Source organism: Glycine soja, chromosome 15 (assembly GCF_004193775.1).
Source record: "Glycine soja cultivar W05 chromosome 15, ASM419377v2, whole genome shotgun sequence".
Classification (NCBI taxonomy): domain Eukaryota; kingdom Viridiplantae; phylum Streptophyta; class Magnoliopsida; order Fabales; family Fabaceae; genus Glycine; species Glycine soja.
The window spans coordinates 2,210,765-2,351,926 of record NC_041016.1 but is presented as its reverse complement, the minus strand read 5'-3'; the positions used below and the strand labels follow the sequence as shown (position 1 = coordinate 2,351,926).

At 32.4% G+C, this 141,162-nt stretch overlaps 15 protein-coding genes, 2 long non-coding RNA genes and 1 pseudogene across 46 annotated transcripts in view; 8 read left to right on the top strand and 10 right to left on the bottom strand.

Annotated features, from left to right (window-relative positions):
* The window catches only part of LOC114388720 (flowering time control protein FPA-like), a 13,665-nt gene extending 7,152 nt beyond the window's left edge, over window positions 1–6,513 (bottom strand). For 3 of the 9 annotated variants that reach the window (XR_003661531.1, XR_003661532.1, XR_003661535.1), the window contains exons 1-6: window positions 6,103–6,512; window positions 5,750–5,995; window positions 5,197–5,238; window positions 4,051–4,982; window positions 1,947–3,297; window positions 827–1,121 (exon numbers count right to left, since the gene is read on the bottom strand). Coding sequence is in view for 1 of the 9 variants with exons in the window: in XM_028349367.1 (XP_028205168.1) it covers window positions 1,959–3,297; window positions 4,051–4,982; window positions 5,197–5,238; window positions 5,750–5,995; window positions 6,103–6,372 (2,829 nt within the window). In the remaining 8 variants the exon portion in view is untranslated. Of the gene's footprint in view, window positions 1–769; window positions 1,122–1,946; window positions 3,298–4,050; window positions 4,983–5,196; window positions 5,239–5,749; window positions 5,996–6,102 lie in introns of all 9 variants that reach the window. The other 6 variants (XR_003661536.1, XM_028349367.1, XR_003661534.1 and 3 more) reach the window with 5 other exon arrangements.
* A 3,937-nt stretch (window positions 6,514–10,450) lies between these two features.
* On the bottom strand, window positions 10,451–14,074 carry LOC114386408 (probable hydroxyacylglutathione hydrolase 2, chloroplastic). 2 transcript variants are annotated; one of them, XM_028346412.1, is made up of 8 exons: window positions 13,765–14,074; window positions 13,300–13,482; window positions 12,954–13,157; window positions 12,217–12,340; window positions 11,996–12,096; window positions 11,452–11,526; window positions 11,259–11,357; window positions 10,451–11,054 (listed from the first exon to the last, which is right to left on the bottom strand). In XM_028346412.1, exons 1-8 carry the CDS (start codon window positions 13,777–13,779, stop codon window positions 10,908–10,910), a joined length of 948 nt encoding a protein of 315 aa, XP_028202213.1. In that variant the 5' UTR covers window positions 13,780–14,074; the 3' UTR covers window positions 10,451–10,907. The 2 variants fall into 2 exon arrangements, with proteins under 2 accessions (XP_028202213.1, XP_028202212.1); XM_028346411.1 differs by having other exon boundaries at window positions 10,516–11,054; window positions 13,895–14,074.
* A 9,102-nt stretch (window positions 14,075–23,176) lies between these two features.
* LOC114388558 lies at window positions 23,177–28,135 on the bottom strand. Its single transcript, XM_028349101.1, has 4 exons — window positions 26,355–28,135; window positions 25,806–26,117; window positions 25,414–25,505; window positions 23,177–24,343 (listed from the first exon to the last, which is right to left on the bottom strand). Exons 1-4 carry the CDS (start codon window positions 27,339–27,341, stop codon window positions 23,476–23,478), a joined length of 2,259 nt encoding a protein of 752 aa, XP_028204902.1. The 5' UTR covers window positions 27,342–28,135; the 3' UTR covers window positions 23,177–23,475.
* Window positions 28,136–39,774: 11,639 nt separating this feature from the next.
* LOC114388047 (uncharacterized protein At2g29880-like) lies at window positions 39,775–41,074 on the top strand. Its single transcript, XM_028348380.1, has 2 exons — window positions 39,775–40,330; window positions 40,424–41,074. Exons 1-2 carry the CDS (start codon window positions 39,974–39,976, stop codon window positions 41,072–41,074), a joined length of 1,008 nt encoding a protein of 335 aa, XP_028204181.1. The 5' UTR covers window positions 39,775–39,973.
* LOC114387689 lies at window positions 41,037–42,474 on the top strand (annotated as a pseudogene).
* Window positions 42,475–45,872: 3,398 nt separating this feature from the next.
* On the bottom strand, window positions 45,873–47,312 carry LOC114387042 (60S ribosomal protein L38). 2 transcript variants are annotated; one of them, XM_028347142.1, is made up of 3 exons: window positions 47,176–47,312; window positions 46,446–46,629; window positions 45,873–46,122 (listed from the first exon to the last, which is right to left on the bottom strand). In XM_028347142.1, the coding sequence occupies exons 1-3, from the start codon at window positions 47,176–47,178 to the stop codon at window positions 46,100–46,102; spliced, it is 210 nt and encodes a 69-aa protein (XP_028202943.1). In that variant the 5' UTR covers window positions 47,179–47,312; the 3' UTR covers window positions 45,873–46,099. The 2 variants fall into 2 exon arrangements, with proteins under 2 accessions (XP_028202943.1, XP_028202942.1); XM_028347141.1 differs by lacking the exon at window positions 47,176–47,312 and having other exon boundaries at window positions 46,446–46,635.
* A 6,239-nt stretch (window positions 47,313–53,551) lies between these two features.
* LOC114386855 (protein SHORT-ROOT-like) lies at window positions 53,552–55,527 on the bottom strand. Its single transcript, XM_028346907.1, has one exon. The coding sequence runs from the start codon at window positions 55,383–55,385 to the stop codon at window positions 54,072–54,074; it is 1,314 nt and encodes a 437-aa protein (XP_028202708.1). The 5' UTR covers window positions 55,386–55,527; the 3' UTR covers window positions 53,552–54,071.
* Window positions 55,528–61,208: 5,681 nt separating this feature from the next.
* Window positions 61,209–66,574, bottom strand: LOC114385744. Of its 5 annotated transcripts, none has more exons than XM_028345798.1 (11): window positions 66,326–66,574; window positions 65,749–65,945; window positions 65,594–65,654; window positions 65,313–65,361; window positions 64,554–64,608; window positions 64,391–64,478; window positions 64,013–64,131; window positions 63,466–63,591; window positions 63,215–63,302; window positions 61,790–62,003; window positions 61,209–61,557 (listed from the first exon to the last, which is right to left on the bottom strand). In XM_028345798.1, the coding sequence occupies exons 1-11, from the start codon at window positions 66,528–66,530 to the stop codon at window positions 61,542–61,544; spliced, it is 1,218 nt and encodes a 405-aa protein (XP_028201599.1). In that variant the 5' UTR covers window positions 66,531–66,574; the 3' UTR covers window positions 61,209–61,541. The 5 variants fall into 5 exon arrangements, with proteins under 5 accessions (XP_028201599.1, XP_028201602.1, XP_028201603.1 ...); XM_028345801.1 differs by having other exon boundaries at window positions 61,790–61,910; XM_028345802.1 differs by having other exon boundaries at window positions 61,849–61,910.
* Window positions 66,575–67,036: 462 nt separating this feature from the next.
* LOC114387467 lies at window positions 67,037–72,063 on the bottom strand. Its single transcript, XM_028347661.1, has 11 exons — window positions 71,670–72,063; window positions 71,275–71,390; window positions 70,382–70,494; window positions 70,087–70,292; window positions 69,294–69,575; window positions 69,148–69,206; window positions 68,971–69,007; window positions 68,776–68,847; window positions 68,508–68,658; window positions 67,856–67,999; window positions 67,037–67,757 (listed from the first exon to the last, which is right to left on the bottom strand). The coding sequence occupies exons 2-11, from the start codon at window positions 71,381–71,383 to the stop codon at window positions 67,359–67,361; spliced, it is 1,572 nt and encodes a 523-aa protein (XP_028203462.1). The 5' UTR covers window positions 71,384–71,390; window positions 71,670–72,063; the 3' UTR covers window positions 67,037–67,358.
* Window positions 72,064–76,164: 4,101 nt separating this feature from the next.
* On the bottom strand, window positions 76,165–82,346 carry LOC114388724. 2 transcript variants are annotated; one of them, XM_028349370.1, is made up of 7 exons: window positions 81,798–81,955; window positions 80,647–80,746; window positions 79,750–79,815; window positions 78,326–78,440; window positions 78,056–78,138; window positions 77,009–77,070; window positions 76,165–76,745 (listed from the first exon to the last, which is right to left on the bottom strand). In XM_028349370.1, the coding sequence occupies exons 1-7, from the start codon at window positions 81,953–81,955 to the stop codon at window positions 76,634–76,636; spliced, it is 696 nt and encodes a 231-aa protein (XP_028205171.1). In that variant the 3' UTR covers window positions 76,165–76,633. The 2 variants fall into 2 exon arrangements, with proteins under 2 accessions (XP_028205171.1, XP_028205172.1); XM_028349371.1 differs by lacking the exons at window positions 76,165–76,745; window positions 77,009–77,070 and adding an exon at window positions 77,077–77,758 and having other exon boundaries at window positions 81,798–82,346.
* Window positions 82,347–84,257: 1,911 nt separating this feature from the next.
* Window positions 84,258–84,974, top strand: LOC114386765. Its single transcript, XR_003661180.1, has 3 exons — window positions 84,258–84,328; window positions 84,427–84,483; window positions 84,578–84,974. It is a non-coding gene; the product is annotated as an uncharacterized LOC114386765 (long non-coding RNA).
* Window positions 84,975–87,398: 2,424 nt separating this feature from the next.
* Window positions 87,399–88,968, top strand: LOC114387980 (probable peroxidase 26). The gene is made up of 4 exons (XM_028348290.1): window positions 87,399–87,662; window positions 87,741–87,923; window positions 88,005–88,164; window positions 88,412–88,968. Exons 1-4 carry the CDS (start codon window positions 87,423–87,425, stop codon window positions 88,843–88,845), a joined length of 1,017 nt encoding a protein of 338 aa, XP_028204091.1. The 5' UTR covers window positions 87,399–87,422; the 3' UTR covers window positions 88,846–88,968.
* LOC114387978 (small G protein signaling modulator 1-like) lies at window positions 88,938–97,883 on the bottom strand. Of its 8 annotated transcripts, none has more exons than XM_028348287.1 (13): window positions 97,617–97,883; window positions 97,230–97,441; window positions 96,662–96,760; window positions 94,882–94,985; window positions 93,736–94,520; window positions 93,487–93,609; window positions 93,279–93,367; window positions 92,998–93,198; window positions 91,780–92,217; window positions 91,066–91,149; window positions 90,461–90,475; window positions 90,257–90,330; window positions 88,938–89,331 (listed from the first exon to the last, which is right to left on the bottom strand). In XM_028348287.1, exons 2-13 carry the CDS (start codon window positions 97,362–97,364, stop codon window positions 89,280–89,282), a joined length of 2,199 nt encoding a protein of 732 aa, XP_028204088.1. In that variant the 5' UTR covers window positions 97,365–97,441; window positions 97,617–97,883; the 3' UTR covers window positions 88,938–89,279. The 8 variants fall into 8 exon arrangements, 4 of the variants coding, with proteins under 4 accessions (XP_028204088.1, XP_028204090.1, XP_028204087.1 ...); XM_028348289.1 differs by having other exon boundaries at window positions 88,938–89,335; window positions 97,230–97,393; XM_028348286.1 differs by having other exon boundaries at window positions 97,230–97,393.
* Window positions 97,884–106,767: 8,884 nt separating this feature from the next.
* On the top strand, window positions 106,768–115,032 carry LOC114387399 (protein NLP8-like). Of its 5 annotated transcripts, none has more exons than XM_028347585.1 (7): window positions 106,768–106,962; window positions 107,104–107,169; window positions 108,114–109,209; window positions 111,153–111,197; window positions 111,380–112,129; window positions 112,840–112,963; window positions 113,520–115,032. In XM_028347585.1, exons 3-7 carry the CDS (start codon window positions 108,250–108,252, stop codon window positions 114,560–114,562), a joined length of 2,922 nt encoding a protein of 973 aa, XP_028203386.1. In that variant the 5' UTR covers window positions 106,768–106,962; window positions 107,104–107,169; window positions 108,114–108,249; the 3' UTR covers window positions 114,563–115,032. The 5 variants fall into 5 exon arrangements, with proteins under 5 accessions (XP_028203386.1, XP_028203383.1, XP_028203387.1 ...); XM_028347582.1 differs by having other exon boundaries at window positions 107,104–107,424; XM_028347586.1 differs by lacking the exon at window positions 107,104–107,169.
* Window positions 115,033–117,558: 2,526 nt separating this feature from the next.
* LOC114388355 (peroxisomal membrane protein 13-like) lies at window positions 117,559–120,687 on the top strand. The gene is made up of 5 exons (XM_028348785.1): window positions 117,559–117,734; window positions 118,332–118,565; window positions 118,650–118,963; window positions 119,552–119,644; window positions 120,113–120,687. Exons 1-5 carry the CDS (start codon window positions 117,710–117,712, stop codon window positions 120,338–120,340), a joined length of 894 nt encoding a protein of 297 aa, XP_028204586.1. The 5' UTR covers window positions 117,559–117,709; the 3' UTR covers window positions 120,341–120,687.
* A 1,924-nt stretch (window positions 120,688–122,611) lies between these two features.
* On the top strand, window positions 122,612–128,712 carry LOC114388481 (GTPase-activating protein GYP1-like). 2 transcript variants are annotated; one of them, XM_028348989.1, is made up of 10 exons: window positions 122,612–122,943; window positions 123,345–123,489; window positions 123,604–123,787; window positions 125,232–125,302; window positions 125,678–125,815; window positions 125,906–125,997; window positions 127,023–127,294; window positions 127,593–127,678; window positions 127,865–127,966; window positions 128,231–128,712. In XM_028348989.1, the coding sequence occupies exons 1-10, from the start codon at window positions 122,642–122,644 to the stop codon at window positions 128,390–128,392; spliced, it is 1,554 nt and encodes a 517-aa protein (XP_028204790.1). In that variant the 5' UTR covers window positions 122,612–122,641; the 3' UTR covers window positions 128,393–128,712. The 2 variants fall into 2 exon arrangements, with proteins under 2 accessions (XP_028204790.1, XP_028204789.1); XM_028348988.1 differs by having other exon boundaries at window positions 123,345–123,495.
* Window positions 128,713–129,160: 448 nt separating this feature from the next.
* LOC114388482 lies at window positions 129,161–129,959 on the bottom strand. The gene is made up of 2 exons (XR_003661499.1): window positions 129,506–129,959; window positions 129,161–129,419 (listed from the first exon to the last, which is right to left on the bottom strand). It is a non-coding gene; the product is annotated as an uncharacterized LOC114388482 (long non-coding RNA).
* Window positions 129,960–131,842: 1,883 nt separating this feature from the next.
* On the top strand, window positions 131,843–139,948 carry LOC114387828 (polyadenylate-binding protein-interacting protein 3-like). 3 transcript variants are annotated; one of them, XM_028348033.1, is made up of 15 exons: window positions 131,843–132,168; window positions 133,333–133,497; window positions 133,583–133,744; window positions 134,035–134,171; window positions 134,384–134,574; window positions 135,091–135,268; window positions 135,387–135,635; window positions 137,444–137,571; window positions 137,712–137,778; window positions 137,892–137,925; window positions 138,136–138,449; window positions 138,558–138,698; window positions 139,085–139,180; window positions 139,263–139,319; window positions 139,614–139,927. In XM_028348033.1, exons 2-15 carry the CDS (start codon window positions 133,362–133,364, stop codon window positions 139,641–139,643), a joined length of 1,920 nt encoding a protein of 639 aa, XP_028203834.1. In that variant the 5' UTR covers window positions 131,843–132,168; window positions 133,333–133,361; the 3' UTR covers window positions 139,644–139,927. The 3 variants fall into 3 exon arrangements, with proteins under 3 accessions (XP_028203834.1, XP_028203833.1, XP_028203832.1); XM_028348032.1 differs by having other exon boundaries at window positions 131,880–132,168; window positions 133,338–133,497; window positions 133,574–133,744; XM_028348031.1 differs by having other exon boundaries at window positions 131,881–132,168; window positions 133,574–133,744; window positions 139,614–139,948.
* Window positions 139,949–141,162: the final 1,214 nt, after the last annotated feature.

Here is a 141,162-nt window from a genome sequence, read left to right as displayed (position 1 = left end):
ATGGACCAAAGAAAGAATAAACACTTATATACTACAGACCACAGGTTAGAATAACACATTAAAAGTCATTTATAAGCCTATTTACTACATTAATTCTGCAGGAATGTCAGTGGGAAAGATAGCTCCTAATAGGACTGAATTGGGAATCATAATTTGAATGGAGAAATCCAAGTTATTTAAAATGCATTTACGCATGTGATTCCATGTGAAGAGAAACACTGCTATCCTACTTTAAATAGCCATGAAAAAAAAACAGTTGGTGAACTTCTCAAAAGACCACAAAAGAGGACCACAAATCTGTTCTGTCAACTAGATTCCAGCACTGGCTGACCAAAAAAAAAACTAGACAATAGCACAAAAAATCGTGTGCATAAAAGTGCAGTACAGAAAATGTGATGGAAAAAGAAGTGGTTTGTATTTGTATTCGTGGAGATATGGCAATATGGGTTAGAAAAAAAAATATATTACTTTTTAAACAAAGAACAAGTTTTTCAGAATTTGTGGTAAAAAAAAGTGAAGATGAAAAACTACCTTCCAAGTACCCATTATTGATATATAACCAATATTAGTTGGATATTTCAGAAAATTACGATAATCAACAAGGAAACTTGATAAAAAAATGTTAAAAAAGCAAATCATTAAAATCTTAATTTTTTTGTCAAAAAACATATAGCATTCATTCAGAGTCAAACAGTCATATAAGAAATGGTAAGAAAATTACGAGTAATAAAGGGGAACTCTAAGAAAAAAGGTAAATATAGAAAATGACCTATATGGCCAAAAGTCAAGCCTTCCAAATATCCTAGTAAAAAAACCAATAGCTTACATCTTCAATAACTGAGACTCTTGGCATAGTAGAAGTAGTAGCACCATCAGCAGAAGAAGAAACTGAGAAATATTCAGGTCCAACTAATCCGCGATCAAAAGTAAAATGAAACGGCAACATAATATTTAGTTACCACAAAAATATCTTTTTTCAGTTAAAACTTAAAAGAGAGAATAAAATAAATGTCTACATAAATGGCCCTTCAGGTTGCTAAAGAGATTAAAAAAATCCCTGCACACAAAATTAGGAAGAAAACAGCATGCAGAACCACCAAGTCTTTCCATAGAATGCTTCCCTGAAAGAACACATCAACTTGCAAACGTGAGCTAACTTGTTGCTTATAGATTTTTCATCTAAGCCATCATCATAACTAGAGAACATTCCATTTTCTGAGGTCCATTTATGCCGAGGTAATAGCCACAGCTCTAAATTGCATTGTAGATTACAATAGTTGACAACTTAATCAAACTAATGTATCTATTATTCTATATTGAAGTATTGAATAAATCTCAATCAAATAAATACATGTAGTATTCCACATAGGGGAAATGCAATTACCCAAAAATGAGATGGATTACCCTTTTATACGCAAATAATTACTTATCTGTTTCTTGGAGAGTTGTATCATTTATCTAATTTCAGGAGAACACAAGAATATGGGTCAGAGGCAAACTACAAATATAAAATGTCGAAAAAAGTTGCTAACAAGATCTACCAGTTAAGCCTTGCATTTTCTTAAATCCCTCTCCCTTCCCAATCGCCTAAAAAATACTCTGTTCCAAAGACCCTCCTCAGTCCTCACAGAACTGGATAAGAACATAGGCATTTGCCAAAGAGTGCTTAATTTATCTTTTTAAGTTCAAACACTCAGACTTGCATATTTCTCACATTACTAGATAGTTTTCAGATTTAGAAACCAGAGATAATTTAGCCAAAAAAATTGCAACTAAGCCATGCCACAGGTCACAAGCAATGTAGTTTACACCTATGGCTTAAATGATTTGGGGAAATAATACAATATGATCACAATCCCAAGATGTGAAGAAAATAATCAACCTAATTTATTATGATATAAAGGATTTCTTGATTTAAAAGAATTAGTGACCAGATAATTACTTACAGAAAACAATTCTTATTGTTGATTTCCTGGCCCATGCCCTCCTTGTGTTTGCTGTTGTTGTATCTGCTGGAGAAGGTTGGCAGCAAACTGTAGTGTTGACTGGTACCTCTGGTTCTTATCAGCCTCCAATTCTGACACTCCCTGGCCAACTCCAAATAAAGCAGGTTGAGGTTGCTGATTTGTGGGCACTGAATTATCTTTGTCCACTGTAAAGGGCATCACAGATTGTTGCTGTGATGCAGCATTGGCAACTTGATTGGATGAGGAAATAAAATTATTAGGTTGTTGGAACGCCTTAGAACTATATAAAACAGAGGCATCTGTTCCCTGAACAACTCCATAGTCTTTCTCAGTGCCATGGGGGACTTCCACCTGATACTGTTGACTGACTTGAGGGGACACAGCTACCTGTCCATTTTGAGGAGGTAAGATGAAATTAGTCATGGGTGTAGACGAAACAGCAACTGGCTGCTGGAGACTGGAATTGGTATCTTGGAAACAAGAACTGCCAGAGACCACTTGAGCAGGGTGGTCAGTAGAAGATGCAGGTGGATAAGGTTGATATTGAACATTATGAATACTCCCAAATTGTTGAGGAGGATGACTAGAAGGATCAGGGATTTGCTGAGCTTGTTTCCACAAATGAGATTGATTTCCATCATTAGGTGCAACAGAAGGAAAAGATGGCTTCACAATAGAGGGACCAGCCACTGCCATTGGGCCACCCGTGGTTGATGATTGCGTAGTTGCAGGGAGTAAAGAAGTTAAACTTGCAATAAGTTCAGGTGTCCATGTAACAGCTTGGGATGCAGAAGCAGTATAAGTAGGAGCAAAATCAGAAGGAACAGAATGAGCTGAAGGGGGGACATTTGTAGCTGGATGAAGTGGTTTTGGCAGATGCTTAGAATCCTCATGCAACAATCTGTTATAATCCATTGGTAAAACCTGTTCCTCCTTTACCAATATTGAACCATATTCAGCTTGTGAAGGAGGAATCCGTTGCATATACTGAGTAGAGGGAGAAGGCAAATGCATTGGTTGTTGCATAGATGTGCTACTTGGAACTAATGGAAATTTAAGAACCACACCATATAAGCGTTCAGGTCCTGTGACTTTCAAAACCTTGGTCAAGAAATCAGAAGGTGGTACCAAAAATAAAGTGGTGTTATCAACAAACTTGGCAACACCAGCACGATTTTTTGCTTTGAGGTAGCAAAGGAATTCAGTGTATGAAGCAAAATCCTCTTCGCTATCAGGGAGAAAGAAAACAATGTCAAAACCAATTGCATCAGCATAGTGTTTTGTTAGCATATCCAATCCAGTCCTGGCAGCACAATCTACAATATCAGGACTGCAGCAAGAGCACAGAACAAACTTTAATTACAGCAGCAAAATAGAGGAGGGACATCAAAACATTATCCAGGAAAAACAAAGGGGGGGGGGGGGGGGGGGGGGCATAAAGGAAATACAGAAGGAAACAATGTCCATTGGCAAACACATGCAGATTTTGTTGTGTGAATAAAGTGATAATTTGTCCTTGGCAATTACTCTCAAAATAATTTGTTATCCAAAGCCCTCACCAAAAAGTTAAGTGTATGCCCGTTATAGTTTGTACCATCCAAACTTTGATTTGGAGAGTGTAAACCACAACACTTCCACAAATATTAAACCATACTTGAGGAACACAAGACTATGGAGAATCAAAAGAAGACAACTTAAAAATCTGTAATTTTCCCAAGAAAAAGATATATAAAAACATTATTTTTACGAACAATATGCAAGAAGCCAAGAACAATAAACACACTATGCTTCCCAGTCATAGACAGGAAGAACAGTAATATACAACAGAAAAGCTAGCATGCAGCACAAAACAATAAAATTTCATGTTAAGGTAAACGCTTCCCACAGTAAAGAAACAGCATGCAAAGAAAAAAATATATGCTGCGTGAGGACCTGGCTAGCAACAAGGAAATGTAAATGGAAAAAGAAACCAACAGGAGATTAAAAATAACAATTTTAAGAATGATTACTATTTCCTTCATCCAATCCCTTGAATTTCTAAAAATTGACCAAGACATTCAATCAAAAGGAAAATTATACTCACATCTCAGTCACTATCCCTTTCCCAATAGGCACACATCTAGCACGACAAACAGGAGTTCCCCCTTTTGCAATAATTCCACGCCATATATGATCAATATCAGGTTGGACAGAACCAGGTACTCCAGATGTGATCCTAGTGCCGACTGGACCAAGGTGACTTTTTGGACCAGAACCACCTCCATCAATAACTGAATCAATTGCAAATGGCTGTTCTACTCCTAATCCACGATCATCTATATTCCTTAAAGGAAATGGAGCATCACCAATGAACAAAGCATCATCTATCCTCAAACGTTTAGAATCTCTCTGAAATTGGTTTATGTCAAGTAGATCCCATGCACCGGAGGTGGATCTTGTAGGAGGCCTAATACCAGGCACAGGAGAAGGAAGCATTCCTGGGGCAGGAGGAGATGGCCTTTTCCAGCTTGGACCCATCTCATTAAAATCAGGACCAGAGATAAGAGGTTCAAGACCTTGAGAACCAAAAGGTCGCATTGGGACATTATGTCCAGGTGGCAATTGTCCAGGAAAATTATTTGGAACCATAGGACGATTATGACCAAATACATCTGTTTGTAGCGGTCGAAATGGATGCTCATTACCTAATCCATCAGGTATGGGGCCTTTACCTCCAGGATAAAAGCCAGGGTAATCTTTTCCAGGTGCCAGCTCACTGCTTGAATACATAATTGTTATTTGAGGATCATTAAAAAGCCGTCCTTGAAGACCCTCTTTGGCACGCCGAGCTTCATCAATGCTTCTAAATTCAACAAATGAATAATGTCTAGAAGGAAAACTCTTGATTTTCTCAATTTCACCAAATAAAATCATGGCATTGTGGAGCATTTGTTCATCAATTTGAAAGGAAGGAGGAAAACCTATCCACAAGATTTTACTGGGTTGATTATTCCTCCCAATTGAAGGTTGTAAATGCTGTTGACACAAGAATGAGTATTTATAAGGAACACTAATAAAGTTCCAAGTGAGATTTATATAGAAAGGCAAAAATATCAATCGTTTTATGTGCCCACTCATCTTAACAATTTCTTGTAATCATCTAACCAAAACATAATAAATACATAACATGTATCCAATGAAACATAAACAGGACTAAACACAAATGCAGTTAGGTTTGTGGGACTCTAACCTGTGGTCTAGCCTGAAACTGCCCATGATCAACCAAAAAATCCTATACAAATCAGTATAGGAAACATTAGCTACATGAGAGTAATAGGCACAAGAGCAAATTTTAAATAGCAAAAATAAAAAAAGTTACTAAGGCTTAGAAAGGTTTATAAGGAAACAACCCAATCCAACAATTTCTATAAAAATATGAAAATAGATCAAAGCTGACATAGCTCACATCCAACAAACATCATTGAATAAATCAGACAATGCTTTAAATTAAAGCAACCAAAGTCCTCTATTATAATTACAAAATTTAGAAAGTTACTGAAATAAGGAATATTGATCAAGGTTGTAAAGATTTAATATTTAACTCATAAGATTATGCAACCTTATGATGTTCACCGCGTCACATGCACCAATTCAATTTAGCGGGATTTGAGTAAGATTATCAAACCTGATTACCTCCCCCCTCTCATTCCACAAATAATTTTAAAACAACCACAGCCCACTAAGGAAGCTTGTAACATAACAGGTAATTGAATTTTTTTTTTAAAAAAAAGCTAAAGCATTACTCTTCTCGTAGATTGTGATCGAAGGAAATCTACACAAATCTGGCGTCCACCTAACCGCTTCCCGTTCATGACTTTCATCGCCCGAGCAGCAGCATCCAGATTGAGAAACTCAACACACGCAGTGCCGCGGTCTATAAAGAACTTAAAATCCTCAATCTTACCGAATTTGCGAAATTCCGCTTCCAAATCTTCCCTTGCAACAGTGGGACTAAAACCACCCACCCACAATTGTTTGCACGGCTTTGCCTGAAACACACAATTCATTTAATTAATTAATTAATTATTCTCAACAGAAAGCCACATTGTGAAATAAATTATATATAAAAAAGCGTTTTCAGTTTGGACACACAAACCGGTCTGGCAAACTCGATTCTGATTTGAAACCCGCGCAGCAACGCGCCTTGCAAGTTGGATTTCGCTGCCTTAGCGTCTTCGATGCGCCTGAACAAGACGAAAGCGAAGGTGCGCGAGGAGTAGGAGATGAGTGAGTCCAGAGAACCGTACGGAGCGAATAGTTCCATGAGATCGGAATCTGTGACCTCCGTCGGCAGATTCCCGACCCAGAGGTTGTTGGTGGGGGTTCCCCACTCCTCGCCTTCCACGGATTTCGAAGGAGGCGGCATTGTAATCCGGAAACAGCAACAATGGATAACTAGATTTTGAAATCCCCAAAAGTAGTTGATTCAAGTACTGTTGAGAACTTTTGAGAGCGTTTGAAACCCTAGAAATGAAAGAGATGTCAGACTTTGATTTTGCTTGAGACGGAGAAGATTTATTTTGTTATGTGGCACTTTGCATTTCACAATGAGCCACGTCACCGCACTACTCGCCAATACGGCGTCAATACCAAATACTCGCTGACTCCGAAACGACGCCGCGTTTCAGTTTTTAGAGTAAACTAGAACGAGTGCATTAAAAATTGATTAAAGAAATTTAAATATTGATTACAAGTGATAAATTGCTTAACTTGTTATTTAATAATTTTTTAAATTAAAATAACGACTTTACTATAGTCAAACATTCAAAAACAAACTAAGCTTTAAATGTAAGTAAACGGAGAGGGAAAAAAAACTATGCATAAACTCCACCAACCTTTTTTTTTAGATAAATCTTGATAATTATTGTGTATGATTAATTTTGGCATTGAATTTGTACAATAATTATTTAATTTTTCTCATTTATTTCTTAGTTTGTTCTCTTAAACCATAGTCACTTAAATTAATACTATTTTTTGTGTGGATGCTTAGCTTGGATATCAAATTAAGTGCACAAGTATTTTCTGAGATAGTGTTTTGGGGTGAAAAGTTTAAAAGGAATTTATTAGGGTTGGGAGTTTTGAAGTTTTAGAACAAGATATTTTTTTGGTGCTCTTGTGCTTCTTTGTTATCCATTTTTCTCTTCTCCTTATATTTCCATTCTTGTTTTAGGTCTCTCATGAATATGAGAGGTTAACTTTATCATGGTTGGGGGCTTAGATACCAAAATTCTCTTATGTAAGTATCTTTACTATTTATTTAATGTTATCCCACTATTATTGCTTTTTTTCTATGCTTATTGTTATCTATGGTTTGACACTTCTATGCGTGTATATTATAGTCTAATGATCATTGAAAAATATATTTTCACTAAGAACCGGAAGGGACTTCTTGTTAACTCACATCTAAGGATGAAATGAGGTTGTCTAGCCTTTTACAAACCTTTGTTCTTAATCAAATCATCGGGTTTAACTTGTTAAGGGATTAAGAGTATAATCAAGTGATTTAGACTCTTTTACATGAAGGGTTATGGTTAAAGTAGATTAGCTGGTTAAGATAATAGTTAGAATAATATTGACCGATAAAAATATATTACTATTATATCAAGAGTTCATTTGGTAGGTCAAGCACCCAACATCCTCACCATATTTGCACTTATCTTATCTTACACCCAACATGTTTGTGTTTTTGTTCCTTTAAACGATGTGCTATTTTTATATATTTGTTTAATCTTAGATTTCAAATCTCTAGGTTATGTTTTAAAAACCAATCAACATCTTTCATTTAATTGCTTAAAACTTGTTTACTCAAACTACTTAGCACAAGTAAAATCCCTATGAATAAGACACTCAGTCTTATCGTTTGCGTGATTTGGTTCAGTTGTCAATAGGTTAACAAAACTCCACCAAATAAAAATCTCATTATTTTTATTACTAAACTATATCTTGGATTTATGTAATGCACTGGTCAAAAAATTATTAGAGTACAATTTTGCAATTTTATGAAGCAATATGTTTTTAAAATTAGAAAATTATAAGATGATACATTTAAGATTTAAAAAATTATTGTATTTAACCTTATTAAGAGAAAAGAATAACACTAAGCAACATCACACTTGTTTGTATAAATAATGTCATTGAATTGCAAAGGTGACTTATATAGTTAGAAAAGCTACAATAGTCCAATAATAAAGCTTAAATATACTTGTCATCCTTTAGGTATTGTGTGTAATTTTAGTCTCTCAAGTTTTTATTACACCAATTGGGTCACTTATTATCACAATTACACGATCTTAGTGTCTCAAATTTTATAATTGTGAAATTTTAGCTTCTAGATTCTAATTTGGTATATTGACATTATAGACAAAAATGTGAAAAAAATCATTAAACCAATAAACCAACATCATTCTTAGTAACACATATTAAGGTTGTGTTTGATTTAGGGTACGAGAGAACTTTTGTACTTTCCAAGTGAACCCCACACTTTTTACACTCTTTCAATTAAAAAATATTTTATATTCACCCTCTAAACCAAACACACCCTAAAAGCTCCAATTCTTTACATGGCAGATTCGCCAAAATGCATTACCTACTAATAGGAAAAGAGCTACTTGTCATTTGGCTTAAGATGCCTTGTGTCCCAGGTGCTCAGTTGACAATGAAATCATTTTACATGTGCTTCACGATTGCCCACATTCACGAGAACTCTGGCTACGTATGGGTGTTGTAACACCCAGGTCGAATCACACCAAAATGAGAGAAATCTATATGTTGTACAAGTATGAGACTGTGTAGTTAAGAATGACTTAAAATGAATTAATTGGTACTACTTATACAAATAAGATGCATCTACTTTTCGGTAGTGTATTACATAAAAACTCAACAATTAAGCATGTTTGGCTTAAAATAGTTATGAAATAGGTAACCTTCTGGGAAGTTTCTCAAAAAGCATGTGAGTAAAAATAAAATACGCTGAAAAGTCTTGTGTTAGTTTATGGGAAAAGTCATTGATTCAGAAAGCAGTTGAAATAGATTGTCAAGGTCTCGAAAAAAGCTATTTACGGAGGATTTTGACCAATGAAAAGTTGAGTGAAGTGCCACCATGTGAAGTGTCGTAGTGTGAGAGCCGTTGAGAAGTCAACAATCAAAGGCATTACATGTGTGGCGCATCAATCCATCATGCACTCTTATGATCTTAATAACTAGATTTACAAAAAGTTATATCATGAAGAAGTTGAGATTATGGTTATGGTTTGTTGGTGGGCTTAGCGTTGAAGGTGTAATAATATCTTTCACTCCCGGCAATGGACTATTTCGCATGTGTGTAATATGATCCGATCTAGCGTGGCAGAACATTCTTGTTTTGCTGGGAAAGTTGTATCCTGGAATGAACTACATTGGAAATGTCTTGACTCTCCACTAGTGAAGTTGAATGTGGATGAGAGTCATAGGAATAATTGCATGGGCATTGGTGTGGGTTTTGGAGAACATACAAGATCATGGATGGGAGGATTTTCAAAATCGATTCCTAATGGTGATTTGGATAGGCAGAGCTTCTTTCGATTAAAGAAGGTTTATCGAATGCTTGGAAGTATGGGCATCGACAAAATATTTGCGAGACTAATTGTAGAGAATCCTTTGAAGCCATTCAACTAAGAGATACTAGAAGTTGTAGAGCGCATCTTCATTACAATGTTATTCAAGAGATAACACTATTGATAATTTAGAAGTGACAAGTGAAGTTCCAAGTGATTACGAGAGAAACCAATGGTGTGGCTCATACCTTTGCGAGATGAAATTTTTCAAAACCTCAACATATTTTTTATTTGAGGCCCCAACTAGGATCCTAACCTTTCTTAAGCTTGATTTCTAGCTTTTGTAGTCTTGTTTCTTTTGTTTCCCACTCTACCAAAAAATACACGCCCTAAAGTTATAATGACCAAATTCTATTGTATATACGAATCATTACATGAAATTATATTATTATACTTATTAATAAATTGAAAATAATATAAATATATAAAATTTAATGTATTCATTGTGAGTATGTTATTATCATTATGTACATTTAGTATATTTCTTTTATTACGCACATTATATTTCAACAAAACAAAAAAAATTACACATTATAATAATATATTTACTACATTCATCTAATAATATATTTGCTATATATTGAATACTAAATATGTGTATACTTATTGCACACATTTAATAATATGTATATTTTATACTTATTATTAGATTTATAAAATAGTATACTTATTTTACACATAATATGTATATGTTACACATATTTAAAAAATTACTTACATTATAATAATATATTTACTACATTCATTTAATAATACGTTTACTATATATACTCAATACTAAATAATTGTATACTTATTACACATATATTTAATAATAGTATATACACCAGAGAAAATTTTATACACCAAATATTTATAAAATAGTATAATTTATATTACTAATTGATTTATTTTATTTGTATGTTGAGACTTGCAGATAGATCCTGAAGAAGCCAAATATACGCGCTCTAAGTCCAGAGTACAGACCCATACATTTACAAGGTTCTTGTTCTTCTGAGGGAAGTGGGGTGGGTGGCCATTGGCCAAGGACAAGGAGTTTACTTTAAACTTCTAGCTACCCTTCTTCCCGCCACACATCCTCAACTGAACAGAACACTGAGTGAGTGTCATGTGTGCATTGTACCCCTCTAAATCGCACCACAACTTTCTTAGGCACCAAGTACACACACTTCCAAATAGAACCAAAATTTCTGAAATCATATACATCGAGAACATAGCATCAAGCATATATTATTCCACGGATGGATTTATATCCTACCCTACATAGAACAAGTTTCTTCAAACGTTCAAAATATTGTAAGTCAAAAATCTAAAAATTATCCTTTGCTTGCCGGATGACACCAAGGGCTTCTGCATCATTTGCTGTGGCTGCAATGTTTAGTGATTGCCGGATTGCAGCACTGGATGTACGAAGGAATGGATTACAAGCCTTTTCCATCTTCAGTGTGGTGGGAATCTGCACAACCAGTACTTATTAATTTGGTTCAAGCAAAATGCAAAGGGTTCAAACACACAATGAGACAAAGAAAGATGTATAAGGTTAGTAACAATGATATGTGACTAGTGAATAAGATTAATTAAGAAGAGTTATTAGGGGGAGGAAGATGGAGGGAGGACACTTCAAAACATTAATTAAAAAGAAGAACAATGTAAGACTTACCGTGGGCAGGCCTTTACTTCGAAGGTAAGCTACTTGGGCAGCATAGGATTGAAGTTCCTCGTTTTCAGGTTCGATAGACAATGCAAACTTTGTATTATTCTGCCAAACACCAAAGCAAAAAAGTCAATGTCGCAGTGCTTAGGCCAGGAAAAGGAAGCACAGAACATGAAGGACAAGAGTAAATGTAACTAACCAATGTATACTCGTGTCCACAGTATATATTTGTATTATCTGGCAAAGACATGATCTTTTTAAGAGAAGATAGCATCTGCAACATGGACGAAATTCTCAATAATTGAAGATGCAACCAGAACTACAAGCTTATCAAGTAAACTGGCTTGACACACTTTGCATCAGCAACAACACAGTTTATACAAAGCCAAACATTATTTGGCAAAAGGTACGCAAGTTAAAAATAAAAACATTAGTGTAACAATAACCAAACCAAATATCTATTCCTGTAAATAATCGTACCATATTTTATCAAGGCATTTACATTCACAAGTTGCAAGTTATAAAAAAGGATACTGGTTTTCACAAAGTCCTCATCTAATAGTAATTTCAATAACAAGTTGCTTTGTGTGGGTATTTAAAATTTCAAGCACTTCTGGCAAGGGGATAAAACAAGATATAAAAATAAGGCAAGTCCAAAGATGCAACAACCTATTACTGGATAGAAATCTCAAACCTTAAAAGAAAAAAAAGAAGAAAAAAGGACAAGTACAATTTAAAACAACCTGCTGTGGGGTTCCTTCAAAGAGCTTGCCACATGATAAGCTGAACAAAGTGTCTCCAGTAAAAATTGCCCCAGATCCAGGAAAATAGAAGCTTATATGGCCTGCATACAGTATAAATAAATAGAACACTAGAAAAATGAGCCACATAAAAGAAACCAGATTTTTTTAATACTTTACAATATTAAGAAGAATTACTAATGCAAATAGAGCATGAATGTGACCTTGGGTGTGACCAGGAGTGTCCATTACACGCACCTCATGGCCAGCAAACATCCACTTATCACCATCGCTCAAGTGGATATCAATGCCAGGAATCCTTTTCTTGTCAGTTCCTGAACCAATCACCTGTTTTGCAACATGGAAGTGTTAACATCTACACAAAGTAGTAACTAGTAAGCATATAAAAAATACATCAAAAAACTGCTTTTAGAAAATTCAGACCTTTTGCTTAAATAGGCATAACATAAAAACACACAAAGTAACACTCTAAGAGCAATCACTCTTCTAAAGTACTTGATCAATCATCAAAGTTCCTAATATGTCAAATTGTCAATATTTAATCAAATCAAATTTGCAAAAATTTATTTTGCTAAATTTCACAGTTATTGAGTCTAACACGAATGCTAGATTGGACAAAGTACCAAGAGAACTTATCCTTTAAAAGGTAAAGGTAATCTCTTAATCCTAAAAACCAAAAGATATTCCTACTTGTCACGGGAAGATATAAAAGATACCTGTACCACGGAAATGATAAAAAGTTAGAAAGACAAACAGAGCAAGGTGTAACCTCACTTTTGATCTGCTATTTTAAACAGTACTACTATTATTATGATCATCGTCATCGATGTTGTTGTTGTTATTATTATTATTATTATTATTATAAAATAATGTCACCGGAATACACAGAGAATATCAATACAATGTATAATAAATCTCAGCATAAATGTCATATAAATACCTTTGCCCCGTATCTTGCTTTCAATTCTACATTTCCACCCGTGTGATCATGATGATGGTGAGTGTTGAGTATGTATGTCAAATTTCGATTTTTCCTACTCAAGGCATCTATGACAGGCACAGCTTCAGAAGGATCAACAACACCAACTGTACCCGTATCTACATCATGTAACAGATATGCATAATTGTCCTTCAGGCAAGGTACCTAACAATATTTTTTTTTAAAGACAATAAGTCACAATTTAGGCTTTCAGCATATTTCTTCAGAAAACTTATCAGCACGGGTGACCTATTTATAATCCAACAGGACCACAGCAACTGAAAACTAATAAGAGACCCGCTCTCACCAATTCAATCTGCAATGAGGAAGACATATTGGCAACACTGCAAAATTGAGCCACTCTCAGCGAGCGGCTAGCTCCACGCAGCGTTTTCAACGGAGTAGAAAACAATCGCATAAACCCATATAGAATGCCTTTTCTAAAGCAAAGTTGTCTCACATTTGGCCACACGCACAACCCACTTCTCACCTAAGAAAGACAACAATGAAAATCCATTACCAAATAGTCAATAGTCACTTGTTCACCCAAAATATCAAGTAAAACAGACACAGACACACACACACACTTGCAGATAGGTTATAATCACAAGCCAAGAAGCAAACAAACAAATAATGCATATAAACGCAACTGTTTCCAGAATTATATTGCAATATTTATCAAAGTCTATTAATTCCAAATCCCAAAGGATAGAGATAGACAATAGACCGAATCATACAATAAAATTTGTTGCGGCGACCAAAAGCAAAATACCTTCATATCATTCATCGAATGTCACGAAAAATGTTTTGTTTATTTCGGAGATTAATTATGTTTATTTCCCCATGATTTCTGAAATGAAAGGAGAGTAGAGAGAGAGAGAGAGAGAGAGAGAGAGGCAAACCATGGAAGAAGGAAAAGTGGGCATAGCAGATGAAGGCTTAGAGAACATCTAAGCAATGGTTGAAAAGGGAAATAGTTAAAGAGTGGGTTGGCAGTATTTGGTTGAAAAGGAAGTTGCTTTTCTCTCCCTAACCACCACCCCTTCTTCATGTTCCTCATTATTCATTTTATTTTCTGAGCCAAGACATTCAGATATTAATGACAGTTTATTTATGCATCACACCACCACATACTTTTCTTAATGTATGCCACGTGGACAACTAATCTCAACGCTTTCCTTCCCCAAGATTCCTTGAATCCTCTCTAGTTTTTTTTTTTTAACTAATCTCGAGATCTCTTAACATATTTTTTAAGAATAAATAGTTAAATTTGTGATTAAAAATGTGATTTAGTGATAAATTAATTTTAAATGATGACAAATATAAATTTAATTTTGAATATAAAAAATATAATAAATTAGTTTTACTATTAAATTTGAGAGATTATTTTATTTTTAAATTATAATATTTAAATATTAATATGATAATACGTTATATTTTTTTATGATGAATTTAATATTAAATTATAAATTTTAGGGATTGATTTGTTATTAAATTATTTGTAAGATTAATTTGTCATATTTTTTTATATATTTATAATTAAATTTAAATCTTTTGTCTTGTAAGAATTAATTTGATAATATCTTTCACTTTTAAAAATAAATTTAATTATTTATCTTTTTTTAATTCGTAAAATTTAAACTCAAAATTTTAATTAAAAAGATTGAATAAAGTAGCACTGTAACAACGGACTTGTTAGTGAATAAACCTCTATAGTTTTCCTAATTGCTGCATCAACGAATTTTTCTTCTTTACTTTATGTGATGAACATTTTTCGTTCATTGCTAAAGGTGAAAACAAAATAATTCAATGCCAACAACAAAACAAAAAAGATTGTTCGGGAGGGCATCGCTTTTGCATTATGTATCTTCTAATTGTAGGCATCTTTTGCAGTTTTTGTCCTTTTTTATTTACCAAATAAGTCATTTACCAAGTAACGAGAGATATAAAATAAATAAAAGAAAAGTAAATAAAAATATATGAGAAATAAAACAAGATGTTTGGCAGAAAAAATAAATGAAGATAAGATAAAGAGAAATGAAAAATTAGTGAAAATAAATGAAAAATAACATAGCGAGTCTTGTCATTTTTAAAATTATTTATTCTCTCCCTTTTACCAAACAGCAAAAAGTAATTCTATCTTCTCTTCCGTTGCCATTTTTTTTTTGGTGAACAAATCTTCCCCTTCCAATTTTTTTCTTGCTAAACAAGCTCTAAGTATTGTTTGATAAAAGTGATTTTATATTGGCGAAAGGGACATATTTATACAAGATTTGTTACGGAATTGGACAACAGGTAAAAAAAATAGCTTTTTTTGTTGAAAAAGGTGGGACAACGGGTAACTACATTACAAAAAGCCTACCCTACATTAAATCTACACATGCTATTCTATAGTAACAGGATCATTCTTAAAATCTTTCTTTAAAGAACATAATAATTTTGACTTAGATTTTGCATGGTTGACATTATGAGTGAATTTGGGCCAAGTTGGAGAGTGGGGTGTGAGGATATTTACTTAACATGGGTTCCATTTAGAAACTTTTTTTATGTAAATGGATCTGTTTTTAAATAATTTGTTTTCAAACAATTTGCACAGAGGGTCTCTTATTTGCATGGAAGTCGTTGTTAGCTTTGGCGGTAAAGCATGACCCGCCAGTGGCAATGGCGATACAGGTTGATCCCGCCATTGGCACGGGCGATACAAGCTTACGTGGACACTAAACCGCTGGTCCCATTGGCGATACGAGTCACGTGGAGTGCTTGTCGCAAGTCCAATTGGCGATACGAGCGGGAGAGAAGTTGCCGCAAATTCCATTGGCGATATACAAGGGTGCCGCAAATTCCATTGGCGATACAAGGACCGAATCAAAGACGCGTATCCAAAACCATATTTTTCTCCTGTTTTAGTTCACCACATGGTGCCACCTATTTTTTGTTAATGATCAACCAAGTAAAAGAATTCATGTAGTTTAAGGTTGTTTTTGTTTTCGGCATTTTTTATGTAGTCTAAAGGTGATGTTGGTCTCGTGCTCATATTTAATTTGGAGACTTTTGCATTTTCAACACGCGTAATGAAATTTTTTATCTGAGATATTCCGTATAAGCTTCGCACGTAAGATCATTGCGTCTAGAGAAAATAACCATTAATAAAAGAATGTTGAAAAATATATTTGTAAATTTACTGAATCAATTAATGCTATGGAGGGTACTATTTTTTTATGATTTTGTAGTTCATGATTTTGCTCAGGATTATATTTTAAATGCTTTAAAAATGAATTCTGATTCTATTCTTTTTCCAGAGGTAATTAGTTCTTTGGTTGGTTTATCACCAAAAAAAACAAGAAATCAAATTTATAATTTTCAAAATAGCATAATAGATTCCTTATAGATTATAAAAATATATAATCGGAAATAATATTGGTCATATCTTTTTTTTGTCATGTCTCTTTTATTTTGGCAATTACATTATTAGAAATCATTAATTATTAATTCAATACAAGATGATATTTCATGTGTCTCTATTATATAAAGATTGACTTAAATAATCCTTAATTTAACAAAAAAGGTATTTTTTTCTCTGATTTTCCAAAAATTATCCTTACAATGCATTTTGATTTTATAATATTTATGAAGAAAAAATATTTTTCTTTTTTCAAATCAAATAATACTAATGAATTTCTTTTCTTTTCTTGTTTTGTTCATTTTTTCTATCTTGTTTTTTCTTCTTCGCCGAATATGCCAATCACAAATAAAATAAATCTACTCCTAACTAAAAATGGAAAAAAAAATATGTGCATGACGGTGACGATATGATGGAAATTGTAGGAAAAATATAATCATCAAATGAGATAGGACACGTGTGAAACGTAAATCATGAAGCGTGGACACAAGACAATATATACTCATTTTTATCATTATATCATTTCATAGTAGTTAACGCTAAAGCAAGAAAACGTGTACACGAGCAAGCAAAGTGGCAAACATGGGCAAGTATACGGTTTTTATTTCATTGGCGAGAGCACCCTTGTATCGCCAATGAAATTTGCGCAACCTCTCTCCAGCTCGTATCGCCAATTGGACTTGCGGCAAGCACTCCACGTGGCTCGTATCACCAATGGGACCAGCGATTTGGTGTCCATGTAAGCTCGTATCGTCAGTGTCAATGACGGTATCAGCCTGTATCGCCATTGCCACTGACGGGTCATGCTTTACCACCAAAGCCAACAGCGGCTTCCATGCAAATAAGAGACTCCCTGTGCAAATTGTTTGAAAACAGACCCATTTACGTAAAAAGTTTGTAAATGAAACCCTGTTACGTAAATTTGCCGTGGGGCGTGAAAGGGAAATAAATTGGATGGGTAATTGTTTCCATACCGACCGCTTTATTAAGGGAAGTGAAGGGATAAACATATCCATTAATTTATGTTTGGGTTCATTATAATCATAAAATTTAAAGATAAAATTTATCGATAAATAAATAAGTAAAAGGGAATTAAATAGAGCGCCATTAATTTTCATTATTTAAAAATGAAATAATATAAATTGAAATATTATTTATTTATTTTTATTTCATCTTATATGTTATTTTTTCTATTTTAATTAAACTTAAATATCTTTTTTATCTCAATAAATTAGTTATTTTTTTCCTGTAAATTAATTTTTTAAAATTAATTTATGTAATTTATATTTTTTTTAATTTTAGTTCAGTAAAATATTTTGTTTATTTTTAGTCTATATAAATTTACATTTTGATCCATATAAACACAAACTAAATTACAAATGAAAAATAATAATCTTAAAGAGAATGAAATTAAAAAATATAAATTACAAAGATTTAAAAATGATAAAAAAAACTTAAAAAGAAACAAAAATTAGTAAATTGTCAACTTATAAGGACTAAAATTTTAAAAAATAAACTTTAAAAAACCAAAAATAAAAAAACCTTAACAAAGAATTAAAAATATATTTAACTCCTTTTAATGGCGGAAAGTCCGAAATGAGATGGCTACACTGAGGGAGAGAGTTAACTGAATCATAAATCTAATAATTGAAGAATGTTGTTTTCTTTACTCCCCGACACTTTGTTATTGCTTTGTAGTTTACGCTCATTTGGCCTTTTACCTTTTCAGCTTTTGCTTAGAATTTGTGTAATGAATAAAGAAGTGATGGATTGTTACATTTCATATTTTTCTTATCAGAAGTAAATTTAAATTATCTGATGTAAGAGAGAGTTCAATTCAATCGACCAGTGAAGTTGCAGCTGTGATCGATGATTCTAGTCAACTTTATGGTTAATGTCCATATCCACTACAGTTGCCAGTTAGGCACGGATAGTACACTTGCAGCTTGGGTCGTACGATGTACAACACAATCAAAGGTGGAGATAAAGATTTTCTTGCTGCATAATTTGCCACAATCATGGTGCACATCTCAAAGTTCATTCAGTCTTGGAGCTAGGGAAAACTAAAAATTGACATGTTTCAGGCATTTTTTAATGCAGCAAATCTACGATGTAAAACAATCATAAAACGTTGTTGCATGCCACAATTACCCCCATCATATGGTATCAAGGCCTTAGAACATTGTGGAATTCTCAACAACTGACTTATATTTTGTCATATTTCATCACAGTAATGGTTTTCATAACGTGGTGTTGTCTCATTGTTTACTTTTAGTCATTGCATAGTTTACCATTTTTATAGGTTACTATCAGACTCTCTAATTGATCTTCTTGTAAAAGATTCTCTTTTTTTGGTGCCCATGTAGCTGTTGGTGCATCACAGCCACATATGAAGTCTCTAATAGAGTTAGGCTTAGACATAATTTTCACAATTCGATAAGCTTAATATATTTCTTTTCGCCAATATCTTCTAGGTTGTATTTTAGTTACATATGAAAAGTGTTAGGTAAATCTTTGTGTTTTGATTTAAAATTTATAAATATATATTAATTTCATTTTATAAAATAAAATATTTATTTTATATTTTTTAAAGATTTTGTTTCAATGAGTCAACTAGTTTGTTAGATTTGTTTTGACAACTATAGGTTAGTTTCCAACGATCATATTTCCCAACGGTCATATCTTGTTCTCTGTCCTCGTTTCTAAAAAGATGACAGAACTATAGTCTCATCTTTTTCTCCCAAAATTTTCTATATCTTTTCTTATAAAATAATTTATTTCTTGTGAGAGTAAGAGCATTGATGTTCATAAGGTTCGGGGATCCTTTCGCTGCACACGATCGGAACCAACGAGTTATCATATCTTGGGAGAAGAGCGCAATCAGAATTTCTTACCGGTGCAGTGGGGACGTTTTCTCTCTAAGAATAGCGTTTACGCGCTTCAACCCGCTATATCTTTCTTCCCCTAATTTTTTTTCTTGTGCTTATTATATGTTATAATGCATTATTCATGTGTTGTCAATTAAATTTATTTTGCTATTGTTATTTTGTTATTTAATTTAAGACTGTATATTATTTTCCTTCATTTTTATTTTATTTTCTAACAAAAAGGAGCTAAGATTCTTAATGGATATAATTATGGGACAGGGGGACAGTGGCCCAACTCAATCCCATCTCAAGTAGACTAGTAGCAAAAGAAAATCATGCGTCATACATCATAACAAGAAATATGGAAAACAATAAAAAGTATTTCGAGATCCATCCACATAAATAGAAAAGAGAGACAATTGCAGGCTTACATAATCATCAATGCCATCATAGGAATCTTGCTGCAGAAAAGTTTCAAAATCAGAACTCATGCAATAAGTGAGCATAAACTCATCAATTATTATCAAACAAGATTAGGAGGCCTGGTGTCGACTCAAGAAAGGAAAACACAAACAATTTCATTCATTATTCAAACATCAGCAAATGAGCATAATACTTGACATTGTATTATCTCTCGCTTATTCTTTATCTTTTTCATATACATGCATCTTAATAATAAATTTCAAAATTTAAAAGAAACAGCTTTTCGTTATTCCAATTTTGTGTTCACAAAACATTTTCCAAAAGCAAAATTACTGCTATTGGATTGTTACTTCCATCTTCCCCGTCCTATGTTCTAAATTGTGTTCTATTATGTTGCTTCCTTCCTCTTTCTATTATCTCTAAATAATTTAGTCACCCCGACATTATTCTATGCGATCTGCAAGACCACTTTTTGCGCCAAACCATTAGAAGGAATTAAGTTACAAAAGCACAATATGTTGAAAACAATATCGATTTAACCACCATTCTTTATCCTCTCAAACTTAAGAGGAAGGATAAAATTAAGGACGATAAGTCCATCATTTAGTAACATTTCAAATGAATGTCTGCTAATCTGCTACCTTCTACTGAAAAAGAAATAAAAAAAAAACTACAGCCGTGAACAAATTAGTGGAGAACAATAAGGAGGAAAAACACCCTTCTATTTCGATATTTATCATCTCTCACCTTCCTTCTAATTTCATCCTCATCTCTTGCTGTTCGATCCTTTATACGTAATCATTAACATTAAATGGGGACATTCAGAAGCAATATATATATATATATATATATATATATATATAAATCAATGTAGCTAAGGCTCAGATTAAAACAGTGCTGAAGCAATTAGTCTTTGGGCAAACACTTTTTTTTATTCTACAAAAAAAAAAAAAAAAAGAGAAGCTTTTGAAGAGGCAGAAAAAGAAGGAAAAGAAATACAAGGGGATATGATTTATCTTCAAGCCCGGTATTTGGATACCGTCATTGACATTTACTCTTGATTGATACATAGGAAGTGGAGAAGAGAGTTCCTCCTGTATTAACCTTACTTCTGGTCTAGATATTATCGTTTGTCCAAACTCATGTGCAAACATTAATTGGCTGCATCTAGTTGTAGAACATTGGAATTATTTGTGTCCAGATTAACCGTTAGAAGATTTACCAAGCCTGAAAATACAAAAGCTCAACATTAATTCTTTGTTGTAAGGGGTGCAGTGTCCACACCATATAATTTTGTTTGTGAATTAATCAACGGGTTGTGTTTGAATTTGAGATTATTCTACGTATATTTCTATCTAATCTAATCAATAATGTGTATCTTGAGCGAGGACCAAGTTAAATGCACATTGGAATTTCAGTTTCAGGTCTTTCTTATTATTTGTCCGAATAGATTCAAGTAAACCATTGTAAACACTCTTTAGACAACTCCTACCTCAAGCAGAGACAAGTCCACATCGGCTAGTTTCTTATATATATTTTTCTTTATAACTCTCTGACATATGTGTTAGTTCGCCAAGCTGTGTAACTCTAACTTGTAACTCGAGTGAGGGCACCAAGATGTTGGGACATGTCTTACCATGCTTAGCTGGGCTCCAGTTAGGTGTGCCAAGCTCTTGAACTATCATTTTTTGCATTTTCTTAAAACACATGTGGTTTTATACTTCTATATATTGTTTATAATTATTCCACATTTTTATGTTTTAAAAATAAAAATTCTGCATATCATGGGCGCTCTTATTTTTGTTAGATTATATAAGTGGCTAAATGCTTAAATCGGAAAGAATACATTTGGGCTGCATTTGATTGTGTTTTCCATCTTTAGTTTTGGAAAAACATTTCATAAACAATTTTCAAAAACTACTTTTTAGGGAATACAAACAGGAAAAAGAAAATGTGAAAGTATAGAGAAGAATAAGAATAATCATAGAAAGAGAAAATTAAAGGTAGGAAATCGAACCAACTTAAAGATGTTTTTGATTTTACAAACTTAAAAATAGATTAATTTTGAAAAAGTATTAAAAAAATTATCCTATTAAAATATTTTTTATTATATATTTTAATTTTTAAAAACAAAAAATAGTTTTAAAAAATAAGAAACAAACAAATTAACCCGCTTTTATTCCATCTTCTTTTTCACTATTTCCTGTGACCTGTGATAAGTGATTACAGCTAACAATCACAGCTTGTGGCACCTTTATTGGCATTAGGAAAATTATTCAGAAAATTTTTATTAAAGAGTTGCCTGAGTTGATAGAAAGGGAAAGAACTAGTGAAGAAAAATATGATGGGAAGCAAGAAGCCTATACTCTTAGCAATGAAGTTTCTGATACATATTTGTATTAGCAAAAAACATTATTTCAATTTTATTAGTTATGTTTGGATTGGTAAGTAGTGATTGAATGGAGTAAGATAGAATGAAATTTTAGTATCTTCTATTTAAATTTTAATAAATGAACAAGTCTTCCGTCGTTGACTGCGGGATCAAGTGAATGACGCTAAACTGACCACCAAAATGTTTGACTAGGAGCATGTTTTGATTAGGATATCATTTTCTCTTATATAAAGAGGTTTTCGCTGTTTTGAATAGGATATCATTGGAATAAAATTTGAGACTTTATAAAGGTGTTTTTCTTGTTTTGATTAGGACATCATTTTTTTAATGTTCTTTTACGCAAAAACCGCAATATTCCACTTTAGATAAACACTTAACAACTAAAAGGAGAGATGATTATTGAGAATAAGGAAGTCAAAATCAAAATTGGGTCAGCCCGATTGGCACTGGCCAGCAAGCAACATTCAGTTTTCCATGTTCTTACTAGAAAAATTCCATTGCATACATTCTTATCATCCTTTGACTTTGACTTTCTCGATATCTTCAAACCAAAGTTAATTTTACAAAGTTGTGCTTCATTCTTCCATGATAAGACTTTGTGCTGCACGGTTGAATTGTTCCTGCAGCCAATAACCATCCTTCACTTGGTAAAACATTGCACTATTTTCTGGTTAGACGACTGATGCAGTAATTTTGGGGCTAAACAGCTGTACTTCAGAAGTCATAAGTCATTAACTTGATCACGAAACAATTAGTGGAACAAATACCACTTAATGTCATATATAGTGTTACATTTTATCTTATTATCTGTAGTTTCTAGTTATAATTTTTAACATCTTCAACCTATACTATCAACCGAGTTAAAAGAGAGAAGTTCCAAAGGGGCAAATCTAGAACTAGAAGAGAGATTTTCATTTGTCATTTGTCCTGATGCAGCCTAGCAGTTAAGATGCTGCGTGTGATTGGTACTTAATTCCCTTCATGAAAGTGCCATTCACGGTTGTGCCAAAAAGACAAACCCAAATCAATGATATTGCGAGTTGACAAGTGAAATATGAAATGGGTATGCTTCAAGCTTTTATACTTTGGCAACAGAAGGGCATTAGAAAAGATCATATCTGCTTATATCTTCCATTGTTTCAATTTGTATAATTTCATCTAAACAATATTCAGAAAAAATGAAAGAAAATATCCTCATAAATCATGTTTGCTATCTCCCCTACTAAATAATTAGACTCCATCTATACCTCAAACCCCACGTAGGATTTATGTACAAACAGACGAAAGAGGGGGCAAAAAATAAGTGAAATTTAAAGAGGACCTTGGACAACTTTCAATAACCAAGTTTAGTCCCACTCTGCCTATCTACCCATGCATCGTTAAGCTAAGCTATGTACTCATTCACCTTTTGGCTTTACTTTGTATTGTTTGGACCTGAGGTGACGATTGTGATCCACCACTGAGTGCAGCAGCAGCAGATTCAACATGTGTAAGAAGATATTCATATATCTTCTTCCTCAACCGGTCAATTGTCTCTGCTGATATCTCGCATGATTCTCCCTCATCCTTGCTCGATCCTATCTCATCTAACCAATCATTAACACTCTTTAGTTGAGTGAGCATTCCTGCTATTTGGTCATTATCAGACAAGGTAGTGTCCCCATCACTGTCCAAGAACCTCTCAACAAATCCCAAAAACCAGTCTCGGGACTGTAACTGTAACATTTCAGCCAAATTAACTACCTCATTCAGACCATTTCCTCTAACCCATTCTGGGGGAGGTTGCACTAGCTGCTTCTGCCCATTTAATAACGCATCACCTGGTTTGCGAAGAGTTCCTAGTGAGGCATGCTTGGAATAAGCTGTCAGACGAGTTTTTGCATGAACTTTTGATGAAGCATCTTCACTGGAATTGTGTAGGACTAACATGTGTTGACTTCCCACAACAGTCTTCTGATTTTGAGAATTGCTTGAAGTTGGAGGCTTGGATGATTGAGATTCTCTAGTAAAAACAGCAAATGATGACAAATTGGTGGCCAAGGCTGCCTGGACCCAGGAAGCCGATTGTTTTTGTCGATCTGATTTTACTTTTAGCGCTTCTTCCACTGTGCTCCTTTCATAATCTGGAGATGAACCATCTGGAATGGGTTTTGACAAGGATTCAGCAATTGTTCGGGTACTATTCAGGCTAGCATGAAGAGTTAAAAACTGCTCTACTGCTGGCTGTAGGTTATGTTCCTTAGCAGAATTAGTTAGCTCCGAGTATGTTCTGCCAGAAACATCACAAACAAGTGTCAGCAACAACTTGGTATGTAGCATGGAATTAGACCATTCCAACATAATAGTCTATCAAATGTAGCAACAACTATATTTATGGATAAACCTGAAGTCCTGCTGAATATTCAGTACCTTACCATGGGTTAAATTGCAAAGTTTCCATTAAAAATGTGAAATATATACATGATATGTCTATCAAAATTATCCCTTCAAATCAAACTACATTCCAATTCTGATAACAATTAACATGGATAGCATTCATACACACTTTCTTTCTTTTCTTTTCTGTTCAAATATTTCCAACAAATGTCCAAGAAATCTCTGACTTGATTACACATAATAGTTAAACATCAAAATTATCCCTTCAAATCAAACTACATGATCTGGAGTTGGTTAGCTTTGCATAAATTTGATTTAAAAAAGGTCACATTCTCCACATGCAGTTCCTCCTTTCTACAAGTCAGTTCAAACTTAAAATTACTCACTCATTTATCCACCTCTTAATTTTTACCATTCAATGGAAATGGGTAATGGAGAAAACACAGATGTTCAAAGAGAATAACCCTAAACCCCTAACTACATATGGGTTATCTATAGCCAAAATGAACATCGAGAATGAAGGAGCATAGATAATGTAGAGGAGATGTAAAGAAGGTCCAGTTGGATTGCTAAAGCAATGTACAATGTTTTCAGTAAGGAAAAATAAAGTTCTAATTTATATAGCACATGGTTTCAGCCTTGTAGGAATGTTATAATTGGGACGGATCAAAATTAGGCTGTGTGGGGGCAGCTGCCCCCACAACCTTTTTAACTTTTCTTAATATATACTACAAAATCATAAACAGGGTTCATTTATAAGGTGAAGGACCCACAAATATATAAATGAGTATTGCCCCCACAACTAAATTTGTTTAGATCCGTGTTGTAAATCATGGGTGCAAGATCATGATTAATAAGCTAATGCAGCTGTTGGATTGGAGGCTCTAACCAAATGACAATGAAGGAGGAAATATTCGTAATTAATTGCCTATAGTTACTGTCCTGATTTGAATGTATTCATACCTTAGACATTGCAGTAAACTCTCTGCAGCAGCAGCCTCTTGCATAGCCTCAGTTGCTGCCATCTGTGCCGCATCCCTGTGTTTCATTACTTCCTGTCACAAATGTGAAATAAGAACAAAACAATACAGTTAAAGAATTTCTCATCTGAACAGAAGGATTCAGTATGCCATATAATCATGCAGTAAGGATATAAGTTAGGAACAATCATATAACCCAATTTTATACCTGTGGTGGCATACTTATTATATTTAGTAGTATTTATGAATCTAACATGATACTCATTTGAGTTGTTTCGATGTAACTCATGAAACCATTTTTTTCAAATATATGCTGTGCTAGCCAAGAATCAAAGAAGTTAGATGCGAAAGCAAAGGAGTTCTTAATGGATATACCCTTCCAATCTTTGAAATAGATGATGGGAGTGATGCCCATTGAACACTTCCATCTGTCACTTTTCTATTACTTACAGCAACTTTGACCAAGTTTCCAGGGAGTCCACTGTTAGAAACTTCTGCTGATTTCTTTCCGATGGAAGTTCTTTGCTTACTCGACTTTTCTGGTTCCTCTACAGTTCCATTAGCATTAGCCTTCTTTGTAGGCGTTTGAATCTTATGTTGTTCCTTAGAGGGCTTTGTTGGTGCTTGGATCCTGCTCTCCTCTTTAGATAGCAACTTTTCATTTGAAATGCTTCTCCTTCTAGGAATCTGGTAGACCATAAAATGAAAGAAAAAAAAATTTATAATTGTTTAATTGACTCAATCCATGGAGGTAATGAAATGAAATCCAGGTCCCTCAGACTGATATTGACACCAACTAAACTATATAGCAGAGTACTCCACATAAAATTTTGAAGGAAAAACAATACAAAATGACACAATTTAATCCAACATGCCTAGGCATTTGACATCAAGAGTTGCTCAAACGGAGAAATGGCTACTCACACTTGCTTCAGGCTTAGGATCAAACTTGGATGCAACCCTGGTTTTGGAAGACTCTTTAGTCTTGACCTCCATACTCCCTTCCCAGCTCTTCCTTAAAGCCTTAGTCCCCAGCTCAATTCCCTGCACCAAATTTCTAATCGGATTTCCCACCACAATTTTCTTCCCAACCGAACTACTAGCCCCTCGAACAGACTTTTCCGTCTCCGCCACTCCCACCTTAGCCCCAACCTTTGCCTGATGCTGCCTGACCCCATTGGCAAATTTCTCAAAAGAACTAGGCAACGAGTAGCAACTACTCGGTGACGAAGGAATGGACCGCGAATTGGTAGACTTCAATCTAGTCAATGATTCCTTCTTCACCTGAATCTTGAGTGCAGGCTTGATAGGCTGAGGTTGCTGAGGCTGAGATTTGCTCCTACCGAAAACAGCACTTGCTTTGCTGGATTGCACATCCTCTTTACCACTCCCACCACCAACATTTGATCTCACTCTCTCCTTCTTCTCCTTCTCCCCAACCCCACCACCAAACACCTTCCTCGGAGACTTCGATCTATCCGTGTCACCGGCACCAGAAGAAACCCCATTCTTGTCACTACAATGATCAAGGAAAGCAAGGGAATGAGTTGCAACAATATCCTCAGGGGTTCCAACACAAGGGTGTCTCCCAGGAACAGGCCTAACCCCTCTGAGAATGGGGACAGGAGAAGCGCCCTCCAAACGATCAACAAACACAAACTGACCCAACTGAATCTTATCACTGAGAATGAGATCATCATGCTCATCAGGGAGAGACACGTAGGTAGCATGAGAGGAATCAGAGACTTTGAGATAAAAACCTTGATTTGGGAAAAGCTCACCCCCTGCTGCAAGTGCCGGAACAATGCTCACAACTTGCAAAAGCGAAGACCTGTGCTCACCACCAACCTTCACATCCGTGTTCATGTGCTGCAGAAGCTTCAGAAGCACCCCCGGTACCAGATTCGCCATTGTTCTCCCCCACCACCCTCAATATGCATTCTCCAACAAGAACACACCCTCTTCGAAACAAACTTGGCACAAAATTATAATAAACCCCGGGGAATTGGTTTTCTTTTTTAACAAAAATACGGCCTAATTCATAGGTTAACAAAAAAGGACAGAGAAATTCAGTTTAGGAAAATATTCAGATTTCGATAGGCTGGTTTAGGTAGCAATTTTCAAATGGAGAACAAAAACCAAGGAATAAGACAGTATTCACTAAACAGGAATATAATTAATATTATCGAATGAAATAAAAAAAAAAATTAAAGAGATGGGGCTTGTTTGTTGTACTGTACATCTAGGTGTACATAAAAATTAACAACCTGCGCCAAATTTTTGGTGGAAATTCCAGAGATTATTTGGGGTGGGTACGGCAAGAAAAAAAAATAGAGGGAATGAAACAGAAATGAATTTTGGAAGAGGAAAGAAAAAGTGAGTGAAAAGGTAAGGGGGAGAAAAAAAAAGGAGTGAAGAGAAGAAAAGCTATAATTGACGGCAGGTTATTGCATGATTGATACGCGAAGAGATGTCAGTGTCTGACAAACACATGCTCCTCTTCAACTCTCTTTGGTTGGATTGAAGAAAGGAACACCAGAGGAATTGTGGGGGCAGTTCAACCGTATGGAGGTATAGCCAAGCCACTCAATCCAAAGGTTGTAACTGATTCTAAGAGGGACAAAAGGGTACTGTGCTAGTTAGGGACTAAAATGTGATTATAATTGCAAATGGGTGCATGTGCGAGGTAGCGTTAGTGTTAGGACCAAGGTAAATGGGGTGTGTCGGCTACCAACAAAATACGGGTCACCTCCTAGTATAAATAAGAATGAATAATATATACAAATCTCTACACTTTAATCAACACAAATTGAGATTCTCTCCCGAAAGCATTTAGTAGGAGACTTGTGTCTTTTTATCTATATTATTTTTACTAAATAGAGAGGTACTCGACTCAACTAATACTTATAATTTTTTTTCTATTTATCTCTCTTATTATATCATATCATAATATTTATAATATTTTTTCTTTCTTTTATTTCTCTCACTAAATATATAATGACACATTGGAGTCTATGAATACTTTTTCTATCAATAATAATATGAAATTTAGAGGCCCTTTTTCTTTATTGAATTAAATTAAATAATATATAATTTTTTTAGTAAATTACATCTAAAACAAATTTTTGTTTGGAGATGTTTTTCTAAATAAAAAATATATATAAAAAGTAACAAACACCCTCTAACATTAATAGTATTTTTTTCTCTTGAATTATAAATTACTTATATCTTTTAATTTGTTGGATAAAAACTCATATCATATTATTAACTTAAGAAAATTTTGAACACGAAAAGAATCAAACCCGAGTAATTTTTTCAATCCTTCCACATGTTTTAAATAATCTAAAATTCAAATTATTTTAATTTTAATGTTTATTTAAATTCAATATTAATTTAGTAAAAAAAAAAAAACGTGTGGAAGCAATGCGCTTTTATTCATTGCTAGTAAAAATGTTTGGTGAGGTTGGGATTGGGAATGTCGTGGCCGGGTTGAATTACTGTATAGGGAAAATAATAGTAACTTAATAAATAAAAGAATTTTAATTTTTTATATATAAAATTTGAATTGTTCCTACATTCCTTTTCCGCTACTGTCCAGAATCAAGATGTATAGACTGGAATTTTAATTAGTTTATTAATTGTTTATCTTGTTAACAAATTTGGATGAAATTAATTGCTCAACTATATCGAGTTTATTTATAGATTATTTGTATAATTAATTAATTAATTAGTGGATTGATAGGGACAATTTTAGGATAAATAACCATTTGATCCTTTACTTGATCTATTTTGTTTAAAATAATTATTTATCTTTTAAATTTTATTTTATTTTTATCTTATTTAAAAGGTTTAAAATGATCATTTATCATTTACAAAATTTATTTTGATATCTTATTTCACTTAAAAGGTTTAAAATAATCAACTGTGTCATTTAAATAGTATTAAAATAAATGATTAAATGAAACAAAAAAAGATAAAATATCTAAATGATCATTTAATCTATATTTTATAACTGTAAATTTAGATAGAGTCATAAGGAGGAGGAACATAAGTGTTGAAGTGATAAGAAAGTTATGGATTTAAATTCTGTCACTAACATAACATATTAATACTAATTATTGATAAGGAGAATCAAACCCCTGGAAATAAACTTAAAGAACTTAATTATTTACCAATTCTTTTGAACCTTGTTTGGCTAAGCAATCCTGTATTAATAATTATAATTAAAAACAAATAAAATTTATACCTTTTTATATTATTATACTTGTATTCATAAATAAAGTTACTTTTTTTTAATAAAGCTACACATGTTAGGTATATATCCTTGCATTTACATTTTTTTGTGAACTTAATTAGCATTTTTAGATACCAAATCGTTGGTTACACATTCCTGGGACATTATACCCAGCATGTGAATGACATTATATCCAACAGTTGACCAATAATCTAGCAATTAATTAATAATTAAGGTAAATAACTTGCATTTACAAAACGAAAAACAAAAAAAGGAATCTGTATTTAAAAATATTAAGGATATAAATTCTCATTTAAACCTAAAATAACTATAATACATTTGACAGGAGGATATTGGAGGGGGTGGAGGGGGTGGGGGTTGTTTTCTTTTTAAAGTCAAAACTCAAAAGAGAATATCCTAATTGTGTTATCAATGCATGCATAGTTAATATTATAAGACTACAAGATTATTTAAACTGAGCATGTGACATTTAATTTTTAATTTGAAATTTTGTATAAAATTTTAATGTGTAACTCATTTCATACATTATAAGGTCAAGGTTTTAATTAGTTTATAATCTTTTAATATTTGACAATTGATATTGGAGTTGAATATGACTTTTGAATGTTGAAAGTTTAAGTAAAAAATTGCTCATATTTGACAATCAACGTCTTGGGAAATTTTTATTGTGATTTAACAATAAGGAAAACAAGCATTTTGTTTGATATTTAAGGTATAAAGTATTGTAAATAAAAATTATTATGTGATCTTTTAATATATATTTTATCCCTCGTATTAATTAAAATTTTCTTATTTATACTTCTTTTTATTTTTTCACTTCGCAACACATTATTAAGAGTATAATGGGAAAAAAATATTTAATTTTTCGTTGATATTGTAAAATGAAAATAAAATAGAGACAAGTTTTATCTAGTAAAACATCAAATAAAATGAGATTTAGAATTACACCTTTAATTAAGTTATTTAACCTAAACGCACCTTATACTCTACATTGATATACGTGTTATCACATAGTGGTGAAACTTGAAAAAAATATATGGAAGAACTATAGTAATTAAGATTATGATAATAGTAATTTTTTCATGCATCGTTTTATACGTTTAAGATAATATTCAAATATTAATTATGTTTTATGGTATCAAAATATTATTTTATTTTATTTTTTTATCCGTAAGAATTAAAGTTAATATAAAAAAAATTATAACATTTACTTACTATGTTCAATCAATTGAATAATAGCACTTCTCACATTTGTTTTATTTATAATTATTATTTCCCCTTCTCTTCTGGAGTAAAAAATATATAAAAAAAAACAATTTTTGTTTGAGAACATGTAAAAAATCTATGAATTTTTTAATAGATTCAAGGAAAAGATAATATTTTTGTCAAAATTATAGCAAAATTTGTTGAAAAAATATGTGGAAAGATTTTCAAAAAAATCACAAATTTTATAATGAAAATATATATGCATAATTTGCACAAGAAAAACCTGCAGATGCAAATCATATTGTATAAACTTTCTTACTCTAGAATGAAGTTATAAAATTCATAAAAAAAATAAGGTTTGAAAAATGCAAAAAACATTTTAATAATATAGATGGCATGAAATTAATTAATTAATCTATAAAATTGTTATTAAAAAAAACTTAAAGTGCATTATATTTTTTTGTTGATTTATAAAGTGTAATATATATATAGCGAAGTGAAAAATCATGAAAGGAATATATACTGTTAATCCTTGCTTAACATCTACTTAAATTGTTATACTTTTTCAACTTGAACTTATCATAGTCTAAAAGATTATGGGACTTTACAAAAGACAAATGATGGAATTTAGCATACACATTACACATAATGAAACCATGTTAGCCAAAAAGAGCAAGCAAGGTAAAAAAGAGGAGAAAAATAAATAAAAAGAAAAGATGGTATGAGTGTGGACCATGTTGCTACTATACCTGATTGGCCTGGCATCCAAAGCCAATGGCATGACATATAATATATTTATAATTATATATATACACACATCAAACTATTAAGATGAGAATTATATAGTATTAATTCTGCAGTCAATCAGTTATTTGAAATAAATATATAATGTGCTAATGTTATATAATTCTCAACAGTTTTTATAAATTGTACTACTACACTATTAGTTAGTGTACGTGTTAACGCTGTTAATTTTTTTTTTTTTTTACAAACCACATTTTAAGATAGTTCTATCATCTTAGAATGTGACATAATAACATTTGTGTAATTAAGAAAAATATAACTATGACATTTTTACACAACCGTCTTTATAGGTGGGATGCGATGACATTTTTGTAAATTGAAAGATTTTCCAAAGACGATTTATAGAAGAAAACCGTCGTCGTTTGCGTGTTTAATTTAAGAAAATCACAAAAAAATCAATTAGTTGTCATTATTTAATTTTCTATTTGTTTTTTGTTTGCTGAAGAATATTAATTTCATATTTCTTAATTTGCAGTGTTAGAGTGACAAATGAACTTGCAACTTGAATTCAAAGAGGAAGCTCACAAGCTGCAAAGTTCTCTATAGTTTTGACGATGCTTACATCATTTGTAATTGGATTTATCTTATTTTCCTCGAAGACACTGACTAAGCTCTCTAGCCGTGACTCTGATATTGTCATGTGTCGTCACTGAGATCGTGCTCGTGCCGCCACGCCAATGTCAGCCGCAGTCCCTCAAAGGTGATTCTCGTGCCAGCACGGCTTCGTACCCTAACCGTATATACCTTATTGACATCGTGCCCTGACTTAGATCATACCCTGACCATGTCATGCCGTCGCTGAAGGTTTGTGTCCCCCTTTTCATTTTTGTCTTTAACTTTGTACCTTCGTGGAATGTGCACAGGGTTTTTACTATTAGTATGGCATGTTTGTTGTAAGTAGTGAACTTGGTTAATGTTTGCAACCTAATATTGACCCAAGGTCGTGTATGGTCCACCTTGTTTGTCTTTGAAAGGAAATTGAGAAGTGAGTTGAAGACCAATTTATTTATTACATGATTTTGTATTTTGATACTTGGCAACTAGGTAGATCATTGGTAGTTTTTTTATCACTTTGAAAGTTTTCAGCGTTCATCTTTTTGTAGAAACTTCATTTGTCTATGCTATAAATAGGACTCTATTTTGATTGATAGAGGGAATCACATGAAAGGATACACATACTACTTATACCAACCATTCCCTAGGTACATAGTGTGGGTGATTTTTTGCAGTGGGTCAGTTCAAATTGAATTCAAGAAGCACCACTGTGATAAAGAGTTTTAGGCCAGATTAATGTATAAGGAAGGACTAGCTATGAGCTGGTAGGATGAGGAGAAGGCTTATGGTTAAACCATTGATTAGTAGAGTTCTAGGCTAGATTGTGAGTAACTCCAAATAATTGAATCAATTGAGATTCTGTAAAAAAAATGACTCATCATTTTCATCTTGAAACCTAACAGAAGGAGTGAATGAGATCTCATGATGGAGGTCAAGTATATCAATCTACCCTCTGAGGGTCGAACATGCATGATGGGAGTCTCATGCAAATCCTCTGTGGATAATAGTGGATCCACAGTTTTTGTGGTTCATGCATAATAGTCCATGAATACTTTTCTAACAAGGCTATGTTAGAAGCTGTAGTTGATATCTATTTATCTATCTATTGTTTTCTCTTGCTTGCAACAATTTGATGCATTGAATTTGCATAACTTAAGGTATATTTGGATATCTTTTAGGGGCCTTAAACATACTTTTGGAATTCTAAAGTCTAAACTAAGTTTTGTATGATCTTTGGATTCTTGTAAAATTAATTTTGTTTCTTACATTTGAGACTAATTTGACTTTGATGCAAAAGTAACAAATGAGTGACTTTTTAAGTAAAAGTACTTTTGATTTGTGTTTTTACAATAACAACGTATTCTTGATTAGTATATTCTAACGGATTTTATTTTATCAACGTGTTTTTTAACAAAAAATATTCAAATATAAATCAAATTATAATAAATTCTTTTATTTTTATTAAATTTAAGTCCACAACATACTTTTGATTGAAATTTATATGTATAAACTTTAATCCAAATCCAAACATGTACTTAATTAATTTCTATATTGATACTAACGTTAGAGCACTTGACAAATGATAATATTGATAATGATTATCAATTTTTGTGGCTTATTACCAGAACATTTTTTTAGGTGACACTACTTTAACAAGTTCTGGCCATGGATACAAGTCATTTTTGTCAAGTAATCTCATTTTAAACAATTTTTTAGACAGTATTGGCTAATTTCTTAACAAAATTTTGATTTGACTTGTACAGTAGTATAATGTGTAATGCAACGATAAGCAATTAAGTAGTCAATAAACAGCTCCCTTATACAACGTTTTAGTCATATTTTATTATTTTTACACTGATAGCAGTTTTGGTATAAATATATGTATGTTATCGGGACCCGCTTTTCTTCTATTTTCCTTTTTGTTAGAAGCCTAGTAGAACACAATTAGCACTGTGTGGCCAACGAAAAAACACAATCAGCATCACTTGACTCCCACACTATTAACGTGGGCAATAATTTGTCATCATATATCAACCACCTCTCAACTAAGACCATTCTCTTATTAATTATTCAACTCATTTAATATCAATATAAAAAGGTAGATAAAAAAATTTTCATATATTATCAATTTCATACATACGTATATAATTCATATCTATTAAAAATTAATTTATTCATACAAACATTATAAATTGGCACTAATATGATAAAATATGTCATATTAACAGATAAATTTGTTGATATAAAATTATTAATATATATTATCTACTGGGTGATTCTTTATGTGTAAATAGGGTAGCCATGACTAAACAAGTAAAAATATTTCACTATCTTATGGTCTCCTAATTTGTTATAATAAAATGAATATGTTTTACTTATAGAATATATATATAATGATAGTGTGTAAGAGTTTGTTATATTGTTATTCAATGAATTATACAATTGAAAGTTATTTACTTTTACAACTGTTTTCTTCTTGTATAAGCTAATTAAGATTGGCTGAGAATAACCACTCTCTCTCTCTCTCTCTCTCTCTCTATATATATATATATATATATATATATATATATTGCATTGATTAAGTTAACATGAAGGAAGAAAAAGATGGCCAATGGAGAATTAGATTACCAACAATATGATATAGAAATTAGAAAGAAAGGCGCCCTCGAGGCATCAACCATCCATCACTAGGGACATCCATACGGGGCACATATTCATGACGTACAACGAGTCAAACTCTATGATGCAACATGTTAAACTATACTACTTTACTTTAATACATAATTTATTAAATAATGTGACAACTTAATTAATTGTCATCATTTAATATTATACTTTTTGCACAAATTATATATATATATATATATATATATATATATATATATATAACGAATATAATTGAGCATTTGTAAATTCGTCCATGGATCATACAAAAATGAATAATGTATCTGTCATCAAGCTGTAAAAATTCTTTGAGATGCATTCTTTGTCTCTTTATAAAGTACAGAAGCAATTGCTTACATAAGTCAACTAAGCAGCTATATAAAGTATCTTCCTCCTTTATCTTTTTTATCTCGCGTGCGTTTTACGGTTACATAATTACATATTAAAAAGCGGCACGGTGTGTAATTATATTTGGATATATTGCACTCCAGTAAAATTACACTTCTTTCCAAACCTGCCTCAAATTTGTTCTGTTTTCTGTTTTGCGAGTTTACTTCTAACTAATTAAAATTTAGCTAAACTGATTTTGATTAAGAAAAATTCTGCAAATTTATTTCAAACCATCTATTTCTTTTTTTTTACTTGCTTATTTTCTTGTGTCTTGAATCAAAGGAAGACATGTCAATCAACTGATTGAATACAAATGATTAATATGTTAAGTTAAAATTAAATCGTTTAAATAGTACACGAGTACGATTTTTAGTAAAAATATTTTTTGGTCAGACATTACTTACCTCTTGATCAAATTCCGGATTAGATAAAGTCTGCTTCGTTTGATGAATCGAATGATTAATAAAAAAAGAAATTCATGTCAATAAAAATAAAACAATTAAGCTCCATTTAAATGCAAAAGAGATTTTTTTTCGCTTATATATTATTTTGACAAAATTATACTTTTGGTTCCCCAGTTTATCTCTAATTTTGAATTTGGTCCCTTTATAATTTAATTCACAAATTTGGTTCCCAATTTTATAAATCTCTACAAAATTGATCCTGGAAGCCCGATTTGGACGTTGACCGTTAACCTCAGACGTTGACATACATAGGCCACTTAAGTAGTTGTATACACATAATACCGCATGGGGGAGAAAAAAAATAGGGGGTTATTATAGAACTTGTTAAAGTAAGAGATCTGAAAATTTGAGACCCAGATTGGGATTCATGCGCCACTTTCTCTAGTTGAACAACCCCGGAAGTGGGAGAGAGACAGAGTGATTTTTCTATGGATTTCAAGTGAGTGAAAAACTTACGATGAAAAAGAAGTGCGAGATTTATCAAGATCTACCATGTCTCTAGTACCAGTTGTTAAACCATTCAAAAGACCAATTTTGTAGGAACAATTTATAAAGAGATTTATAAAATTGAGGGATTAAATGTGTGAATTAAACTATAGGAGGACCAAAATCGAATTTGGAGTGAAACTGGGGGACCAAAAGTGTAATTTTACCTACAAAAAATGAAGTTTTTACAAGAAACCACTCAGACGTTGATATGTGACATTGACACGAGGCAGTCACACGTGACATTGACACATGACAGTCAATGTCTGAGGTTAACGGTCACGTTCAAATTGGACTTCCAAGACCAATTTTGCAGGGATTTATAAAACTGGGGGACCAAATTTGTGAATTAAATTATAGGAGAACCAAATCCGTAATTGAAGATAAAGTGAGAGACCAATTTTACAATTTTGCCTATTATTTTTAAGTGAAACACATGGAAAAGACACATCTTTCATTTTATTTCAATTTTATGGGAGAGTTTTTGAATAATAACTACAAGACAATTAAGTTAGTTCGCTCATAGAAGGTTCGGATTTGTTTTCTAGCGTGTCCGCTGTTCTTTTTAAAATTAATGTTAAAAAAAGTGTTTCAACAATTAAATTTGCTGAGAAAAATTGACAAGGAACGTTACTTAGAAGCGTTAATTAGTTTTGTTTTCTTTTGTTTGATCGTAATACACACCAGGAGTATTTAGTTGAAAACATTGGCTTATTGGTTGAGTTAGTGTGATTGATTACCTAATTACTCTGAGGCGACCAAATTGATCCACATAATAGAAAGCTGATATTAGCAATTATTTGGTGAAATATGTATAATTATGAGTGATTCATGTATTACTATTTATTAGTAAAATAATGAATCATATGAAGATAATTGTGATTATTAGTTACTCTGAAAATTAATTAAAGGTAAAGTAACAAGTTTTAGCATCCACGGCATGAACACTGGATGAATGAAATCAATCTCAATCAAGATACATGATGTCCCATTCTCTAAGTGTCATCACATATTCACAATATATTCCTAAAGAGATTGTCTACCAAGCAAGATAAGAGAAGTTAGGATTAAACTTATATACTCATAAAATATATGAAAATTAAAAAACTTATAACTCGCATTGGAGGATTCTACTTGGATGGTTATAATTATTCCCTATCCACAGTAAGAATAACCCAAAACTTTGCGTTAGAAGGACTAATATTGTGTTTGATTGGTATGAATGAAAAAGAATGAAAGTGTAATGAAAGTGTGAAAAATAAAGATGAATAGAAAGACATGAAAGAAAGTGAAAAATGATATTGTTTGGTAGAAATAAAAAAGAACATAGAAGAGAAGAAATAAAATATTTAAATTAAAATGATTTAATAGGTAGAAAAAATAGTTTTTTTAGAATTAAAATTTACCCATTTATATAAAAAAAAACCTGGGTACAATTTTTTTTTTTTTTAAATTTAACACTTATATTCTGTTAAAAAAAACGCATTATCAATTATATATGCCGAAGGCATAATCGATTATGCCCTTCAAAGAAAATCAATTTCACACATTTATATACTTGCTATGTTAAGCCTTGGAATTCGAGGAGCAAGACAAAGCCTCCAGAATACAGAGGGAGGAAGAAGCTTAAGACAGTGGGGGGAGAAATTTCCTTATCATTTTTTGCATAGGAGCAAGACAAAGCCTCCAGAATACAGAGGGAGGAAGAAGCTTAAGACAGTGGGGGGAGAAATTTCCTTATCATTTTTTGCATATCCTTCTGTTAATACACCTCCAGTATATATAGTCATATGCTTTTGTTACAAGACAAAAGCTAATAACAGAAACTCTAAGGCACTAATAAGGAGCACTATAGGGCTAATAGAATTACAAAAGCATAGAACACTATTGCTCATAACAGAATAGAGCACTACTGCAGAAACCCACTAACAAAATTGGTGACAAAATCACTAAACATAATCTTTCAAGTGTTGAGTCATTATCTTCCTCTTCCTATCAGTGTACCTGTTCACATTTGTAGGTAATATTTTCATCATGTAATCTAATATCATATCACGCGAAAGAAAATCGGCACAGTGAAAATAGAAGTAGTGCTTTAATTTTGGTGAATGTGGTCGTTCTTTATTGGCTCTTGTGTTTTTTTTCACACCTATAATCAGTCCAGGTGCCATTGGGTTTTTTTTTTTCACACCTAAAATCTCTCTGGTTACCTTTTGAAACCCTATTTGTACTTGACTGATTTAGTCAATCTTTAAAAAAGACACCAATATACGTATGTCACAGACCAAACCAAAGCCAGTGAGACGCTGTTGGCAAGTATGTTCATACATAATATTCGAGCTGCATTAAGAGGTGTGCTAAAAGGTTTTCTTATTTCTCCAATTAAAAAGCAGTCATCAATCAACATGCCGTTATTAATGTCACGCCATTTACCATTTCTGCTGTAGCCAGTTGTCCCTGGTGAGTGGATTTCATTTTTCTCTAAAAGGTTAAAACACTTTGTTTTTCTAGTAAAAATAATTAACTTATCTACCCCTATTGGATTAAGATTTCAAAGGATTTTAAAAGATTTTTTTATGATTAAAAAGTCTTGTGGTATTCAATCAAGACTTTTATAAAATATAAACAAATCTTGTGGTATTCAATTAAGACAATAAAGATTTTTTTTTCAGGGCAACAAAATCTGTTGGTATTCAATTGAGATTTCTTACCACTTTTAAAATATCTTTTGGTATTCAAAAGTAAATAGATTTTGATGGATTCTTTTGTGGAATGGATTTTGAGAGACTTTTTAGTTAGAAATACACATAAAATACTCCTCCAACAATCTCACCCAAACCCTTGAGACTTTTCATAATCTTCCAAAGACTTTTTTTTCTCCTGCCGAACAAGACACAAACCACTACCAGGTTCATTCTCTTACAACTTTTCAATCAATTTTATCTATTTTTTTAATGGCAATCGATAGTCAATATTGTTCATACTATATGTATATTACGCAAATCAAAAGAAAAGGGTGCTGTATATGCTTCAAGATTTCGTATTCATATTGTTTTCAACGTCCAGACAATGAATATGCATCAAAAGAATGGCAATTGATATGCATCAAGATTTCATATTGCTTTTTTTTAGTACTGTATATGCAAATCAAAATAAAAAACTCTTTTTTTTTTTCTGTTTCTTCAACTTGTTTTTTTACAACGTCCATTATTATTATTATTATTTTCTTGTGTTATTATTAAAATGTTAATTATTAATGTGTTATTATTATTTTTTTGACAGCGTGTTATTATTATTATTATTGTGTTAATAATTTTTTAATTGTTATTGTGTTATTATTATTGTTATTTTGTTAATAGTTTTTTTTAAATGATTTTATGATATATGAGTATTATTTTTATGGAAAATGCTAACATGTGCCCTTAAGACACTTGTTAGTGTATTATGTATAGAAATTTTGTATTGAAAGTTGTGCAATTTACTTTTTTAAAAGTAAAAAATTGTTGTTTTAAAGACATAGTTACTATTGGAAGTATCCTTAACATGTGCCCTAAGTGCGCATGTTAGCATGACCCTTATTTTATTATTAGGTAGTTTTTTATTGGTTTTTCTATTGAATTGTATATTATTCGGGATATAGTCACTATACTTTTGACAATTAGGAAACAATAACTATTTTTGTCAAATAACTAGTTTCTTATATATATATTAGCGATCAAATGGGGGATTCACAAGAAAATAACAAAGGAAAGAGTAGAGACAAAGATAATTATGTATCTTGGACTATGGAGGATACCAATGAGTTGTTGCACCTCTTGGTGGATGCTATGAATAGGGGATTGCGTGATGCCAATGGGTCACTTAGCAAACAAAATGTAGAACGAATAATACTTCCTCAACTCAATGCAAAAACTAAATTCCCTAAAACTTATAGTCATTATTTGAGTCGGATGAAGTGGTTTCGAAACCAGTATAACATGATGTCAACCCTTATGCGCAACAACTCTGGCTTTGGATGGGACCCAATTGGAAAAACTTTCACTGCTCATGAGGATGTATGGAAAGATTACTTAAAGGTGAGCTAAGTTCATAATCTTTTAAATATATTAATAGTTATAAATTTAGTAAATTATAATATTTGTAGTATATTAACAATGATTTTTTTTTAGTCCCACCCAAGTCACAGCAAACTTCGAGGAAAAAGTATGGTTGATTATGAGTATTTGAAGATCGTTGTTGGGGGTGGAGTTTCTAGCGGGAATAATTCTATATCAGTCGATCCAGATGATACTGATGCAACAACTTTTGAGCCAGAAAATAGAACTGTTGGGATAGAAGAATTTTCATATGATCCTAATAGTGATACATTCATAACACCAAATAACTATGAACCAGCATATCAGTCTCCATCACCAAACCAACCAAGTCCACCATCCCACCCCCCTTTAGATTCAGAGGTTCCCATAGAAAAACAAAACTGTCACAAGCGAAGGAGATCCGAGTATGGAGGGAGTTCAAGCGCTGTTGGGATCAACAATCAAGGCAACGTTCTGGAAAATCTTTCTGTTGGCATTGGGACTATTGCTGTGAATTTTGAAAAAATATCCAACATGATGGAGAAAAGAGAAAAAGATAGAGATAGAGATAGAGAGCTCGAGGGTATTATTTGGGATGTTATAAAAGAAATTCCAAATTTGGATGACATAACGCGTTTCAAGACAGCTGAATTGTTAAATACTAAAGCAAAAAAGGATTTTTTCTTGAAGATATCACCGGAAGAACGCTCATCTTGGATAAACTTTAAGTTAGGGAATAATTAATATTTTGATCATCTATTATTAACATATTATTTTAAACATCGTGAGTTTGTTGAACTATATCTTTTGGGTCTCTATTTTGGTTGAAGTATTTGGTTTGTTTTTTGGTCGAACTATTATGGTTGAAGTATTTAGGTTATATATTTTGTGAAATTGTTGTGGTTAAACTTTAGTTATATTTATTTTATATATGAATTTGTATTAACTTTGATATTGACTTATAACCATGACCATGACATAAAGAACGAAGAAATGGATGGAGATATATATAATGAAGATACAAATGATGAAGATATAGATGACGAGGAAACAAATGAAGAATTTTATGAAGCCACATACACATATGTGATGGCAATTTATGCTTTAATAGATATATTAAATCAGTTTTTGAATATGATGCGTGGTGAACATATTGAACGTCCATTAACTCGACGACAAATTACTAGTCAGGGATATGACTATATACACAAAGCATTAAACGATGATCCTGCAATCTTTCGACAAGTATATAGGATGTATCCTGATGTATTTCGAAAGTTGTGCACGATTATAAGAGAAAAAACACCTTTGGAGGATACAAGATTTATTTGTGTTGAAGAAATGCTTGCATCATTCCTACAGATTGTCGGCCAGAACACTCGATATCGTGTAATCCGCAATACATTTGGCCGATCACAATTTGCTACAAGTGAAAATTTTCACAAGATTTTGAAAGCTCTGAACTCATTAGCACCTGATTTAATGGTTAGACCAGGCTCAACTGTGCCTGCAAAAATAAGGGAAAGCACAAGATTTTATCCTTATTTTAAGGTATGTGATCATTATCTAATTATAACAAAATTATAATTATAATTGTGATTATTATAATAATATTTATGATTATTGATACACACACTTTAGGATTGCATTGGAGCTATTGATGGTACACATATTCCCGCATCAGTAAAAGGACGAGATGTAAGCAGTTATCGTGATCATCATGGAAATATATCACAAAATGTATTAGCTGCTTGTAACTTTGATTTGGAATTCATGTACGTTCTTAGTGGGTGGGAGGGTTCAGCACATGATTCCAAGGTGTTAAGTGATGCTTTGGAATTCATGTAGGTTCTGATGAATTTCCAGTGGAACCTACTGACGAGTCTTCATCTTCATCTTCAGTGTTACCAAATTACGAAGACAATGATCATGAACCCATTGTTCAAACACAAGAGCAGGAACGAGAAGATGTTAATATATGGAGGACTAATATAGGTTCAGATATGTGGAGAAATGCTAATAATTAGGCGAACATGAAGTGAGAATCACTTTGTTATTATTTTTTTAGGCAATAATGACTTTGTTATTAAAAGGTTTAAAATTTCTATCGTTTTTATTTTCTTTATTCAAACATTATAATTTATTTATCATCTTTTTCATTCACTTTTGTAACTTCCGTTATTTTTTTGTTTAAAATATATTAATCTTTCAAAATCTTAAAAATCCATAAAGTACTTTGAAATCTTAAAAATCTGTGTTAGAAATCCATTAAAATCTTGGGTTAAGAATCCTGATTGTAAAAAGTCTTTTAAAAAAATCTTTTAAAATCCCACAAAATCAATACAATCCCACATAATCTTTTAAAATCTTCAAGATTGTTTTTGTCAAAATATTCTCTCAAAATCTCAATCCAATACACTCCCTAAATATCACAATATGAAATGGATTTAAATCGTATGATTTGAGAGAGATACTAAAAAGCTAAAGCAACTCTAATACGACTTATGTATAATTTACATCCAAATCCGTTGTACAACTAGATAGGAATAAAATCAATTAAGGATTTGGCATGAAAAAAAGAGACCAAATAAAGTTTTAAAAAGTGATAGTTTTACTAATGACAGATGAGTACGGCCGTGTGGTCTGTGGTGTGATCGCTTTTATTGCGTAGGTCCTGTCTGTATTCTGTACTGTGTTGGTGTGATCCATAAAACCGGTGCATTTTACCAAATGAGTCTCAAAGATAATAAAATTGTGTAGTAGTTCACATTGGAAAAATCGTTCACTAAATATGATTGAAATACGTTCGTGACTAACGTGGAAATAATATTAATTACTCAAAAGTTGCGGCTCAATTGTCGCCCTTATCTAATGCATTTGAATGCAGGGGATAACATTTACTAACGTCTAGCAGGGACAAGCATTGACTTCACGAAACTCACAAATTCCACACTCTTCTTACTTCTTGCTCATAGCATACCCAACTGTATCTTATGATGTTTGTTAAGTAGCATACAATGAATTCGTATTACTGCTGTATGTGGGCCTTTCCTTTTACCATTTTCTAGTTATCAATTTCATTTTCGGATAATAATATACTTTAAATGTTGAATTGTTTAAAGTCCCATATAGCACATGCGGTGGAAAATCCTTTCCTGTTATTTTATTATTAATACAAAAGTGGAAGGCTGAATGGTCAAAGGAACACCCAATAATCTAATACAATTAATGCTTCAACCAAGAATAAAAAACTTACATTCGGAAAGTCAAATCATGATCGCAAATACAACACAAAAACTATAATTGTATCAAAATGACAGGTAGCTGAAAAATACTTTAAAGGGTAAAGCCTAAACATATAGGTCTTCAAAGCAATCAACAACGGAAAAACATCTAAACCATAACAATACGTTCATGGTGCCAACTGCAGCACAACTACATATGTGACTAAAATGAGAAGGTGAAGGAGCCATCAGCCATAGTAAGAAGCCTTCATGTGAAAAAGAAAAAACATTGTTAAAAACTAAAGAATTAGTAATCAAATTTAGTGACTTCAAATTATTTTTTCCTTGCTAATTCTGAGGCTATTAAATTTTAGTAACAATTTTTTTTTTTAAAAATCACAGTAGATATTAATTGTTTTGTTGCTAATTTTTTTTAACATTGAAAATAAACTGCGGAGATTCAAGAATTGGACAATTAATTTTTGCCCGTTGTTGCCATGCTCATAAGTTTGATTGATGAAGTACAAGGCCCCAGACTCATCAAAATTAAGATGGCTCTTCCCATTGTCATAATAGTTTCCGCTCATTTCAATCATCATAAAAAATGAACTTCTGAAGCAAAATTTTCACTTTGTCATGTGAAAAAAAAATCCATTTCTCGTTCATAAAAATTTACAAATTTTAATAAGGTCTCACTTATTTGATTTTGGATAATGTTGTAAATAAACGACATATGCAATTTTTTTATGCAATACAATTTCACGTAAAAAAAAGTTATATGAAAGAGAATCCATTCCAACTTATGATGAGAAAACTTCACATCGAGATACATTCTTGTCCCAACCAAAGTAATATCATTTCCCCACATCGAGAATTATTCTGTCTGGTATAAAAAAATTATAAATAAAATAAAGAAATAGATAGAATAATGTCACTTTACGAATCTAAATTCGTTAGATATAACTTGAAAACCTTTCTTACATTAAAAAGTATCAGTGTTACATTTCACGGACCATGTGTTTGTCTGGATAATGTCTCCTATACAAAAAATCACAATCTTTAAATCCATCCTTGTTGAAGCACAGACCACATGCTCGATACTGAAAATGAAAGAACCAAAGATAACTTGTTGCAACCAGCATTTTAGAAACAATTTTGTTACTATCAACATCCGTTTTTCTTTAGCGACATTACATGAAAGCTAGTCTCATTTCATTGTTATACATGCTCTAAATTTTAAAGGCAGTTTTTTATCCTTTCCTTATCATTTATTTTCTGACCCACTGGATTTTGAAATTATTTCAATCACATTAGTGGTGTTTTATGAATGGCAATTAGTTTTGGATGTATTTAGATAAATAACTTAATCAAGCAATTATTTAGTAAAACTCATTTGTAAATATCACTGTAAAATTTATTAAAATAAATTATATTTGATTTTGTGAAACTTATTAAACGTTGTTAAAAACTTATAAAAGGTCATAACTCATAAACCATTGTTGTAAGTTCAAACAAGCTTTGAACAAACTCTTCCGAGCACCCATTACAATTCCATGTTTGTCTTGAATTTTGTAGCGTATAACTTTGAATCTTCCATTGCCATACCGATTTTTTAGCGTCATGTTATTTGAGGAGCTATATATACGACTGATTAAAAACTTAAGATATATTAAAAATAAAGAGTTTGAAACATCTTTATTTTTAATAAATGATGTCACCTGCAAGAATTATTCTAGATTAGTAGATTGTTAATAAAGCATCAACACACTTTGGGCCCATATGTAAAAGGCCCATATTTGATTTAATCTACTCCAAAAAAAAGGGTAAAACTTCCTACACTCCCACCAAGGCCAGACAAATTGTTGCAGATCAACATCCATATACGTGCAACAAAAATCCAAGATTTGTGCGGCAATTAATTTCGGTCGTTGGTGTCATCTCAGAAATTACAACAATTGAATGTTTCAATTATATTTCTAACCTTGATTTAAAATAATTGTGGCATCCATTTTGCTCAAATTTATTAATTTCGTAACAGCAATTTTGGTAAAAGTAAACGAGTCTATTGATATTTGTTTAAAATTTATTTGAAACATGATTTTGACAAAGTTTTGCACCGAAGTGACAAGTTGCCAACAGATGACGTGTGTGCAATTATTAGATGAATAATTCAAAAACTTTTTACACCATTCAATTACTAACTGGTGTCCATTTTCTTGTAGACAAGGATTGTTTTAAACTGAGGTAACAAGTTGGCAACAGATTTTGACCAAGAGATGTTTTTATCTACAGTTTTGTAGTTCTATCCTAATCTACAATTCAGCCCAAAACGAATGCATAAACGACTGGAAATGTATTGACGCCAAATTAACGACGTTTAATCAACTAGTCACATAATCCCCAACCAAGTTGGTTATGTCTTAAACTTAATACTAATATGATCCCAAAAAATAACAACAGATAAGAAAAATCTGTGAACCATTTCACTAAATATGAATCCCCAAAATCCAAAGCAAAACTTGATCTTCATCAACAGCAGTAAGAATCACACATCCTGCACGCTTAAACCTGCAAAGGTGAATCATATACATACATGTAAGACAATGACATAAAAGCTTCATTTGAACTTCCTCATCAAAGCATATCATCCAAAACTAAGAAAGAAACAAGACCCAGTTGAGACATGCAACGTAAGGTGTATCATTTTTCCTGGCCACAATACAATCTTATCCTTTGCTTTCCCATTTGAAGAATCATTCTAACTCACAATCAAAAGCAGAAATGTACCATTTATGCAATTCAGCTACATAAAATTTTGTATATTCCCATATTAACATATAGCACCACAAAAGCATCAAACATATGTGCGGAAATAATTATGAGTAACTAACCTGGAGGAAGTGATTGCTTCAACTTATCAGCCTTCTCAGAATCAAACACACACAGAGTGTACAGGTACTTGGAGCAACGGACCTTGAACTTCACTACATCCTTGCTCCGCTTGATTTTCACAGAGCGTGCATCCTTCCTCCTTGCAGTGAGGAGGAAGTCTTTAATCTCATGAATTTGCTTCGGCTGCATAAAACACCATACGTAACTAAGCATCAACCACCATAACACAGTGTAAAATCAAAGAAGAGGCACAATCCGAACAAAATACAGCAACAATGATAGTAAAATTCACCATAACTAAACCAAATAACAATTCAAATCAAACAAAACCAACAACAAAAGCCTTATCCCACTAGGTGAAGTCAATACATGGATTACAAGATGTCATTCGGCTCAGTTTCTGAGATGTTATTTACCATGGAGATACAACCCAAATCAAATATTTTACAAATTAAAGGGTATGTAATCTCTACAGCGGAAAGAATTACACAAGCAAAATGGCTTCACCTGAAGCAATTAAAATAGTGCTCAGCTTCATAATCAAAATTGTACTTATCAACAACATTATCACCGGGGAACTCACGAAAACGCAAAAGACCATCACAAATTGGAAGAGGGAAATACCAAAGCATTCGTTTTCACATCGTAGAATGCGAATCAATCACAGAGATAGAATACTACAGAATGATACAACAATTGGTGAAGATAATCGGAATAGAAAAAAAATACCATAGTGGACTTCGCTGCGATTCCCTCTTCCGAGGCTCGATCTCGACCCGTCGACAACCCTCTTACTTCAGATTCAGTATCCAGTTAGGGTTTACTAAACCCTAGATTAAAATTTCCCCTTGCCCATTTTCGACCCTGACATTCTTAACTAAAATGGGCCTCACTCAACTACGTTAAGCCCAAAAATATCTGGGCTCATTTAACTCGTATTGTTCCGGTCCGGATGGCTTTCGGGCTATTGTTCATAGATTCAGAATCATGGCCCAAACAATCATATGCAACACATGAAAATAAAAACATTAATCCAACCACCAAGCATACAAAGCACTTTTTTATTATTATTATTATTATGAGAGCACTTATTTAATGATATAATAATGAGTATCCCAGTCATTTTCCTCTCATTGTCTAACCTGCAATGATGAAGGTCAGACAAATAGTAAACGAGACCTAAAATAATTTTTTTACTTTAAATAAAAATTATATATTAGATTTTTTGTTAATACTTGTGACTTTTTTGTCTTGTAAAAGCTCATAATAAATATTTTTTTTAGGCTCAAAGCTTTTGAGGTTTAGTTGTTTAATTCTTAAGTCTATCTTGCTTATGTCCTATGTGCTCTTGCACTGAAGTCACGATTTTTCGAACATCTGATTGTTCGCAACTTCCTAGTATCCAAATCAAGGATGGGTTAATCATTTATATGCTTATCAACAATGCTACATCATCCATGTGCAACATAACAAACTATCATGTATGTATGGTAACGGTTTCTTCTTCCAAACGAAGGTTACTCAAGAGATGTGTGTCCCAAATATGATTTAAAATCTCATTGATTCACCTCCCTAATTTCTAATTGACTTGAGTGTTAAAGCATTTGCAGGTGGTCTCCACCATTCACTGCCAAGCTAGAAATCGCTTCCACATAATCGAAACTCCACTTGTTGTTTTAGACTGAATAAGTTTATTATGATATTAGTTGAATATAAATATCCTTTTATGCTATAAGGTCTTTATTTTCAATAATAATTATTTTATTTCCCATGAACATTATGTTTAATTCCTTTTTTTTCTCCTTTTTTATAGTTTAGTTTTTTTTCTTCTCATGTCTCACTCGTTAAACGATGGGTTTTTTTTCAAGTTGCATCATGAAGATATCTCTTCTTGATAAAATTAAAATGGATCTGTTGATGGTTCAATGTCTCATGGTTATTTTTTAATATAACTATAAAACATAGGGAAATATAAGAAGTGGGTTGAATTTTGAATCAATTCATTTTTTGTAAATCTTTTCAAAAGACAAAATATCATTTGTTTTTAAGACAATGCAAATACGTTCTAGAACAAGCTTTATTTTAAATCTCTTACCGAAAACTTTTATAAAACCCTAATCAAAAGAATGTTTGAAACACAAGGTTAACAGATAGATATCACATAATTAAGAGAACAAGAATAAAAACATACCAAGGTTTTTGTACTAGTTAGTCTCACCCAAGGCTATGCCTAGTTCTTAGTACTACCAAAAGTAGTTTTTTTAAATGAAAAATGATTAAATTTTACTAAGATAGATCAATAATGTTATAATTAAGATAAATTGAATGAATTACCCATTTAGGATGAAATTAGAACAATCTGAATATATCATATCTATAAATTATTTTACAACTTAAAAAATTGGAAGATTATTATTAAAAAATGGAAGATTAATTTAAAGACTGGTAATTCATATTATCATTTTCTTTGAAATTTTAGCCTCCAGTCCCAAAAATCCTAGACATGACTCTGGATACAGGAGAAACTCTTAACTATATGTTTTTAGATAGGGTTTCAACAAAAAGCCTAACCTAAACACATTATGAAAAACAAAGTGTAGCAAACTTTTACAGCAATTAATTAGACCATAAAATTTGTTTGCAAATCTATTGGTATGATTTTCTTCTCCCCTTACTTTCAATTTAAATGTTACTTGCTAGTTTAGAATTCCAACTTTGCTTCTTGACTTGAGCTTGAGAATCGATGGAATAGAAGAAGAAAAAAAGGTAGCAGTAGTAGAAAAATAACAATAAAGTGATATTTTTGTCAAGGTAAAAACTTAGGGTTTTTCCCTAAAAGTGACATCACCTGACTTTTAATTTACCTCAATAAGCAATTTTCTCCAACAAATCTTAAGACACCTTCCCTTTTTCAATATAATTAATTATTTTTTCTAAATATTTAAATGTTGATAAGATTTTCCCCCCATGTCGCACTAGGGTCGAGGGAGTCAAATCAAAGTGTGTCAAATTTTACCAATCGCATGTTTGTGATAAGATTAATTTAGGGTTCCTCACCGTACACTGCAATGCAATAAGAAGGATCCATTTCTACGTTCACAATCAATTTAATATTTTTTTATATTAAAAAATTTAGATGAATAATTTCGAGAACTAATTACTAGGATCAGAATAATGCTTCAAGAATCACTGAATATTTGCACAAATACTTACGGATCAACATCATGATTGTATATAGTAAATTTATTATCCTCTTGATTCTCTGTGGTTTCGCTACAATAGATGCTATCTAGACTTTACAATTGAACAAGCCTAAATAACTATGGTTGGTAGCTATGGCCTTTTATGAAGTTGAAATATTAGTGTAAATTAATATCATGAGTCTAATTAGCTACATGCTAAATTATATAAACATATACATGATATAATAATAATAATAATAATAATAATATATGTTTACTTTCTTACAAATAAAATTGTCATTAAGATAAACTATACTATTAATATAAATTTATAATAGTTATGCTAATAATCTAATTTTTATTTGACAAAAAATATACTAATACCAAACCATAATATATGCCCTTTGCATGTGTGTGTTGAGAATTTCACTTTCTAAAGCGTGAATTGTAGTAATCAAGTTTTGAAAAAAGGGAATAAAAAGCCTTATATGTAGCGACATATTTACTATTTCCTTTTTCCTTGGCCCAGTTTCTTTTTAAGCATATGCTCCTTTGATATTGTTCTTCCTAGTTTACTGTTTGAATAGTGCATGGAAGTATTTATGTTCCATCCAAGCTACCTCTGGTTTTTCTTATAGACTATTAGGTGAAGCAATCATGGTTTATATATAAGCAACGTTAGAAGTGATAGTAAAATATGAATATATATATTCGTTGTCATGCATGTAATGTATTTATGCTGTGGTTTGCATTCTTGTGCATGTATATATCTATGAGTACGAAGGAGAGAAACCAAGAATGCAAGTTATTCTGCGGGTGTGATAAGCAAGTAACGTATAAAAGAGTACTGATAGTACCAACAAGTCCAATCTAAATCCAAAAAGTTGCTTGCCACTATGTAATGTTGGCCTATAGAAACTAAAAAGCAGGGATGGCAAGAGCTCAGTTATTAAAGCAAATATGCTATTCAAATCACTGGACCAAAAGCCACACATACCATTCAGTCGGTAGCCCTCATGCTAGCCACCAAGGTCTCTCATGGGGCCCCTCTTCTTCTTCTTTTTTCCTTCTCATTCTACCTCCCAATTGTAAACAGGTAATTAATTAACTAATTAATTAATTAGGAAGGATATACATAATTCAAATTAGTTTGTTCATAGCTAGGGAAAATATATATGAACAATTAGAAGCAATAATTATGAAAAGGAAATTAAACAATAGATGTGTACAGTGTACAATCAACCAAGAAGATTTGTGCATGTGTATCAGCATATATATAAAGTGATGTGTTTCAAATAATGCTTCAGTGGATACTTAAAATGTATAGTGATAACTCATAATTGCAGCAAGATACAAATTAAAGCGATTCCATTTAGGTATATAAAGAGGAATCATCAGGGATGGAAAGACTGTGCATGAGAGTGGCCCATGGAAAAATAAAAATTCTAGCTAGACGCTGATAACTTTTGAAAATTATAGCACATGTACGATTCCGTGTTTCCCACTCATGGAGTTCTCTCTTTTCACCAAGTTGCTTCTTTAAAGCGAAAGCCTGCAGAAGGGTTGAGTCATTGAACAGTTTATGTGGAACTCTTTTCGAGCCTATCTCGGATATATTCATGTGTTTGTGTAAAACAAATTTTTTTATTCTACTTGGATCCTTCCTTCACATTGTAGGATTAGACACATGCAGGTGTCTTAATATTAAAACTAGAAATAGATTTGATTTTGGATATTTGAAACCAATTGGTACTCACTGTAACAGGAGATTAATTTTAACAGTTTACATAAAGTTTTAGGCCATTAAAATCTGTTTGTCGTCATTAAAAAGAAAAAACACTCTAGCAGAAACATTATTAATTGCATGCCTACAATAAAAAGAATTTACATCCCATTTTAATTGAGATTTTAATTAGCTTATTTTCGTGTTTTGTTCTATGTGGAACTAATTGAAACTAATGCGGTGATAGTGACATATAAAATAATGTATAATGATGTGTGTAAAATCATTTGATTATGTATTCCAAAATTTGGAAACCCATTGTTCTTATTTCTGCTGTATTGTTATACATATAAGGATTGATTTCTTTGATATTTTAAAATCCCCTGTATAAAAATATTTAATTTTAAAATATTAATTAAACACAAAATTATAATTGGAAATTAAATTAACGAAATAGAGAAAAACATATTACACTTCACTATCATTTTTCCATGATAATTCCATCAGACCAAAAATGATAATGTAACACCATCGTGGGCATGCCACGTACCATTTTCGCCTAGGATAAAATTTATATGTAATATTTTTAAATGATTTTATATTATTTTTTAATTGAATTTAAGTTTTACAACTTGATAATTTATATAATTAATAAATATCAACACTAATTACTAAGATAAAATTCTAATTTTAATTAAAAATAATATTAAAAACAGTTAAAACACTATTTAAAAGTTATGTCATTTGGCGTAATTAATTATCTTAAATTTGAGTTGGCAAGAACGTAATTGTATGGAGTACTTTGTCATACATAATGTTTCTATCTATTTCGACCTGAATTATTTATATATTGGTTGTGATGTTTTGGAATTAATGGTCTTAAGCGAAAAGTTAAGATGCAATTTGCCATGAATAAGATATTCTTAATTTGAAATAATAGGACCATTATATATGGTATAAAGAAAGAGATATAAGTTTTATCATTTGATAAGGAGGGTGCAACGATTAAATATAGAATCCATTGGATATTTTTTATTTATTTAATTAGAATTTTATTTTTTTATTTTAACAATAGATAATCCAAAAACTAGTTTCTATTTCATTATATACTAAAAAAATCAATAATAAAAATTAATGTTTAGAATTAATTAGTTTTGTTAATATAATATATGTCTAATGAAAATTAAATGATTAGTATAAATATATTAAATTTATATTAATTGTATAATATATTGTATTAAAAATACGATGTATCAACAATATATCAATTTCTATATATTGATAAAATTATCTGTTAGAATGATACATTAGACTAATAGTTAATTTTTTGTTAGATAAAAGTTATATAATGAGACATGTACAAATTAATAAATGTATTTTTTAAAAATTGTAATAAGCTAGAATGAAATTTTAATAAATGTATGATAAAAAAAAAAGACAATCAAATTAACGTCTAAACATTAATGAATGTAATTTTCTAAAATTTTAATAAAAATAAATAAATAGTCCAAATAAACTAGAGTTTTCAAAGGGTATTTGGACCGAAATGGAAAGAGACATGGAATAAAACACTGCCCAACCCTTTCAAAAATGTGTGTGAGTGTATATATATATATATATATACTAACTTATATTGTTAGTAACATTAATTACATTGCAACTTTTTAATAGGAAATTATACATAATTACTTCTCTTGTTTTGCTATTAAAAAATTATGCATGATCCACTCTAAAAGTAGGAAAAGTATGTCTAATTTCTTTAGAAAAAGAGTCATAGAAGAAAAATGTGTATAATTTTTTAAATAAAAGATGTCAATATGATGAGTGTCAATCTCAAAAGAAATTCGTGTAATTATGTCTAGTTTTTCCTTGGTATTATTGTACATATGTATGATCAAGTGATCAACAATGTAGTTCCATATAGATAAAATTAATTTCTAACAGAAGCTTGCAAAATCTAATTTCATCACCAACATCCATTTTTCTTGTTTTTTTCCCTCTCCCCTATCTCATAAACTGTACGTATATATATATATATATATATATATATATATATATATATATATATATATATATATATAATTTCTAAAAGTTTAAATTACTTTGTGCAGAGATAACATTATTGAGATATATCATCACCTTGAAATCTGACAACGCGTACCAATGCACTGAAAGAAAAGAAGCTCGGGGAAACAATCCATGCACAAAAAGGGAAGGAAGCCGGGCATGGAATTCATAAAAAGAGCACAAGTGCAAACACCTTCAAACAAGAGCAAGCAATGAACTTAACTATAATAAAAAGGTGTAAAGTCTAACAACACAAACTCCCAAGCAAAAACCTTGCCCTTTAAAGGAAACTTGGACAGGAGAAAAATTACAAAGTATGCAAGAATCATAAGAGAAAGTTAAAAGAAAAATCCAGATCCATCCATCCATTGCTAGCTCCATCTAATAAGGTATTGGTATATATCCCCCAGAGCACCTTAATTTCCATTGTACTTCTCTCGCTCCCTTGGTTTTAAGGTTGGCTTGCTATAGCTATATAGCTTTAGCCCCGCAATATATATATATATAGTAATGGTACCATATACCAAACATACACAAATATATATATATATATATATATATATATATATATATATATATATATATTTGATAATAGATAATAGATACAATGATCGATACACATACACATTCATTGATTCAAGTTCAAGTATATTCTAGGGTTTCCATGCTGATGCCCAAACCACCGGTTCCTCCTTCCATGTCAAGTAAATCCCTGAGAGATGTTCATCTCCTTGAGACACCACAAGTGACCACCCTGGTTGGTACCTCTTGAGCAATGCTTTCACATCATCCACCACATCATCGCTGAATCCACTTGGCGAAAACGCACTCCTCAGCCTCTCACACCACTGAATCCCTCTCTCCCTCCTCTCACAACAATCAAACTCTCCATCATCTTCAAACTCACCACTACCACAGCAAGCCAAAACCCTAACTATGGTCCTCGAGCACTCCCTCTCCAACATCAACCTCTCGTTGCTAGTGGGAGGGAAACTCTCCTCCAACATCTCGAAGTAGAGTGTGTAGAACTTGAGACACTCTTCAAAGCACTTAACAAAATTCTCCCTGGAGCTACAAAAATCAGCTTCTTCCTCGACAACGGTTACCACTTTAGGACCAAGAGACTTGAAAACACGAATCAAGTTTTCCCTCTCTTCAATTTCCACTCTTCTCAATGTTCCAACGCAGTTCACAGCTATAGCTTCATCTTCTTGAACCCCCAAACCTTCTTTGGTGATTTGGCTTAATCCACTAATCACGTTGAATTCAAAGGGCACGCCCATGAGTCTTGCAAACTTCTCCATCCGTTGACCAATCTCCTTCATCACCGACCCCGCTATCGCGACCACTGTGAGCTTAAGATGAGGTGTCTCATCGTTTCGCGTGGCCAAGGCTTCGAGTAGCGTTGGCCACTGCGTGCACAGCGTGTTGCTGAGGTCGATGATGTGGAGCTTTGGCTCCCCTTCCAAGGCCTCCAAGATGGCGCCGTTCGACGCCACGTGTCCAAAAGTTGTCCAAGGGCTCACCTCTTGAAACTTGAGTATCAACCTCATGGCCGAGTCAAACGAGTGGTTCTTCTCAGCCACGGAGGAAAGAGTTTTATAGCACCTCTCACCAGACTCAGTGGCTCTGCAGAACAACGCTTGCAAGAAATAAGAGGCGAGTTTCTGATCACAATCCCCATAAGGCGAAGCAAGCTCGTTAAGCATCCAAAGATGATGGTGCGTTTTGCTTGAGTCTCTCTCGGATATTGCTTTTGCACACTCTCTGAGAAGTTTGGGTGCCCATTTACCGTCTTCACTAGGCTCACTTGAGTCCGAGGAACGGCTCGTGGAAGTGTGGCTGTGGTTGCTGCGGTGCATGTTGTTGTGATCTAATAACGCTGCAGCCTCATCGGCAATGATGTTGTTATGGTTATTGGAGTGTGGTGATAGCTTCTTTGGAGTAGTGTAAGGACTTATGTCCATCTTGATGCTTAATTTCTATTATGGACAGCAATGGACTAGTCCTCCTCCTTTGACTATTGACACCCCCTACCCCTTTGAACTCAAAAGGTGGATGGAGGCTAGTCCTCGGGGAGATGTTAATTCCAATCTCTTCTCTGCTCAAATGGCCAACACAAAACCGTGATTTTGAAATTATATACAGGGTCCTTTTCACAACTTGTCATCGCTTTCGTTAGTATTTTAATCACTTTGCTTCTGTACATGTACTGATAATTACACATATGTTCACGTACAAGACTTTGTGGTCGTTGGATTAGAGAATTTTGTATATATTGTTATTCTGCCTTCCCCTACAAATTCCAATAATAATAGATCTATGTGAGGGGCTATAATTGTTTTTTAGGGGTAGTTATTTTAGTTTAATTGTCAATGGGTTATAAAAAAGTTTTGGTATCTATATTTAAAAATATCTCCTTCTAGTTTTTATACATATTTTTTTAATTACTCCCTACACATATTATTTTAATCCATTTAGTTTATACAATGAAAAATAAAAGTGAATAGAAATTATATATGTTAGAACCATCCAATGTGCGAACCAACTAACATAGAATTATTGTAGCTTAATTATCAATGGACTTAAATTCAAATTCTAGATAAACAATCGCGTTAATTAAACACTTGAAAGAAGAGTTTGCTAGCCAATCATCTTACAAAACTTAGATATGATTACTTTGCTAGAGGATATACTTGTCATATCATTTGAAAAAATACACTTATTTTCTTTTATTTCGTTATATTATTTATACAAACTTTCACAATTTAATTATCATGTGCTAGTAAAGAATTATGCTTACTTTTTTATGTATGACTTTTTTTTTATAAATATAAAGTAAGAAAAGTAAATATATTTTAAAATAAAGAGATATTTGTTATAATTATATTGAATTCCGAGACTTTAGTTAAGCTTAATTATATCTTATTTGAGTGAAAATTAAACAAGGAAGAAATTTTTATTGAAACAAATGAATCATCGATCCTATGAATAAAAAGTTTATAGTATACATTTATTTTTTTGGTACGAATTTATAGTACATTTATAATTTAATTTTGTTAACTCCATTTTTGTTTGATGGGTGAAGTGATATAAACGAGATCACTATAGACTTACATGATTTTCAATAGCAGTTGTGTTTATATTGTTCAAATTATTTTAATTTTGAAGGAAAATGAATTGCAGTCTGCAGAGTAGAAACAAGCTAGGAAAACAAAACAGCGATTCTGGCTAAAACTTATTGCTGCTCCTTATATTTCCGGTTAATATTCCTCCCTTTCTGAGTTTTGACTTTTGATACTCTGAATATCGAAGGCTCACTACTGCAAAAGCCAGGCATATGTCTATCCCTTGCACTCTGTTAAATGATATTTTACATTATATGTGTGATGATAATTATGATATAAAATAACTCACTGTTTAGATTATTAAGAGTGGTAGATAGGAACAGGATATAGTGCCAACGAATGATTAACTTAATTTAAATTTAGAGGAATTAATAATATATGCATATATAAAGTATTACATTTTAAAAAAAATATATATAATTATTATTAAATAAAATTTTATTTAAGTTTCATTATTAAATGGTTTAATTGGGTCTTATAAAAAAATGATTTGGGTCTGTTGTCTATTATAACGGAATCAGCATGAGAGAAATTAATTTCAGTCAATAATAAAAAAAAAATGTATTAAAATAGTCAGAAATTTACCAGCATTTTTCATGAATCAAATATATCTTAACTTTGCAATACATGTGTCGCATGTATAGGAATAAAGATCACCAAGACATTGGCCGACGAAAGGAACCCATCAATTCCTTGTCATGGTTGTGTCTAGTTTAATCCCACAAGTTGCTTTGGAAGCGAAAGAACATAAATTCCCGAACATAAAATATGTAATCCTCAATCACTCGATAAGGCAATCAGATCATTCTAAAAGAAAAATAACACACAACATATTTCTTTAGTGAATGCAAACAAATAGATGATGATGATGATAAAGGATATAGATAAATACTATATAACATATTATAATGGTACTTGATGTTGTTAGATATTTAAAACTTCGTTGACTTTGCTATTAATCTCAAATTACTTATATACATGCTCCATTCCCGGCACTAGTTAATAACATATCTTCTCTTAATGTCTCCCTCTTTTTTGGAATTACTATTATGTTCTCTCTTTTTTTTTTTCCCGTAAGCATTAATACAGTGTTTTTATATACATTCAGTTGCTTACTAATATTAACAAAATGATGCCATAATAAGATGATGATAAAGACAGAGATGCCTGACGATGACCTCCCTCCCACTTGGATATATAGGCATCTTGAGGTATCATATATGTCACCTTGTAAAGTTCAGATATCAAAATAAATTATTGCATATGCATAAAAGTTTAGTGTAGAAAATGCTTCCGATTCAGGTAAGTTATCATCCTTGAAAATGCTTCCGATTCAGGCATGTGGTCATCCTTTGATATACTCTTAATTCTTCTCTAGAACACGCAATAAGTTATCGCGGCCTAATTTTTCTCCATATGATCCTATTACTAAATATCAAAAGCCAAAAGACAGAGAGGAGGACACATGGGGTTATGTACTAAACTTAGATACTATTCAAAAGCTTAAAACCAGTGGCGTACCTAGAGAGTGGGTGGAAGCAAATTATACAAGTTAAAATCAAGGAGTTTAAATATATAAATATAAAAGAAAATAAATACAAAAATATAAGATTTTATTTTAAAAAAATTGTAAAGAAAACATTTACTTGTGAATTCTTAAAATTGAGGGAGTGCAAAGTGCACCCCTAACCTTAATGTAGGTTTGTCAATGCTTAAAATTGTAAGCTTTAGTAGGCATAAAATGAAATTATATATTAAGCCTTGAGATATATTTGCTATGGTCTAGGAAGAGAGAGATAGAAAGTGATCGATACATATAATAATTGATGTGATAGCAAAGGAAATGAAAGATAAGAAGAAAATGAGATAGAAAAGCAAATAGAAAAAAAAGTGTATATTTATTGAAAATAACCACTTGTTCTTTTTTAAAAAAAAGTTTAGTTTTTTTTTTCAAAATAAATGTTAAATCAAACACATACTAAGTCAGCTATTTTTTCAGGAAAAAAAATCTTTTTGAAAAATAAATAGATTCTTGATAAAACAATATGTTTTATTAACCATTATAAAAATAAACATAAAAAAATCTACAACTCTTGAAATATTGGATATAATTAATAAGGAACTTTAGCATCCATGCGTGTTTACATTAAGTTGCATTTAACAATAGCTCAAAATGATATGGTATCAAATGGAACTTATTCCCCACCAATGATTAGGCAAGAAGACAAGGATAAGAAAAGCTCTTGTTACCAACATACCGTCTAATCATTGGAGAAAATGTCTTTGCCATAGGCTCAACTGTTTCTTAATAATTATTTTACTTTATTAAAAAGGTTTATGGGCGATCCTATTGATGGTGGTCCATGATTTTGCAACTTTCCTTGTCCACTACATGTGTGGCGTTATTCATCTCATTCTACAAGATATAAAGTTATGTCACGAAGTTTGTAAAGGATTATACTTTTTTGACAAGATTTTTCAACTTAACTTTTTTAAATTCCACAATTTTATACGTAATATTGATGATATAATTTCGTCACTCACTATTTAATAAGACTTTTAGACTAATTAAACTTATTGTCACTTCTATAGCAAAATAATTAGCTAATTCAAGGGTCACGAAATTTGATTTCTCACTCCAGTTAAAGAAGCAATCAGTAAACTTTGTTTATCAGTAAATGTGCAGGAAAAATAATCACAAAAAAAAAATTGCCGCATCTGCTTGAAAACTTTTCAGAGTGTATTTCATCAACTGATCAATTGCCATTAACTAGCTGCACATTCTTCTTAATATCTTATGCAACAATTGATCTCATGAATTTCTAAATGCTTGCCAAGGTGTCTGAATCTTGCCAAGCAACAAGATTAACTGTGGATGAAAAATTACTCCTTCACGTGATTCAATTGTGGATCTAGCTAGTTGTAATAAATCTCTAAAGACCAAGATGCATATAAAATATGAATAACTGTTAATTAGAATATTGAACTCAGTTGCTTCTTAATTCCTATTAATTTTTTAGTGACTTATGTGCTTGGTTTAAATTATGTTTGAAAAATAACTATTACCATTCTCCAAGTAGAACTTACGCAAAGAAATAGTTTTGAGAAAAAAATGTTCCCAAAAATGGAGATCAGCAATGGTAGACTGATCAATGTGTTGCATATATATCTAATCTCAATATCTTATCAAAGTCTTCTAGCTTCATATGCAAGCAATAATTACACATGCTGATGGAAAATTGGAGTCACATGACTTGTTTCAAAGATTGTCATAACAAGGCAGCACTTTGAGGAGGCTGACGTTACATGCCTCCACTAACTTCCCCCACAGATTGATACATCCAAGAATGGGATATGTCTCCAAATCTAATGTTAATTTTCCTCTGGATTCTTCCTGTACAAAAATTACCATACGTCCAAGGTTTCTAATTTCACTAAAACGTTGTATATTAAGGCACGTACTTTTGTTTTAATTTGTTTCTCTTTCTTTTATTTATTATTTTCCACGAATCTTGGTTTAAACATGATCAAATAGGACATAAAAGTGTAACATTTTGAGAATAGAAGACATCGACTTTGATGCCTCATTCAGATGTCTCCATGCGTGGTGCTAGTGTGCTAGAGACAGTTTAAGTAACCTGCTTGGGCTTGTTAGTCACGCAAATATACATATACATAAATACATGCAAACAAAGATAGACAACTACAACTTGGTTACCCTATGCAAGAGTTGTAGGTATGACAACGACAAACAGGAAACAGAAGGTGGTGTCTCGTGTGTGTATAACTGTAATTCACTGGAGTGGCAGGACAATGGGACGGATAGAATATGGATGTGAGCCATGGCTAAGTTAAAGGTAATGATGGTGATAGGTTCCAGCTGTTGTGCCAATGGCTCAAACACAGGCCAAGGTCGTCTGATTTAGTAATTGCCACCACAACTAGCAACAACACTTTTGAACAACAATTCATATGCTACTTAAAAATAATAAAATCAAGGAAAAGTGGTTGCAACCTTCATCATCATTGAAACAGGTTATAGGAGTTTATACTTTGTAATGTCACCAATGTAAAATAAAATAAGATAAATTGTGAGTTGTAATAAAATCACATTTAAGATTAAAAAATAATAAACTATACGTGGTAATCCCTGAATCAAGTTTTACCGTTTGTTTCTTGGATATGAAGTTTCATTTTGTTATTATAATACTAAAAGAATCTCATTTGCCAGAAGAGTGACAGAAATAAATAGTTTCTCATGTTTGCTAGAAAATAAAAACATTTCCCAAAACTAAAAAAAAAACACTCTTGAAAATGCTAATTTAAGAATAAGTGAAAATAAAATTTACCACCTTTACACCCGCAATATTTGAGTATAAAGTTACTTATTTCTTTCGCAGTATTTTTTTCTATGGAGTTTAATGAAAATTGATCTATTTAGCCACCTCTACCCAGTGAAGTTAGGCTTGGTTTTTATTGTTGCAAAATAAACGTATCACAAGATGTGCTCATGTAAACACCGACAAGAAAAAGAATAAAAGACACAAGAAGATATAAAACCGACCATCAATCCCCAACATGGCAATGTCAAGGACCCAAAACTACTAGAAGTCAGATGGATAAAGATAAAAAGGATCTACGGACCCAATAAAAAAGGAGTCATAATGGAACTTGTCAGCAACTTTTAATAATCAAAATGAGCTAAACGGATACTTCTTTCTTAAAAGTACAGGATGAAACAAGTAATACTTATACTGAATCCATCATCTGTATACAGAAGTCTACTTAAGTAGATTACTCTGAGACATTAGACTAGATAGTTAGCTAAAGTCCTTAGCTGAAATAAAGAGAGAGAAAAACAAATACTGTGCCATAAACATAGTTCCATCACAAGATAAAAGGAAAACTTGTGACATTTTTAGCTGTAGTTGTCGTGGTCTGGCCAGCAGAACTAGTGCTTCCATCGCTTTGAGTGCCCATCTTGCATGTAGGGTTCTAAAAATCCAATAAACTGAACAAAGAAAAAATTGAAAAGAAGTGGGTTGAGAATTTATTTTAAATAGACAAGCACTATCTGCTACCAAGTTTGATAACAATGAATCCTGCAAGTTGAAAAGTACAAAACTTTCCTCCAGGTTGAAACCTTATTCCCAGTCAAGGAATAGTGGATGAGTCTAACACAAGTTACATTAAATTTGAACATAGTCCTACTTCAAATTACGAGACAAGATAGGACAGCATACCATGCATAAACCTGTAATGGAAGCAGATAAATACCAGAATTTAGTGGGTATCCACACACCTTACTTCCATCTTCTGTCCAGCGTGCACCATATCCATTAGCAACCCTTATTTCAAAGACAACTCCATGTGGTGGAACAGTATACACATTCAGCCAACAACAATGTGATATTAGGCGGTTAATAACATCCATTGCAAGCCTATTTTTATTAGAATCTAGAAACATCATTGAAAAAGACAGGATCAGTGAAAACATGATCAACTTATTTGAAAGCAACATACTGTTAATATACTCAACATTTCAGCAAACATGGTGAACCTAACTCAGAAAACATCTACAGACAAATTCTGTAAGTGCCCGAAGTCAAGATATTTGCCAGGTTATGCAAAGAACAAGCCAAAACGTGGATTGTGTACTCTTGGAGAAATAAGAAAATTGCAGGCCAGAAATAGAAATATGTCTAGTTGTAGGAGAGTTATCTAATTGTATATGATGGGGAAGTAATATTGTAGGACAGTTGTGTAGCAGTTATTCAACTGTATGTGGTATAGTTATACTTATAGGGAGTATGTTTTATTAGGGGAATATCAATTTAAATTTCCAAATGAAATAAAAAAAAAGGATAAGGTTAAGTTGATGGTTCCAATCCATGTGTAAGTGTTATGAAATTAATTCATGATTCTAGGCAGACGAGATTCGACTTTTCAAGGGTCTTAGAAATGTGAAGAGTAATTAATTTCATCCTTGTAAGAAGGCATGCCATCCACTATATATGGGGGTCTACCGAAGAGTTAATGCATCCAAATTCAAGAGAACAGTGAGGAATCCAAAGCAAATGAGAGAGGTCACTTGAGTAGTGGAGAGTCTCTTGTGAAATGAGAAGAGAATATTTATCATTCCTTATAACACTTGAGTGAAGAGATACTCAGGTGTATGAGGTAACACACATTTGGGGAAGATTTTCCAGTTTTCACAAAACTTATAATGTTGTCAAGATAGTGGATATTTTATTGGAGTGCTTTCGTAGACACGGGCAAGAAGTGCCAAATCACATAAATGTTGTGTCTATCATTTTCTTTTTAGTGAGTATGTGTTCCAAATATTGATCATTTGTTTGGGCAGAGTTCCCAACATGATTAACAGTATGGCTTGATGTGGATCCTGTTTTTCTGTTTTGCAGGACTAAGAATTGTTTTCTTAGAGAGCCTTGGTTCTAAGGCTGGCTGGGAATTTCATCTACCAGATTTGTGTGTTTGTGTGGAGTCTATGTGGAATTCAATGAAGTTCCAATTTTAAACCATATCAATTTCTTATAGGCAACAGATTCCATGTGAAGACAAACCTAGATAACCAAGGTAGAATGGAGATCAAAAGGCAATTACAAAGATATACTTAAAAATTCTATTTCAAAAAAAAAAATCCTTACCATTTCCATTCAGAGAACCCCAATAACCACTGCTACTCCTACAAGCATGCTTGGCCAATGCACGAGCTCCATCAGTCAAGCCATTTTCCTGAATAATGATCAAAAGTTTACATATATAATTTGGCATAAAGCATCAATAAAGTCATCCTATAGAGGCGCATAAAAATTTATTATAGCGAAAACAGTGAAAAGTCCTACAAAATCTTAAAACTTATTGTTAATGCAGAGCAGTTTGCTCCTAAGGTTCTTACATTTGGATTGCATGGCAAATTAAATGATGCTAATAGAGTTGATATTGGTGGAGGAAGTGCATTAGGAATTGTCCCTGTGGTATGCATGAGACCTAGAAGGCTTTGAACACCCTCATAGCTCAATTCCTATAAAAAAAAAAAAAAAAAGCAGAACAACATAATAGTCAGAACACTTGAGTATTAGTTCATACACTTACACAACATAATTCACCTCATATAAGAAACCTTAAGTATTAGTTCACCTGCAGTCAGGTGAAACATGAACACAAGTACAAAAACATTAGTATCTGTGATTATCTGTTTCTGTCCCTCTTATGCAACACATCAAAGTATGATCATATTAATTACTATTTACTAAGTAAACCATTTTTTTCAGCATATGAAATAAATACTATGATCATCAGGAAGTAATAAAAACTAACAAATCAAAGACAACATCAAACTAATAATTAATCATTTGGACAAGATGGAAGCAGTCTTTTAAGAGAGTTCTAGATGATTTTAAAATCCAGTAAGAGATTATGGTATCACAGGAAAATGAACCCACACAGAATAATCTAGCCAAAGAATCGTATGGTTGAGGGGTGAATTTTGAAACAACGATTGCAAGGACACCATTTGCTTGTTCCTTCTCCTCTGTGTAAAATCTCCGGTAGACTTTTACACCTGTAATGCTATGCAAGTGTTACTCTGGAAAAATCAGTATAAAATCTGGAATTGATTTAGCCATAGGTTAAATGGTGGTTCTTTCATTTCAAAAACTTTTTTGGATGTATAAATACGATATGAGGACAAATTACCACTTGGAGTACTTATTTTGTTTATTTTGGTTGTTCATTTGGAATTGAATAACTCTCTGAATGGCTATTTGTATAGCTATGCAAGCTCATTCCGCTTCTTTGTCTATAATCAGGATATTTGGTACCTTCTTCACTACTTTCAACTCCAGGAAGAACTTTTCCAAGGCTTTCTGCCTCCAACATGGCAAAGAATGTAGGATACCGTCTTACTCCCTACATACTGATGAAGTTAAGAGAGCAAAGCCATTACAGACTGAAGTACTAATTATTAACCACACAAAGCATTACCTGAACTTCAAACACCACCGACTTATTAAAGAGAATTAGATTTCCTGATTTGATCCTGGAAACCAAATTAGGGGGAAAAACAATAAATATGGAAAAGTAAAATGGGCTGCATATAGCTCACAGTAGATTGGTAGCAAAATATTAAGAGAAGATAAGATCCAAGTAAGGTAAGGTCCATATGATATGACTCAAGTGATTATGATATAATACTGTATTGAGCGCATTTATGAATTTTTTTTGTAGGTTATTTTGATAGAATTTAAAATATGACAATATCACATAATTTTTCTCCCTAGACAGGTGGGAAAGGCATTTGATTCCTTTTTGTTTTTGTTATATTGGAAGGACATGCGCCTTGGTAGGGGAGGGGTATAGGTGGTCTAAGGGAGAATCAAACTGCTCATATCTTCATGGCCAAATCTTAAGAACTTGAACCCATACAAGTTGAAGCTGCAAACCCTTTCGAATTTTGTTCTTGACATAAAAAGTCTCAAAGTTTTAATAAATAAGCCAGCTGTTTGTTCAGTTGGCTGAGTTTGCCTCCAATTGATTACTCAATGTTACTTTCATATGTCTTTTACATCTAGAAGACTCAATTTCAGAAATTCAGACAACACAAACCAACTCAATGTGAATCACAAATGTTAATGCATGATAATGTGACACTCTTTTATAATGGAGGAAATGTAACGAACAGGAGTTGAAATAACAGTTATACATATCAAAGAATATATTTTGAATTAAAAAAAATATTGAAACCTATTGTATTTCCCAGTGGCACACCTCCCTTCAATTGTTTTTAGGCCATCTGCAGGCAATAAAATCATACTCCATAAGACTTAGTAAAAATGAATTAGAATAGGAATGAGAATGTCATGTCCAAAGACATTATTGAAGGTACTTGCATGCAGTTTTTTCATTCTTTCTTTCAGTGGCTATAGATAATTTTTCTACCCAGAAACATGGTTTATGCAAAAGAACACATTTTCCAGATGTGATTACACTGAACTCCATCATATAGAGTACAGAGTGATACATACCATTTAGCTGTGAAAAGAAAGGCTCTTGGACATGGAATTCAAAGGAAACACTCTTCAAAATCTGTTGAAACAAAAGTACAATGTATTAAAACCAGCTTCAGCAGTAGATGAACAAGAACATAGCAAAGAGATGCAACACTTAACACAGCATTTACATTCTCTATTTCAAACCCCTTCTCCACAATCAATCTGTGCCACTCATTACGCTTCTGCTGCATGGAAGAATCTTCAAATTCATCGGTCATGGCTAAATTGGCGCCTGTCCTACAAAATGTTTCAGAATCCATACACTTCAACAGAGCTGAAGAAAAGCGCTTGTATAAGGGATAGGGTGGCACTCCTTCCAAAGAATCTGCAAAATAGTAGAAATACGCATACACATTGTCTTGCCAAAAAAAATCTAGAATAAGTAACACATACACTTCATCAATCACAATGATACCTTTGTTGACTTTTATAATAACTAACTTAAAAATCATATCAAAATGATATCTAATTTGTCGATGGCTTTTACGTGACGATGCATATCTATTAAACTCAAAAATATAAATCACCCCACCCAGGAAAAAAAAAAAGAAGAGAAATTTATAATGAATTTGACAATTTGACTCGTGAGTTTATTGGCTTATTTGAAGATACCCAGATAAAGAACAACCTTTTCAACTAAAAACAGAACAGACAAGGCTGTAAGTAGCAGAAGCAGTTTTGGAATACAAATTGAAAGTTACAAACCGTTTGGTTGTGATAGTGAGTGTGAAGAAGATGGGTGCGTTGCGTCATCTTTGAGAAGGTTGGAGAAAAACTGGGAAGAAAGATTGAGATGGTGAGAGTTAGAGTTCAGAGTGAACCTCACAAGTTCCTCTAAACAATCACACAGCTTCACCGGACACGGACACCCATTACCATTTTCATCGTCATCACTACCTCTGTTTTCCATTTTCCATTCAATTCTAGTATTACTGTATTACATCATTCGTTTATGCAGTGTACTGCTTATATTCATTCATTTTCATGGAATTTCGGGTTAAACGAGATTACAAGCAGGCCCAAATTTTGGTTGGCCCAGTAAAGATACCATTTTTTTTTTTTTGAGAAAGATGGACTGACTTAAATTTCCTTGGTTTATCATCTTGACAAACAGAAAATGTTTGATTTTAGTCTCTAGAAAATATATTGTCTTCTTCTAGAAATAAAAATGAAAATGTGGCTTGTGTTTCTTGTTTACATAGACAAAAAATCTAAAAAAAGGAACATTTGTTAATAATAAACAAAATTTAGTTTTCTTTATATTAGAGCTTATGTAAAATACATATTATATATGATACGTTTCAATAAATAAAAGATTAAAAAAATGACTTATTTAATAGAGACAAAAATAAATATTATCTTATTTGCACGGACTAAAAATATATTTAAGCAAAAGAAGAAAAAGAAAAGGACAACTTGTAAATGTAGATGATTTATTCATTTGTTGTTTGATGATTTTCGTACATCTGTATGGTCTTTTGTTTGGGATTGGTCCCCAGAGTGAATTTTTTCTTTTGAACAAGAAGTTGTGTGAAAATTATATCACCAAAGGCAAATTCTAGATGCCCTTGGTTTATCTTTTGACTTGTGTATGTATTGACTTTTTTTGACAATGTACAACCTACAAATGTTACACTATACGGGATTATTGGAAGCTGCTTGCGCATTTGCATTCCAGTACCCGGTCCTAAGTTCTTGTGGATTAAATATAATTGACTATAGACCAATTTAGTTGTTGTCAAATCTCAATCTCTTTAGCTATTCCTGATTCCAAGGCTTTTGTTGGTGCACAATGAGGCTCCACAGAACCATCTGAAAGATGATAACGGTGCTCGTGACGAGCTTTTATAGTCCATAGCACAACCAACAACACCATGATCACTGCAAGAAACAGCAATCCTAGCCATACCATCTTAGCATATTTCTTCAAAGGCTTGCAGTGGTTGACAAGGACTTGAGAGAATGCTTCTTTCACCACTTGGCATTCCAACAAGTTTTCCATACTTGGATACACGTTCAGTAGGTCCTGAATTGAACTTGTGTAAGCCTCAACTCTCATGTATTCACTCCCAGGTATTAAATATCCATTGTCACAGGTTCCATCAATCGTATTTGAACAAGAAAAAGGCTTCAAAACCTTCAATGCATCAGTGTAATGATGGTGTTAGTACTTATAGTACATCTTGGTCTTGTAGTAATATAAGGCAAAAATAGAATTCATCAAGACAATATTACCTTTGGGATATCTCCAATTCGTATAGTGTTAGCAGGGCAGTTCTCTGGCTGGTATAAATACTTGGGTGGAGCTGAGAAGGGGTTGCAAACTTGAACAAGATTCACAGCTGATGTTGCCTGCATGGCTGATATGTTTGCATTCACCTGGACAATGACCAAAACCAAAACATTATTCCTTCATCAGAACGCCAATATTGTATAAACAATAATATAGTGCAACAGTAGAATTGCAACACCAAAACATTAGTCCTTGATATTCTGAAAAAATAAGTTTAGTCCCTCACTTTGGCAACTTTTGAGACAATTTGGCTCTGAACATTGGTGCTGGTTATTCAATTTGGTACTTGACGTTAGTGTGTAGAAATTGACAAACTATTGTAAAAAAATAGGACTAAATTTGTTTTTTCATAATGTCAGAGACCAAATTAACTAGTGACAAATTGATGGACAGTTGTTGAAGTTAGCAACTAAATTTGGTTTTTACCAAATTGATTGGAGGTATCATTTGAAGGAACAAATTGATGTTATACTCTTATTTATATGACTAGAAGGCTCAGTTTATGCTTCTATCTCTGTTGATTGGTGTAGAGTCATAATGTAGAAGAGTGGGGAGGGACCTGATGTCTGTGAACTGTGATTATGCAAAAGTTACCTTATTAACAAGGTCGTAGATCCCAGCACTAACATCAGATAGAACTGATTTTGCCGAGAGCAATTCATCACAAGGGAGGATTGAGCTTAGGCTGTTTTTATAGGGATTTTCTTGAAAGCTGCCAAGAGCTGTGCATACATCACCAGAAAATCTACAATAAAAGAGAACTCTTTAAATAATCTCAAACTTCCACCTTATAAACATATTTATTGTTGGAAAAAAATGTAAACTGTTGAAAATATAGAATTCAGAAAGGACATGGATTTACTTTTCCAAGAAGAAATAGGCTCCAAAGAATAGCCAGCATATCACTGTCATCAACCAGCATAATACAATAAGCCTGTGGAAAAGAAGAGGGAAACAACAAAACAAGGTTTTAGATTTCGGACAGATATCAAACATGTAGATATAAATACACTTGATTGATTCTATGGCTTCAAGTTGATAAATTTAGCTTGCTTACAGGTATAGTGCCCGCTGTAACCTCAGTATTCCAGAAACTAATCACAGAAAATTCCAACATTTTATGAGAATCATGTATCATGTGTAGAAAAAAAAATAAGGATGTACAAATTTGAAATTCTCATGAATCTGAAGATACAAGTCATTGATGTTAAGCATATAGAACAACTGAGAATACCTGACAAAGTTATTACAGCAGCCAAGTTCAAGCTTATAATCACCGTGGTAATTACAAACCTGCAATAAAAAGATTTCCTTATTGCCACGAAATGCATTATTCGTTTTACATTTCATCAGGAATAAGAGAGACAAAAGAAGTCTTACACTAGTTTCAAGCTCTTGTTAATAAGACGCCTATTCTTCCTAGCTTGCTTTTCAATGTTTGCAGATGCATCATCAAGTCTATCAGTTGTAGAGTCAAGGTTTACAGAAGCCTCAGCTTTGTTATTGGCTTCCATGAAGTTACTTTCCATGTCTTTTAACGCTCCTGTTGTGTTGTGTATTGTTTCTGATGCCTCATTCGCTGTCTTGATTATAATATTAACTGAATTTTTTGCTTCAGAATGGAACCTTGCACTCCCAGCAAGAACTAGCCCAGTTGCAGCTCTACAAAAACAAGAGCCATGCATACATACATCACTTTTGGAAAAGCCAGTTGTTTCTGATGTGCCAATCTCCAATGAGTAATCAAGTAAATGTACTGGTCACTTTCACTGTTACTTTCAAAACTAAATTTGTCTATGGTACTAATATTACTCAGCTTATGCCTTTCTTTGTATCTATGTCCACCGTGTTTAAGTTGTGGTTTTAGATAACCAACTAGTGTGTGATAAACTTAAGAAAAAGACCATTTCTTTTCAATTTGGAAGACTATTTTAATTCTTGCCAAAAGTTTTAAAAAGGCTTAATTTCAAGGTTTTTGGAGCCTTCACGACTGCAATTTGTCCACAATTTTCTACATTATCAACTATTTTAAACCTTTTAATATAAGCCTTTCACGAATGTTATGTGGACTGTTTTATACCCTTTGAGGTTCAGAAGGGGAAAAAAAATAAAAAATGCTCCTATTCTGAAATGTCATTGTTACTTAGGCTGGAGACAAGGATGAATCACTTACATAGTAAAAATGGTGAGCAATATAGTCAAAAGAATTAGTGAAAGATCACAACTCTTGTAATTACAAGGAAAGACCTTCTTCATCCTTCTTCCTCTGTCATTTTTGTGACAAACCGTGGATATTACCAAAAAAGTTTCATATACGATTCCACAAAAAATGCAGAGCACCCCAATTGCATATCCAAATACTCCAGTGAAGATCACAGACTACAAAAATATTAAGGACATGTTAGCAACATCTTTGATGCTAGAAATTAGAAAATAACATTTAGAAACGAAAAGGGATAAAGATATACACTCCAATAATGCTTGTTGGTGATGTTAAATCCTCCTCTGTATTTTTGGAAATGATCTAAAGGGTCCACTCTAATAGTATTATCCGGTTGGCTAATGGCTACTGACACATTATCTGCATCAACCATAGACATAATACTTCTCATTGTCAATGCCACAGCCTATAGCAAAAAATGTAACAAGGGAAATCTGTACCATATATCAGTTACTTAATTTGGGTTCATACAAACTTCAAAATCATGTATAGGGCAAGATAAACCATTATTGTTCACTTTAGACCATCAAATACAAAATTGTACTTTAGCACTTATTACGATTTGACAAGGAAATCCTAAAACTTTGATACTCCGATGCGTTCTTTACGTTTATACTATAATAACAATAGTTTATTTAAAATTACTAACCTTCTTTATCAGTATCGGATCTGCTCTTAATTGTTTTTTAAAGCGTGAAGGACAACATAGTTAATAATTGGTATAAAACGTTAATGAATATCATATATTTATATCACATACTATAGACTAATTTCAAGTTGGGTTTTCCTTATTATGTATACATACATATATATATATATATATATATATATATATATATATATATATATATATATATATATATATATATATATATATATATATATATATATATATATAATATATCCTCAATTTATTGCTTTCCACCTTACGTCTATTAGAAGTGTACGTTATTTAATTCTTACCCATTTGGGCATTTCATGACAATTGACAAGGAACTGATTTTTAAATCATATGACTAACAATAACAAGTTCATATGTCTCACGTTAACTATGCAAACTTTTCGAGATCAATATAAGTGCATGGCAATTTTAGAAAATCTGAAGGAATATATTGAGTCTACAAGGAAACCAAATCTTACCTGCAACAGAATCACTGGGTGAGAGTGCTTGTGATGCAACTTCTGGGAAAATCAAAACTAAAATCACTACTAAAGATACTAGCCCGTTGGTGCCATTGACTATGACCATCTTTAACCTGCCAAATTAAGAACCAAGATATTGATAACCCGTGTTGGTTCAAGAACTAGAAATATATATTAGCAATCAACCAAAGGAGAGGAAGGGAGTTTTTCCATGGTTCATGATCTAATATGTATATGCATGTTAGTTACATAGAAGAAGCAACTTTCTTCATGTGCAGTGCACTTGTAGCAACTTTTTAAAGTTTGTGTTTCACATACATAGAATGAGTTGGGTGCAAGGAAAGAACATTTTTTACTGTGGAAGTGCATGTAGTCATTTCTAAATAACTTACTGTATAATCTGAGAGATGAAACGTGCTGGAAATTCTCCCCAAGACCTGCAACAAGTTTCACTGGCTCTTCCTTGTGCTTTGCTTCCGAAATAAACTTTTAAACTAGCGTGAGGCTTAAATGAACCAGAACTGCGTACTGCATATAAAAAGTGCCATATAATCTTCCTTCTCAATTTTCTCTAACCAAAAACCAGCTGAAGCTGAATCGCCACATTCTCAATCCTCAGAAGGGTGCAGAAAAGTGTATGTATACGTATGAAAACAAGTATAATATTCAAACTAGTCAAATGCATTCCTAAGGAGGAAGAAGCCAAATCCAACCTCAACCGAAACACCATGAGATTTTTGTCATCCCCTCGATCTTTCTTTGACTAATTCTCAAGACACAAAAAAATAAAATAAAAGCATGGTTCATTTACCCCTTTAAAGTTTGGAGAGTTGAGTTCACACGTTTAACTTTTTCGCGTGCTAACATATGCTGAAATATCTACGTCCACACCTTGTCATGAATTGTGAGAAATGAACTATCGTGGCACTTTCATTGGCATAACAGTAATTACCTAGAAAGTAATTTACTTGTATAAAAATAGAGAAAATTTACTATATGCTGATTAACGGTATAAAGCAGTAGTTTTTTAAAACAAGTATTTCTGGCCAAAGTCATGATACTAACCTTCAAGGTATAGAAATCATCAAACTAAAATTTGTCTCTTCCATATATATAACCAAAAAATTGAACTTTTAATTATCAGCACTGCTTAAAAAACTCACTGTTAAATTGTTTTGGTTAATAATATAAAAAAATTTACACACTCATAATTATTAAAGAATAAAGTAAAATAACATTAAGGTTATTTATTAATAGGTAAACAAAAGTGTGTCAAAGACTCCCTTACACCAGCAGAAAGGGATGAGTTTAAGTATCAAAATTTTCAACCTAATCCACGTTTGACCTGAGAGACAACAACTCCAAACCATTCAAAATATGTGACATTATATTTCAAAAGTACTGTAGATTGTCTAAACTCGAAGCTGAAATGCGTCGGGTAAGTTTCGACTTTTTCGACCCAAACCAAACCTTGTTTTCTCGCTCTCTTTTTTTCTCTTTTCCTGCATAAAGTCAAAAGATAACAGAGGCATGACTTTCTAGTCAAGGCAACACCCGGTGTGTGAGCATGGGCAATACTCGTCGTTGCACACCCACTTTCTTATGTTATTTTATAATTTATACTATTTTTTATTCTAATTATCCGTGCTAGTAAGTTAATTAAATACGCAATTCAATTTGTTAATGATTACTTTAAGGTAATAGTAAAAAAATTAACAAATAGTTTTTTTTTATATCACGAGATGTATTGTAAATCTTAAATATTGAGTTTGATTTTTTAAACACTTAAAAAAATTGATGCTAACAATTAATTAGAATTCATTTTAGATATGGCTTTTAAATCATTTTTACAAAATTCAACAATTTAACTTACATAACACAGCTTAAAAAAAACATACAAGTGTTTACAATATAAAATATCTTTAGACGATAAAAATATTTAAACTAAATTCCTAAATATTATATATTAAATCATTCTTTATTTTTTAATCAAAACCGTATGTAATATATCAAACTTTCTGTATGGGAATCTGGGAAGAAAAGACAGAAGACAGAATTAATGATATTTTTAATCTTTGAGAATTTTTCAAATTTGATTCTTAACAGACTTTTAAAATTACTAATAGTTTTTGTCTCTTAATTTTTTAAAATATCCAAACTTTATTTCCTAAAACTACTCATTTTGATTATTACTGTAAAGTTTAAATTGAAAATGCCACTTGATTTTTATTATAAGTTTCAATCTAAAATATTTTTACATTAATTATTTTTTACAAAAATATTCTTAATTAAAGTTGATTCAATAATAACGTGACATTGAAACAAACATATGTTAATATTTCTATTAATGTTTGTCAGTTTGTTCACAGGGTGGTTTTAGAAAAATAAATACTATTATTTAGAACGAATTTAGTACTTTCATGTCTTAACTAAATTAATTAATTTTTTTAATCAAAATAAATTGAGTAATTAAAGTTTATAATAAAGAATAAATGGAATAATATTTTTTCCTAAATTAGAAAGGAAAAAATTATCCAAAGTGATCAATTATGTTATCTTATGGATTTTAAATATTAGTAATAAATAAAGTCAATAAATATTTTAAATCAATATGACAAAAGAAATTGAGAGTTAAAACCAAAGTTTTTTTTGGTAAAAAAATTAAAAGCAAAGTTTAGAAAGGAATTCAAACAGAATTTTTAAATAAAAAAATAAAAAATTCTATTAACCCCAAAAGAAAAAGTATTTATTTGCGTTGAAGAAAGAAGAAAGAAAAAGCCTCCCTAATAAATGGCAGGGTTTCAGCTGCCGCGATCAAAGGAGGGCATTTGGGTCAAAAAAGACAACATGGTTCTCTGAATAATGACTTATTCTCGGCCTATCAGAAAATAAAATTTAAAAATGGGGTATGGGATGGCGCCAATGCTGATGTGGCCCGTACTTTTTATTGGTAACTGGACCGGTATCTAGGAGAAAGCATTGAAGATGGACAACATCAACACTTTCAAGTTTCAACTAATGTCATCGACTATTATTTATTTTTGTTATTTATTACCATACAAATTTGGGATTATGGACTCTTATTGTGTTATTTCTCTGTTTTTTTATATTTGAGCTCTAACAAAGTGAATGATGGTTTATGCTATAAAAGATCATTTTTAAACAAAGAATCAATCAAACTGACTTCCACGGCCTGTGCTGTTTTATGCCTACATCTCCATGTTGATGTATTTCGAGCTCCATTCTTAAACACTAAGAAACCTCCTAGTAGAATAACTTTTCCCCCATAATCCCACACTTTACAAATTGTAATTGATTTATTTTTATGTCATTACTTTTTCTTTTTTAATGATTAAGATCAGGTGAGATACATCATGAAAATTTATTAGAATCAAGCTAAACATCAAATCTCACTAAATACATACAAAAATACTTACATTACTCATCAATAGGATGCTTACATCCATAATCAGATCAGTATAAGCATTTTATTAATGAATAATGAGTTTATATAAGATAAGAGTTCATTTATCTTCATCTTAACTAATTTTTGTAAGTTGTTATGTTATTACTATAATTATTTATTAAAAGTGGAAATCAAACTCACCATACTTATAGAATCTGAATACATTCCTCACCATCTTAATCAAATTTTATTGATTGTTATAATATTACTATAATTACTTGGGTGTGTGATAGTAAATTAAATAAAAAATAAAAATATATTAAATTATATATCAATACTATATATAATAAAAAATAAGGAGTTTTGATGTACATATTTTTATGCCTATTTTACCCTTACAACTATATCGGAAAACTATGTCATATCTCTTTCAATATTTTATTTCTACAACTACCTTCATAAAAAACCCACTATAATATAATCTCCAATATCTCTTTTTTCATTTTAAAAATATGGAAAAACAGCGAAACACCATTTACCCTAGTCATTATAAAAAAGTATGTGTTAATTAAATTTCATCTAAATATCAAACGAAGTTTTTCAGAATTCACATGGCAAATTTGATGGAAATTTTCTTTTATATACAATACTACTATAAATTTTCTGAAAACTACTTAAAACTGCTAACTCCAATGCATTTACAATCACATTTTCATGATTCGTGAAACCCCTCCACACGGTACGCAACATTTAATTGCTAATAAATATTAATATGACCAAAATAATTTCCAAACTTGAACAAGAAACCTTCATATTTTTGGCCCGTTAAACCAAACCATACCACTTATTTTTAGCCAGTTAAATTCTTAGGCCACGTCTAAGCCTGTGTAGTCAACTACGACAGATTTCGGAAGTTTTATCATACAAAAATCAAATGGATGTCTTTAAAATTAAAAAGGTACACTTCGTCTAGTTGGATTATAATAATAATACCAAAAATACAACTAAAAATCAAGTTTATGATTAGAAATATCTCAACGGCATTGACAAATTGTCAACATCAAGCACTCAACCAGTGGGAGTAGGACTACCATTCAACAGGCAAATATACAAAATATTTAAAAGCGAGACTCAACCGCTAGCTAAAACTAAAAAAATATAATGACAGATAAAAATAAGAAGAAAATATCCACCACAAGAATGAATATCTTGCTAACATAATTGGGGGGTATATAAAAAGGTCATGTTTCACACACGACCACTACCATTCTAAGGTTACCAGAAAAAACCTGACAAGACGCATTGATTGCAAAATTCAATTTCCCGCCATGTGCATACATTAGAAAACGACATTAAACTCATGCAAGTACTATCCGATAGGGGAAAAGCAACCTCAGTAAAAACATTAACCATTTAATAATACAATGGCAAAAGAAGTAATGGAGACGAGTATAAAAAAATGTTTATAATGCACTCCCAAGTTACAACATAATTTAATACAATCCTATTTATTAATTTCTTAACCAATACTCATAAGACCATTATTAACAAGAATCTAATAAAATATGCATCATAATGAAATGTACCACCGAAAATAACAGACGATAAATAAAATTAAACCACAACTTATTGACCTAATTGCCTAAATTTAACTCAATTAATACCAAGAATACTAAATAATCCCTATAGTACAACTATGTTAGGCCAACAAGAGAAACCAAAAGCAGGAAAACCAGCATTAGAAAAAGTAAAATAAAATTATTGAAACTAATTCAACTTGATGATTATCAACAATTATTCATTCTTTCTTTTTTTCTAAAAGTAAATCTTGGGGTCAACTTGATTGGCATTTGGCAGTTATTCTCCTGCTCAGAGGTGGAATATGATGATTTGCGTCCCAGTGCAGGCAGAAATATTCAAGAGGCAAGCCTGGTTAAGTATGAATATTTATCATGATTGTGGTGGGAGATTTGTTCTTGGAAGTATGGAACTGGCTAGCTCTTCATTCACCTTCACAGGAAGAGGTGGCATTTGCTTCATCACCTCTGGCGAGTCATTCAACCTGCCAAGAAAAATAAAGATGAGAAAAAAAATAGTAAGCCTTGTTACATCAAATCAAATTGGATTAAAATAACAAATATGATTCAGATTTATAAATAATTCTTTATTTCCTTTTATTAGGATTCCAACTCCTTTATACTCGAATAGGAAAGGACAAGAAAGCATTCATAAACCACAATATAAAAAGAGAAAGAAATAAATCACATTAATATATCACTTCCTTGCAAATAGAGATAGAAAAGAACAAAAAACTGTACAACTCACTCGTTCATAATTTTAAGGATGTTATCTCTAGTTTGGCAGAAAAGATTGATGTTCTCCTGTACCTGGAAACAAAAAATAAAGAGAGCAGAAACAAATAACAGGTGAGGTTTACAGCCACAAAAAATGGCCTAAGAATGGAAATGGTACTGATAAACTAGAACACCGCTTATGGACCCAAAAAAGAAATAAAAAAACTAGAACACCACTTTCAGAACATCAAGCAGAGACATTATGAAGTATGAACTATCCCAGAAGTAATCAGTTCCACACTTTCAGTGTTTCAATACCTCCCAAGATTTGCTATGCCAGGTAGGTAGTTCAGTTAGCACAAGATACAAAACAATAAAAGCATAAAGGGAAATTTTCAGTGAGTATATATAAAACATAAACATACTCAGGGTACAATTACCTGCATTTATGTAAGCAGTCCTAAACCGAGCATAGAAATGTTATTCTCATTCTGTCAATATAAGGTAATGACACTTCATTCTCTGTATTGGTATTTTAACTTAATTATGTGTTCTTGATTTCAGAATTAAGGCATGTTTATAAACATTGCATCAGTATTGATTTGGAAATAAACATTTTTTTTTGGTTATTGATTTGAAGAAAATATGCATTGATAATGATTATTATAAATAATAAAAATAACTCAAGCATATACTTGTTCACATCTACTTTCCCTTTGTTTTGTTGCTTTCAGATAAGTTATTGAAGAAACCCCACTCTCAAATATGGCTTCCAAAGCATCTAACAACATCATACACTGAGAATTATCAGCAAAGACAAGAAAACTTAAAAACAGAATTGAAAGACAATGACATAATTTCTCAACTCATACCTAATTTAGTAATTTCAATAATAAGCATGTATATTGTTAACCAAACTGAAATAAAATGAATATAAAAGAAGGACGTGGAGAGAAAGTAGGTCAAAAGAGAACTAGGAAAAATAAATTGCCTAACACTGAGAGCCACATGGTTGATACAAATACTTAAATAAGAAGTCTGATTCAGAAATTCAATTTATGGTCAAGCATCAATTCACCTGGAAAGCGGAAAGATTTGTGGAGATTTGATTCAAGGCCTGTGCATTTTGCTCTAATAGGTCACCGGTGGGACCTCCAATTGCTGCAAAAGAAAACCAAAAACACAAGCTTGAACACTTAAAAAAGAAATGCAAGTACTCAAGATTTTTCAAAGGTGAAAGAAGTGCCTAAGAGACATTGAGACATAGAAGCCTGCATTGCCATGTTTGCAAACAACAGCATCCAAAGCAATGAAAAAATTCACAAGGTATGGAACTAAGTTACTGAACCTGTATAAGAGATGCCATCATCATTGTCCATTGTAATCATTGGTGGAGCATATGGGGAGACATTGGATCGAGCAGTGAAGTTAGATGACTTTACTGCAGGATCAGAAACCCTTTCCTGGAAACAAAAAAAAAAAACTTGCTAAGCATCTAAAAGTCACACTGAATATGATTAGAATAAAGAAAGAACCTAGAGTTTCCAGTATTTCACAAATGCACAAATACTTCATTAGCTTTCTTCCTTTTCGTTACTTTTGCTCTGTTTCACTTTCCTATATTTCTTACAGCCAAGATGCTAAACCATCCCCTATTTAACAAGCCAAAAATGAGGAAACAACACGCCATGCTAGCTTCTTCCTGGTTAGAAAATTTAACACTTACAATATTCTGTCTATTCCAAAACTAAAACAACAATAAAACCATCATCATGCAATTTTCTGAGAAATCCTTACACGGGTAAAAGGAACACAATGTAAGCAAAACTCAAATTCCATATGAAACATTCAAGCAAATTTGCTCCTTGGAAATGAAACTTCTAGAAGTCCAGCAACAGAAGGTGCCAGAATAACTTAATGCTTAAATACTTTTGGACAATTAGAGTTGGAAAATAGGGATAATATTTTCATGGGAGCTAACCATGTTTAGTGAGAAGATGTGGAAGCAAAGCTTATTTTTCTCTCCTTAGTATTTTGGCAAAAATGAGCTCTAGATAAGTTTATAAGCTTTACAAATTTCAAAAGCCTGATAATAGGCTTGCCACACAAATAAGAAAAGGTGACCATTAACAAAAAGGATATCAAATCTTCTCTCAGTAATATTTTGCAGCATTTGGTGGAAAAATAATACAGCCAGGAGCTAACCCAGTAATAACTAATAATATCAATATGTAATGATGTGTATATGTTTGCAGATGAATTCTAAAAGCAGACGTCATCATTTTCTTATAGAAAAGTAAGTAGAAAGTGAGATGGAAAAAAAAAGGCCAGATGGTCTCAGTTGAAGAGATGATTTGTTTGATGTATTATGAACTAAGGAAAGGGATTTTCCACAGGCATATACACAAACTACAGAAGCACATGTCCAGAGGTCAGCTAACGATCCACATAACAAAAGGAAACACCAATCTGTAGATGATCAAGTAGGATTTACCCATAGAAGTAGGTTATAAAAGATAAATTTCTCTCACTTAAATATGCATGTGTTGAAACTTAAAATTAGGAGTCCCTGGGTCCCAGCATGAGCAAGCAAGAAAAATGGAGTATTCAACATATACACTCACATAGATAGGTTTAGGAACAACTAACATTCATAGATTAGAGAAAGACATTTTAAAAAGGATCTCCGAAGGCATGCATAAGAGTGGAACACAAAACAATCACAAAATTACTATGATGTTTATAAAAATATCCAATTAATGGAAGCAGTACCTTTTTATCTTTACTTTTCCGAGTTAAATTATGATCATCCTTCCTTCTCTTGCTATTTTCTTTCTTCTGCAAGAAAATGGAAAAAAAAAATGTCATTATAATAAGAGATCTCATAAACTAAGAGTATAAAAGCAATCCCAAAAATAACAGTAAGCTTCTTTATTTCTTTTTGCATTATTAAGGGTGGTGGCGAGTGATCAGTCTCTTAACTTATCAAAAAATGTCATTATACGAAGAGATCTCAGAAACTAAGTATAAAGCAATCCCAAAAATAACAGTAAGCTTCCTTATTTCTTTTTGCGTTAATAAGGGTGGTGGGGAGTGATTAGTCTCTTTAAGAACTTATGAGAAAAAGTGTCTTAGTCATTCTAATGGAGGAACCAGTCATCATTTACCCTTTTCTTTCACGAAGACAAAAAGATGATTAGTCTTGAAATTTTTTATCAAGTATCTCATGTAATTCAATAAACCATATTAAGAATCTTTACCTAAGCTGAAGAACAGGCCATGAAAAATCCATAAGGGAGGGTACAAGAGGCTAAAACCTGATCAAATTTATAAATACATAGTTCCAATATTTGGAACTTGGAAGATCTATCATGCAACAACATATCTAAGATAAGATTCTCAGGTGTCCAGCAAACAAGAAATTTGCACAACCATGACATACCCACATGAAACCCTTGAATACTTTTAAGACAATCTTCTAAAAAAGAATCATGATAAGTTGGAACCTGCAACCTTGTAGATACTAGATACATGATCCAAATTGTTCAATAATCAATGGGTCACACACTTAAACACCTCATGTAACAGCAACCTTATCAACTTGTGGGAAATAGGTTTTCAGAAAGACATAAACAACTTAAGACAGCAACCAACAAGTGCATAACTTACATTCATCCACCTGACTCTCAGTGCTACATCACGAACCGTTTTATGCTGTAGCTGTAGGGCTATCTTTGCATAGCGTACTATGTTGGATTCCGAGGCATACCTAAAAGGGAAATTTTGGAATCTTCATTAATTTAATGACTACCCATATAGGAATTCATAAACACAGATTGCTAAACAAAGACAAGTGTCAAACAGTAAGACAACAAAAACGAATTTATCATGCAATCTAAGTACAGAAAGAAAATCAAGCTTGATATTTAAGAAATTAATTAAATATGACTATTGAAAGATTTTGATAATGATATTAATCTAAAAAGTTTGGTTCCTGATGTTGTATTGATTTCAAACTGCCATTGCAACCAGAACAAGATGAGGTTCGACCAACAGAAGATATCTTAACTCATACATATATTTCAGTTTTGGATTGTCCTAGTTGCTAGTAAGTCTTTGTGCAAACAGAAGTAAGCAGGCATTTACAAGATGATGACAAAAAAAAGACAATAACAACATGTTTTGAAAAAAGCTCTGAACACCCAAATCCCAAAAAGATTTTGGAATTTTGGATACGCTCAGACTCATACTGAAAGCTTAAGCTTGAAAAGGTCATCTATACGTCAAATTGGAAGTGAGTTTACTGAATTCATGAGACCACTTGCATTTTGGCTCATTACAAACAAGCTTGAGCTTTTCAGTTCACATATCGACTCGTTAGCTAGCCGGCTCAATGTACATTTTTTATTATAATTATTAATAAGAATATTAGTTTTATTAGTATGTAATTTTTTTCATTTGACTGAATATTAAAAAAGGTTTATTAATTGATAGTCACAAAGTGGAACATAATTGAGGTTAAAATATTTAATTCAATTAACACTAAGGGTAGTAATTACTAATTAGCTCATTAAACTTGCTTCAAAAAAGAAAAATGAATTCGATTTGTTGTTGAACTTGAGCTAGCCTAGAAACCATAGCTCACTTAGAAATCCATCAAAACCCACTTCCAATCACAAGAAACCACATAAACCACAAAGATAGGATTTGACAATTGCATATATGTAGAACACTAAAAAAACACCACCAATCTCCAGAAACAAAAAAAAAAAAAAAAAACTCAAATCAAACACAAACACAAAAAAAAGTAAGAAACTGACTTGGAGAGTCCATCTTCGAGAATGGCTTGTTCTTCTGCGGTCCAATCGAGGGATATGCCAGGGTTGTGCTTCATGGCGAGAGCCGCACCTGAAGTCTCCGGAGCAGAAGATGACACCACGTGCGTGTGTTCTTGATGGTTCCCAGATGGGTTCGCCATCCACGACGAAACGATAAACCCTTTTTTTCCTTCAAACGCCTCAAATTTCAAGCTTTACACCAAAGGGCTATCGGAATTGACGGTTACTTCCCGCCAATTACCGTGACACGCTCAACACCATGAACAAAATTGAAAAGGGGGAAAATATAAATTAAAAAAACAAACCCAAAATCAAAATCGAAGAGAGAGAAGTGCGAAAGCGATAGTCGTAAGAGTGAAGGAAGGTAATAGAAGAGAGAGATAAGACAGAGGAGTTTTGATTGAAGGTGGAATTGAAACTGCAGAGAAACAAAGGGTATTAATTTTTTTTTTTTTTTAAAAAAAAAGTGGCCTTTTTAGGAATTAAGATTTTCTGCAACTCCTTACCCACTGGGCCACTATACATAGAATTTGTATGGGACGAACTTCTTATGCTGAGAACAAAATGACCCTTTTGCCCTCCGTTTCCTTTTTTCCCCTCTTTTGCGTGCTCTATCTTGTCAGCCATATCTTCCTTCTCTCTGTAAGATTTTTTAAATTTATTTTGTAAGTATTAATATTTCAACAGCGTAACGCTTTTTAGTTTGTCGAATAAATCTTCATTTTAATTCATCTCATTGTAAGTCTTTCTTTGTTTTTAGTTATAAATTTTACAAAAATATTTCCCTTAATTTTTTTACTCAATAAAATTTTATTTATTTCTAATTTTTTCATCAGAATGACATTTATTTTAGTTTTTTTATTTATATCAATAAAAAAATAAAAATATATAGTATTTTACAAAAAAAGAAATTCAAATAAACTTATAAAACTAATAAATGTTGAGTAAATTCCTTATATAGTGTCTAAATTTGGCAAAAGAAAATAATAATAACTCCTACATGCTAACCTCCGACAAATAAGCACAAAGAGACGTTCAAATACGAACACAAACTTCGGGGGAGAAAAGATGAAACAAGATACAGGACCATTGCTTCTTATTCAACAATTCAAATCCCTAAAATATTCTTAAGAATGGGTTTTCTTCCATACTTATTGGCTTATTGCAATGACAAATCAAAGGATACTACATTCACTCACTTATATTATTCACTTCGGTAAATCATGATTCACCTTGGTTAGGGCATGGTGAACGAGGGGGATACAGAGTGTGGTAGGATTAGTTTTATGGTGAAAATTAATTAATTATGATGAAGGTAAAATAATAAATATTTTTATTTTATTTTTTATGGTATCATTATAATTTTGTAGAGCATTGATTCTTATGTATTTTCCAAATATACTAATAGTAATTGGGTGAAATTTCTTCTAAATCTAACTTTTACTTTTAAAATTGGTTCTTCTTAATTGAGATAGTAATTGTTATTTTGTTAGGGTGCTTTATTAAATATACTAGGCATAACTTAGACTAATGTGATGAGTGAAACATGTTTAGACTTGACTAGTGAAATATAGAGTAAGTGATTATTTTTAAATTCTCACAAGAAAAATGTTAATAATACACTCTTTAATACATATTTTTTTTATTAATGATTAAAATTTATTAAAAATATAAATTTAATCATCCCATTTTTTATATAATGAGATTCATTTTTGATTTTGTAATTTTCAATATATTTCAATTGATAATGTACCTGAAAGAATATATTGTAATTTAATTCATACATTTTAATATATAATTAAATAATTTATTCCATACTCCCAAAAAACCGAGTATCTGTTTTTTTTTTTTCTAAAATTACTTTCCTTAATAAATATTACCCAATAAATAATAAAAGTTATAAACTTAAGAATAAATGTACGGAATTTTATTACTCAAATTGCAATTTTTATTACTCAATATATACTATTAAAATTAATCACTATCAATTATGAAAGGTTCGTACAAATAAGCTTACGTAAATTGTGTTTCTTTTATTGGGACATAGTGCGTTACACAGCAAAACTTTTTATTTGAATGTAATAATTAACAATTTTTACAAAAATAAAGGCACTTTTGAGTTTATTTGGATTTTTTTTTTTTAAAAAAAAAAAGCAAAGTCGTTTTCTCCACAATTATTGAAAAAAGATATAATAAAGTTACTTTTTTTCTATTGGTTCGGTACAAAGAGTTTTTCGTAATTTAGAAAAAAAAAACATCATATTTATAAAATTAAGAAAATGTATTTGTTGTGTCAACATAATAACATATTTAATTAATAAAATTATATTTCTAGGACAAAAAATCAACAAATCAACAACTTGAATTACATCATGATAAAATAATAAATAGTCGCACGTTGTCAACCGTACCGTCAGTATAAGTTTTTTTTTTTTCTGATAGGTTTTTTAACAGGGGATTGCTAATATTCACCGATGTGTATTAGGAAACTCTACCAAAATTTTAAGAGAAAGGTATCCAATTATCTTTTCCTTTAATTGAATTTTTGAATGTCTATTGGATCATTTTTTCTCTCTCGTAACCCCTATCTGTTCTCTGTTTTGTTGTGTAGAATGAGTTGGTCTTCTTGATGATAATTCTCCCGCTCTCAGCAAAAGTTTATAAACAGGTTTTCTTCCTATAAAAGCTTGTTTCTCCCATCTAGGATTTTCTTAAAAGGTGCCTTATTTCGCAAACCTATTTACTCTCACTTGTATTGTTAGTGTCAATTCTTCACCAAAGGTGCCTTATTTCGCAAACCATGTTTTGGGAGCATAAGGGATGTATGCTTCTGTTGAACACAACCAACACCACACCATCGAAACCCCAATGAACAGCGTAAACCCCAGCGACAGAGGACGACTTGCCATCATCGTCGGGGAGAGTGTGAGCCATGCCAGACGCAATTGGTTTGATGTCAACGGCTTGGAGAGTAGTCTGAGCTGAAGGGGAGGGGGTGTAGGAATTCTGGAAAAAAAGAGGAATTTCAAAGGTTGGTGGTGCCAATAGCTCTATTGGCCCATAAAAAACCCATATAAACAAAAAATATCCAATTGGATGTACTTATAAACTTCATGGAAGCCCAACTTTTGCTTTATTTTTTCAATTTATTTTATATTTTCGTGAATATAATTTTAAAAAAATATACATGAGCTGAAGTTTATCAAATTTTTAGCAATTTTACTATGAAAATTATTGTTTTAGATAACTGAAATGAAATAAATTATCTTTAAATAATTTCTGGTGTAATACATATAAAATTTGTTTGACATAATCAATTGTCACAATAATTTATTACTGAAATGATTTTTAAAACAATTCTGTGCAAACACACGCTATCTGTGAAAGAAATTGGTAAATATGTGATTTTCAAAAAATATATTTTATATGAAAAGAAATTGACCAATAAAATTTTAAATCCATCATTATAAAAATGTCAAGGGAGATTTTAAGGTTGAGTTAATGGTGAAGGGAGAAGGAAAAAACTGTGATTTTGAATGATTTTACTAACAAAAATTAATAATTAATAACTAGCATTAGCCGATAAAAAAATATAAAAATATCAAGGCATAATATAATACAGAATATTTTCCTTTTTATTTTACAAAGTATTTTTTATAAAAAAAACATCTAATCTTGTCAAATAGAAAAATTCAATAGTGATAGCCTTAAAAAAATTTAAAAAGTGCAATTGATCGATCCTCTTCCAAATTTTTTTATCATGAAGGTTATTTTGATATATTTCATTTGTCGTATAAATATAACATTTAAATTTTTAGTAAAACGTACATATGCCAAACAAAAGAATAAATGATAAAATAGCATGCGTACAGTGTCTTTTTATTTGAGATCTTCTGAAGCCGTTTAGATCAACTATTACCATTACTGATTTTGATTATTTCATCATCAAAATCTTATTTTGAATTTTGGAAACAAGGGATTAAAATATATAATTAATATAACAAAAAAATGAACGAACGAATGAAAGAAAGAAAGAAAAGAGACGTGAAGATGAATGATTAATAATTAACTTACAACTTGATAACAAAAAAAAAACCTTTATTAAGAACTAATTAACTTCATATTCACTTAATTAAGCGGACTTCTTTCTTCAACTCAAAGGCAGCATGTTTGTTTTAGGTAGTTTTCTTTGAACTCTTGCATTGCCAATTGCAAGCTGTGACCACGCTTTAATATTACTCCTTACTCATCATCGTCATAACACGGTGTTTAGAGCACATTCACAAGAAAGAGGAAACGATATATTCCTCACTCAACCTAAACGATTAATTATGCGATATGATGGAAATATTATTTGCTGGACATATAAATTAAAAGTCTCTTTAACTACAGAATAGCTTTCGCTGGTTAAAATACAATTTAAGCTTGTTTAATAATTGCTAGATCTATTAATGTGAAAACTATAACAGATATAAATTAGTTTAGTTAGTTACAAATTTAATTATATAAGATTTAGTTTAGTTAGTTATAAATTTAATTATATAAGATTTTATGTAAAGTAATATTCAATTATGCAATATGATATATTCATTTTAAGCACCTTCTAAAGTAATATTCAATTTTGAGTATTATCTAAAGTAATATTTAATTTTTTTTTCTTATTTCCATCTCTCTACAACTTTTATCAAAAACTCTTAACACTCTTTTTTCCCTGCCGACAAAAATCAGCTCCAACTTTGCTTATACGAGGATGATAAGTTTAATTTTCAAGTAAACGTGTTTTTCCAGCGTCATCTTTACTTGTCACTTGCATACTCTACAAGCCACTGGAACTGGGACTGGAAGCGTTTTTTCGATCGTATTAAACAGTCAAAAGCTTTAACATTAAGTTGCGTTAAGGTAAGCATCGCAAAGTGTGTTTAAAGAAAGAATAAACCCATTATTATTCATAAATTAGGAATGCTGGATTCTTTTTTCTCTGCTGGGTAATAATTAATACCAATATTGTTGAGTAATTGAGTTGTTTCAGTTATCACTCGTAATTTATTCAGTGCACGTGCTCGTGATTTCAACGTAAGAAAAAGAGAATTAACCGGATCCTGCAATGAGACCAATAAGATGGCGCATGCCACACCATAGATTAATCAATAATCAGAGAATGATGACAGATATAGGTTACAACTTACATGCACCTTGTATCCATAATACTCACTGTTAATTACATAGGAAAACTCATAATAGTTTTCTCGATTTGTAGGAAATATTGGATCAACAAAAGGACCTTTTTCTTTTTCGTGATTAGAGAATTAGATTTAGACCCCAAATCCAAGTCGTTGTCACATGCAAAGCACGTTCCTTGCTACCCACGTCACAGCAGTATTAAATGGCTTAGAAGGATGTTGAAAACTGCTTCGTGCATGTGAACGTACAGCTCCATGCCTTACTCTTCCGTCACAAGGTGCCGTAATGCTTGGATTAGATTTCATTGTTCAGAGTCCTTTCAATATTTTTTTCTTTACCCTGATGTTATGGTCGGTTGTGCCACGAGGACAGTGTGTGCTATAAATTAACAACAAACAAGCTTAGTTTTAATTACAGTGACACAAAATGGGAAGAGTTATGTGTGTGGCCTTCCCGCTAGTAGCTCTTGTAGTGGTGAGCATGTGTTATGGAATGGCAGATGCAGAGGTGAAAACACAAAATTTGCGCTGGCATTATTACAAGGTCACCAATACATGCCGTGATGCAGAGGAGTATGTCCGGCACCAAGTGAACCTGTTTTGGAAGAATGACAGAAGCATTACGGCAAAGCTCCTCCGCTTGGTTTATGCTGACTGTTTTGTCACTGTATGTACTATAGTTTCTAGTTAGTGTTAGTTGGTGTTTTGTGACTTACCTTTCAGCAAACAATATTTTGTGGCCTAGGGATGTGATGCATCAATTCTGCTTGACGAAGGAGCAAATCCGGAGAAAAAAGCAGCACAAAACCGGGGGCTTGGAGGATTTGCAGCCATTGACAAGATCAAAACTGTTCTGGAATCACGATGCCCTGGAATTGTCTCATGTGCTGATATACTCCACCTGGCCACCAGGGATGCTGTTAAACTGGTACTTCTAGGCTACTTTCAACTCCTTCTACCACTAGCCCCTCCATATCAAACTAACTTATTTGAGGATTGATGGGAACAGGCAGGTGGACCAGGTTACCCAGTTTTAACAGGTAGGAAGGATGGCATGAAATCAGATGCTGCATCAGTAGACCTGCCATCACCATCCGTCTTGCAGCAGAAAGTCCTGGAATATTTCAAATCCAGGAACTTGAATGAAGTAGACATGACCACTCTTTTAGGTAAGGCGGCAAACTTACAATCCAGATGTAAATATAAAAATATGTTAAGAATTTTATATATTTTATAGTTTATTATAAATAATTTATTGTAAATTGTGTTTTAAGATAATGCATTTATTTTTATGAAAACTAAGCATGTTAAAAATATTTGTTCAAATCTCTTTTATATATATAGAATGTTTCTGGTTAAGGCACCCATGTAAGCAATAAAAATAACGTTTCTAAAATTTGTTGGACATCAACACAGGAGCACACACGATGGGCCGAACACATTGTAGCTTTATTGTTGACCGGCTCTATAACTACAATGGTTCCGGAAAACCGGACCCGAGCATGAGTGCTACTTTTCTAGAGTCATTGAGAAAACTTTGTCCGCCAAGAAAGAAAGGACAAGCAGACCCTCTGGTATACCTAAACCCAGAATCAGGATCAAGTTACAACTTCACAGAATCATACTACGGAAGGATCCTATCCCACGAAACTGTCCTGGGAGTTGATCAACAATTACTATATAGTGATGACACTAAACAGATCTCCGAGGAGTTCGCCGTTGGATTTGAAGATTTTCGGAAATCTTTTGCTACATCAATGTACAAGATGGGGAATTACAGGGTTCTAACAGGAAACCAAGGAGAGATACGCCGATATTGCCGATACACAAATAAGGGCAACCCAAATTAGTAGGAGGCGAAATCGGATGTTTAGAGTGGAATCTGATATGCCCAATTTAAACAGATTTGTTTGTATTTTTAAGGTAAAGAATAATACATGAATTATGAATAATACCCTCTTTATCCTTTGTAATTTATGAGTTCCAGCAATTCAAGTCACTAAAAAATCTTCTTGATGTAGTATGTATGTATAAAACATAAATCCTATCCTCTGTCAATTCAAACACCCACAAAAATTGACTACATTGTTTCCATATCTTACAACAATCCCGTGACATATTCACCCTCTATTTCTACTTGTATGCGTGTGCTTTTTCCGAACTCCAAATCCTCTGGGTAGAAATAAATTTTGTACGACTTTCTCCAGAAATGAGCTGAACCAAAAGTTCAAAGAAAGAGAATTGTTTGCGTAACCTGTGCCAGGTATCCAAGACTGCAAATTGATCAAACCTGGGAGCAACCAGAGTGATGAAAAATCCCCTTGTCAATCTTTTCACTGGCTTCAAGAGGAGGAAAGGAGAGAGAATATATCAATACAATGAGTAATGAAAAAAAAAATCAAATACTAAAAGGGAAACCATCGTAAAAAGGATCTTCAGGAAATCAAATGCATTACTGACAGAACATACTCCTAACTTAAACAAGAAAAGCTAAACAAGAAAATTAAAAAAGATATGTTGCATGGTATCCCATTTGATCGATTTTATAATCAATTTGAATAATCTAAAATCAAATTTCTAGAGGAGATTCCAGTAATCAATTATTTGAAATCATTCCTGATATATCATCAACACTGCTGATGAACTGAAGCCCGTGAATTGTCAAACAATATATCATATGATGTTTTAATCAATTACAGAGTGAAATTTTATTTACAAACTAAAGAACACAAGTGCGTGGAAAAATAGACCGATCCCTTAAAAGGTATGGGAATAAATAAATTGGGTCCTAGAATGCCTTAAAAAGGGGATGTAGTTTTGCACAAGCACAATTTTCTTCATCTGGCAGAAACTACAAAAGCAACAACAGCACCCTCAGCATTTTTTAGTTTTGTTTCTCAAGGATGAGTTTTAAAGAAATTAAAGCAACGACATATTGTCATACACACTCAACAAAAATAGAATAGGACATTGCTCCTATATTTGATTCCCCACATATTTCTTGCCTTCTAACAAATGTGCCAATTAACTTCTTTGTTTGTTGCTTATAGTTATATCCAAAGCTTTCATTGCTACCCAACAAAACACACTTTTGGTCATTAATAATCCTTGCATCAAATTTCCAAGAACTGGAAGGGAACTGAATTTTTTGAGTTCAACACACTACAGAAATGCCTGGTAAAGACCATCTAGGGATCTATATAGACACCATCAAAAGTCAAGCAAACTAATAAAATGCAAAGCAGAACAAACTGATATTACCTCGTAAAAAAGAGTAATGAAGACAATGGACATACAGCAGCTGGATGAACCTCTGAAAGCAAAACCACTTTAAGCTGCAAAGTCTCCCATCCAAAGTGGATAAGTAATGACTAAAGTCTTAACACCAAACTCCAATTTGGAAATGCAGAGCCATATAAGTGATACTCAGTGCTTCTGTCTCAAGTATAATGGCAATGATATTACCTTAGTCCCCTTTCTCTGCAACATAGTTCATTTTCTTGATTACCTATCAAGAGATGAGATTTCAATTTCAAAAAGCAAAATGTTATAAATACAAAAGGAAGAAATACATTTTTAAGTATTCCTTGCACGAATATAGAAACATTAGAATATATACATTTTTTATAAATACTCCTGAAATTAAGTGAGAGTTGCCTACCACTTATATATATTATTTTGGTCATATCATTAATCAATGTAGGATCTCAACACACACTTCACATCAAGGATTGGACATTTCAAGTGTGAAGTTGGCAAAAGTGAACATTTACATGTGGTCCAATAATAGGTGGCCTAGCCTGAATCGTGATAGACCCAACAATAACTGTTAGGATAGACTCCGATACCATCTTAGAATTTGAGCTTGAGTCTAACTCAACCCCACGTTGATGAGGTGAGGGTTGCCCTTTACTTAAATAACTATTTTGGTCATATCCCTAGTAACTCCAACAGATTAAAACAAGGATTAAGCATTCACCAAAATAAAAAATGGCATAAAATTTGCAAAAGCAGTTAATGACTTCTTTTATGAGTAGCACACAAAGAAAAATAACTAGTTTAGGATTTACCTTGTTAAAATATTTCTTTCGGAGTTTGATTGCTTTTGTTATGCAGCTTTTCACATTGATTTTTAACACCTTGTCATTGAACATCTATGAAATGTAAATTTGATATATACAATTAAAAAATGCACAATAATCTTGCAATTTGGTATATATGAATTGAATGAACTACCTAAGGAAGGAAAAACAAAGTTGAAAACAGATCTCATAAAGAATGTAAAGAAATTGATTTTGAGGAAGGAAAAACTAAGTCGAAAACAGATCTCGTTAAGAATGTAAAGGAATTGGTTTCAAGTAACCATTCAGGTATAAGTTGATGCAAGAAAATAAAGTTAACAAATAGGCACAAGCTACTTTCACCTTTCAATAAAGAGTGCATCAGATCTCATTAAATAATAGCACCGATATGCAATTATAGCACAAGTTAGTTTGAAAACATTATGCAAGTTTCCCAAAAAAGAAGTATATGCAATACCAACTTCACATTTTCAAATCAAAACATAATTTAAACAAAGAAACCCAACATCAAACATTTAGAAATAAGAGTATAAGTATGCAAATTAATCTGTCTTGATTCTTTTTTTTATACTTAATGAAATTACTTAATGAATTAATGAAATGTAAACATAAAAATATAAAACAATGTAATAATAGTATACTAATTATGACTTTCATAGCAGTAATTAAATGCTGAGTAAAACAAAAGATCAATGCACCTGCCTTTATCATATCATCAAAGGAATGAGTTTCTCGAATGATCTTCTGACGGTTTAAAACAAGAATTGCTGCAACACAAAATATGGCCAACTCATTATTTCCTTTCCTTGTTAAGGAAATACTGCTCATTTGAACTTGATGATTTCTAGGCCAGATATTCCTTGCCAAGCCACAAAAGGTATGGGATGAGAGCGACTTCAATTTGCTGTCATATACTGAGTGATCAGCTCTTTCATGATTTGACTGTGGGCTGGCTTTTGTGTTGTCATTTTCATTATGATTTGACCGTGAACCACTCTTCACACTACCACCATCACTATCTGCAATTTCTTCTCTCATATCATTGCTTGAGTCTCTAGGAAGTTGTAACTCCAATGCTTCCAGACAGTTCTCTTCTAAATCATAAGCCATGGATTCATCAAAGTCAGCTGCCCACATCATCTGCACTACACAAGAATATTGCGATCATGAATTGATGAACTAAAATAATGATGTATCAAAAGGGTTCACAAAAAAAAGGCACACTTTAATTTTAACCATTCAAATATGATCTAATTATTCAAATTTATAGTTTTCATTTTTCACAATAATAAGAATTCTTAATCAATACTCTCCTTATATATTGGGGAAGGGGGGGGGGGGGGGGGGGATAAAATTACATTGTTATAAGTTACACCAATCATTACACAATCAATAATTATATAAAAATGTGTTTTTTTATCAATCCAATAGTTGAATTTAAATTATATATCTTAATTGTTTTTGTCAAATTTTCTCAAAAATTGAATGACTATAAGTATGTAATCAAAGAGTTCTTATTTTTATATATTTTTAAAAGTATATATAACATCAATTTTGACGTATATGAATAGAATATTAAATAATTTTAGCACTAGTATAACATAAGATTTTATAAATATGAACTATATGACAACAACTTTCAATTTGACAGTAGATTGAGAAAAAATTACTCGAATTCATATAAATGTTTTCCAAGACCCCAATCAAACTAACAATCACACAGTATGTAAGCTGATTCTTCACCTTCCAATTAACTTATTCAACTCTACCTCAAAAATCAATAGCAAAACTAGATTTGCTTGCTTTAGATACAGTAGCAACCAAGCAGAAGCAGATACACAAGAAAGTAGTTCAGAAAAGGACTAACTATTGAAAAGATTAATGGGTTTCTGGGTGGAGAGGGGGGGATGAAGCACAAACCTCCCACATTGAAAGAGCCTCATTGAAAGACAACTCTCTTCGAAAGAGAACTAGCAACATACGAAATGCAAAATGAAGGCTTTCAGCACCAATTTTTGACAGGTGGGCAAACATTTCTTTGTCTAACAGTTCAAGAATATGCCATAATGCTCGCAACTGATTCATCACTCTAGTTGGGCCTTCCATTTGAAAATTTTCTCTCTGGAAATATGTCAAAGAAAAACAAGTCAGTCACCACAAACCAAGTTACATTGTTGAAATTTAGTCAAATTTGCAAATACCATTCTCCTTAAAAGCATCTCAAAACACCAAAATGCATCTGCATTATCCTCAAAGATTACAACAAAGGGAGACAGCAAATCGCTCATACCTAAAATCAAATATTTCAGTGAAAAGATAAGTTTTGGCATCCAGAGTCAGCGTAATAGAACTACAAATAGAACACAATTATCAGCAAGAAGTCAAGAAATTCCCAGGAAAAAATATAACCTTGGCAATACCCCGTTGAAGGATCAACCCATGCATAGACAGCAAGAATATCTGACATCCTAGCTAAATTTCTCTTGTCCTCATAGAATTCAAGATGACTATCAGTCCTCACAACATCAACAACTGAAAAATAATAACCCCATTAGCTAGAAAGAATATCAGGATAAAATATATGCTGTTGTCAAAAAGAATAAATAAACTCTGTTAAACTAGGAGGGGAGAGGGAGACACACTATACAACTTAGGTACCTATCCTATGCAAGGTCCAAAGCCATTCTGATACTCTCTCTTCATTGACAGGCCATCCTTGAGAAATTGGGGATCTTATCATTGCTGGCTGTGGAACATCTGATATTTTCAGTTGATTTACCATCTGCGCTTCATAAACTTGATTCTCAGACAGAAGTTCTGGTTCTTCCTCATCAGGTGAAGCAATTCCAATTTCAGAGTCCATGGGATTTAAGGTAGCAAGAGGTTGTTGGCAATTCGATTCAATAACTAACTCTACATTGTTATTAATTTGAAAGCTATGCATACTGTCAACTTCAAATCTTGATTGTTCTGGTGCAGGAAGTTTATCCCCATGCTCTGTGCCTGAATTTTTATCTTTACCACTCTTCTCAAACAGATTAGTGACCGATAAAGGAGGAAAATCAAAACTACATTCAGTTACACGGTCTGATTCCTCTTCTTCTCCCCCTGACTTTGGGGAACTGGAGTTTTTTTTACCAGAAGAATCACATGCTGCATTATCAGCACTTACTCTCAAGCTAACTAGGTCAACCCCATTATTGGAGCTTTCCCAATGGCTTGAATTTTCTACCTCTGTACAAATAATGCTCCTATCATAACATTTCCCTACTTCAACATTATTATCATAAGTTGATCCTTCTATTTTAGCTTGTGATTTCCGTCCATCTTTGGATGAAGTCCTCATATCCATTACTTTGGATCCAACAACATATGCCAATGAACCAGTTCCTACACTTGAATGCATTGTTTGGCATTGTTTAATCAGGTCACTATAATGCTCCCTGCAAGGACAGTTTCTCGTGGATGTCAACAAGTAATAATTACATGTTCAAAAACCTAGGAAAGGTGCTACCCTAGCCGAAACAAATCATATGGCCATTGAATGCCAAATGCATTTTACAATAACACTTCCAGTCATTGACACAATTACATAAATAGTTGCCAGATGCCAAAGGAAGGTAGCCATGCATGCATTGACATATAGTCACAGTCATCCATGATAGAAATATTGAATTTAGCAAGTTCTAAGATGAGACTTTCCTGGCTAAAGATCAGATTCAACATTCATTATGTGCAAAATAGATGCATATAAGATCCATAAAACAGGAGAGAAAAAGTCAAAGAAAGTGGATGGACCCACACCTCCTAGCTGCTCTCAACCTTCTTCGATACTCAGCAGTGCTGCTCAGCGAATAACAACCTAGTAAAAACTCCCAAACTTCGGGTCTTATTGATGGATCTACACCCTAACAAGCAAGGAATAAAAAAGTGTAACAAATCAGAAAGACCAACAATTCATTTATTAGCTTAAATTTGAGAAAGAAAAATTGAAGCTCAGGTGTTTGATGCTTCTAGAGTACAGATTTATACATTCATACTGATGCAAAAGGAAATTAAATTTAAAAATTTAAGTTAAATATCAAGTAATCTACAATAACTATATTCAGAATGCAGCATGAAAGTAACCAGATTGGCTGACCCAGAAAAAAAAGCTTGAAGCTTCTTTTGATGTTATTGATAAATAAAAACACATATATGTGGGAATAATACAACAGAAGAAAAACAACTTTTTTTATACCAAAGATGCAAATTGCTGTGCATATTACCAAATTGGTATAAATTAGAGATTAATTCCTACTATGGTGTAAAAAGAATAATGAGTAAGACTCACTCATGGGCATGGCATACAATTTAGTGGTAGTGTGTTGTTTGATAATATTGTTATTGAAGGTGTGCCACTAGACCACAACTTAAGGGAGTTGTGGAGTTATGTACTATTTGTTAAATGGTAGATCTGGAAGTCACTGGGGTATATTATATAGTAATGAGAAAAATAAATAAAAGCCATTCTATAAAATGTTTTGTGAATATGATAAACAATGCATTTTATTAGGCCTTCAGCAAATAAATTAAAACAGCCAGAGTTCTGGCATCACAATCAGATCATCTGAAAGCTGCAGAATGGCTCAATAGGACCCCCAAAAGCAAAATAGACTCAATCCTATATGATGAACAAAGGTGTTATGGTCATATGGATATCAATTTTGCTATGTGTATAAATTCAGTATTAAAGGGGACATGAGCCTTTCCTGAAATGCCTTGATGAAAACAAAACTTTAGTGATTGAACTGATTTTTTTGTTGACAATGGGAACAAAGCATTGAACACAGCACAGTGAATGTAAACTAGGTTCAATTCATTGAGCTCTTGCAGAAAAAAGTTATGGAAAATGCCTATTTATCACATTTACAAAACACCAAACATAAAATACCAGTAGTTTAATTTTCTCGTTATTACATATACCAAAGTGACTTTCATATCTAATAAATTAACAAGTACTGCATTGTGTAACCTTGTGCTTTCATTAATTTTAAAAAACAAACCCACCTTTAAGTTGTGGGCAACATCCATGATTTCATTAAAAGTAATAAATAATAAATAAATAAATCCTCCTTACATTGAAGCCTGATGCCCAAGGATATATATGGCTTCAACAAAATATTATTAAAAATCACTCTTCCTCATGCCATGCCCAAAATTTATCCCTACTCTCTATTACTTAAGCACCATTGGGAAATTAAGCTCTTATGCCAAACTGGTAATTTGCAAATCAATTTTCACCTTTGGAATGAAAATTCAAGAAAAACAAGTCAACAGCTCACAAAGAACACCTCAATCTAAAGCCTCAACAACCTTACAGACACTAAAACTAACTTGATATTACACAAAGTTAGGCATGTTTGTTCAAATCCATTACTACCATGCCACAATCATTATTGTCCAATAAAACATGACCAGGTGCACCAAATTCATGAGCATGCAGCATCCTAAACTGGAAGAAGATGATTATTGTGATGAACAGATGATGACAAAGATAATGGTGTAGACAGATAAAAAAACCACAGCATAAATGACAACATACCCCTAACACGATCAATTTTAGTGCCTTCCGAAAACCAAACACCTTTCCTTCACTATCAGACATGGTTTGCCATTTGTCTGACTTAAGCATTCTGTTTACCTGCTCCATGAAGAATAATAAAATCATTAAACAAGTCATCTTATAACAAGATTTTGTATCTATAATTTATAACAAACAAACAACAGGATCTCCTTAGATGCCCAACAGTTCAAATGAAAAAGTGAGGAATCTCCACTAATATATATAGTTTCTATTGCAAACGGGAAGTGTGAGAATTTCAAAATCACAGCATGAATTCCACCTATAAAACACCTTGGAAAGTGCAAAAGTCCTGAAGTTCTAGGGCTTCATCAATTGATGGACAAGCATCAAATTACAGAAGATGCTTTTGACAGATTATCCTTCAGACTAATCCTAACAAATTGTTCAATAAATAACAAAATGTTGCCTAGCATCGGTCTTAGATTAAAACAAGGAGTGCATGAGTATGATGATGCAGAAATGAACTATTAAACTCGAGCATAAGCAAAGCAATTAATAAAACACGGTAGAGTTGTTGTAGTCTTACAGTTACAACAACCTTTACAGGCGACTGCGAAAGGCAAGGATCCCCAATGTCGCGCACGATGGAACTCACTTTTCGCAAATTGGCAGCCCCAGCTTTTCCACAAGTCCATTGCTTCTCTTCCTCGCCACAATACATCACAGTCACGCACACTCCCCTCGCTCTACCTTCAACCACCACAATCACCGATCAATCACAGCAATGTCAATAAACCCCTAAATTTCATGCAGAACGAGAACCTTCAATGATTCATTATTATTATCGTTTTAATTTTAAAATTCGATTAACAAACGGTTCTTCTTTTGCAGAGACAGAAGAAGCAACAATCAACGGTCAGAAGAGAATGCAAAAGAAGAAGAAAAATGAAAGCTAAGGAATGATGAATCATACCGAAATGCAAATGATGGAAATGGAATCGAGAGGGTAATGAAAGGAAAGGATCGAAGAGGATGGTGAAATGGGTTGATAGATTAATTGTAACGGAAAGGGTTAGCGTTGTGAAAGTGGCGTGCACTGTGCAATGAGTGGAGGTTGAAGTTGTCAGTGAGTTCAGGTTGAGAAAGAGAAGAACCTCCTCCGTGCGTGCATCGTCGTTCGCTCAAATAACAGTGAAAAGGTGAAAAGACCCTTTTCTTTTGCCAAATGCTAAAAGCCTTCAAACTATTAATAAATTAATCATTTAATACAATGTTTCTTTAACAGTTCTCAAATAAAAATATAATCTAACTACTGACTACTTAACTCAGTCATAAATCACCGCTACAAAACCACCCATAAAAACGCGTCCATTAATTGAAAAAAGTTGTATCATTTTCTTGTTAACATATCCTACTCAACATTTTTGTTTTTTTTTTTTCAAAAGCTAAAATACAGTCCTTTATCTTTTAGATTATTTACTTTGTTCTTTTATTCTATTAAATTTATTTACATATGAAACTTAAATAATGTTTGAAATAAAAAAAGATAAACAAAATAAAAATTATATCAAAAATAAATTCAACAAACAATGAAAAATTGAAAAATATAATATTAAATTATTTTTCAGTAATTCATATTGAATTCTACTGATGTTTGAAATAAATAAAAACATAATAATAAAAATGGTATGAAAATAAATCTAATAAGCAACAAAAAATCAAAAAATCTAATATTCAATTTCACAGTTTTCATATAATTAAATATAATGAAACAATTTATATGTCTAAAATCAGTAAAAAAAATAATTTAAAATCACATCCCAAAATTAAAAACTGTCATTATTTCAAAAAAATCATTTTGATTTACTTTAAAACATAAAAGATTAAATTAAACTTCTTTAAAACATAAAAAACAAAACTGCATATAATCTAAAACATAAAAGACTACACATTTATTTAAGTTTTTTTTAATGATAACAAGTATTTTTAGCATGCTAATTAAAGAAATAGAAGGAATGAAATTTGATTGGAATGCATAAAAATATTTTTTTAAAATATATTTTCATATATTTTTAAAAAAATTTAACTAGTACCCTCAACAAGATCCTTTCTTGGTAAGCAAAAGGAACAAATAAAAGCAAGATCCCCTATTATTTTTCTTTTTTACCAAATTACATTTATTCTTCGCAGACAATTTTGCTAATGAAACTATTATATTCAACCAAAGTATTCCGTCATAATATTCAACACAATTACATAATTAAAAAAAAAAACACAATGACGTGTTTAGAGTTCAAATTCGATTGTGATTAAATTAGCATAATTTCGTGTGATTCACAGGTTCAATAATAATAATAATAATAATAATAATAATAATGTAACATTTTGTTTACAAATTTCATGAAAAAATGTTTCAAATACACACACACTCTGACATACTATTTTAGATTGTTACAAATTAGCATTATTTTTTTTATTGATTGAAATTTATTAAATTATAAAAAAAATTAAATCTTGCATCTTATTTAATGATTTTTTCTCATAAATTTGTCATTTAAAAAAATAACAAATTATTAGAATCTGTGAAAAAAAATGTGAAAGAAAATATAATTCTAGCACTCTAAAAGGCAATTTGATTTAAGAATTTAATTATAATACACCTCCTAAAAAATAGATACTTAAAATGTTAATGATAAAAATAAAATTGAATTTTATATGCAATGAATATTTTTAGTTTCTTAATTAATATATTAAAAACACATTAATTAATTATTTACGCAATGTAAGAGGTTTTATTTATAAGCATAAGCATGTGACATTTTTTTTTTCATATCAGTTTTTTTTTTTCATCTGATGCTTTAAGCCAAATTTCATTTTCTGTTTCTTACATGGATGAGTTACATACGAGTTTTTTATGCTTACGAGTTTTAGACCACATGATAGAGAATTTTTTAAAAACTCAATAACAGTAATTTGAACCTATAAACAAAAACAAATCTAAAAGTGCTCTTTATCCGTATCATAAGCATATAAATGTTTTCTGGGTGAATTTCTTATAACAAATTCAATATTTGATTGACATCTTGCTGTTCCATTACTTGTGTTCAACAAAAATATTATTTGAGACTTTTATGATACCCTCAACAACCTTCTTGTTTGGTCTTAGTGATTTAAGATGGAAAATAAGTATTAAGAAAGTAGATGTGAGAGAAAAATAATACTATCTTTATTTCATTATTTGATTAATGCGTGAAGTGTGGCACAGGAAAAACAAAGTTGACCTTGAACAAAAATAATACTCAACTAATTAGTGGTACGAAAATTAGCTTTTGGAACAGCATTTTCTCTTGTAAAGAATTCTTGTTATCTAAAAAAAGTAGTAGGAAAAAATATTTAAAAAATAATTCCCTTACATCACATTTGTGAGTTGTTGCTTTCTAATCTCATACCTTTAAAACGTCATCATTGAGTATGACAAGAATACCCGTTTTCGTGAGAATCAACTCAAACTCATATCAACTTTGATAGAAAAAAAGATTAAGTTGGTCGAAGTCGAGTTTGAGTTTGGGATTTCTCTAATTGAGAAAGTCAAATTCGAGGATGAGATCAGACATGTTGGTCCCCACCCATACCTTTGCTCCCAACCCATTGCTATTTCGATATAATAAATATTTTAAAGTATTATTATAACCTTACAATTTTAATGAACTAATGTTTATTTTATGCATGAAATTATTATTTTTCTTGTAATTGTGTATAATTTTTACTTAATTTCATGTTGAGCTAAAAAAATATATGAGATCAAACAATTTTTATTTGAAATTTCAATTTATTATGTTATAATAGATTCAATCCAATTACAAAAAAATTATCATATTTTCTCCATTTTTTTATGAATAAAAAAACAATATAGGATTAAGGGCGAGGCGGGATGGGGAAACCTGATCCCTGAGCAAGGACAGGGATGGGTCTAATTTTTGGACCCAATGTGGATCGAGAACAAGGGTGAAGAGGACTTAGGGAGACTAAACCTGCTCCCACCCCATTTTGTTGCCATGCCTAATCATTATGGATTTGTGAATTCATCTATCCTTATAACACACGACTACCATAATGTTCACCCTTGTTTATACATTCGTAAGCAATATCAGAGTTGAGAACTTAATGGTCAATGGAAACTTTAACACCTATCCCTTGATAGTTTTGACAATCAAATAGAATTCAACAAATAAAGGTCATTTTTTAGTTTAAGGACGTTTTGCAAGTTCCTATTGGGTAATCATTTTAAATAAAGAGGAAATAAAATATACATTAATAATTAATGATATAAAATAAAGAGAGTATTAGTAACATATTCTTCCTAACAGACACTCTATTATTAGTTAAAAATCATTAAAGACTACAAAGAAGTTTCTTGCTTATAAAGTTGTGGATCTCAACATCCCAAAATTAAGGAGAAAAATATAGTTCAAGTTGGTGTATGGGTGAATTTAAAAAGATCTCTAATAAAAATATAATTTTCTTACTTTTTGAATATATAATATATTTTAACCTTTTAAATTTCTATCTTTCATCGTGAATAAAACTTCAACAATAAAATAATAGTAAATTACATAAACTCCCTCAAGGTTTAATAAAATTACATAAACATCCCTACTTTTTTTAACTCTTGCAAAAATTCTCCTAATAAGAAATGTCAAGGATCATACTCTCTAACACATTATTTTGGATACACTTTTTTCATTAGTTGGAATTTATTGAAAATCATAAAATTTAGTAGGTTCCACATCTTATTCAATGACTCTTTATCCTGATTTGTAGTTTTCAATACATTTTAATCAATAAAAAAAGTCGGTATGAATGACTGTGTTAAAAAGTGTGTACTAGCATTTCTCTTCCCCTAATTGTTCACTAACCATTACACTTGCCTCCCTCAATTTTATCGGTGTTTAATTCTTTAACAAAAACAAGTCAAGTGTTGCACGTGACTTTTAATGAATTTTGTTTCCCAAAATATCCTCACCTTCAACCTTAAAAAAAACAAGAAAGGGAAAAGGAATGTGCAAGGTCTAATGCTATGGAGTAAGGAACTTAATAGAAAAATAAAGACCAAAAAAATGCTTTGGCACATGAAAAAATGAATATGTCAAATGAAATATGTGTTTTCTTCTAATTATTTGAGATAATATTTGTGATAGTGCAAGCTTTCTCATACCAATGATGGCTTTAAATGAACAACATTGTGTCAAGGCCTTTTCTTTAGAGAAAGCAAGAGTTAAAAAAAATTCATTGAGTTAAAACTTAATTTTTTTTTTCTGCAATAAATTATACAAAGAATAAGACACACAACTTGTACCTCATACCAAACTCAATTATACAAAATCATAAAGAAAGACAAAGTCATTGTTACTTTCTATTGATCCAAAACTTTATTATTTCTGTAATAAATTTTCGTTAGGTGAAAGAAAATTTCAACCTTTAGTAAGAAGAGCAAGGATTTGAGTGAGGAATCATGTGTGGTGGTGCGATTATCTCCCCCAGACTTCTAACTCCTTCACTATTGCCTACTTGTTGCCACCATCTCCATTGTTTTCACATGCACCTCCTTCTGTCCCAACGCCCTTCTCCTCACAACCTTCGACCACTTTGGCCTCTTCTAAGTCTTTAACGTGAAGTTCTAACCTCGTTCCACCGCCTCTACTCCCATAACCCCCCTCTTATCCACTTCATTGGCTTCCCCCACCTCGAAAAGGCTTCACCTTATGTTCGTCTCGGCATTTTCTTTAACTTGTGAACAATATACAACATTGTGTTTCCCTTTTTCTTTAGAACTATGAAACTTCTTGGAAGATTCACCTTCATAATTTCAATTGAAGAATAGAGGAGATATATGGTGTTAAATGAAAGGGTACAAAAGGAATATCACAAATACATAAATGGATAGAAGGTTTGTGTAATGTTAACAAAGGGACTTGGTGAGTGGTTTGGATCTACCCATCCCTGTTTCCTTTTCTCTTCGTTCCTTCCATTACTAAAACTTTTGAAGAAAAAAAAAATGTCACTTTCATAAGATATGTATCATCTCCATTTTATTTATTACCCTTAAAACTTATGAAATGAAAGAAAAGAAAAGAAAAGAAAAAATAAAGATGAACCATTTTGCTCGGAAGATGTTTATGTAATTTACTAAAAAAAATCAGAAAATTAAAGGAGACATTTTTCTATTATCTCATTTTGCTAAAATAAAATACTTTTCCCAATAAATAAACTCCATGGCGACGTCAACCCATCAACTTTCCACTCTTTTGAGTTTTGATAACTTTGTTTGGGTTGGCAGCCGCAAAATTCATATCGTAATAAATGAGGTTAGAAGAAAATAACATATGAAATCCCAAAATAAACGGGAACCTAATCGGCTAATCTCATAATTGCCAATCCCAATATTCCAAGTCCCATTCCCATGATTCAACGGTTCTGTGTCAAAGAATTACGCGTTACGACTTTAAGATACTTAAGGCAAATTTGTTCAAATAAAAATAAAGTGAGGAGAAATGAAAAAGAATTTTGCGGATTTTATTTTGACATAATTAATTATCATGACTTCATTATTTTTTTTCTTTCATAGAAATATACTATATTAACAAAATACTAATAAAAATATTATATTAACCAAACTAGTAAAATACTAGGTTTTGATTAGGGTTTTCTTAACTTGATTTGATTTGGTTATTCATAAAAACTCAACTGAATCAAATTTATAAAATACTTTCATTTAGTTCGATTTTTATTTAAAATAAAATCTAAACTATTCATAAATAATAAATGTTATGCTTTATTAGTTTTCTTTTAATTATGCATTATGATAAATTAATATTTACTCTTTTTACATAAAAATTGATACATTGTTAAAGAGAACTATTAAAAGAAAAATATTAACTCATGATTATTCAATTAAATTGGTAAAGTCCTACCCAATTTCAAGATAATCTGTTATGGGATGACTCGTCACAAGACTGTTTAAATTAATAACTCTACAAGCTAATCCTTTTCTACTACAGTTTAATCTTTTATGCATTATGATTGTGAGCCAAACAGGTAGACCATTTTTCTAATTCACTTTTTTATTCTTTTAACAATAAATTCACTTTTTATTTCTTAACAACATAAATAATCGTATAATATTGACTTATAATTGAATATAATATTTATATTAAAATATTCTGCTATCACTTTATACAATTTTCTTTACTTTTTTAGGTGAATAAATAACAAAAAGAAAATTACACTCCGGGGAAAGGCAGAAGCAAAACATGACTAACAAGAGCCCGTATAAACATGTAGGAGGAACCTCCAAACTCGTTAACCAAGTGAGAAAATCTGGACAGTAATTTCCCTCACAGGATGAGTGAGAAAAATCCAACTTTCAATGATGTCTTCAACAATAGTAGCATAATGATGGCAGACACCGACACCATATATTCACAAGATTAATAACGAGCAAGGAATCAGAAATGCAGATCACATTAGTGACATGCTTCTCACAGGCCAAATTCAAACCTTGAAGAATGCTAATCAATTATGCCTTGAGAATATCAGCAACACCAATATCACCATAAAACCCATACAACCAACTGCATTAGAATCTCTCAAAAGACCACCATAACCTGTCGGCCCAGGGTTAATTTGCCAACTACCATCAACATGCAAAGTTATCTGATTGTTATGAACACAAACACAAGTCACCATACATTGGTTTCTGGTTCTCGAAGAATCCTTTAAATGTAAATCAAAAGTACAACGCATACATCAAGCAAGTAGGAAATCTTAGACGTGATTACTTGAGGCTGCACTGAAATATTTTGGAAGACACTATCATTCATGTTTTTCCAAATCTCCCAAAGTAAGATGGGAAATAACAAGCCATCTTGTTGCAGGTTCTGGTGGATCCAATCCCTCCAATTCTGGACTTGAGTATCTGGGGGGGGGGACCCACACTAAAAAAACTCCAAATCTAGTGGACAATTCCACACTGTCGAAGATATGGGGAAGATCTTGATTCAACACTCCACACCTCATACAAGTAGCGTTGGGAATGATATGTATCTACGTACAAACCAAGAAGTTCTTGGTTGGCAATGCTTCATGCATTATTAACTGCCTTAGGAAAAACTTAATATTCTCATGAAGAGTAGTTGAGTCACCATTGTCATACCTCTCAAATAATATATCAAATATAAAGGTTTAAATATGTTTATCTTATCTAAAAAATAGTTTATTTTTAAGTTATTACCTAAAATTCACTTTTGATCATCTACATAGTTGAATTCTTTTTATGTTTCAACGTAGTACTTATCGTTAGTCTCATTCTATTAAGTGATCACGTGACAGATAGAATGTCATGTTATCAAATTTAATCACTTAACACGTCAGCAAATTGGAATCATATCATTATTTAATTTATTTTAAAAAATCCAATTATTATATTTTATTAACTGTGCCTATTTGGCTGCCTACCTCCCTTGCGTTGTCCAACACCGCCATCGCTCTCCACTGCCTCCCTCCCCTCCTCCTCCTCCTTCACAATCTAGCTCCCAATCCACCCTTGTCCTGTCACCTGACCCCATTCATCTTCTTCATCCTTCCACCACCACCACCTAAGTCGATTCATCTTCTTCATCCTTTCACTGCCACCCTTCCTTTGCGCACAATCATGACCCTCTACCATACCAGGTCAATGCATGTGTGACAACCACCACCAACTTCATCACCGTGCGTTGTCACCATGACAGTGTTTGTGATCTTCTCGACATGTGAGGTGTCAACGTGGACGAGGCGGAGGTTGAGGTTAGTGACGAGGGCAGAGTCGATGGCGCGGTTGACAGACCCAAGGTAGAGGATGAGGTGGTAGGAGCGGAGGCGGCATTGGGCAGCATGAGGTAGGTAGGCGAGGGAGTGGAGGAGCATGGCGATGGACTCGATCTTGTTAAGGGAAGTCATATTTTTTATATTAGTTAATAAAATAAAATAATTAAATTTTTTAAATAAATTAAATAATGAATAATGATTAATTTATTTTGTTGACATATCAAGTGATTAGGCTTGATGATGTGATATTCTATCCGCCATATCATCACTTAATAGAATGGGACTAACAATAGATACTATATTGAAATATAAAAAAATGTCAGATTCATAAATGAGTAAAAGTAAATTTAGGTAATAACTTGAAAACGATCTATTTTTCAAATATGAAAAACATATTTAAGCTAATATCAAATTGATAACAATATAAATATATTTCCCCATTTAAAAAATATATTTTGTATTATGATAAACTATATAGGCTTATTTTGACAATCTTAAAAGATATATATTCAACTTCTTTTATTTGATTTAGAAAAATCATAATAAAAAGTTAAAACAGGATTAAACGAATTTTCCATTTCTATTTTTTTAGACATTCTAAAAAGAATTAGCAAGCAAATTATTTGTTTAAAAAATAGGTTATGAACTTCAAATCCACAATTTTGGTGTAAAGATAATAATAGAATTTAAGTCCCTTTATTTCTTCTTCATCACCTAAATCACTAAACCATTTCACTCACTTGAGTTATGTTGTAAACACTATATTATATACATTACTATGAGTTAATTTTATTTTGAAATGTTTATTTAATATTAAATATCATTTGTAAACAATAAATTTCTCCAATCAATATAATAATAAAAAATTTAATGGATAAATCTTATTATTTAATATATTTTTTATACAATCACTTTTTGCCTTTCATATTTTTTTACACATTACTACTTGAATGATTTGTTTGGTTAGAAGGAAAGAAAATAAGAATGAAAATAAAAAATTGAAATTTGAATGAAAAAAAAGAAAAAGAAAAAGAAAATTTAAACTTTTATTTTAAAGAGTCAACTTTTTTTTTTCTTATCAAATAAAAAAATATTTCGTTATTTGTGTTTTCTTTCTCCTCATTTATTCTTTTATCAGAATAGGATAAGTTGGTGGAGTATAAAAAACGAATTAACCAATCGCATCTAAATCACAAAACATTATTAATTGGGATTGAATTGAATGAGTTGGAATTAGTAATATTTTACCTCGAAACTGTAGCAAGGAAAAGCAGAGCAGCGAGATTCCTGAAGCAAAGTCAATTGGAATCAAGATATTTAACTATTTATGGGAAAAAAAATTCCGATCGAAACGAAAGTGATGAGTTTAGCATAGTTAAGAACGCCGTACAAGGGTGAAAACGGCTATGAAAACCGTCTTTCCATTTTTAGCAACCCTTCTGTTCTCTTCTCTGGTACTTCCGTCCAACCAATTCAGTTTACAAAAAATACTGTGTCTCTTTCTTTTCTTGTAACCATTACCAACACAACAGTTCCGTGTTTTTTAAAATTAATTATTTTCGAAATTTAAACTCTCACTGCGTTGTTCACTTCAGAGCTGAGCTGCACCTGTTTTGTTGAATTCTATGGACACAGATTCCGTCATGCTCGAGGATTTTAAGGTCGGTGGTTGGTCATTGATTCGCTAGCTATCCCAACAAATCTATTTCTAGGGTTCATGTTCATATGTTCATGTATTACCAATCCCCAATTTCTTTCTCAAATTTTTTGTCTACCTACTGTATTTTTTTAACATTTCACATATAGTACTCCCCTCACTGTTTGCCAATCGTTGATGAGCTTCACAAATTCTCTGTCCCTTGTATCTTACGCCGTTTCCCTGTGCTTCCTTTCGAGCTCTGGTCCTCAACATTCAGGTTTTGGGAACCCTAATTTCCTTGTTAGTTTTTTTTTTTTTTTAATGGTTTGTTGTTTTTAAGGTATATGTTTGAAATGTCCTTTCTCCTCTATATCTAGTTCAGCTGTGCCTTTGCATGGCTTTGAGTTATGGGAACTACAGCCTTTAGGTTGTTATTCATGGATTTGAATCCTCTCTAGTTTCAAAGACAAGATTTGAAGTGTGGCGGTGGTGGATTTTTCAAGTGGTTAAGACTGTTGAAAATGACTTAGAAAGATGCATAAGATGCGTGTTAGATTAATATTTAATATGTATCTAGATTGTAAAGGACTTTAAATTAACAAAACGGCAGTGCTCGGTGAAATTAGTAAATACTATATATGCATAATTATATTAGATTTCTATTTTGTTTTCCTGGAAAACTTCCCCATGTAGGCAAGAGCAAGTTTAAAGTGAAGACTGTTTTTACCTATGCAGCATGTTTTTTTTTTTTGCCTGAGGAGTTGAAATTATTATTTTTCTTCTTTTAATTTTTTTTTATTGCTGAGTTGTGATAGAATATCCTGGCTTGAGCATGTGTTTGTGCTGTGATTAAATGTCAGCAATTTACAAGGATTTGCTCGTGATAGTGTAGGTTTGCTAATTATTGATTTTGGAAATTTTGTTTGTGGGTTTTTTTTGCTGATGCTAATTTGCTTAATGATAAAGGTAGCGAATTTGAGTACACAAACTTCCAGAATTGAACAATGGTGGTGAATATGGAAGCAATGTCTCTTGCAAATTTTTACACAGAGGAACTCTAACATTCGTTAAATTTCAATCAATTTCGATCTCCAACATAAGTATGGAATACCCTTTTTCCCCAAAGGAGAGTGTAATTGGGGATTGGCAATCTTCTGGAGCTCAGTTGGAGGGATCAGCATCATTAGATGGCAGAATGAGCAATTCAATACCAGAGGATATGCCCAATAGCTTCTCTGAGCTCATGAACTTTGATACCTATGCTGGTTTGTGCAACAGCCCATCCATAACTGATCAGATTTTGGCTAATGACCTTCCATCATTTGCCTCATTATCATATCCGTTGCCCGATGGGTTCAATCTAGTCCAACAGTACAGTGGGCAATACTGTATGTCAGGAGTTGGCAGAAATAACAATGACATGGAAAGCTCCCCCATTTATGGGGAGAAAGTTGTGTGTCAGCAAATGGACACCCTACTTGGTTGCTTAAATGATACAAATGAAGCAAATAACTTGAATTCTAAGCTAAAAATGAATAGCTCTTCTCAACATCTCAATAACTTTGATACAGGCAATTATATGATGTCTAGGTCACCTGGTTTGTCACTTGATGAGAGAATGCTGAGGGCTTTGTCCTTCTTTAAGGAATCAGCTGGTGGGGGAATATTGGCACAAGTTTGGGTACCCATAAAGCATGGTGATCAGTTCATCTTAAGCACGAGTGACCAACCTTATTTGCTAGATCAAATGCTCGCAGGGTATCGTGAAGTGTCCAGGACATTTACATTTTCTACAGAAGGAAAATCTGGTTGTTTCTTAGGACTTCCTGGTCGTGTGTTTACGTCCAAAGTTCCTGAGTGGACTTCAAATGTTGGTTATTACAGTATGAGTGAGTACTTAAGGTTTGAGCATGCAATTAATCACAAGGTTCGTGGATCAATTGCAATTCCCATATTTGATCTGCACTCTGAATTTCCATGCTGTGCTGTACTGGAACTTGTCACTACAAAGGAAAAGCCAGATTTTGACAGAGAATTGGAAATTGTTCGTCATGCACTCCAGGTATCTTTTTCTTTTTCCAGTGTTACTTCCCTTTCTGCACCTTTTGCCTCTCTCACTGCATCTCATGTTGAGTCTGATGGTAGTTGGTGGCCTTCACCATAAAGTTCAGAATTTTCCTTACGTTCAATTTATTGCTCTTCTTTTACAAATACATATGGAAGTAGGTTGCCTTGGTTTAAGAAGGGTTGAGGGAATTTAGGCAAAGATTTAGAGCATAACATGGCACAAAACAAATATATTTGGAAATTTGTTTGATAGATATGTCTTACATTATTTGTGACTTATTATTCTATCATCAACATTCAGGACTTGGATGCCTTAATTAAAAATTATCATGAAGAATTTTCTACTTTGGCTGATAAAGTATCTTATGTGTTCATTGGTCAATACTTGGTAAATTTGACATTCTCAATCCATGGTCAAGGACCACTTAGGCAGGCAGAGGAATTTCTATGGATGTATTTTTGTGTAATCATGTTTCCTATTGTAACGTGGGTTAGGGCTTAACTCATTCCTACAAAACGACTTGTAAGGTGAGAATTGCTTCCCACTTACATATTGTATCTCGGCACTATCTGATAGGGCCTTAGGAGGTGATGTGGGCTTAGGCGATCAGAGAGTTAAGCCCAAGGTGTGGAAAGTTTATGAGAGGAAAAAAAAAGAAGGCAGCAAGGGAGTGATGAGGTGGTAGAGAGAGAGAAGGAAAATTGAGAGGTGAATGGGGATGTTTGTTATAGGGTCGTTAGAGGGGAGAGAGGGTATCATCATTGTTGTGAGTGAACCATTTTGGTGAGGTCGGAGAATTCTCTATTCTCTGAATACTGAGTGCAACTCTGGGTGTAGTAGGTGTTGCCCTACTGCATTGTTTCCTTTCTATTATAAATAATCATTCACTACTATATTGTTCTATTCTTCTCTGTTTTCCGTTGTTATATTGTGTGTGGTGCCTGTGGGTTGTATCACTATCTCTAGCTAATATGGGACTTCAACATGCCTCCTTTTATCCATAGCTACCGCCACAATGTGGGACTTCGACACACCCCTCTTTTGCCTACAATTACCTAGGGGCAACCACAATTAAGATGGTTTTCCAACACTTCCCCCTCACACTCAAGGCTACCCTTGTCTAGAGCATGATACACACAAGGGTCCCACCAATGGATCTAGGTTAGGCTTTAATACCATGTAACAACGTGGGTTAGGGCTTAACTCTCCTACAAAACTGGCTTGTTCCCCTCTTTTATATTCTATCTTGGAACTATGTCTAGTTAATGTGGGACTTCAACACTCCCCCTTTTGCCCACGGATACCCGCTACAACATGGGACTTCAACACCTATGTCCGCGTTAGGGATTATTGCCATAAACAACAAGAAAAACATTATCCTACTAGCCAAGAGCCCAAGACACCATTGAGCTCAGTTAAAGACTAAATTCTCAAGGATATTATTCATCATGAGATCCCTCATAACAATTTATTCTAATTTGCTTCTAGTTGTTTTCTTTGAATATGTCCAAACCACCTTAACTAATAAAATAAAATTGAGAAAAAAAGTAAAAAATAAAATTCATTGATACTATATTATTCTAGACTTCTAGTCTATATTTGTCCTGTAAAGTGCAATTGCATCCTATATTCACTAGATCACATACTTGAGTATTTGAGTTATTTCAAATTGCATCTTGTATTCTTTTGGACTGTGAAACCTTTTCAACTTTGCCAAGATCTTTTGAAGACCATCATGCATCTCAGTCAATTCAGTTATGGGTGCACTCTTCAATTACTTATTTACGAAGAAAAGTAACCCTTATTTTTCTATGCATGAACTCTTCAATTTCTTACAAAATGAAAATGTAAAGTTTATTTTTATATTTTATGAATTTTCACATTATATTACAGTTGAAGGTAGTAATGATAAATGTATTTATTTTGGCTTTCTGCAGCTTGTAAATTTAAGGACTGTCAAGACTCTCAGATGTCTTCCCCAGGTATTTGCATAAACTTTTATTTATGTTGCCTATTGATATTCCCCCACCTGGCCTACCTTAATTGAGAAGAAAAAAGCAAGCAGAGCTAAACTATCTTCAAATATTAATTTGGGGGTCAGGGGGTTGAGATGTGGTCTTATCTGGTTTTTGCACTTCTTACAATATTATTTCTTCTTCTGCAGAGTCTTTCAAACAACAAAAAAGCTACTTTGACCGAGATAGTTGATGTGTTACGATCTGTCTGTCATGCACATAGATTACCACTGGCACTGACATGGATTCCCTGTGGTTACACTGAGTGCTCAAGAGGTGAAGCTTCAAGAATACGAATTAAAGGGGGTCATTCAACTTCTAGTGAAAAAAGCGTACTGTGTCTTGAAGAATCTGCTTGCTACATAACTGATAGAGCAATGGCAGGATTTATCCGTGCATGCATGGAACATCATCTTGAGGAAGGGAAAGGTATAGCTGGGAAAGCTCTTCAATCAAATCATCCTTTCTTCTATCCTGATGTGAAAACATATGATATTAGTGAATATCCACTTGTCCATCATGCACGCAAGTATAATTTGAATGCTGCAGTTGCAATTAGGCTAAGGAGTACTTATACTAATGATGATGATTACATATTGGAATTCTTTCTGCCTGTCAATATGAGAGGGAGTTCAGAGCAGCAACTTTTATTAGACAACCTCTCGGGTACGATGCAGAGAATTTGTAGTAGTTTGAGGACAGTTTCAGAAACCGAATTATCAGGAATAGAAAGCTCACCAGTGGGGCTTGGAAAGAAAAATGCCCCCAGTTTTTTTCCTTTGTCAAGTAGAAACTCTGACATACCATTAATAAATGGTGACTGTGATTCTGTCCAGAAGATGTCATTGAAGGCAACAACTAACCTAAAGGACAACGAAATTGAGCCTTCTCCTAACCAGGTACACATATGCTATTCTTTGACCCTAGTAAATGAATTTTATTATCTTGCAAACTTTGTAATAGCATGTTCTTGTTAATGTCTAAGTTTGTGAATAATTTTTCTCCTGAAATGAATGACTAGCTGATGTATATAATTTTCACCAAAAAAAAAAGATAATGTATATGATAAGCATCTTAAGGTTCTTAACATTCATACATTTCTGGCAATCCCTAACCAAGAAGACTTTCCTAACCAGTAACCACACAATAAGAATTGATATTCTTAACAAGGAACTGCATTGTTGAGCATTGGATTATGAGAGTTCCTTATCTTCTTTTTTTTTTCATGGCCAATGAATGTAGTGCTGTGATGGTTTTTGTTTGAAAGAAAATGCAAAGGGATGTTACTCCAATGGTTTTCTGCTGGAATTGATGATTATGTATGTCTACAAAGATTGGCTGTTAATAATTTATTATTTTAGTGATAATGGTGGAATCAAATGTGAAATTGCTGCTCTATCTGAGGAAACTATTGCTACAAGTGATTGTGAGTCATGGAGTAGAACAGGCAAACAAAAATACTGAATGTCCATTACACTTTATTCATTTATGTTATAAAGGTGTCTGCTAATTGAGCAAAAAGTTGGCTTAGTTTATGCATTGACTTTGTAAGTTATTGGTGGTGTAACAGTTTTTAATATTTCATGAGACACATCTTTTTGTTGTGTAGGAAAGAAATGGATCAAAAAGACAGGTCCAGAAAAATAGAAGTACATCGGAGAAGAATGTTAGCTTGAGTGTTCTCCAACAATACTTTTCTGGTAGTCTGAAGGACGCTGCAAAAAAGATTGGTGGTTAGATTCCAACATTATTTATGCTAATTTCTGTGTATTCATTGACCTAGCCTATTTACTTTGGATTAAGATGTCTATTGTTAGTTTTTATCAGATTTGCACTTGTTTGGGTTATATTGGTTAATCTTAACTATCATTTGAGCTGTATACCTTCTGAAAGCTATTTTGAATTTCATTTTTCTTCTCTAGTTACTACTTAGTATGGAAAACAATGAATGCATTTCACCTAGTATTTTATGATGGAATTGTTTAAATGGTGCTGATTGCATGTTGCACCTATGAATTTTAAGCAGTGCTCAATTGTTAGTATTTATATTGAAAGATATAATAGAGGTGTTTACAAAGTGGTACTTGCAGTATCCTAGCTTCAAAGCAAAGTGCAATTCAATAACGTCCTCGTTAGTAACAATTTTACTTGATAAGATTTACTCCATCTGTTCTATCTTAAACAAAGAATGCAATTTCATTGTCCAAAAAATATGTTCAATATTTCTGAAAGGAAATTCTTGTTAATTGAAAAAAGTTTATTCTTGACAAATGCTTCTTCTTTGATCAGTTTGCCCAACAACTCTGAAAAGGATATGCAGGCAACATGGAATTCCAAGGTGGCCATCCCGCAAGATTAATAAAGTCAATCGATCATTGAAGAAGATACAGACTGTGCTTGACTCTGTCCAGGGCATGGAAGGAGGGTTGAAGTTTGATCCTTCTATGGGGGCGTTTGTGGCAGGAGGGTCAATCATCCAGGAAATTGATGCACCTAAAAGTACTATAAAAGACCCCGTGCCTGTTACTCAAGATGCATTCTCAGTACCACCCGCACCTTGTAGTGAAGGTGAGAATTTTTCAATTAAGTTGGAGGGAAAATTGAAGAAAACCAATGTTTCTTCAGTTGATTACAGTGAAGATTCAAAATCTATGGCAATCAATGATGGGTCGTGCCAGATGGCAAGCCTTTGCACCAAGGTGCAGGATTGTCCTGAACAAGCTTGCTTGGGTTCTGTTCTTGCAAAAGAACATGATAAACGAATTCTGAACAAGGGTGGTTTGAGTGTAGAAAAATTTAAACACAATATTGTTGGCCAGAGTTCAAAATCTTTGATTGCTGATGAGATGGACATTGGTGTAGATGGGGATGATGGAGTTGTTGAACGTAACCACCCTACTTCCTCAAGCTTGACAGACTCATCTAATGGCTCTGGCTCAATGATGCATAGCAGTTCATCAGGCTCTCGGAGCTTTGAGAACCAGGATCAGTCCAAAGTCAAATCAACCATCATTGATTGTGGGTCGAAACTAATTGTCAAAGCTACCTATAGAGAAGACACCATTCGTTTCAAGTTTGATCCATCTGAAGGTTGTTTCAGACTATATGAAGAAGTTGCAGCAAGATTCAAACTACAAAATGGGTTATTTCAGCTCAAATATCTAGATGATGAAGAGGAATGGGTGATGTTGGTGAATGATGCTGATTTGCAAGAGTGTATAGAAATATTGGATGATATTGGCACACGTAGCGTCAGGTTTCTTGTTCGTGATATGCCTTCCGTTTTAAGCAGTTCTGGCAGTAGCAATAGCTACTTGGGAGGCAGCTCATAGCATATGGGATGTGGTGGACGACTTCAATGTGAAAATTCGAGTCTTGCTTTGACAAGTTGATGTTAATTTTTCACAATCTTCTAAAGGTTCTGCATCTGGAAGAGTTTGAATCTTATCCACAGCCACCTATGCCAAGTGCAAAGCTTCTTCATTTCTTTCTCAACTTTGTGCATTGCCAAATTATAATTTCTGAGTAGCTTTTTGGAAGATAGAAAGACGCGGTTCATATGGGAGTACTTGCATGTTATGTTAAATATATAGTTTTGTATATATTGAACACAGCGGCAGCATAGAAATTTATAGTAGTAGTAGTCAGTTCTGTGATGCTGTAATCGCACTTTGTAATTGTATAGATAGATATAGATAGATAGATTGATTTCCCACAAGATAATATAGCTAAAATATGATTATAAAGTTCTCGCCATGTGTGGATTTCTTTTAAGTCAACCTTTTATTGTAAAGGTTGATCACCGCTTGAATCTGCAACTTCCGAGTCACGTAGTTACAGCTTAAAACCATAGCTAATGCACCAAAGCTTCCCTTCAAAATATGATTATACAAAAACGATACTGTAGATTTGAGTGATTGTTTCCTTTTTCGATTTTCAAATAAAAAGATGAATATGGGTAGAGAAATTTCGTCGCAAAGGTGTGTAGTGCTGCAGACACGCAGTCAACACATATCATTGGTCTTACATTACAACACTCGCCAATAGTAACACGGTCTCTAAGGTTCGAGTTTGGAAATTTATTTTAAATGATTTTAATTTTGTAACAACAATTTTAATTAAAATTTAATTCATAGCTATATTTGTAGTAAATTTAATGTGTTATATAATAATAAAATTTTGGTATCTCAATTTTTTAGTTTAAAAGAAAATTTATAATAAATAATTTAATTTGAATTTCCAAAAATAAAGCAAAAATATATTTCTTGTTCCATTTTTTGAAAATCCAAAAGTCATGATTCAAAATTATGTGCTGATATTTCGAAAAGTCATAGGAAGAGAAAAAAAAGTAACCTTAAATAGCTTATGTATATTAAAATGGAATAAAATATAACATAATTAATTTCTTGTCAAAAGAATAATAAAACTTTAAAAATAAGATAGAAAGTAATGTAATTCATAACAAGTCTTTCTTAAAAGAAATGTAATTTACTTTTTTTTTAGACTTAAATATAATTTTGAATGTCTAGTAGTAGTGTATTTGTGTGATTTTGATTTTTTAAAGTGTTGCAGTTGTGTAATTTTGGTTTTGTCACTCTTTTACTGAAAATTTAATAATTTGTGTTGATGTAACGCTAATGAATGACATAACAGATGGTATGGTGTAGTTAACATATTATATTGTCATGATAAGATACTTGGAGAACAAAAAATGTAGCAACATAATTTTAACTTTTCATTCTCTTTGATCTTCCTACAGCCAGACACATTAACTTTTCTATTTTCTCTCTAATTTTTTTTTATTTTCTACCTAAATCAATTCTAACCCCTAAAATTACGGTACAGAAGTAAAAACAACTATTTGTTACCTACCTTAAATTTTAATTTTGGTTTTTTTAAGCTAAATACAATTTTCCTCTCCTACTTTTTTTCAATTTACACTGCTTTTTAATTTAATTCCCAATATACATTACTTGAGACTTTCTCTCTCCTATTTTATTTTTTTAATTTAAAATATTATAAAATATAAATATTATATTATATAATTTTTTTTAATTGGTTTTAAAACTACTTATTTATTAAATTAAATTTTATAATTTTATTTTTTTAAAGAAAAAATATACAGATAAAGAAAAATAAAAAAAATTAGATAAAATTAGAGTACAATTTTTTAGTTACTTTGTATGTATTTTTGTAGTTAAATTTATGTGCTGTTGATATTTTTTGTTATGTTCGTCAATTAAAAAATTAAAAAAAATAGTTAGTATTATTGAAATAAACTAAAAAGCACAGTAAAAAAAATAATTGATACATCTATATAGACATAAAATTTCAAAGAGTATTAAAAATATGTTTAAATAAAAATATATTGAAAATGTCTTTAAAAACATTTATTTAACAATTATTTTTGACTTAAGTGAAAAGAATTGATATTTTTATTATTTATGACTTGCAGATATGAAAAGAAAAGATTAAAATATGTAAAAGATATGTTAAATATCAACTATTTTTTATAATAAAAATATATTGAAAATATCTTTAAAGATATTTACTTAAGGAGAAAGAGTACCATAAATGATTGTCTCGTTTCAACTCATTCTTACTTATGGCAAAAAAAAAATGTAAAATTTGCCGGCATATAAGAAATAATTATCCTAACATATCTCCATATTAAGCCAAGTGTAATTGTTTAAGTATTTTATTAATAATGCAATATAATGTTCTTTTATAAATAAGTTGTTAAACAAAAAGTCTTCTCATTTTTAATTAAATCTAATGACATAAAAAAATTAATTATATTTAATAATATAATTATATTAAAAATAATTATATTAGAAAATTAAGATTTTAAATAAAAATATTTACCTAAAAAATATGTTAAGTAAATTAAATAATAAAACAAAAATAATTATATTTAATAATATCATTTTCTTTAAAAAATTAAAAAAACAAAATTATAAAATTTAATATAATAAATAAGTAATTTTAAAACCAATTAAAAAAATTATATAATATAATATTTATATTTTATAATATTTTAAATAAAAAAACAAAAAGGAAAGAGAAAGTAAATTACAAAAATAGTGTAGAGTGGGAGAAAGCAGGAGAGAGAAGAAGGTGTATTTACGGATAAAAAATGAAATTTTAATTGATTATGAAAAAATTGTTATTAGAAGATTTATAATGTATAATTATTTATTGGTGAATTTAGGGAACAAAATAAAAAAGAATGTTTGATTGGAATTTGGAAGAGATCGAGAGGCAGTTTGCACTTTACACACCTCAAGGCATTGGGCCCACTTTAGAATATAGAAAATTAGAAGACGAAGATGCTGCCAAAACCCGCCCCCGTCTTGTAATTGTAAAGCCACCACAATCGCTACCCTTGGCTGCAAGCTTAAGCCTAAGCCTAAGCCTGAGACATACCATAGAGAAAGTGATTCAATTAATATATTATATGGTGTTTCTCTTCAATTCCCATGGAGCCTAAGACACAACCTCAAGGTTCGTTCACATTATTTTCATTCCTTATTCAATTTGTTATGCCATACAATAGATTATGACCTTCACCGCTATTTTTTTTCGTTAGGCCTTGCTTTCGTTGCTGTTAAATGCATCGAAACCCTAAAATCCTAGCATTCCATTATTTCCATATAATTAACAATCAATTTCTCCTGCTCGTTCCGTTGATCTATATCTGATTGTCATCAACATCGTCCATGTATTATATATTTGTTTTTTTTCTCTCCCCTTTTTTATTTATGAATTGATGCATGTATAGTAGAATCTGAATATTCTGAATATTTGTTGGCCTCATAGTGGAATCATGCTTGAATTATATTCTAATTTAGTTAATTTTGATTTTTTTTAATTGTGTGAAACAGCCTAACTGCACCTGTGCACACACTTTCAATGAAGTTCTTCTATTCTGTGTGAAATTGTGAATTGTAGTCTCTTATTTTATTTTTTTACTTGATATTGATAAATCATCATTCATGGCCTTTCAAGCCTCACCGTTTGAAGTATATGACACTAGAATATGTATAAATTAATCTTTAATATCTGAAATTTTACTAATATTTTAGTTGTGCTGTGTTGCAGCGAATAGTCCTCCACCAAAACCTTGGGAACAAGCGGGTTCCTCTTCTGGTCCAGCACCTTTCAAACCTCCGTCAGCTGGCAACACAAGTGATGTAGTTGAGGCTTCAGGGACTGCAAAACCTGGGGAAATTGTTTCTAGTTCTGATAGGAGTGCAGCTGTCAACAGGAATACTCTTGGGAGGCCTGTTCCCTCCAGGCCATGGGAGCAGAATTATGGAAACAGCACCTATGGAGGTGATTTCTTCGTTTTTTTTTTTTTTGAAGAATGTCTTGTTTGCCTATTTTAATGAATCTTGTGATTTTTATTATCATATGTAGGATATGGTTCTACAATGAATTATAATTCTGGGTATGGATCTGGAATGTATGGATCTTCTTATGGTGGACTAGGAGGTGGAATGTATGGATCTTCATATGGTGGGGGGATGTATGGTAACAGTATGTACAGGGGAGGATATGGTGGCCTGCATGGGTCATCCGGGATGTACGGAGGTGGAATGTATAACAGTGCCTTAGGGGGTCCAATTGGTGGTTATGGCATGGGTGGTGGTCCTTATGGAGATCAAGATCCGAACGATCCGTTCGGTGCCCCTCCTTCTCCTCCTGGATTTTGGATTTCCGTCCTACGTGTGGTGAGTCATGATACTGTGGCGAATTTAGTTTTTCTTCCATAGGATGATTGATGAACATGAACAATGGACTTGTTTCTCCTGTTTTGGTTTACTAGATTAAATTGTTTGTCAAGTCATATGTAATCTTCTTTACCATTGGCAACTTCATATTTGTGATGGTTTGTTGGTTCTAGATCAAAGCAGTTCATTTTGTCATTGCATGTTTTTGTGCAAAAAGAATATCAATCTCATGTTTCAATCATGGTATTAGTTAGGAGTGCTTATGAGCCATGTGAGACAATACACTATGATATCAGGGGTAATGCTAGTATGTGTTTAATTCAGTTTATATGCTTATTTTTAACAACTTTCTGAGAGAGCTTCTAAAAATAAGCTATTCCAAACATTCTGCCAATTTTTGTAGTTGGAAACTTCTTGTATTTAAAGTTCCTGGTTATTAAAGCAGCATAGGAATGTTATATTTAGGTACAATTTGTGTACTCTATTTACTTTTATATTTTATTTTGGGTTCTTTTAATATGATTTTGTGTTATATGTTATTCAAATCTTTTCTATGCATTTGTTGAACTTATTTTCCTCTATGGGCAGATGCAAGGTGTGGTTAACTTTTTTGGTCGAATATCAATACTCATAGACCAGAACACACAGGCTTTCCATTTGTTCATGACTGCACTTCTCCAGGTTTTGTATTCTTCATTTTTGTCTTGTTGCTAATTGTATACCCATCTTCTGTAGCTGTTGGAAGATTGAAATTCAAGTGAAAAATGGAATCATATATGTTCTGTTTATATGTTTTGGATTGATGTGAAATTGTTGCTTTTGGCAGGATCACTTATACAATATTTGACTGGATTTTTTTACATCATTTTTTTCGTATTGGAAAGTAACTAAACAATCTGGTCTAAGCAAATTACAGAATTATAGCCTATTCCGGCAAAACCAAAGCAAGTTCCTCCAGAATGCACTCTACCTTGTGTGATATTTATATTAATATAGCACTTATCCTGTTAGGTATTCTATTTTCTTTATTTTCTCTGCACAATGCACAGTGCCAAATTTGGGAACCCATTCTGTAATATAATAATCACTTGCATTTTATCATCGTATGAACGCAGTTTAATTTAGATGATTACTTGATCTCTATTGCAGCTGTTTGACCGCTCTGGAATGTTGTATGGAGAGCTAGCTAGATTTGTGTTGCGGTTGCTTGGGATTAGAACGAAGTCCAAGAAGGTTTACCCGCCAGGTCCAAATGGACAGCCGCTGCTTGGACCTGGACCACACAATCCTTCCGGAAATGTAAACTACATTGAGGCACCAAAGGCTGCTCCAAGTGGTTCTTGGGACAACGTTTGGGGAAATGACGCCAATCAATGATACGGTATGTTATTCTGCTAAAAGAGTTCGTCCAAATACATTGAAAAGAAGAAACAGCTGCATTCATTATGAAGATACTGAAACTGCAGAAGTCATGTATATCCTGGGATTAAAATTGAGTTTGCTATTTTCTCTTTGCTTGCGTTGGCTCTTGATTTTACTAGAAAGGGGATCTTAAATAAGATACCATCCCTGCATTATACCTTGTAAGCGTTTTGTTTGAATCCTTACATGTATTATCTTATCCCTAGCGTAATATTGCATACCTGCATTAAGATTTTCGGGCGACCTTTAATTACGTTTCTTTTCGTGTGCTCGTAATGTGAATATTCCTCAAGTTTGCTTTACGCATGGTTCTGCCAAACATCGGTGTGATTATATGAAGTCGGCGTTAAGTTTTAGGTTTAATTGCAGTTTAATTCCAATATTATAGATAATGAGTAATTTTGATTCTTTAATAATTTTTTGTTGGATTTAATCCATTATTTTATTTTTGTTGCAATTGAATTCTTTCATGAAAATTGGTCCTGTCTAATTCAATCCCAAAATTTATTGACCATAGCATGCTAACCCATATTAGGCATTTGTTTCTTGCACTCTCAGGATTGCATCTTGTACCTTGAATTGTATTTTGGAAAGTTCATTCTGAAATGCAATGAAAAATGTAAGATGCAATAACTCCCATTTTGATACCTCTATCCTCCAAGAGCAAGAAGTCACTTTGAGCCTACATTAATATCTTTGTTTGTATTTATAAGATTTAATATCCTAATTTATCATGTTTAAAGAAAGTGATTAATTTGTCATAAATTTTTAAAATTATTATTGTCATTAATATTTTTCTTTCTCTTCCAAATGTTTGTTGATACAATTTATCTCCTTTTAATTAGAAGTAGCAAGGGACATTGTGGATTGTGTTTTATAATAAGAAATAAATATTATCTTTAATTTGAGTCTAATAAATAAAAATAATGATAGAATATTTAATCAAATAATGATAGAATATTTAATCAACTTTTTAATGCATATCTTTTATTTGACTGAAACTTATTAGATATCATAAAAAAATGAGTTTGAGTTTATGCATATTTTTTAATTAGTTAAAATTTATTATAAATTAAAAAAAATGTGTATTTACGTCTAATAGAAAAATGTATTTACATGTACTTGAATTTTCAATAAGATTTGATTAATAAGTATCTTTTGTCTGTTGATTGTGAAAAAAAAAGTATCTTGTCTGCCGTATTATGTATAAGAAAATTTTATTTAAAATAAAAAAAATTAAAATATGAGGGGAAGATATTTAATATAAATGTTAAAAAAAGTAAGGGAAATAAGTGCCATTAATTTAAATAAATAAATTAAAATATAAATTGCTCGTATTTTAGAGGAGATAGTAACTTGAAAATATTAGTAATTATTAGTAAGACATTTTAGGCAACAAGAAATTTTAATATTAAAAATTTAAAGAGTGGGAGAAGTTATTGCTACCATGCTTTATTATATTTCAACAAATTTTAGTTGGTCGAGCTAAGATAAGTTTTATATTTAACAAATTACAAATTTGAGTCTGAACACATTTCTTTAGGATCAGGTAACTACTAACTATAAATACATCTTTGAGCACAAGTGTCAGATTAAAAGTAAATTAAAAACACATTTTACAAAAAATAAATTTACAAGAATATATATTTTATCAAACTCCTTCCTATCAAGTTAATGTGTTATCGCCATCATTTTAATATTGTTATCTATCGATAGAAACTAAAACATAAAAAAAAATCATAATTAAAGGATTAAAATCAAAAAAAATTCTTTAAACAACAAAATTAAAAAGTTCCCTATTTTATAGGGACCAAAGGTCATCTAAGCCATGTTAAATTATACTAATTCAATGTTCAATTCTTTTATGAAATAAATAAAATCTACAAAATTTCATATAATTTATAAAGCAATTGATACTTTGTTATATTACTGTATTTTGACATACAAAAGAAATATTAATAACGCATATTCTATTGTTAATTAAAATTTATTAAAAGATATTTTTTTGGGTCTATTTTTTATTTAATGATTTTTTAATTTTTTTTTTAATAAATTTTAGTTAATAATAAAATATATGTTAGTGTAATAAAAAAAATACTGCAGCAATGAATGTATGAAAAACAAAGCAGCAGCAGTAAAATAACAAAATTGTCCGATTCAAGTTGTGCATCTCGCTCTCTCTCACGCACCCACGTGTATAAATTATTACTGATTAACAAAAATATAATGAATGCATGAAATAACAAAGCAGCAGTAATGAAGCGATTATTGATTAGTACAAAAAAAAAAAAAAAAAGAGAATTTTGGGGAGCACTCATCAACCATGGTGATGTTGTTTGCACACACAGATTCAGTAGTCACTCACTAGTTCTCGGAGAAAACCAAGTGTCAGTAATAACTAACAAGCAAAACAGAAAAGAATACGGATTCGATTCGGAGAGATCAACCATGAAGAACGACCACAACAACAACAACAACAACAGCGCCGAGCATAGCAAAGACACTACCGTTGGAATCCTAGATTCCCGATTCAACCAGACCCTCAGAAATGTTCAAGGGTATCTATCCTCCTCTCTTCTCTCAACTTAGTTGCTTTTAATTTTTCCTCACAATTTTCTGAAAAATTCGTGATCTCAAGAATTTCAATGCCTGATTCGCTGATCTTCACTTCCTAATGTTTTCATCCGTCGGATTTAGAAAACCCATTTAAAAAAATTTGAATTTTTTTGGCATTAAGATCACGAATTTTCGAAGGGTGAAATTCTAAGAAATGGTTGGAAATGGTTTATGTGTGTCTGATTGAATCCAATGCTGATGTGACTGTATTCCGTTCAGTCAAATTGGGAACCTTCTTTTCGTAGTGTTATGGATTATTGTTGCTTTGAAAATGCATTTCATGGAAGCACATGCCTTATACAATTTATGGGAATTTATAGTTTTATATTTTTCCTTTGTGAAGGTTACTCAAGGGTCGTAACATTCCTGGTAAAATATTATTGAGCCAGAGGGTTGAATCTCCCGATTACACAAGCTTATCCTCACCGACTTATATAAGGAGCTCCTCATACAGTGAAACTGGCACAAGTGACCAGACATCTGAGACGGTAGAGGTGATTTTATTATTCATGTTTCATAGTTGTATATTATAATCGCACGTATATCTATAAGATTGATGATGGGTAGCACTTCATCAAGTGAAACCTCTATTCTTAACACAGGAGGAAGTTCACAGTACAAGTAAACCATTTGGTATTCCCAATGACAATAAGTTAAAAATATCAGCATCCAATGTAGAGAGCTCATCCGAAGAAGTCCGGAAATCTTCCATGGGTGCAAGAGCTACAGATTCTGCAAGAGTTATGAAGTTCACTAAGGTGCTTTCAGAGACAATGGTTAAATTAGGTATTTTAACTTCTGTATTTCTATTTTTGATTCTATATCACTTATTGTCTTATTCCTCATTGCTCTTTTATGGCCACTTCAGTTATTGAAGTGCATATTTAGCTCTGAGCTGTGTGCCCAGATAAACACACTCATGACATAGTTGCCCTTGTCTGTAGAATTTTTCAATGGTAAGGTTCAAAATAGTTTGCCAGACAAACTGAGCATTGCTATTATACACAACTTGATGCTTACTTTCATCCTGTTTTCAAATTGATACTGATACCTTTATGCCTTGATTGATGGCCCAAAATGTTGTTCATTTGAAGCATCTAATTTTTCTTTTTTATAAAAAAGTAATTTTATTGAGAAAGAGGAGAGATACAAAAAAAAATAAAATAAAATAAGAGCATGATGCATGCAGGACAGCATGCCAATATCTCTGAATATCTGCCAAAGACATCCCCTTGAAGAGACATTTGGCATGACTCCACAATGGAGCTAGATGAACTACTCTGTAGCACATGAAATCCATAGGTAGAACTTGGCCAATGATTCCAGCATTTCTTTTCGACCATATACACCAAATTATCACAAACTTAGAACACCTCTAAAGCCTATTAGCATCTCTATTGGTGTCAAAGTCTTTTCTAAAATTGATGCACTAGAAAGAGTGAAGATCCTTAGGACAGATCCATCCACGACACTAAACAGAGTATTCCGTAGATGGGACACAGCTGGGCAGTGCAAAAACAAATGCGAAGCATTTTCTGAACTCAATCTACACATAACACAAAAATCTGGAGATAAAGCAGCTAGTGGTCTTCTAATTTGGAGCATGTCATTGGTATTAGTCTAGTTAAGAACAGCAAATAAAAGATTTACCTTAGAGGGACCAATGGATTTTCAAATTGGATTATCCAATAGAAAAGATTTTCTAATAGGGGATGAAGTGAGAAATTGGATATAAGATTTGGAAGAAAACAATCCTCAAGAATCAAGACATCAACTCCTCCAGTCTTGGTTAGGAGTGAATGAGTGATATTGACAAAGTTCAATAAAACCCAAAGGTTTTGTAGTTAAGAGATTTCCTTGTCATTCATATTTCTAAAAAAATTGTAAATTCCAAGACACATTAGTTTCAGATGAAGAAAACAACTGGGGTATAGGAGCATTCTGCAAGTTACAAACTAGAAAGAAGAGATCTAAAAGAGTTATAACCTTGAGAGATGAATTTCCAAGGTCTAGCATGAAAAACTTTAACAGTAGAATTGGCATCCCACCCATTTGGGTGCAAACCGTACTTGCTTTTATTAACTTTATGCCACAGAGTAGAAGCCTCAAGGGAAAACTGCCACAACCATTTAACCACCAAAGCAGTATTGCGCATCAACAGTATCCAATTAGTTTTCCATTAGTGAATTGATGATACACACCTTATATTTCTTCCTTATCTATCCTGTAGAGAAATTGCGTGAATTTTCTTGGAGTGGTGTTCCAGATTATATGCGTCCTACAGTGTGGAGACTTCTCTTGGTAAGCTCTGTGATCTTCAGTCATTTCTCTTACTCAAGCACGTACTTTCATGACAGTTATCAGTCATAAGAAGCATTAAACTATCAACTTTGGAGTTCTGATTACAATTTATTAGGATACGAGTATTCTTGTTTTATTTTGGCCATATCTGAATTTTTTTGGAAAATATTTGAGGGTGGGCTGCAGAAATATTCTTTCATAGGGATCTTGATGCTGCTTATATAAATTTTAAACAAGACCACACAGGAGATATTTTATAAGAAAAATGAGTATTTACCCTATAGATAATCTTTTTTTAAAGTAATAAGTAGGTTAATCACATGTTTTCTATGGATACTTTCTTTTCTTATTAAAAATTTGATGAAATGTCAACAGGGATATGCACCACCTAATTCAGATAGAAGGGAGGGAGTTTTGAAAAGGAAGCGCCTTGAGTATCTTGACTGTGTTTCTCAGTATTATGATATTCCTGATACAGAACGCTCGGATGATGAGATCAATATGCTTCGCCAGGTATTCTCAAACTATAACATATTTCTAACTGGATTGATGGGGAAAATAAGGTTCTTTATTTTTACTACTTGCATTTTTATGATTTGTTAGATTGCTGTTGATTGTCCAAGAACTGTACCTGAAGTTTCATTCTTTCAACAACAGCAAGTTCAGAAATCATTGGAGCGTATTCTGTACACATGGTTAGATATTACTGACATCTTGTTTTTTTGGGACTGATTTTATATTGAGCTAGTGTTCTTTGTTGTGAATATTTTCCTGAGGTGAAATAAGGCTTTTTAGCTTGACTAAGAAAGTTAAACCATATTTAGGTAGCATTTGATTTGGCTTTTTTTGAGCTTAAAAGCTACTTTAAAGTTAAAGTTAAAAGTAAGAGCTTTAAATTTAAAGTTAAAATTTGTTTTGTAATTCTATAAAAAAAAATTAAGTTAATTTCTTGGATTGTGTGATCTTGGATCTGGGGATTTGAAATAAAGTAGGAAAAGGAGAAGTAGAAGTCAAAAAGCTCCTAAAACTAGCTTGTTTAAAAGAGAAGCCCAAAATAAGTTGGGCCAAAAACTACCTTGGAATGGGGATTTGTACTTGCCTTTTGGATTCTGTACTCGATCTTGTCTACAATAGTTAGCTGATGAAATTCTTGCATAGGTTAGCATATGCCATGTATCATGTTTTGTTATCCTTTGTAGTTAAGCAAGCTCCAATAAACTGGTGGTAGTGGTATACATGATGGATTAACTTCATTCGTTTTTAGACAGATCGTAGATTTGTTTCCACTTCTCTTACTAAATGATAATCTTGATGGGGACTGTGAGGAGATTCTCTTCTAGAAATGGTTTCAACATTGGTAACCAGAAAGATGGTGTAAATTACCTTACGATGCATATTTATTGCACTTTCAGAAGATGCTGATAATAGTTGCTATGATATTGTATACTTCTGTTTCTTCTTAACAGTAGTTTAGAGCAATAGCTTGAGAAAAGAAATAGGAAAAAAATTATGGAACCAGAGTGAACCTTTGTGATCTAGCTTTCCCATTTTAAGTGCATCGATCAGCTATGAATTGGATTGGTTGTAGTCTTTACCCGTGATAATTACTCTGGAACTCTTTTCTTCTGCATTATCCTTCTTGTTTAACTAATTTTTGCTCCCTAATTGTATGTTATTGTTAATAGTTATTTTACTTATATGGTTTCCTGATTTCTGCTAGGGCCATTCGGCATCCTGCAAGTGGATATGTTCAGGGGATAAATGATCTTGTTACGCCATTTTTAGTTGTTTTCCTATCAGAATACTTGGAAGGGGGCATAGATAATTGGTCAATGTCTGATTTATCTTCAGATGAAATCTCTAATATAGAGGCCGACTGCTATTGGTGCTTGTCAAAGTTGCTTGATGGTATGCAAGACCATTATACGTTTGCCCAACCAGGAATTCAAAGGCTTGTTTTTAAGTTGAAGGAATTGGTCAGGAGGATTGATGGTAACTTTTTTCTCTTACCGAACCTCAGTTTTAGGAAAATATAACTACATTTGGCTAAATTATTCTCTCACTCTATATTAATGCTCTCTCTTATTTCACATTGTGGAGATACCGAGAGATTAGGATAAAATTGCAAAAGAAAAATAAAAAAATTAATGACTTCTTGGTTTTCTGAAGTGACAAATGAAATGAAACAAAATATCTTACAAAAAAAAACTGATATTTTGAAATGTAGGGATATATTATTATTTGTATATCTCGAAATTGAATCTGATACTGAAATATTGAGTTCCGCCAGATCCTGCTTCAAACCATATGGAGGAGCAAGGATTGGAATTTCTTCAATTTGCTTTCCGCTGGTTCAACTGTCTTCTAATCCGCGAGGTTTGCTCTGAATTTTTTCTCTCAAAAGTGCAGTAGTCTTCGCCAGAGCTGCATGTATAATTTGTAAATCGACTGCATATCAAGCCAGAAGGACTTGTTAATTTAGTTAGAGGGAATTATGGAGTACAAAAAATTTGGCCCAATTTTATGCTTTTGTTAACTCTGATTTCTGCTTTATGTAATCAGATACCCTTCCATCTTGTCACACGTCTTTGGGACACATATCTAGCTGAAGGAGATGCCTTACCAGATTTCCTTGTGTATATATCTGCCAGTTTTCTTCTAACGGTGAGCCAGCTTACTTTGGTCTTTTCACCAATATAAGTTATTTGAATCAAATTTCATCCTGTAGCTAATATACCGATATGTAGTATTTGTTGGTCCATTGGTCAATGCTTGTATTCAGTATTCCCCCCTATGGTACATTTCAGTAGATAATGGTAATTATGGTTTGCAACTTTTTTGCCAGTACACACTTCTGCACCACTTTGTCAATGCTTCTATTTCCCCCTAGGATGAATATTCTCTAATCTTTACAATTGTTTTTATCAGTGGTCTGACAAGCTCCAGAAGCTTGATTTCCAAGAGATGGTAATGTTCCTTCAGCACCTTCCAACTAAGAACTGGACTCAACAGGAGCTCGAGATGGTACTTTCTCGTGCATTTATGTGGCACAGTATGTTCAACAACTCTCCGAGTCATTTAGCTAACTGAGCAAGCAAGCAATTGCGATTTTCTGTATTTAGTCATTCTATTTTCTTGGTTTTTCCTCACTTCCCATCCAACTTTTTTCCCCTCTAGTGTGAGATGAACTAATTTTTTTAACCAATTTTTACATGTATTTTGCCTTGTAATATGTTTGTAAAGGAGAGGTAAAAATAAACAGAAGAGAGAGAGAGAGAGAGAGTTTTTTGTATTAATTTTTTTTTATATACATATTTTTGTAAAGCCAGCAAGCGATAATAGTTACTTTCTTTCCATTTCTTGGTTGAATTCGTAGGTTTCAAATTCAATAATATTAATGACTTGGAGCATTGGAATGATTTCATATCAAGTTAGAAAAGGGAACCCACCCAGATATCCGATCCGATCTGAATACATTAATCATAAAATGGGGAAGTGCTTTTTTTGTAAGCTTTGATGGAAGAAAAAAAAAAGAAACAAGAGTAATTGAGGAGAATTAAAATTACTAGTGGTTTACACGTTTCAATTATTTGGACATATTTTCGTTAATTGAAACAGATTTCCGTGAGTCTTGATTATGATTTTACTTGGTTAACTGGAACACTTGATTAAGTCTTTTGCTCAAACAAGTTGTGAGTATACTTTGGGGTTTTACTAAGAATCCAAAGGCCCTAATTACTTATCTATTAATAGGAGATATATAAATTTTACTGTAAAAATTCTCGCTGAAGTTGGTGCTGCAGCAAGTAGGTTTGTGGCAATGTGATGCGAGATGAGCAATGTATGCAACGCAGTAAGTATTTTCAGTACAACATCATGGTTCATATGCTAAGAGTAACAATGTTTAGTAATATGAGAAGAAGCCAACAAAACTAGTATACTTTTCTAACATACTGAAATCAATATCAGAATCAGATATACGGTAGCACCACCCACAAACAATCTAAACAAGACTGTTGCTTGCCGCTGTAAATTTCCAGGATTGCTGCAACAACCGCCATCGTGAACCGCTCGTTGATAGAAAATTTCATACGAAATCGACATGTCTGGTTCTGGCCTGAAGAGTGAAAACATACAAGTATTATTTATATTTATAGAAGAAAACAAAGATATCCAGAGTGTATGTAAACATAAGCTTCTTACATGAGGGGAATCCACATAGTGAAGACAGTCTTGTTTGAGAGTTTCCACGAGGTCATGTTTGTAGATATCTGAACGATATGGTGAAAGTGAACTTATCGGGGGAAGAAGAAGAAGAAGGCCAATCATGGATGCGTATATCTGCATAGCCTTGTCCGCCATCCCAATCATTTCACTGCACAGTGAATCACTTCTATGCTCTCTTTGGACAATATCCTTGTAGCTGGAACGAAGGCCCCATACTGTGACTTGTCTTCTGTTGAAATTTGAGGATATATTCATTCAATTACTCTCTTTCAGTTGGGGATTGGAATGATAAGGAGATGCTTCTCATTGAGGATAAAGTGGACAGACACTGCAGAAGGGTGGGGGAAAGGGGCATTCTTTATCTTTGAACTATCTGAAGATAGAGTGGTCTTTCAGATTTTGATGGAGGGTGGAAAGAGAGCTATAATATAGTATCAGATAAAAAATAAAAAAGTTTATTTGGTAAAGGTGCTGAGCACCGTGTGCTTTATTTTAGAGTTCTCTGTTTTTGAGAGCCAAGTCTAAGAATAAATGAAATTTTATGCCAAAAATTATCTAAATGCAAATCTCTAGTGATTGGATGTAATAATCAATGCACAAATCTATTTCTAAATTATAATGCAATCAGGACAACAATTTTTTGGCTATTATAGTCAAATTATGTTCCATTCAATTTGAACACAACTCGAACAATGCATATTGATAGTTTGATTAAACAAAAATCAACCTTTAAACATATTTTTGTAAACAAATTTTCAAACATCAAGCCTGTTTTTTTTGCTGAATAACTAAAAAATGTTCTTAAAGTAACCAGGAACATGGTATGGGTACAGTATGAAGTTATTATGGTGTGTGGTTTGTCACCTTTTACATTATTATCACAAGTCTTTCTTTAAAGTGAACCTAGTAAGCCGTACACAAGATGGTGAATTCAGTACATAGGATACAAGGTTGTTGATAGAACCCAGTAGCCATTTGTGCAACAGTAAAGATATATGGGAATTGGCATTCATGCAATTGCTATAATCACCACTACATTCATTGATATTTTATAGTAGATTTAGGAGTATTTTCAGGTAACTTTCAATTACAATAAATCATCAATTTGTATAATAAAATCCTTCCAAAATAAGATATAAATCATTGAATAAGATGCACATCTATACAATTTAAAAAATTACTTGGATGCGTAAGAAGCAGTACTACTCTTCGAACACGCACCCTTAATTTTTCACGTAATAAAGAATATATAATTAATGAGAAAGAAATGGTTTGTTTGACGACAAGGTACGTCGATAAAACGACGTCGTGGAACAAGTGGAAGTGGCCGGTTAGCCTGCTGTTGGGAACACAGTAGGAGTTTGACTCCTTAGTGAGGCGCCAGAGGACGGCCATTAAAAACTAAAATATTAAATTTCTTAACCTTTTATATAATGTCTAAGAGAAACATTGGAGATAAGAAGTTGAATACATTTTTCACATAAAAAAAACTAACATGACCTGTGCAAAAGTGAAATAGCCACCAAAATCTATAATAAAACTCGATAAATTTCACTAATACTATTTTGTGAAGTTTCCATGGATATATTTCTTTTTAACTTTTTACACGCACTAGCCGTTAATTGTTTGAAATATCATACCTAGACACCCTTATTATTTGATAGTGTTTGACAATATATCTATTTGGTCATGTACATATTTTACAGACGGTTATTTAATAACAAATCACTATATAATAAATTATTAATTTTTATAATAATTATATTAAAAATCATACTAAAAATAATTTTTAACTAATTAATAAAATAAAAACTTATACACTTCAAGAAAAAAACATGCATTTGTTCACTAATGTAAATTGAATTTAGTTCAAGTTAGTTTCTCATGACATAATAAATTGGTTCAAATTTTTATTGAAAGAGATGCTTATATTTTTAATGTTAGATTGTATTTTGAGCAAAATTACATTTCTTGGTTTAAGTGTTGTTTTATGAAAATAGATTTTATTTTTAAAATTTTAAGGTTTAGAAAACATGTCTCGAGAAAAAAAATATTTTTAGTGTTGGATTAAGTTTTAGCATTAATTTTTTTTTAATATTACCTAATGTTTTAGTTTTCAATGAAATATTAAAACTTTTTTTTTCAAAATTACTCCAAATAAATTATACAATTTTTCAAGCACAGTCATTAATCACTTAATAATTATAAATAATGCATTTATATTTTAAAAAATATTGTAGTAAATTTTGTTTTTAATTCTTTAAGAAAAACTTTACATGGTTTATAAGGAGGAAGTAAGTATTAAAAAAAAGTGCAGGATACTCCCCACCACACTAGATAATTTTTTAGTTTTTTTTTTTTGGGTGTTTCTGCTTCGTTGCGCTCTCGTTCCTTGGTTTCGCTTCGCATCTCCCTTCAAAATCTCAAAAACCACTCTCTCTCTCTCTCTCTCTCTCTCGATCACACCAAGAGAACCAAACTCCTCCACTGCCTCTCTCTCCGTCGCCTCCTCCGGCCACTTCATCCTCCCACCAAACAGCCCCTCAACCAATCCCTAACGGACGCAACCTTCTCTCTTCAGCTCCTCTTTTCAACCTCTGCCGGAATCCGCCAATTAGGTTCTGATCAACCTTTCACAGGTATGCCACTTCTCTTTCAATTCGTCTCTCGCATTCCTCCTCGTCCGCTTTCTCTTTCCAATTCCTCTCCGTTAGCTATTTATTTCTATGCATGCTTTGATCTTGTTCAAACTCCTCGCAAATTAGGGTTTTCGCCTTAGGAGAGAAGCCCAAGTGTCCCAAGGAGGACCGCATAGGAATATTTCTTTCTGTTTGGGGAACTGTAAATAGGATTTGCAATAGTTTACGCCGCCCGAATCTCTGAGTTCTAACTCCCAACTATTGTTAGGATTCAAGAGTATTCGTTCTATTATAATTATAACCAGGGTTTTAAATAGTGGGCTATAGTGCTGCTATAGCAGTGTAGCGTAGTGGAGTGATCCCTGGCCGCTACAATGGCCACTGTAGTGGAGCAGTTCAGTGTAGGGTCTATCATGGGTGAAATAGCAGTCATAATGGACAGGATGGCAGCACTATCTCTTGATTCTAAAAAAGCCCTGAACAATAATGTTAGGGTTTGTGTGTTGGGAGCTATTTTTGGGATTTCAATTTCCAAAACAATATTTTGCTTATAAAGTTCTTCTCCACCGACTGGTTTGTCTGCCTGTTTTTTCTGTATATTATCAGTTTCTGCTCATTTCTTGAGGATTTTTTTTATTAATTCTGATATAAATATAAACCATCGTTCCAGAATCTTTTGATTCATGATTTGAATCTTACAATTCGTTACAATTTGGCTACCTACTAATGCATATCATAAGATGAAATCTTAAATGACTTTATATCTTACAATATAATGAATTTGTGCAATTTCATATTGTTGATACAAATCACACAATTCAATGATTTAGTAAGTTTAACTTTTCTTTCATCAATTTCTCGTGAAAAAATTGAAATTTCATATAAGGTTGAATAGTTAAATGAAAAGGAATTGGAAAAAATCTGAACTTATCCTATTTGATTATTCCACTACTTAAATAGTTAAATGCTTAGTTTCCATTCTTCTACAATAAAGGCTTCACAAACTCAGATATAACTAATGATTTTCTTTTATAACACTTCTGTTATGTTCTTTTAGAAATCAGCTTGATTTCATAATTTTCTGTCTTGAAATCTTAAGTAAAGTCTTTGGGAAATATTGTCTTATGAATATATATTTATTCTTTCTTTTGCTATCATTCCTAGATTAGAGGGGGCAGGGGCTGTAAGTGAGGATGAATTTGCAACAAGCTGGGCAGTCTAAATCCTCCAATGGATATGGCCGCCGAAAATCTGAAAGAGAAGGGGCAACTAAATCGGAGAATAAGATCTTGTCTGGGAAATTAAATGCCAACAGATTGGCAAATGCAGGTAAAGTTCTGAGCTGCATAATGTATTATTATTTTATTTGTCACAGCATTCAGAATGTTGATATTTTTTTTGTTAGTCGTCACAGGCGCAGTGACTGGCAGTAAAGGTGGCAGTTATGAGAGCCCTTCACATGACCGATTAGTATATGTAACAACATGTCTTATTGGGCACCAAGTGGAAGTCCAGGTGAAAAATGGATCCATATACTCTGGAATATTTCATGCAACAAACACAGACAAAGATTTTGGTATGTTTTGTTGCATTTTTTTTATTGATTTTTGTCATATTCAAGACTGTTATTTTGGACAATTATTTCTTTTAGGAATATTTTGTTATTTCCTATTTCTGGTGATTTTTGGGATTTATCTTATTTTAATAAGACTTTATTTAGGAGTTATTGCTTAATTAGGAATTTGGGATTTGACTAGGGTCGTTCTAGATCACTATCTTAATAGACTCCCGATCCTGTTTCCATAATTGATTTTATAGGTCATAGAGCATTTGACTTCGTTTGATTCTTATATCATCTTATTATAGGAATCATTTTGAAAATGGCTTGCTTAACAAAGGATGGTTCTTTACGAGGACAGAAATCTGGCACAGAATTTGTCAGCAAGCCCCCTTCAAAGATTTTAATTATACCTGCCAAAGACCTTGTCCAAGTTACAGCACAGGTTTGCTACTTTTCAACTATATGCAATTTGCGAAGTACTTTGGAATTTTGTAGTTACCTAAGCTAAATATTTGCAATCTTGTGTGAGTTTTGTTTTGTTTGGATGCTGTATAGTCAGCTATGGTTTTGGACAATTTATAATTAGGGGAAGTGGCTTTTAGCACATTGCCAACTTGTTTCCTGATGATATTGTTGATGTGTCAATCATGGCAGGATGTTGCTATTACCAGGGATGGCTTAGCTAATGAGTATCACCATGATATGCATCAGGAAATCATGGTTGATTCATTGATATCTCAGTCTCGTCACGTTGATCTAGGGCGAGAATTAAAACCCTGGGTACCTGATGAAGACGATCCACAATGCCCTGAACTGGAAAACATATTTGACAGCCATTGGAATAGGTTGCTTTTCCTTTATAAAATAAATTTGTCAACTGTATAAGTATCACTTTTCTTAACACTTTCACACTCATATGTACTGTTAGTTGCCCTTATTCTTTTCATTTAAAAGTTTGAGAAACTATAGTACATAGCTTTTTTAGTCTACAATAAAAAATTCTTTAAAATAAGAGTCCTGCTGTAAGTGGTAGATTTCAGAAGTATATTTTTGGTCTTTCTGTCCATAATCATTTATGGAAGCTTAGGAATGTTGCCCAAGGAATTATCAAGAGATCATTGGCGCACAATTTAGTGATGACACATTCTTGATGTAGCAAAAGGAAATAGGATTTTTGTGGTAGATCCTGACTTATTAAGAGAGGTTTGAGTGAGTATATGGAATTCACTAAAATACTATGATTATTTTCTAATTTCATCTTTTTTTCAGAAGTATATTTTCCATTTTTTTTTTCCTAATTTCAATTTTTACACAAAATGTCCATTTTGGTTTACATTGTTTTTTCCCCGGTATTTTTAAAGGGGATGGGATCAGTTTGAAACAAATGAGGCATTGTTTGGTGTAAAAAGCACATTCAATGAGGACCTTTATACAACAAAGCTTGAAAAAGGGCCTCAGACAAGAGAATTGGAAAGGCAAGCTTTAAGAATAGCAAGAGAAATTGAGGGTGAGGAAACCCAAGATCTTCATCTTGCAGAGGTTGGTGTGGTTTCAATGCTTTTTTTGTTCTCATTTTTTTTTCTGCTTGCAAGTTTCTGCTGTTTTTGGTATAATTGACTATTTGAATTCCTCAAACTATATGTTTTTTTCTCAACAGGAAAGAGGCCTTCACTTACATGAAGACTTTGATATTGATGAAGAAACTAGATTCTCTTCAGTCTATAGGGGTAAACGTGTTGATGATAGTGGATTTGATGAGGGCGTACTGTTTGATTCACACAATTCTGAAACTTTTGGTGGGGAAACTTTTGGTGGTGTGTTTGGTTCGGTCGTTAAGAGGCCAGGTGAAATAAGTGGTGGAAAAGGAAATGATGGAGCTCAAACATTGGCAAATTCCTCCTCCGTGGTATCACCTCAGTTCATGCATTTCATTTTTTAATTATTAAAAGTGTGGCATTAAATAATTCTTAATCGTTTGTCACATTTGGAGGGCATTGGCTTGTCCTTTTATTCTTATCAAATACTATTGTTAAGTTCTCTCATCGACTAGAGATATGAGCAATGTAGTCCTTAGAAGACTTGGGTAGTTCTCACCTTACAAGTGAGTTTTGTGAGTTGAATTAGGACATAAGCATAAATGATTATTTTTTCGATAAACTGAGTGAGAGTGAGAGAGAAAATGAAAAAGATAAAGCTGATATTATTGCTCAGAAAGAAAAACTCAATGAGTTAGATACAACAGAGGTATTTAAAGAGTTCTGACTTGAGAAACTAACCACAACTAACTCTAACTACCTCTAACAAACTTCTAACAGAATGTAAACTAACTCTAACCACCTCTAACTAACTTCTAACAGAATGTAACTACTTGGGTGCAGTTTAGTGAAAACTAACAGCCCTTACAACATATACACTGCTATCTATTATGAAACAAAACTGTTTAGACAGTTATGTATTTACATACTCCAATATTATTTCTTCAAAATTAAGCTTGAATCAGACATGTACTGAAGGCAATGGTTTGTTGTCTCCTGCTTTGCTTCTATATAGTATATTGTGGTTTTTTATTTTAAATTATCAGTAGTAGTCAGACTGAGTGTTACGAGTCTCACTAGGGCTAAAGACTTGCTAGCTTTGGTGGAGTTTAATGATATTACTGGATAACTGATGCTGTAAAGCTGTAAAACTTTATCATGCTACGTATAATGGTATTCCAACACGGGCTTCTGTTATTAATTTAATTGGTATGCACCATCAGTGTGAGGAAATTATGGATTGACACAATCACTAATATTTTGATGCTATATTTTTTTTAAGTAATGATAGAATGACATGGTAATAAATAATGCTGTGTCAAAATATTAGTGAATGTGAAATGTCAATGTAAAATTACAATGGGCGACACATTTGTTTCAAAGTATCATAAAGGATTCCTAGGAAAGTGAGCTTGGGAATATCAAATTTGCGTGTTTGGTATAAGTTTTGGACAACCAGGAATTGTTGATTTCCAGGCATACAAAATCTTCGTACTTCATATTTACTTTGCATCTCATTCCCATGGTGAAAGGTGGGTATCTTACATTCCCATGGGGATGGAAGTTACTTTTTAAAGTAACTACCTCTCCACACTTCATTGTTTCACATTTATTTTTCTACTTTTTATCAATTTTTGAATTAATTTTTTTCCTGAAACTACTAAATACCAACCAAATATATTCACGGGAATGGTATTCTTAAGCATAATATTTCTGGGAATGGATTCTCGGGAATTCAATATTATACCATGAAACAAACGCCCTTTTAGTATATACCAATTAAACACTTCTTTGTCTTGAAAATCTAAATGTGGATGAAATAAATTAATTTGGTGAGACAGAAGTTGCGTAAAATTTTCAGATTAATGACCGTGAAAACTACTAGATTAGTAAAATTTTCTTTAGAAAATATTAGCAAAAAATCTGGCACATGACTATCATTTTGAGTGATGTGTTTATGACTAAATTCTGTTTGAACATGTTCTGCAATCCTGAGTCTTATTATGCTTTTGAAATTGGTACAAAGTTAACCTCCAACAATTCTGAGTCTTGTTGGGTAAATTTTGATATCAAAGTGTTATTTTTTTATACTTTTGTCATTTTTTCTCCCTCTTCTCTTACAAAGTAATATTTAACCTTCTAAATTCACCGTATTGCTTCCTGCTAATTATGTGTGCAGGATCACACACTATCATCTCAGTCAAATACTGGTGTGGATTTAAGCCGCTCTGGTTCTTCTGATCATGCGAAGCAGTTAGCATCTGAACTCCCTGCCAAAAGCTACTCGACATCGGATGGGGAAAGCAGGTGTTTGTTGCCCTTTTCTCTTGTGCATATACTTGTTTTCTCTGTAACGATTTGTATGTTTTCCATCATATGTCATTTTCAAACATCAAAAGCATAAATTTCATCTTTATTATTATTTTTCATATCCAACAACCTTACAGGATTCAGGAGAACTCGAATAGTAATCAACATGGAGACAATGGTATTACCAAGGAAGAAAATCTGATTGTGAGTTGAAGTTTCTGCATTACTACTTAAGCTTGTGTCTATGTAAATATCACATGAGATTTCTATTTGTTGTAACACTCCCAAATTTATTTTATTTTCTTTAATTGATGCAGCAAGCTGAGGATGTTCAACTGTCAAAATCTGAGGGTCTGTAAAATATTTTTCTTAGCTTCCTCAAATTGAGCATATCTAAAGTGTTTGTGCCTGACATTATGCAAATGATACTAAATCATTCTCCTATAATGATTATTCTGTTTATTATGAAGTGCCGAAGCTTTCTGTTAGTACTATTCAGTGCTTCTCAATGGCAGCTATCACCTACATTCGTCTAATCTTAGCTTGGCAATTTTGATGCAGATTCACAGGGACCACTCTACATGAATAAGGATGGCTCTGATAAAGGGGTATTATCTCCTAATGCCAGCTCTTATGCCCCTTCATCTCATACTTCATCAAAAACTCATGAGAAGATGGGATCACATGGAGATTTGGTCGATGGTTCAGCATCGGGCAAAGCTAATGGGGAAACGAAATCTGTAAATTCACGGGGAACACAATCTGGGTCAGATTTGGTTGGAAGCATTCCAGCATCTTCTGCTCTTGGTTTATCTCCAAGTTCATCAGTTGGTTCACTGTCTTCTGAAAAATCAACTCTGAATCCCAATGCAAAGGTGTGAAAGTTCAAGACTGACTTTTTGAAAAAGAAATATTTTTCACTAGCTGATTCTGGCATTTTATATTAGCCACATATATCTGAGTTTACCCTTTCTTGTTATAAGGAATTCAAGCTTAACCCTAATGCAAAGAGTTTTATTCCATCGCCTGCTCGGCCTCCCACTCCAGTGTCTGATGGTTCCTTCTATTTTCCAACTAATGTAACTACTGTACCAAGTATGCCAGGCATGCCCATGGGTATTGGAGTAAGTCATTCAGAGCATTTATTGAACATATAGAAGTGCATAGTTATGGGGTGGGGTTATTTCCATAAGGTTTACTGCAAAATTTGACTTGTGTCATTAGACTCAGCATTATGATGTAGTGCCAAATTGATCCAGTTGTTCCACAATCACAACATATCTATGTTGTGTGTTGGTGCAGGTTATGACTAGAAGTCTGGTATTTAAAATTTGTTTAATAATTTCTGCTAGTTACTTAATTTATATAAAGATAAATGTCACATTTTACTGATTGTGTAAAATAGTTAGCAAAAGAGGCTATGCAGAATTATTGAGTTCAGGTTGGACTCAGTAATCTCCTTTTTGCTTTGGTTGTGAACAAAGTTTATTATTTTGTATGTGGCTTGCAGATTGGACCTACTTTTGCTAGTCCACAACCGGTCATATATAATCCTCAGGTAGCACAAATGCCGTCTCAAGGATATTTTCATCCGAATGCACCCCAGGTATAATATCACGTAGTTTCTCACTGGTGTATGTTACGTAAAAACTGGTTCTCTAAGGCAATTGCTTAATATCTCATTGCAGTATGGACAGCTTCTTGGTCATCCCAGGCAAGCTTTATACATGCCGAGTTACATGCCTGTAAGAACTCTCGCACTTTTTTTTTAAAAGAATTGGTTTTTTTTATTGAAATAGCTTATATTTTATTTTACCATTGATTCGTATAACTTTATACATGCTTAATGCTCCACCTTGATGTATCATGCATCTTGGACATTAATTCTTGACACGGTGGTGGAACATGATGTGTCTTCACTTACACATATATTAAACTGAATTTGGACAATCTTAGTTGTAATCCTATATATACATTAGAGGAACTTTATGTTTACTAATGTTCTGGGAACCTTATCTTCTCAAATCGATATTTTACAGGAAATGCAATACAAGGGACGGGATTATTGACGACTTGGCTATTCACATTCTTATTGGCAAGTGAAATCTTTGCTTGAAAAGAATAAACTAAGTGGTTGTCCTGAAAAGTTTTAAACGAGGATATCTGCAGGTTATGGAAAAATCTCTGAAGGCTCATTATATATTATTAAGTTCGCTAATTCTGGGATATAATTTTATGACCTTGTGTTAACTCATACATCTTTTGGGGTTTCTCAGGCTTTGGTCGTGTAATAGATTAACTCAGATTGACCTTTCTCATTCCTCTTTATTTAACTCTTTAATGCCATGCAAAATTTACTTTTTAATTTTTACAACTTTGTGCATGCATCCGACACTCGGACATATCTGCAACCAATTGGGTTGTCATATTAGTTTTTTTTTTTTTCACCGGTAAATTTCTTAGATCCTTTTAATGATTTTATTTTATCAAAATTGTTTTTAATTTTGGCTCGCTTTAGATGTGTGACATTTCAATTTAAACGTTAATGTATCATAAAATAATCATGGGTAAATAAATCACAGGAAGACATTCTCTCAATTGTCAAAATTATACTGATTACAAATTAGGATTATGGTCAAAGGGATAAAGTGAGCCGTGTCAAATTATTCGATAATTCAAAATTTAATTTTACCTTGATTTTAACCAATCGTCATTTGTGGATTATTATTATTCATAGCCTAAACAATATTCCATCATCTTAGTACCCTCACTTGAGTTACAAGCTAATATTACCCAGTTTGACAAACTAAGATACATGTCAGAGACTTATAAAGGATAATATGTCTAAGAAACTAGAAACTAGCCGATATGGGACTTGTCCCTGCCTGAGGTAGGACTTGTCTAATGAGTGTTAACAATAGTATACTCGAATCTATTAGGACAATAATAAGAAAGACAAGAAACTGAAATTCTTAAGTGCATTTAGCTCAAGATACACATCATTGATGAGATAGAAATATATGTACAATAATCTCAAATTCAAACACAACCCTTTATTATTTCACAAACAATAAATAATTCCAATCTTCTCCAACTAGACCCGAAGTAGTAGTCAAGTTACCGTCAAAAAGGCTAAATTGAAGCACAAGAAAATCCCCCATTGAAGCCACTAGCATTTCAGACTCTGCAATTCCTTTGGCTGCATTTTTAACTTCATCTGATAAATTGTGATTATCATAAAATGTCCTTTGGTGTCTTGTCATTGTTGTTTCCCATTGTCCTTAATTTAGGAGGAACTCTCTTCTCCACTTCCTATATATCAATCAAGAGTATATTTCAACGGCGGTGGTATCCAAATATTGGGCTTGAAGATAAATCGTAACCCATTATATTTCTTTTAGTTCCTTCTACACTCCTATCTTCTGTATGTATTGGGTTCTGTTTATTAGGGCTAAACAAAAAGTATGTTGACTAACTTATAAGGATAGAATATAAATTTGACAATATCTTTTTTAATGTAAACTTCAATGGATAGCCCCTATCAAAGGTATTGTAGTATTATTTATATATATATATTTTCACTTGGCC

Excerpts from the sequence above, each read along its gene's own strand:
- LOC114388724 (XM_028349370.1), bottom strand. The coding sequence starts at position 81,955 with ATGGCGAACCCATCTGGGAACCATCAAGAACACACGCACGTGGTGTCA. Across the intron at positions 78,441-79,749 it reads GGAAAAGTAAAGATAAAAAG|GAAAGGGTTTCTGATCCTGC; the intron begins GTACTGCTTCCA and ends TTTTGTTTCCAG. Across the intron at positions 78,139-78,325 it reads TGATGGCATCTCTTATACAG|CAATTGGAGGTCCCACCGGT; the intron begins GTTCAGTAACTT and ends TTTCTTTTGCAG.
- LOC114387399 (XM_028347586.1), top strand. The coding sequence starts at position 108,250 with ATGGAATACCCTTTTTCCCCAAAGGAGAGTGTAATTGGGGATTGGCAA. Across the intron at positions 111,198-111,379 it reads CTCTCAGATGTCTTCCCCAG|AGTCTTTCAAACAACAAAAA; the intron begins GTATTTGCATAA and ends CTTCTTCTGCAG. Across the intron at positions 112,130-112,839 it reads TTGAGCCTTCTCCTAACCAG|GAAAGAAATGGATCAAAAAG; the intron begins GTACACATATGC and ends TTTGTTGTGTAG.
- LOC114387980 (XM_028348290.1), top strand. The coding sequence starts at position 87,423 with ATGGGAAGAGTTATGTGTGTGGCCTTCCCGCTAGTAGCTCTTGTAGTG. Across the intron at positions 87,663-87,740 it reads ATGCTGACTGTTTTGTCACT|GGATGTGATGCATCAATTCT; the intron begins GTATGTACTATA and ends TTTGTGGCCTAG. Across the intron at positions 88,165-88,411 it reads AGACATGACCACTCTTTTAG|GAGCACACACGATGGGCCGA; the intron begins GTAAGGCGGCAA and ends ACATCAACACAG.
- LOC114388047 (XM_028348380.1), top strand. The coding sequence starts at position 39,974 with ATGGGGGATTCACAAGAAAATAACAAAGGAAAGAGTAGAGACAAAGAT. Across the intron at positions 40,331-40,423 it reads TATGGAAAGATTACTTAAAG|TCCCACCCAAGTCACAGCAA; the intron begins GTGAGCTAAGTT and ends ATTTTTTTTTAG.
- LOC114387042 (XM_028347141.1), bottom strand. The coding sequence starts at position 46,635 with ATGCAGCCGAAGCAAATTCATGAGATTAAAGACTTCCTCCTCACTGCA. Across the intron at positions 46,123-46,445 it reads GAAGCAATCACTTCCTCCAG|GTTTAAGCGTGCAGGATGTG; the intron begins GTTAGTTACTCA and ends TCACCTTTGCAG.
- LOC114388558 (XM_028349101.1), bottom strand. The coding sequence starts at position 27,341 with ATGGCGAATCTGGTACCGGGGGTGCTTCTGAAGCTTCTGCAGCACATG. Across the intron at positions 26,118-26,354 it reads ATCCTAAGCCTGAAGCAAGT|ATTCCTAGAAGGAGAAGCAT; the intron begins GTGAGTAGCCAT and ends ATGGTCTACCAG. Across the intron at positions 24,344-25,413 it reads AGTTTACTGCAATGTCTAAG|AACATACTCGGAGCTAACTA; the intron begins GTATGAATACAT and ends TGTTTCTGGCAG.
- LOC114387467 (XM_028347661.1), bottom strand. The coding sequence starts at position 71,383 with ATGGTCATAGTCAATGGCACCAACGGGCTAGTATCTTTAGTAGTGATT. Across the intron at positions 69,207-69,293 it reads AACAAGAGCTTGAAACTAGT|GTTTGTAATTACCACGGTGA; the intron begins GTAAGACTTCTT and ends TTTTTATTGCAG. Across the intron at positions 69,008-69,147 it reads TGCTGTAATAACTTTGTCAG|TTTCTGGAATACTGAGGTTA; the intron begins GTATTCTCAGTT and ends TTCTGTGATTAG.
- LOC114386408 (XM_028346411.1), bottom strand. The coding sequence starts at position 13,942 with ATGTTCTCTAAGCCTTCATCTGCTATGCCCACTTTTCCTTCTTCCATG. Across the intron at positions 13,158-13,299 it reads CCTCATTGCAGATTGAATTG|GTACCTTGCCTGAAGGACAA; the intron begins GTGAGAGCGGGT and ends AAATATTGTTAG. Across the intron at positions 11,055-11,258 it reads GAAGTAAAGGCCTGCCCACG|ATTCCCACCACACTGAAGAT; the intron begins GTAAGTCTTACA and ends CTGGTTGTGCAG.
- LOC114386855 (XM_028346907.1), bottom strand. The coding sequence starts at position 55,385 with ATGGACATAAGTCCTTACACTACTCCAAAGAAGCTATCACCACACTCC.
- LOC114385744 (XM_028345798.1), bottom strand. The coding sequence starts at position 66,530 with ATGGAAAACAGAGGTAGTGATGACGATGAAAATGGTAATGGGTGTCCG. Across the intron at positions 65,655-65,748 it reads AGGGGTTTGAAATAGAGAAT|ATTTTGAAGAGTGTTTCCTT; the intron begins GTAAATGCTGTG and ends TTGTTTCAACAG. Across the intron at positions 63,303-63,465 it reads ATTTGCCATGCAATCCAAAT|GAAAATGGCTTGACTGATGG; the intron begins GTAAGAACCTTA and ends ATCATTATTCAG.
- LOC114387978 (XM_028348287.1), bottom strand. The coding sequence starts at position 97,364 with ATGTATTGTGGCGAGGAAGAGAAGCAATGGACTTGTGGAAAAGCTGGG. Across the intron at positions 93,368-93,486 it reads TTCAACGGGGTATTGCCAAG|GTATGAGCGATTTGCTGTCT; the intron begins GTTATATTTTTT and ends ATTTGATTTTAG. Across the intron at positions 93,199-93,278 it reads AGATGCTTTTAAGGAGAATG|AGAGAAAATTTTCAAATGGA; the intron begins GTATTTGCAAAT and ends ACATATTTCCAG.
- LOC114388355 (XM_028348785.1), top strand. The coding sequence starts at position 117,710 with ATGGAGCCTAAGACACAACCTCAAG. Across the intron at positions 117,735-118,331 it reads GCCTAAGACACAACCTCAAG|CGAATAGTCCTCCACCAAAA; the intron begins GTTCGTTCACAT and ends GCTGTGTTGCAG. Across the intron at positions 118,964-119,551 it reads GGATTTCCGTCCTACGTGTG|ATGCAAGGTGTGGTTAACTT; the intron begins GTGAGTCATGAT and ends CTCTATGGGCAG.
- LOC114387828 (XM_028348031.1), top strand. The coding sequence starts at position 133,362 with ATGAATTTGCAACAAGCTGGGCAGTCTAAATCCTCCAATGGATATGGC. Across the intron at positions 133,498-133,573 it reads CAACAGATTGGCAAATGCAG|TCGTCACAGGCGCAGTGACT; the intron begins GTAAAGTTCTGA and ends TTTTTTTGTTAG. Across the intron at positions 135,269-135,386 it reads AAGATCTTCATCTTGCAGAG|GAAAGAGGCCTTCACTTACA; the intron begins GTTGGTGTGGTT and ends TTTTCTCAACAG.
- LOC114388481 (XM_028348988.1), top strand. The coding sequence starts at position 122,642 with ATGAAGCGATTATTGATTAGTACAAAAAAAAAAAAAAAAAGAGAATTT. Across the intron at positions 123,496-123,603 it reads AGACATCTGAGACGGTAGAG|GAGGAAGTTCACAGTACAAG; the intron begins GTGATTTTATTA and ends TTCTTAACACAG. Across the intron at positions 125,998-127,022 it reads GAGCGTATTCTGTACACATG|GGCCATTCGGCATCCTGCAA; the intron begins GTTAGATATTAC and ends GATTTCTGCTAG.